Source organism: Anopheles gambiae, chromosome X, assembly GCF_943734735.2.
Source record: "Anopheles gambiae chromosome X, idAnoGambNW_F1_1, whole genome shotgun sequence".
NCBI classification, from domain to species: domain Eukaryota; kingdom Metazoa; phylum Arthropoda; class Insecta; order Diptera; family Culicidae; genus Anopheles; species Anopheles gambiae.
The window spans coordinates 17072232-17214994 of NC_064600.1; the positions used below are offsets into that span (position 1 = coordinate 17072232).

Sequence of the window (142763 nt, forward strand, 5' to 3'; positions counted from 1 at the left end):
CAGAATTTTTTGGTCTAATTGTATTGATATCCAATCGGAAAATACCAATAAATTATAGGATCGAACCAAAAATCTATGGGATACAACCAAAAAATCGTGGGAACGCACCAAAAAATCATGGGAACTGACCAATAAATCGTGGGAAACCCTGTATTAGGTGGGATCGCGTAAATTCAATATTTTGAAAATTATACATTTCTATAGATTCATGTATCCCTGGAGATTAATGAACTTTAATGAATTAATGAATCTTTGAAGATTCATTTATCTTTCGAGATTTGTGATACTTTAGAGATTTATGAATCTTTCGAGATTCATGAATCATTGGAGACTCATGAATCTTTAGAGATCCATTAGTCTTTTCATATGGATGAATCTCAACAAAAGATTCATGAAAACCAAAACCAAATCCTGATAGGACCTGATGTCCAGTCTATAGGAGTTCCTAGATGTCGCCTGTATATCCTTTTTGGCCACGAACGGATTCGCAATATGCTAGTTATAGATCCGCTTTTGCGTGGCGAAATTCGCTTATAATAGCGCACGGTACCCGCTGCACTCTATAACAATGATCACATTTTTGACAGCACCGTGCAAATGAAATAGAGAGACTAACTTGCTCCAAAAAATCCAAAAATTTATTAAATTTTTTAGTGACAAAAGATTTTGTGTTTTAAATTAATTTTTATAATAACGAAACATTTTACTTTCTCTTAGCTTTATGGTGGTACAAATATTTGCTCGGTTTTCTGTTTGTATGTATTTTAGAGCTTTATTGATATGGTTGAAAACCCAATAATTTTTTGTTCAATTTTGATGCACGATATAAAATAGTTGAAAACAATAAGAAAAGTCTACTTTTCTATATGAGATTCGGCACAGTACATCAAGTCGTTAGAAGAAAAAAAATCTGTATACTCATTTGGTCATTTTAATAAAGTTTTATTAAAAAAATGATTGGAGACACTTTTACCCCTATGACACTATTACTCCAAATTCCGCTAACAACAGAACAAAAAAACCTTGCCAAGGTGCCAAACACCAACGGAACCACCCTATATACATTTGTATGTGTGTTAGTGCTGGGTTGGTGTATTGATTTGCGCTTCCAAATGCAATCAAAAATGCACAAATTATGCATTTGTCTAACACCTTCATCGGATACAATCCTCCATTGTGCGTTTTTGTTGTGGTTTCTATCTTCTAGACTTCAGAGCGTAATGTGCGTGAACGACATTTTCCCCCTTTTTTGCCGAATCCTGTACTTCCTCCGCGCTGTTTAATTGATACGTTCGATCGAACGATATGTTTTTGACGGGCGGTTTAACCTCCCTGTCCCCTCTCCCTACACGCCAGATACATCCATTAGCTCCCCAGCAGGTTTTCAAAGTACGACCCACCCGTTCGAATCAATCATACATCCTCCGACCCGCGTTGCCTTGCCACCCGTGGAAAGCATTTGCTTGACAAACAAGACGGAAAACTCGAAAACTGCACCGCACACTCTCCTCCCCAATCAGAGTGTAGTATCGATGGGTTTGCATTCTGCTGCACAAAATAACAAAAAAAAAAAACAAAATAGAAATGAAAAACACCTCCACGCAAAATGGGGCCGACGCATAATACGCCCGCAATCAGCGATGATTGCGGATGTGTTTGTCCTCTTCCGATGTAGAGCAGGTGGGGCGGCGGTGACGCGTCCGCTGTGTAGGGGAACATGGGCCAAAAAAGGTTAGGTGGGGCGAAATGGTCACCTGCATTATAAGCAAATTCAATCATTTACAATTATTTCTGATGATTGAATAACATCAAATACAATGTACTTTGAACCTTGAAAATAAGCTTTCTTAATAATTTAGCAAACAAGTAGATATTTAACATTATAATCTAATTTAATGCATTTAAAATTAAATTTTAAATTAAAGTGTTTCACTTGGGGCAAAATCGACATTCCAGCTAGGGCCAAATGGTTGCTATGTTTTGACAGGAGCAAATTGATGGGGCTGTGGTGTAAACAAAGGTCGCTACAACATATTTGTTTAGCATAAGTAAAACTATACTGTATTTATACTATATCGACAAGAAAAATAACTGACAACACGAGCATTACATATTAAATATCCCAGCTATTAACTTAATTATTTAACAAAAAACTTTAACACAATACATTAATCTCTACCCTTACAATTCTACCTAGATGCAAGAGCCTAATCCAAAGCCTAAAGTCCAATGGTGTGGTCCATTTTGACCCTTTGTTTTGATATGTTTTTACATCAGCTGTATGACCATTTTGCCCCATAGCTAGACTATTTTACCCCTCACAATACATTTTCACGACCTTTCATGTTTTCTTTTAAAATTCATTTTATACATTTATATTTGTTACAAATACGTCTACTAATATTTTTGTTACGCGAATAAGACGTTGAAGCATCGATTGCCCACAAAGTATCAGTGTAAAGTGATACAGACCGAAATCCTTAACAGTGCCATTTTGCTCCGCCTTCCCCTACCACGCATTTCACCTTTTTTGCTTCTCGCTCACGCTTGCTCTGAGCTCACGGCACTATTGAACCCTGCACGGCTACACGGGGTGCAGCGAGCATTAGGAAAATCCACTAATGAAATGAAAACAAAATTCCTAGCACCATCCCCTACCTCCACCCTCTCCCACCAACGTTAGAGTGTCCATCTTCGTATCGACGTATTCGCGCGAATCACACCGGAATCACATGGCTTCGTTTCGATGGTTGTCACACAATTTTAAGCAAAAAAGTTCTATATTTGTGTGTGTGTGTGTGTGTGTGTGTGTGTGTGTGTGTGTGTGTGTGTGTGTGTGTGTGTGTGTGTGTGTGTGTGTGTGTGTGTGTGTGTGTGTGTGTGTGTGTGTGTGTGTCTGTGTGTGAGAGAGAGAAAGAGAGAGAAAGAGAGAGAGAGAAAGAGAAAGAGAGAAAGATAGAGAGTAGCGTCCAGCTTAGAATCAATAACAGCTCCATCACGCGTCCCTTTTCAGGATCTAATTCGAATTCGCGATTGTTTTTGCGGTTTTTGCCGTAGCCCTTTGGATTGGATTGGACCGCTACCCACTGGACCAGCGGACACTCGATCGAATGTTTCCTTGTACATGTGTGTTTGTTTGTTTTTTTATGCTTGCAAAACAGCAAACACGAATCAGCGATATGTACGGATGCTGCTGCAAATGGCCGAAAAGCTGCCCCTAAAACAGATTCGACGCTTCATTAAATTAGCATCTAACCGGAGCCCACACCGGGGAAGTACTAAAACGATGTCTTAAAGGCAGTTTGTAAAACTAGCAGCAGCAGCACCAGCAGCAGAGAGAGAGATGCATAAAAAGTGCAGCGCCCAAAAGCACACACAAACAGAGGGGAACAAAAGCTGGGGATTTTCCCAGACAGCATTCCAAGCCGAAATAATGCTTTCGAACACTTTCGAGCGAAAAATGCCGAATGCAAAGTATTTTTGTGCATTCAGTAGTACCACCCCTTTCAACCCTTTTTGTTCTGTTTGCAAGATAATACAAGCGAGGGATAGCGCATCAGGTTGCAAACAGTTTTGCGTTTCCCAGCGGGAGCATCGCCAAAAATGTTCGCCATTTGGAGCGCCCGCCGCGGCATGACTAATGGCGCTGCCTGTGTGTTCGATCGTAAATTATTCGATACAATCAGTTGGCTCATTTCTGAAAGCGGTTGCGTGTAAACCGCAATTTTACAGCCCCGTTCTTGTGTGTGAGTGTGTGTGTTTTTTTTTTTCTTCGTTCTTTTTAATTTTGCGCTAAGTTCTGTATTTATGTTTGTGCTTGAAAGTTTACATCACCCTTTTGATGGCGTTGCAAACAGCGAACTGCGCTGTGCTATCTTCTTAGTGCGAGAGCCAGACGATGATTCCATTTTGTCGCTTAACCCATGCTCCGCCAACCTGCTTCAGGGTCCTTTTTTTCTTTCTTTTTCAAACTAACTAACGCTAACCATCTTCCGAACGACCTTGAGCGTGGCCTTCGCGTCCAGAACAGAACGCCAACCACAACAACAGCAACAACAAATCGAATTTGAAATTATTGTTCCGCTAATTTGATTACTGTAAAGCCCCTCCTCACACGCCATCATGCCCAACCCCCCCCCCCCCCCCCCCCCCCCGTTTGCCCCAAGATTGGCTCCTTTAATGCAATTAAAATTCCGCACTTTCGTGTCCGCTGTTTCCGTTTTATTCGCAGCATTCCACACAGGTTCCACGAGCGCGTGTCGCCCGTAAGTAGCCATTTTCGCATGTCAATGTGGCCAAAATGGCCAAAACAATGGCGAAGAGTTGAGAATTGAATCGAACCCTCCCCAAAAAAAACAACAACTTCTTCCCACCATCTCACCCCGCATTACAATCGTATGATATACGAGTCCGTAAATTCTACAGTTTTTGGTGTATTTTTGTTTTCCTGTTATTATGTGTTTTTTTTTTGCGTTTATGTCCAACGGATCCAACGGATGATGAACGCATATCGGGGCATCATTTTTATTTCCACAGCAGCAGCAACAGCACCAGATACGCCATTAAAAATACCCCCTCCCCCTGCTGTAAGCCCAAATCTTACACGAAAAACGAAGCAAACTGAGCAACTGAGCAGGAGAAGAAAAAAACAGAATAGTTTCATCTTCAAACAATTTCGTACAGTGACGAACCAAAAAGAGCTCACCGCCACTATGGGTTGCAACATTCACACACTCAGAAACAGTAAAAGGGTAGTTACATGTTAGGCTGCTGATAAGTCATATTGAAATGCTTATTGCGAGTTTTTTTTTAATACATATGCCATTCATATGACTAACACCAAAATGGAGATGTGGTGGCGACATGAAAAATGTAAAAAAACTTATATAAAAAATAAGCAATTAAACAAGCTTCATCATTAAAATTGATACCTCTCTATCAGACTCTCGGCTGCGTTTGTATCTGGAAAACTCGATCTACCGCAAACATACCCCTCCCCCTCCCCCCTCCCCCTGGTACATACAGAGATCGCGCAAGAACTAGCGTCAACTAACGCCACAGCGATAAAGGCTTCGGCGAGAGAGTCGTGCGCTGCAATACACCGGAAGGTTCGTGTTTTTTTTTTCGTCTTCCTCTTCTTCAATCCCCCTCTCTATGTTGTGTGTGTGTGTATGTGGAGCTAGCCCGTCCTTGGCGGGCGAGAGGGATACAGGGCGAGGCATGAGCGGCAAGCAGGGAGGGTTTCCAGTAACCTTAAACTTGAACTATGATTAGTTGGCTCGGTTTAGCTCGAGCGAGCAATGGTCACCAGTCGGCGGTGTCCTCGTCGAAGGTCATTTGTGTTTTCAACCGTTGATGACGCTGCTCCTCGCTGCCGAACGATGATGCTGCCGGATGACGATGATGATGATGGTGGCGATGAGTAAGAAGTTCGCCAACCGGTGTGTGGTCGATGACAATCTCCTTTTTTTGTTTCTTTCCTTTTTTTTGGTTGGTTCAGTTGCTTTTCCGTCCAAGAATCGTCACGCACACAGTACACGTCATCTTTTCGGCCGTTCGTTGGCACGAGCAGTTGGGGCAGGAATTCGACATGGCTATGACGTTTTCGGTCAAATAACTCGTCACTGAGCGACGCACAACGTTAGTGAAAGGTTTTTTGTTTTCTTTTGGAAGTGATGGAGAGATAGAGAGAGAGAGATAGAGAGAGAGAGAGAGAGAGAGAGCCTTTAACGTAGAGGAACCTGTAGAGTTGTCGTTTGAAGCATATCGCATCAATGATCATGATTATTATCATCATCAGTGTCGTTTTTTTTTAGATTAATTCATCCATGTTCGTTTCAGCTTATTATGTTCGTTTATGGTCTATGACATCATTCGGTAAGCTGAGGTACACAGGCAGGTTGCTTTTTATGCTCTTTTCATGCTCCCAGACGAAGTATAAAATTAACGGTTTTTTTTTAATTTTAAAATTAAAGTTATCAGTACTCAAGTTCATGTATAAATGTTTTTTAAACATTAATACTTACACTTACAGAAATCCATATTCTGTGTAATGAAAAAAAAAAGTATTTTATCAAGATCATAATACATATTTCAAACATGAAACTGAAAAAAATGCCCAACAAAGCTAAAGCGACCCTTGGTTGCCACTCGTTTCTTAACCTTTGCCTTGGCCTTTGGCTATGTTAGTTTCGGTAAAGCATTTTTTCCCCCGCCCAAGTGAGTTTGCCTTTTCGCTGTGGCTTTTCATTTTCGCTTTTCGCCGTTCCGTATACATCTCGGGTGTCGCGCCTTAATCCCGCGGATCGTTTCGTTTTGCGCGGCCAGAAGGAAAACTCGAACCAGCAGCAGCAGCAGCAGCAACGCAGAGGAAATAACGAAACCAGTTACGTTTTTTTTTTGTTTTTTGTTTTCACCCATTCCGGCCAATCATCGAACGGTTTTGCAGAGACACACACGCAAGGCCACCACGCCGGGGTTACAAGTCAACAAACCCATAAATCCATCCGAATCAATCAAAAATTAACCATCATGCTCTCTGTGCGCGTCCCACCGGCCGCCCGGGGCCGCTCCGCTCCGTCCCCATCGATCGATGCGGAATTCAGGACGAAAATATCTGCCCATCAGCGCAGTACATGCGATTAATTCGCCCCATCGCTTCACCGGCCGGGCACTGGCACAACAGCAAATGAGTCTGCGCTGCATCCTGGCGATCGTCTGGCGGTTCAGCGCCGAGCACATCGGGCACATCTCATCAGTGTCTAAATGATTTTACTGCAATTTTTACCCCCCCCCCCCCCACCGCCTCTCTTCTCCCATCCATTCTCGACCCATCCTCCTTGCACCGTTCGCGCAGGGCTTAATCTTCGCGCGATCGACAAGCGCGCGCGCGATCCCTGCTGCATTGTTGGCAGTGGGATGGAAAGCAAAACATAAAAAATATGGTAGACGGTTAGCGAATTAGGGGGTTGGTGGCATTCAAGAACAATTTTCTCCGCGTACAGTGCCGCTGGAAACGGCGAAGAGGATGGTCCGCCCAGGCCGAGGACCGTGTGGGTCGGGACGCGGGCCTCTGGCACTGGAAAACCGGCTTGCATAAAAATTCGTTACTGCCCAGTTCTACGCTGGCTCATAAAAAACGGGTGGGGAAAAAATATTCCCATTTCCTTTGCAAACGATTGCACCATACACACGAGCACTGGTCAGATTGACATTGGGCCGGGTCTCTCTCTCTCTCGCTGTTGCTCTTTTCCTTTTTTTGCCCTGCCCGCTGCTGTTGCGTAGAACCGTACCTGTTACATATGAGGTTAAACTTAAATTATATAACGTGTAAAACTTGTTTGCTTCAAAACTTCTCGCCATGCATCAGGCGAATATAAATAGTACCAGTTTGCTAGGTTTTGCAAACGCGTCGTTTCCAATGCACAAAGCATGCGAAACATATCCAAGGAAAGGTATATGTGTGTGTATTTTATTTTTAATATCCCCTTCCTCCTTTTTCTCTTTCTCTCTCTCTCTCTCTCTCTCTCTCTCTCTCTTACATCTTTTTTTTTTTTTTGCTGATTTTCCTCACCCTTGTTTCCAATGCCCATCCGTCTCGCGTACGCACTGCGATAAACACCGCAAACGATAGACATCAATGCGTGGTGGTGTGTTCGCAAGCGACGAACCCCGCCCAGGAGGCAAAAGGAGCAGGGCGATAAGTTCGATGCGGGAAACGGTACGGTTGGGCTGTTTATGTAACACAGGGCGCTGCGCCGCTAGAGCACGACCACAGGCCGGGACAAGGAGGCCCGTCCGCCCGTCGGTCCGATGCCGCGGCATAGCCCGCCCGCCTGCCTGCGTGCACAAATTACGGTGGAGCTTTGCGGCCTTGGAAGGTCGTCATCCTTGTTCGCTCGTGCCCCTGTGCTCGGCGTACGGGGCAGCACACACACACACACACAGACAGAGAACGATGAGCAGCAACAGAACGACGAACGTGTGCTGCGTGTGCGCTGTCGTTACGTCTGTTCGCTCTTGCCGTTCGGTGGACTTCCCGTTTGACGGAGCCATTTCCCAGGGCTGAGGGTCGATCATGATGACGGGGATGATGATGATGATGATGATGATGATAATGATGATGCTGATGATGGTGAGGATGATGGTAGGTAAAAACTCGATCTTCTCGTGCCGTGCCGTCCAATCGTTGCTTTTCCTCCCGCTTTCCGTGGCTGGTCCAGGAGGGGCGGTAAGCTATCGCCCGGGTAATCGGCAGTTAGGGCGGTCATCGATCGCTCGACCGACCGGCGTGTGTATCATTCCTGTCTCCTCCCGGGGTACGACGGGGTACGTGTCAGCCAAGGCGAAGCCCGCAAGGGCGCGCGATACGATTATCTGTGTGCTGCGACCCCTCGGTGGGGCCTCGCCCTCACCCCGCGGATTAGCGGGAGGGGCTCCGGGAAAGGAACCAGAACCTGTCGCAAAGCACCGGGCAGGAGATAAATACGAGATGAAAATATCTCAGTTAATCATCTGCCGGGTGGTAAAGGGTTGGCCATTGATTTTAGCTATATTTTATTTTATTCCACCTTTCGAACGCGCAGCTTCAGCGTTAGCTTAGCAGTGACGGTAGGTGTAGGATATACGTTTGTGTATTTTGTTTGTTTGTGAGGTTATATACACCAACACGTACATCATACATACGTGATGTACAGTTTTATTCCATTTAATGCATGTGCATACTTATCATTTAAAAAAAGCTACTATTTCACGAAGCAAAAGACTTCAGGTGAACAAACTGCACTTGAGCATCATTTTGTCTGTCGCCTATTAACAGCTTCACCCATCAATAATCAACAACAACATTACAGACTGATGTCATCGGTGCATCGGTTCGCCACCTCACCACATAAGTTGTACCGAATATCGACAAACAACAGCAACAAAACATGCTCATCGCCATTAGTTGCTCTGGCATCGACATTACAAGCGACGAACCCCCGGTTGGTGTACGGTGAAGAAGCGCTGATTGGAGGCAAAATTCTATTTTAAATGACCCTCCGAATGATCCGCCGCTCGGTTCATTGCTTGGTGATGGGTACGACGATGCCGTTGTTGCTATTGCTGTTGTTGGTGTTATTTTGCCTGCTAAGTAAGCGGCTGTTTGAAATGAAAAAAAGAGCAACAGCACCACCAGCAGTAGAAAGAAGAGCGAAAAAAAAGCTGAAACCCATGTTCGAGGGTGAAGTAGCAGGAAGTAGCAAATGATGAGTAACGACGACGTGGAAACGAGAAGAATGCAAAAGCCCGGGCGGGAAACGGGCGCGAGTAGGCAGGAGGCAGGGTGGCGCGAACGAGAGGAATTGGAACGTTAATTCAATGTGTCAGAAGGAAGCGGTAATTGATTCTTCGGATTTTTCTACGCGTTTACCATAAAATTGCCATCTTCTCCATCCCTCCATCCCCTCCCGCTTCCCCCATCCCGATTCCCTCGACTGCGCGATGGCAATATGAGGGCCGTGGGGCAGAGGTTGGAGGGGAGTGAAGGGAGGAGGTTATTTCCCTGATGCCTCTGCCTCGTTCCTTTCAACCGTGGTACAGTGTGTGGCTTGTTTTCTTCTTCTTCTAGTTCTTCTCCCATTTGTATTGCCATTTTCTTTCATTAAACGGTCAAGCAAATCACAGCCAGCTCTTATTGGCAAATCCTTTCGGGCAGGCCTTATCGGAGGATATCAGGGAGCAAAGGGTGACGCAAAATCCGCGCTTCCGCTCCGAGATTTCAAAGCGATTCCTTTTTCGCATCTCCTACCTGAGGATCGTCCGCGCGAGCGCAGACACACACCACACTTAACACTTTGTGATGAAATCATCGGCGAACGACACGATATCTTTTAGCTAACCCTCGCGAGGGGACCTTTTTTCAAAAAAAAAAGGAAGAAGGAAGGTAAATTCAAGGAAGAAGGGGTGGCGGTGGTTCGAGCTCAATCACTCGCGAGTCATAGAACGAATCTTCCTCCCAACGCTGGCCCCGCGATGCTTATGGTTGGCGTCATTTTTGGGGTGTTTTTACAGGGGGGGAAGAGGAAAAGAGGAGCGGGGATGGGGGATGGTTTCATACCGTTTTCTCTTCTTCATTCAACCCCCCCCCCCCCCGTCCCCTAGCAAACAAGCACCACGGTGTGTTTGTTTGCGTTTTGATCTTTGATCATTTTAATTTCAACGATTTCGGTTCCATTTCCGTGTGGGGTTCGTCTTCCCTTTCGCCACACCGTCCATCGCATCCCGCAACACGCAGCGTGCCATCGAGATGATGGTTTTATACTTTTTTGCCTATTTATTGTTGTTATGGTGGAACGTGGAACCCCCGACCACAAGCATAGAACGCTGCATAGAATATTGCGAACGGGGATGTTAAAAGTCCAATACACCTTAGTGCGAACAACAACAAAAAATACATCAAAGATTTGAAGTATAAATGAGACGGGCATCACAAGCACTTAAGCTTACCCAGCTGCTGCTGTTCTAGGAACAAACTGTTTGAGTGAATATGCTGATAGGAATGATTGTTTTCCGTTTTTTTTTGGTTTGGAACCGAACCAACTCTAACAAGAAGTGCATTTTTGCTAATAAACCCCGAGAAGATTGTACGGCCAACGCTACCTTACGATTTAAAAGGATGTGAAGCGATTTGTCTTCACCACGCCGCAGTTGACGCGTAAGCTCACTTCCCGCGTAATTGGTTGCGCTGCGTACGGCATCAAGAAACAACGGGCAATGGGCGATACACACAAAAAAAAACACACACACACACACACACGATCGCTTCAAACATTGCTGGGTAATTTCTTTATCGCTCATTTTTGCACATGACGCTGATGGACGTGATGCATTTTGCTTACATCTTTAAAACCAAGGCCAGACAGACAATTCCTAAACAACAAGAACCAACCAACCAAAAAAAGCAAAGCAATTGTTTACTAGATTTACAGGGCTACACACAACATTAGGGCTGCTGAACTGTAAGCTGTGGCACTGCGAAACCATTGCCCGAGAGCAATGAAATTAATGGACCAAACGGTCGTTACACTGCTGCTCCGGTCGGGTTGTCGTCGTGTTTGCGTCGTTTTCGGATGTGATGATTGAGGCAGCAGAGTGTGTGCGACGTTCTATAAAATCATAATACACTTTATTGAATTTGAAAAAAAACGACGTTCCACTATCGCTTACAGACCTGTTACTTAAACAGCCGCTACTAATCGCCCTTGCTCCGGTGTCGCGTTTTTTTTTCTTCCTTTTTCCCCATCAGTCTATTGGAGCAGGTTAGCGTTTTCCGTGTGTGCGCGAGATGTGTTCCATCCTAGCGCGTGTAACTATAAATTGAGCATTCGCGTCTTTTGTCGCCGACTTTACACGGACACAAACACGCAAACAGACTGTCAGTATGTACTAAATCAGTAAACAGACTTTTTTGCTAGGGGCGACCCAATGACTGTTAGGTAAAATTAAGCAAAGCGTTTACGTCCCTAGCATTGACAATGTTAACATTAGCACGGCTTCTGCGTTTCCCTTTGCAGGTTTACAACTAGACGTGATTGTAAAAATAAAAATATGTATATATATATATATATATATATATATATATATATATATATATATATATATATATATATATATATATATATATATATATATATATATATATATATATATATATATATATAACATTTTCCTCTGTTCTCGTTCCGTGAGTAAACGAGTGTGTAAAAGCAACAAGTAGCTTGTAACCTATCTATCTAGTGACGCCGCCCGAAAAAAAAACACACACACAATCGATCGTAAGTGTCAAATGGAGCCATCTTTCACAAAGTCGCAATGCGGTCCTGGTAATTCGCGTGCGCGTGCAGCGCCGCTCGTCCTTACTAACGCGAAAAAGTCACTTTCAGTACGCGCGCGCGCCACCAAAACGATATAGATCGTGCGTAAAACGTAACGTTCACTAAAACGGATTTAACAGCCTCAAACAATCAATTTCCGCTTTTCTTCTGCTGTGCGCTATCTGCCAACAGAGCCTATTTGTCTAACTATATGACCGTGCTTGCCAGCGCAGCGCCGCCACCCAGCTGGTGCGCACTGTTCGCTAGGCGCTCAGTCCTGCCCACTTGATAAAGTCCGGTATCTCTCTAACGGGCAGATCGTTTGATATGGCTTTTACCCGCAAGTTGCGATCCGTCGTCAGCAGCACGACGTCCATCGTTAGGTACCGGGTGCCGGCTGTAAAGCACAGTGTAGAATGTTATTAATGGAGATTGCATGGGAAACAGCACCCACCGAAATTTGGATATAAAAATTAAAAATTTTATTCCATTGTTAGGCAAAATCAAAATAATGGTTCGTAAAAAATATATCAATTGGACTACACCATAAGGAAGGAAGAGGCAAAAATGGTAAATCAAAAATAGCATTTACTTACCGCGCGTCTCCTCGATGTGGTTGCGGCAGAGGTTTAAGGCAGTCTCGAGTATTCGATCGTCGTTCGACTTGAGGTCACCGACGTCATCTTCTACGGTGAAGGTCGACGTTTTCAGTATCGAACCCTTGGTCGTCACACATCTAATGGTTGTGCGCAGGTAAATAAAAAAAAAAAAAACAAAACAAAAACAAAACAAAAAACAAAAAATCGTATAATAATATCAACACGCAACCATTACTATCGACTGTCTAGGCGTAATCCAAACCTTTTCTTTCCAAATATTAACACCATTAACGGCGAACCCACACACACACACACACACACAAACAGATAGTACTTACTTCAGAGCGGGATTGCGCGACTTGATGAACTGCAATGCTTTCTTCGATGCGTCGGCAACCTTGGCCGCGTGCTGCTGATGAAGACCGGCGGCACTGGTGCTGCTGCTGTTAGCCGGTGCAATGGACACGACAGTGGCCGGTGCCGTTGGCAGGGCGAGCTGTTTCTGCACCGGCACCAGAATTTCGGCCACCGCTGCCGTGGATGCTGCCTGCTGCTTCGGCGACTGGTTGCGCAGCCCCTTCGACAGTCCCTCGAGTTCGTTAATCACTGCGGGCGGATGGTTATTTTTAATTAATTAGTTAGGAGTGATATGTGATAACAGGCAGGTAGCCAGGAACTTACCAATGATGGGTACCATTAGCTGATACAGTGGATGGGCCTTCGCGATCAGCTCGATCGCCCCCAGATAGTCGACGAAGCAGTTGGTGTCCGTTACCAGAAGGCGAGGGTGCACCTCGATGCTGACTGCGATCGTGCTTTGCGAAAGTATGTCCTGCGGATGGTAGTAGAGGTCGGAACAGGAAACGGCATTGGATTAATTCGAATTGATACACACAAGGAAATTGGTGCATAATTGTTTTATGCATACTTTGGGTGCCAAGCCATTTTTTTTATATTTGACCCTGGTGGCCAAGCATTGTTGGTTTACTTTTTTTTTGGCTATCATATATGATGGAGAAGTGTAATTAAATAACGAAAAGATTACGAAAATAATAATTTTTAATACAGGTTTGCTCCATTTCTTGTTGTGTTTTCATTATTTTGCTTTGTTTTCATCATTACATCGGGAGGACAACAGTTAAATGTTATGTATTGATATGTTTTCAATAGGATGCTTCAATGAAAAGCGATCATGTAAACAAATAATGTTGACATTTAAATAATATTTGAACTAATATCTGCTGTATATGGCACGGTTTGAAAACTTACATTAAAACTAAAATATATGTGGCTACGCTATATTGATCGCAGGATTTGTTATTTTACATCTAATTCTCGATGTTTGACCATTTACTTATTATATAATGACTTATTATATAAAAAATTAACAAAAATAAAAAATCGCAAAAATCTTATACATCATAATGTTATCTAACATTTGGTTGATTTTTTTTTGCAAAATTTCATGATAATACTCCCTATCTGTTACAAGATATTAAGATTTATTGTCAGTTATCCCTCGCACAAAGGCGGATTTATCCATCTTCGTGTAATAAGGCATACATATTTTGTATATGTTGAGGTTGTCCATAATCGGTATTTGCGGTAGTGCAAATTTATCAAAACTATATTTAGATACTTATCTAGTATCAGAGAATTTACATAATATACAAAAGTCTTTCAACCCAATTTGGTCGTTTCATTTAGTCTTTTTTTTCTAAGCGAAGAGTCCTTTGGAAATGAAAATATCTGGAAATGAATCAAACAATTAAATGATAAACTGTCGTTAAATTATGACCACTGTAACAACCTGCCAATTGGAAACCTAAAATGCAGATTTGAAAAGCCTAACAAAAATCCGAATTTTACTCATTTGTAATTTTGAATTTGTAAAGAAGATTTTGCAATTCATTTATTTGCTCAATCATGTATATGCGAGGTGAAAGCCACAACACAAAGTTTGGGTGTTCTTGTTTCACAGATATATAATAATTGCCTGAAATCCAAGTATCCGACAACAATTATCCTGTACTTGCATATTTGTAGTATTGTCGCTCTTTTGCAATCGAGACCATCGACAAAGTTTTATTTTTTAAATCATCCCAGGAGCTCCTTCATGATCTCTTGTCATTAGAGATTTTATTGCTAATATGGAAGAGTGCGAAAATATGTCAAGTTTGTCTAGGTTTGTAAAAATTATCTCCAAACTTTGTAATAACTTTTGATTGCTATAAAAGATATCAACATTTGACCCTCTTACTTGTACGAATGTAATAATCCGAGTAAGATTTAGTTTTCCGTTCATATGTACATTAATAAAAAAAATCAATCACTTATAACAGCGAACTACCATGTGGAGGTTTGACTTGGGGGCCCCCGCGGCCGCTCAGTCCGCTTATAGGAAAATCCGCTTCTGACGTAGTTATCATATATGATAGCCATGACACTCAAAGTGTTAAATGAGCGCAATAAGTAACTGAATACGTTACTGATTTATAGTTACCAATGAGTTATGAGTTGAATCATAAAAATGAATTGAATAAATTCAACTCAATGACAAGAGTTTCATTTAATTTAGAGTTGAAAGATGATCACTTTTTTTCAATCAGTTGATTTAGCGTAGAAGAGCCGTTATAACGTTACAAATCTCCCTCACTCCTTTGAAATTCGAAAAAAATGTAACACACGAATCTAGCAGAGCGTAATAGCGACTCACTTACTGCTCCTACAAACAAAAAAGTGAATCGATAGTCGGCGCAGAGAATCAAAGTGAACTCAAGATAAGAAAGTGAGTGAGTTGTTACGTGAGCACTGACGAATCACTTGTTAAAGCATGTATGATGTGCAAATATTTTGTTGAGATGTATATAGATACTTGCAAATAAATTTAAAGAGTGCTTGAAACATCTACTTGCTTCTACTCTGACTCAACTCAGTGAAAAAGTTATCCTTTTCCTTTACACCTTTTGTTTATCTCATTGTGTTATGTACATCGGGAGAAAACATGAAACATTTCAATAAAAATAAGCAACACAAACGAACACAGGCGAAGTTTGTTAAGGGGCAAAGATTATGGAAGGCGAAGGCAGAGTAAAAATTATCGCATATTGCATACGCACCACGGCATGTACTGCTTGCGTGTATAATCATTACAACAAAGGATACATTACCAGATCTATCAAACACCGGTTTGAGCGTAAAACCAAGCCCGAGAGCCAGAAGGAACGCTGGCGCAGCAAAGGGTAATAATGTAATTTTACTGCTTCTTGCTTTCCTTTCGCTTCTTTGAAAACACGTAGAAAAGAAACACACACAGGCACACACACACACACAAGATTGCAACGTTGACTGCATTTGGACATTATTTTTCTTCTGCATTTTGTTTTTTTTTGGTTTTGTTTCGTTGTTTCATTTTCTTGCTAACAACAAAGTGCATCTGGCACGCACAAAAACCTGTTCTAGAGGGTTTCAGCATTTGCATGTTTCGCGGGCAAAATTCAACACAACTCTCTTATCGCTTCTCTCCGTGAGTGTATGTGTGTGTGAGTGCTAAACTGCAGACAATGTTGTGATGTCAAACTGAACGACTGTAAAAGGTAGAAAGTTTTACTTTAGAAAAAAAAAACGGTTCACCCAGGCGTAATGTACAATCATCGTTCCAGTCGGTTCTTCAACTTCTGAAACAGCAACAGGAATGATGTGTCTCATCGGCTGCTTTGATAAAATCGGAACGAGAGTTTATGACTCTGGAGATAGAATCGATAGCGTTGGCTAGCAAAAACAGGAACCCTCTGCAGCGATAGTTTTGCATATCGAGGTAGAAAGCCACCTGTCTCTCTGTCTCTCTTTGACAGCAATGACATTATCTACCGGGAAACCTGCTGCAACATATATGTATCACCGTTTGCAGTAAGTGCTTGGCCCGGGAGGTGTGAAGCAGCAAAGCCAACAGCGCACCGTACAGCCAAATAGGCAACAAAATTAAAGAAATGAAAATAGTACGACACACTAACAGCTAGCAGAACACACTGTGAGTTTACTGATGCCCTGAAAGCGGGAGAAAAACGTGGTTGCGGGTTCTATGTCCCTGACTCTATGTATGGAGCATCGCACATTTGCATCACATCACCTTAATAGACACCGAGCGCTGGCAATAAAGCGATCGGTACACAGCGCTGCGTATGAGCAACCTGATTCAGCAAAGGACACCTGACAAAGGGGGCCAAAGTGCCGGCAACCGTCCCGGGTGAGTGTGTGTGTATGTGTGTGTGCTTAAGAATATCGTGCTTAATATTTGCAAAGTTGCGCACTGTTTGCGCAAACGCCGCTGCTCATCCAGTTCCTTCACCCATTAACGCTTCCTTTTATCCTACTCCTACGCACCCTGCCTTCCTTCCTTCCTTCCACGCACCGTGCGGATTGGCAATTGTACGGTTGTTACCGGCCGGCTGCTGCTTCTGATTCTTACTCTTCTTATCCAACGCCGCATTGTCCTGCTGGATGGATGTGCAGCATGCAGCATGCTTGCGATTGTGACATCTATGCAGCTGTGAGCGCGCGCTGGCGCACGTGTGTGTGTGCTGCGAAATGCAAATAGCAAAAAGGAAAAGCAGGGCAAGCAAATGCGCAAACAAATCGCAGCAAACAAACAGCGGCCAGAGTGTGGAAATATTTAGGAAAGAACGGACTTGGGTTCACCACCGAGGCGTGTGTGTTGAAGGAATGTCGAGGAAGGAACCACACCAGGCAACAAAGTTGCAGCGACACACAATAGACACGTTGTGTCAGTGTGTGTATGTGTGTGTGTGACACCCAGAGCCAAGGATGCCCTCTGCACCGGAGCTGATACTTGAGCCCCGCTTTAATTTCCTTACAGCAAACACTAAAATACAATCATCATCTACACGCTCCCCTCGGCCAAGATTCGGCTTCATTTACCCGCATATCGGATCGGACTAAATGCAGCCGTTGGGGCGGTGTGATGCACTTTGGTACTGCGTGCCGCATTCCAATCGGCAAAAGCGCTTCTTGCCAATCGTGCGCTTTCTTTCGCGCTACATTCGACGCCTGGAATGCTCCATTACGCGCTATCCACATCGGTTGCGAGCGAAGGGACAAGGACTGACTGACTTAACTCCTGTGGCCACTTTGCTCTTAATGATCCCCCAGGACCTAGGGAAAAACGCTCCCCCAGTCCACAGCACAACGTTTTTGCCCTTGCTTCCCAACCGCCTTCAAAGTCGTCCTATCAAAGCATCATCTTCGTTAGTGCGAACCCATCCCCACATCCATCTGCCGGGCCCCGGGGAAAAAAACGACGATGGTTGCGCAACGATCGTACAAGAAAACTGCACCATATAAACCCGCGGAGGCCGCTAGATACTGGCCATACCAGTGGATGCTGAGATCATATCACTTTTGCTATGGTTTGTGTTGTTTTGTTTTACTTCATGATCCTCGGGCACCATCAAATCGGCTAAGCAAACGCGAGCTCCTAGACGATGGTGTGCGATGCGCAGAAGGGCGAAACCACAAACCAAGAAGAAAGAGGTACCAAGCAGACGATCAGAGAGAGAGAGAGAAAGAGAGCTAAAAATACAAGTTTTACCAAGCACTATATATTGCAGAAAGTACCACGGACGGACATGCCAACCGAGGCAGGGGGCTGTGCTCAAGAGCGAAGGGAACACGGATCCGATAGTCCTGATCTGGACCTAAATCAAACAGTGATCGGTTTTATGGTACAATCAATTATCTGCTCATATGCTCGCGCGATAGGCGAACGCTATCCACACATTGCGGAGCTTCGTTCGTTTGTTTCCGCGCGTGTCTTTGTGTTAGCACACTGATCTGTATTGATACTGCACGACGCTTCATTTGCTGGCCTTTTTTTTTGTTTCTTTGCTCATACCATCGCTACAGATACGTCCAATGTGTGGTTTTTGCTTTATTTATTACACCCTAAGACTACGCCATTGACATAAAACAAATACACTCACAAGACACAAACCGTAGAAATCAAATCACAATTTCTGCTGCACAAAAAAACGAAACAAACCAACACACAAACGTTTTATTTTTTATTTTTTCGGCCAATGTCCGGACCCGGCCGGGTGACAAATGATTTCCTGAATCATCGACACATCCCTGGGTTATTCTCGATGAAAAAAAAAATAAATGATTGAGGCAAGACAATGCCTTATTTCCGACGCAATGGCCTTCAACAGCATGATGTTCATAGTTGAAGAAGCAATCGTTGCTTGTTTCGCTATTATAAGCTCCATTCATTCGGATGATCGTCGAAACTATAAAATCGAACTTAAGTGTACTTAAATATAGGGCGCCTTGATGGTCTATTGGGTATCCGCACGACCTGCTGCAGAACCGTACGGGTGTTCTGATCTTAATCACGCATTGCATGGTACCAGCGCGCGCAATGCCTTATCAAAGTATGTTATACAAACAAAGATGTATTTAAAAATAGATTCGTTTTTTTCTGTTTGATATGAATTACAACGGTCTTCGAGATACACAGTACCCTCTTATACGCGAATGCGGAGATACGCGGTTTTCCCAAGTTTGACAGCTCTTTGAGTAAATTTTACTGATTTGTCACAAAATACAAAATAGTTTCCCTTCTGGTCGAATTTTATAATTCTTTCAAGAAGGTTTATATTGCTATATCGCGTAAGAATTATATCAAATTTCTGCCTTTATCGGCTAAAACCTAACACGTCAAGAAAAATTACACGAAAATTTAGTGATATTTTGGCCGGGAACCGTGAAATTCAACTTACGCGGAAATTCGACCTACGCGGTATTTTACAGACGTTTTCGGTGCCAATTGATAATGTATCTCAGGGACCACCTAACAAACAAAACAAACACATTACATTACATTACAAACATTACAAACAAAAATCGATCCAAACAATTTTTAATCTTTCTTTACACAATATTTATTCCTTCAGTAAAACAAAATCAATCCGTCATAAACTCGTGCCCGCGACGAATCGGCGTTTGTTTACACTTTTTTCATGCTGAAATACTGAGGCTAGTTTTGTGTAGTGTTGGATTTCATGAATATTTCATTGAGATTCACATGAATCGCTAAAGATGAATGCTTCGAATCTCGAATGGAATCTCCAAAGATTCATGAATCTCTTAATATGCATGAATCTTTCAAGACTGATGAATCTCCAAGAATGCATGAATCTGTTAAGATTCATAAATCCCCAAGAATTCATAAATCTCGAAAGATTCGTGAATCTTCAAAAAATAATGAATCTCGAAAGAATCCTGAGAATCCAGGCAAAGATGTATGATTTTGATAATATTTAATTTACACGATCCCATTGTGTACAGTGGTTAAATCGCACTCCTGGGTTTCAAGCCTCGCCTGGAACGTCTTCCGTAGCATAACAAACTATCCGGCTACGTGGTACTTGCCAAGATGTCTCGAAAGCCTGCAAAGACTGTTATGATCACGTAGGTTGCAACGCCAAGAAGAAGAATAATAAGAACCTCAAGCTCTATGAATCATTGAAGATTGTTTAATTCTTTTAGGTTCATAAGTCCCTACAGATTCGTGAATCTTTCGAGATGTATGCATCTTTCGAGCCGCTAGGCCTGTCAAACTCCATATGAAAGAGCTGACTGATATCGTAAAAGCCCTCAATAACAGTATTAGATTACTACGTAAATAAGCACCTAATTTGCAATAATACCTTGGTAAGAAATTATGACCTAGCGTTATCGAAGGTAAAATTGCAAATTATGCTCGAAACAAACAACAAGCTAAATATTTGCTTTGTCCTCTTTGCGTTAAGGGGCCTCTTCCGAAAATCGCTAATCCTCCTACCACCATCTCTACACTCATATGGGCCAGGTCATTACACAGCTTAGAAGCGCTACTAGAATTGTGGCTGTCTCCTTAATCCTGCCACGCATTCCACGATTGTTTGTCTCTGGAATGATTTCCTCGCTTGGGGGGAGGGTGGGATTTAAGGTAGGCTGTCTTTGGAATGTGTTCCATATCTCAACGCAAGCGGGGGGTCACGATTTGATTAACGGCATTACATACCGTTCTAGCACCGTTACGCAAAAAAAAAGAATAATAACAAACCAAACAAAACCACACGTTTACTATTAATGCTCACAGCTCTGAAATATGCTCATTAAGACGTACGCCGAGAACGAAGAAACGTCTCAATGAGTTCCTTCGCCCTGCTGCTCTGACATATTCTTTAATCAGCACACACACACACACACGCACGCACAAAACAAAACCCCATAATGAACTCCGATGCCCTCGGACCGATTGATTTCTTACGCGATTTTACGAGCCGATAGGATCCGATAGTCAACTGGTCAAGCGACCGCAACCGGATCCCATAATTCGGGCTGTTGCCAGAGAATTTAGAACTCTCCAGAATTGGGTTGTTTCCTAACCGACTGTTAAACACACACACACACATGCGCGCAGGCTAAGAGCATAAGTTAGTATAATCTATTAATCCAACAATGGTCTAACGATATCTGCTACACCGAACAACAGAAGCTCGACACGAACGGGATAGCGCGCATTAAATTAATGCTTATTTTTGCGCGGCACAAAACGGGACCGAGATGGGCCCATTTTTAATATGCAAATACCCTCGGCTAGGGGTGGTTCAGAATCCATCCACCTTTCGCCGAAGAATCCACCAAGAACTCCACTCCCAAAGCGCTTTCTTTGTCCGGCGGCAATAAAAAGCTTTCGCTGCGGAAAGCCTAATCGCGGGCAGCAAATTTTACGATCGCGGCAGACAGACATGGACAAACCAGTCCCTCTGGGGAGGCTGTATCGGCTGCAGGAAACAGTAAAGCAATGATCGTAAAGTAAGGGCTCACACCAGGGCTAGCCATGGGGATCATGTGTGTGTGTGTTTTTTTTTTCGTTCTCCAGGCTCCCCGAGCTCAAGGATGCTCGCTCGTCATTAACGCAGCAACATGCACAAAAGGGCAAATATGAATGACAACGTCCGACATCGGGGCAGCCGGCCCCCAAAAGAACGTCGTGATTGATTGCTATTGCCGTATGCGATGCGATTAGAATCGTTGGCATACAGAGCGCGTATTAAAAATGCTGCGAAACCTTTTTCCCCTCCCGAACAGCCCTTTTGCGCAAGCACCCGCGCGTATTATAATTTTCTTCGGTCAAGATGCAGCATAATACGACGGCTATTACCCGCCGCGGTGAATCGATTTCGCTAGCTGACGGACGGTCGCAAAAAAAAACGAAAACGGCACATTAAACGATCGGTTCAGCTATCAGCGTAGCGGCCTAACTACTCGATCGACCGATTCAATTGCCTTCAATTATACAATTCCCTCAAATGGCTTTTTGAGCAACACACGTTGTTGCGGCTGTTTGCACTGGCGAGCTGATGCGAGCTTGCGGGGGGGATAGGGGCCGCAATGCGGCCTAAAGATTAGTAAATATTTTAGCACACTATTCGGGGTCCGGGCCACACTGTTTGTAGAGTCATTTTCGACGCAATCTTGACGCAAAGATTGCATTATCTGCAATGAATAGGCTAGCTGTGTGGTCAGGCTAAGCAAACACGGTGCGCAAAATCAAACTCAAATGCATTATTTTTACACACCTGCCCCTAATGAAGATATTGACAAGAGCTGTACGTGCGTGTGTATTTTTCCAAAAATAGGCATCGAAACGATGTGGAGATGATAACTAAACATTCTAAGCTGCATGATTTCCTGGCCGGCCGGAGGGATGCGTCACTGCAATTCCCACACCTGGCGCGCTGCATATGTCTGCGCATCGATGTCACACTGGGCGTTTAGAATGGTGTTAAACGAACTCAGAACTTCCGTCGAGACTTTGGCAAATATCGATACGCACTTCAAAAGGCAATGTTGAACGTGATGCTGCTGATGCTGAATCGACCGTACATCTTAAGGGTAGCACAAACAGAGACACTTTTTTACATTATCAGACGAGTCACGGTGCTTGGTTAGTGCAGAGGATCACATACGAGCCATGAAATGAGCAAACTCAGCTGTGAGGTAGTCTCGTACAAAGCGATCGGATCTAGAACCCGAAAGTTGAGGTTCTATTGTTGAGCGAAAAAGTGACCCAAATCGTTCAAAATTTTCCTGGATAGCTTGGATTTTTAAATTTACAATCTTGAGCTCCAACCGTTTGGGTTTGGGGAAGCTAATTACAAATACTTTTTATTTATTTTTAAACGAATCAATAAATTCTGAGCACTCTTCAAAGATTTACTTATATCATTGGTTCGGGTAAAAATGTATGTTCACAAATTAAAAAATAAAACATCGGATCACAGGATGTACAGGTTTTACCAGTTAAATAAACAATCTTTTTGAATAGACACCGCTGTTTACTATTTAATCAAACGTCACATGGTGCAAGCTACCCTGTCCAATTTAATAATACACTTGTCATCTTCGATTGCACAACTGTCGCCACAGTTTGTTTAGTTTGCGAAATTTTGCTCATCTATATTATTCAAACAAGGTGTAAATGAGATAGTAAATTATCGTATCTTTAATTGTTATAATACTCTAACAAACAAACAAGCTGTATCGAATCAGACAATTGTATAATCGAAGATGACAATTGTGTATTTCTGTCTGTCAAAGGATTTAAGATGACTTAGGTCGAGTGTTGGGTTGCATGAATCTTTCCTTGAAATTCATTCATATGAATCTTCAGCGATGAGTGATTTGAATCGAATTCCTAAAGATTCACGAATCCTTGTTGATTCATAAATCTCCAAAATTTTCAAAATGTTAAATTTGCTCAATCTCATGGTAAAGTGGTTATCGCACGACATGCCCATCGACGGTTAAAGTCACGCTTCCTGTAGCAAAACAGACTATACGGCTGCGTGGTACCAATAAGTCTCGAATGTCTGTATTGGGTGGCATGACCACGTAGGTTGTTACGCCAAGAAGTAGAATAAGAAGATGATCAAGCTCTATGAATCTTTCAAGATATATGAGTATTTTGAGATTCGTGAATCTTTCCACCCGAGATTCAGATTAATTTCAATCATTTCAAAGATTCATTCAGATTCGTGAATCTGAATCAGATTTACCCAACACTAATTTGGTCCTATACTCTTTAGTCACTACAATTGTGTTATTAAATTGGACAACGTATCTTACACCAGCTGATGTGTGATCAAGTGATAATAACGGTGTCTATTCTAAAATATTTTTGTTATTAACAAGTAGATAGCTGTTTATTGGACTGGTTAACCTCAGTAATCGATATATCCACAAAATTCAATACAGTCCCACTCGCCACGCTGTGTTCCGTAAAGTTTTTGGTGACTCTCGTAAGATAAGATTCAGCATCCAGCCAGGAACAGTATACTGAACAGACCATTAATTAGCTGTTATGAATCATGGCAGATTCAGGAATTTTAAAACATTTACAAATCATGAGTCCCTGAGGATCTTCCAAGATTGACGAACCCTTACGATTTACATTCACCATTAGACCCATAATTTCAATGCTGTTTCATTGTTGATGCATGCGAATGCAACAGGTTAACTCCAAGCAGTTGCCAAACAATTATTGCAAAGTGTGTATAAAACATTTTAACTACTCGCTAATAATGCACTGCTTCTCTCCTGCCTCCTCTGCTCGCCGTTCTCCCTTTGCTAATGATACCCCGCGAGTGGGAGCGCGATGACAGTTCCTATCTGTGGGTATACGTTTTTTTCCTCCCCTTTAATTCTTCCCCTTAATGAGAGGCCAATCCGACAAAACGAGGGAATATTGCCCGAGACCTTGCCCTAGACCGGGCGCAGAACAAAAGCAACCCGTGGGGGGGGGCATAAGCAGAAAACAAAGAACCAAAGAGGACACACACACGGGAAAAATCAATGGCCGGGAGAGAGAGAAGGAGAAAGAGAAAGAATAAGGCAAACTAAACGAATTACGACATTTTATTGCGTATAACGGGATCGTACGCTCTTGGCCAGCTTAAATAGCGTCGTCCTTTACCAACAGTGCCAATTATCACCCTCCCTTGTTCTCCGCGTCGACACACACACACACACAGGGTTGTGCTTGTTTGGCCGGCAATACGGAGAGCCACCACCTCCACGCCAACCATTTCCTCCCTGACGCGTGACCACACCGCCAGTGCTACACTGTGTGTAGATGTGCAGCCACCCGCGTCCTTCCATGTCATCGACTTTTCAGACTCTTAGAAGACACCCTACCCTCCCCCAGCCCCGAGCAAATTTGCCAAAAACCCAATTTGCACGTAGAATACAAACCAAGAATTGTGCGCTATTTTCTCTCTCCCTCTCTCTTTCTCTCTTTTTCTCTCTTTCTCTCTCTCTCTCTCTTTCTATTTTTTTATTTTTTTTCTCTCTATCTCTCTCTCTCTTTCTCCACGAAATACAAGGGCCGTTTTATGCCCTTGAAATTTGAGTGTCTGATCATGCCCAACCGTTGGGGCAAGAGGCTCGCGGACCCTTTTTCTATACGAGAGAACGTCCATTACGTGCGTTCTTTCTCCCTATTTCTCTCTGCTTCCCTGTCAGCACACCCCCCTTTCCCAATGTCTGCCAATCCCATGATCCATCCTAATATCTCGCTTGCTCTATGATCCAACCGTCGGCGCCTTTCGTTCGCGTGTGCATTCCACAATCGTGTCGCGATCTTCACCTTAACCTCTCTCCAACTCCATCCTCCTTTACCCATTCTGCCTTCCTCCTCCTTCCTTGCCCACACTTGACCATTCTTTGTTAGCGTCTGTCTTCCCCGGGTCCGTCCTCTCCTCGTCCCTGTTGCTATTGCCTCTTGCTCCTAACTCGGAGCTCCAAACACTGTACTCCAAGCACTGTACACACCACCATCATCAGATTTCAACATTTTAACTACACGACACTGCTCGCGCGGATGCTTTTCTCTCTGTGTGCTTATTGTTTCTCCACCCGCTCTGCTCACACCCCCAGTTTCTACCTGCGTGATCAGCTGCACAAGCTTTCACATCGCGCATAGAGAGAGAGAGAAAGAGAGAGAGAGAGAGAGAGAGAGAGAGAAGCACCCCGTCGACATTAGCCGTAGAAGCGTCTTTCATTTCAAAAACGATTAACATAATTTCAATTCATTTAATGTGTAACAAGTGCTGCCGTAAATTCGATAAAACGCGCGCCGCCCCCTTCCCTTCCTTCTTCCTCCCACCGGGTGGAAATTCATCCCCTAACCTCCACCCCCTCCGCCACTGTTCTGTTGTCCATCGTCATCGGCACAAGAAATCCTTCGGCCATTAGCACTCTTTTTTTTCTTTCTTCACCATTGCTTGCCTTTGTTCGCCATCTCTTTCTCGCCTTTTTCGCGCCCCGATCGCTGTTTGAAGAAAACTCCCGCAACCCTTCAAACCGCCAATAGAAAGAGCACGCTAGAAGAAATGATTTTTCATCCCCTTTCTCTCTCGCTCCTTCTGTCTGTGTTTCGTTTTTGCACGTTAAGACAACGGAGGGGTCAAGCCGTGGCGAAAACTATTCGCTATGGCGACTTCAATTTACCAGAATACTCCCCCTGTCCACATTTAGCCCTGTCCACTCTTCCCCCCGGGCTCGATCCATGTTGTACACACATACACACACACAGCATGCTTCACATTACTCGCAACCATGAATTTTTCGCTCGTTCGTTCACCTAAATGCGCACACGGAACAGATCTCACAATGTGCGTTCACACTGCTGCCGCTGCTGTCCACCGGCGCGACTGCAGAAGGTTGACGCGATTCTGCCCCCTTTCGGTGGGGCAGGTGGAGGGAGCTGGAGCAGCAGGAAGGGGAATGGTTTGGGGCACGTGTAGAGTACCGAGTCCCGAGCAAAAGGCACAAAGTTACGAAGGTTCAGGCAATTCTTTCTTCTGGAGTGTGTTTTAGCCAGAAAAAAAGGCAAACCCCCCTCCCCACTCCCCGCGGCATTAGCCGAACTCGGTTCCCTGCCCTTTACACCTGGTAAAGAGGATGAAATGGAACTACTTCTTTCCTTCTTTCTCTTTTTTTTCTCTTTGTCTCTCTTTCTCTTTTTCTCCATACGCACTTTCCAGTGGAAAACGCACACTGGGCGAGCGAGGAAGCGCGCGCGAGGCGTTTGTGTATTTTCCGCTCCCACCCCTTCCCTGGGGTTGGGATCTATTCCGGTAGAATAGCGAACATTGCCCGTCGACCTCGATTTCCAAAAGGGAACGGGTTACACACCGGACACATCATCAATTTGTCTTATTGTCCAAGCATCCGTTTTCCAGCCCTCTTATCCTCGGGTGTTGCTTCGGCCACTGCTTCGGAGTGAAGTGATTGTGTGTATGTGTGTTTGTGTGTGTGTTTCAGGTTCGCGGCTGATATTGTCAGGGAAAATTAGACCCTTCGAGCGGTGCCGCTGAGACGCTGATTCAGATGCGGCAACACAAATAGTCAACCAATCAGTGCCGTTTTTGCTTTCAGCACATCGTTCACAAGTGCTCACAGCGAAACGAAAAACGAAAAATAATAACGAGTAGCGGATGCAGCTTTTCTGAAATTGGAACAATATTTTAAAACAAACACTCGATCATTCCCTCGAGAAGACCCTCCTGCCTTTCGACGAGTTTTGCTTATTTTGATGTAGAGTATGTTTGCACTGGAAATAAAACACTTTTTTTTGTCTGTTTGGCATGACAACTAATTAATGCCCGGATAGTTTCTGCTTCGGCTGTATGATATGGACTGTGCACATCCCTTTTTATTCGCCAAATCGTCAAACGCCAATACAAAAACATGTTTAGAATTGTAACAAGCCACAGTACTAGTTGTTCTTGCACAAATGAAATAAACGATTTATTTAAGGCGTCGTCCATCAATTACGTAACGCTGATAGCGGGAGGACGGGGTGTCATCAAACGTTACATTTTGTTACATGGTGGAGAGGAGGAGTGAAGCTTTTTTTCGAATGAGTAACTAACGATGATTCTTCTTCTCGACTTAACAACCTTCTCGGTTATGCCGGCCTAAAAAGGATTTCGCTACTGTACCACGCGTAATATCAATCCTATTCCTTTGAAACACAATTCGTTTCAAGCAAACTGCCGATGGAGTTAATGCAGTTAGCCCTTGTTTCGTCAGAGTTAATAATTCTGAAAAACAGTATCGTTTTTTGTAATTTGTAAGACATGCGTAACATATAAAGCATCACATGTTATGTGAAATAGAATAATCAATTAGATGATGATACAATATCTAAAGGCCGGGAGACATTGTCCGTAATCACTAGTGTAATTTTGTAATAATTTTCACTAGCGCATATAGCGACGGCTAGTGGAAGCTTTTTTTGGTCATCGAGGGAATTTTCGTGCCGGATCTCAAAATAAAATATTATTTTCATCGTTTTCTGATGCAAAAATGAATTTAATGCGTGCAGAAAATGTGTATCTACCTTTTACAAAACTTTTCTGGTCCAATATAAGTAAAAAGTTGGAAAAATAACAGATTTTCTGAAGCGTCTCCAAATTGTTAGGCAAAATGCTTCGGTAGGCGCCGCCTGATGCGCTAGTGAAAATCAAAATTACACTAGCGAGGACAATGCCCAAGGCCTTAATGCCAAAGAAACATTTTCGGAAAGATGGACATATTTATGAAGGACGAGGAAGATGGCTGGATATAATACGCTTCTGATGATGGTGATGCAAGAACATTGCATACGGCGCTGAGAATTCGATTTTCCGAATCTTTTTCAATTTGATCGCTGTATGGGACAACTTTTCTTTATGTATAATATAATATAATTTGATGTTGTATCACAAAAAATCTGATTTTGTTTAATAAGCGGGGTTTAATAAATTGGAGCGGGGGACAGGGGTTTCAAACAGTTACACAATTTTTGAGGAGGGGGTCTTTCCCAACGTTACAGTTTGTGATACTAGGGAGGGATGGATCGAAAAATGTTTGCGTTACGAATTTGATGGATTACGCCTAATTAGTGTCGGTGTCGGCCAGTCAGGAAACCCTTGGATCGAAGTAAATTTACACCGCTGAATGTCTCACAAATTGAAAGATGTCATGCAAAACTAAAACCATGTGATGCTATCATCATATTTAGATGTCAACGGTTGAACTTTCTACTTCAAAACGGTTTAAACGCTTTCCATTTTTTTTGTTTTGGCGAAAATAAATATATGTACCCTTTTTTGAATTATCGTGACAATTCCGCTCGCCTGGCCAGGGTGAGGAGAGCGATCTAGTGACCAGATCAAGCTGGTGCCACAAAAGAGATCACTTCCCGCCCGTATAATCATATCCTCCCCCGGCAGCATACGTGTGGTAACGCGAACCAGGCAAGGCCGGCGAACATACAGGCAGGGAATAAATTTAAATAACATATCTCGCCAATCTGGCGATCAAATTAACGGGGCAGAGATTTAAGGATTCCACGGGACACACCGAAACTGATCGTGGCGAGGAGATGCGAAAATCTATAAAAATGGCTTCCAATGGCGACCCGAGCGCGGTACACACGGCGGGAAGGGGAAAACGAAAACTGTCAATAACCTCCGCCCGAGAACCGACCGAGACCCCAAGCGCCACACAACAGCACGGCACGGGCGCACGGGAAGGTGTGCCGCCTATTCCCGGGCCCGGCCATCCCAGGCACAGGTCAACCACCGCACCAGTGTACCCGCCGCCAGTGCGACGACTGCTGGATAGCTCGCGCAAGACAATGATCGGCGGCTACGGAGAGCGAGCGCGCGCGCGCACCCGGGCCGGCGATGATGCTTTGCTCCGCTTCATGCTACGGCTATCAAAATAAAGACACCATTGGGCGTCGTGCATCCGCTCCGTGCGATGCCACCCTGCCCCATGGCGGACACGCTCCCCTAGCGCGCACGGGCGGCTGTATCATAAAGTGAGCCCGAAAAATCCTATTAACACACTAATAAGCCACGATACCATGGCAGAAAATCTTTTAATATGGTTCCCTTTTCCGCTTGTTCTGTTCTTTCTTTCATTTTCTCTCGGCCACCCTCTCTCTCTCTCCCTCTCCTTCTCTCTTCCCACCCGCTCGTACGCTCTATTTTCATCTTCCTTTTTAATGTTTAATTTGTTTGATCGGAGAGAACCCCCAGCGACGAACCCTCTCTCGAAGGTATGAGCTATGACTACCGGCAAATTATGATTAATATTCATAAGAGAGCTTATGAACCCGCGCTGGGTCTTTATTTTGTCCCCCGCCCCTTCACCCCCCCCCCCCCCCTCTCGATCTCTCTTTTTTGTTGTTGTTAAGGAACGCATCGTCTTTCAATCCGCCCGGCATGTTTGCCGAAGCATGCATGGACAGTAGGCGACGGCTAGCCAGAACAATTATGAGGGATGGCAAAGAATGAGAGGGTGGGAAAGTGTGTAGGGACACTCATCACGCGATAAGTTCCCCTCTCCGGAAGAGTGTGCCAAATTTATACCTGCCCTAATGAAAAGAGGTCGTACATTGCAATCAACGGCAGAGCAACTTTTCCCGTATCAATAAACTCCACTTTTTTTTTGCTACGCCCACCGTACGATAGCAACAAAAAGAGTTTCTCAAATCAATTGGTATGGTTCGGAAACTGTATGCGCAAGATTTATGGCGCCATTCGATAGGTGAATTGAGGGCGATAGAATTGAAAAAAAATCCTTAAATTCACTCACCTGCAGCCGCTGGCTGTGCTTCTCCTGCATGCGCTGCTTGCGCTCCAGCTCGTCCTTGCGCCGCAGCAGCTTGCGCGTTTCGAGGCTGCTCGGGCCGTTGCTGATGCTGCTGCTGCTGCTACCGCTGAGCACACCACTATCGGCCGAAGGTGTCGAGGGGTCGCCCACGGCACCACTGCCCTGGTGCTGCTCCACGCTCTTGGGCAGATCGCCGCCGCTCGCCCTGACACCGTCCGTGGCCGGCTCTAGCTCCTCATCGTCGCTGTAGCTTTCCAGCAGGATGTCCATATCGCTCAGCTGCAAGTGAAACGAACGGCTCGTATCGATTACACAGGGATGGGACGGATCTCCCGCTAGTGTCGGCAGCTTACCCTAGCCGTTCGGTTTTGCACGACGCTGTAAAACTGGGCGCCACCTTCGGCCATCCCACGCGGCGCTCCCTGCTCCCGGCGCAGCACTGGCGGCTCACAGTGACACAAACGATCCGTGCCGAAGTAGAGCAGCTTCTGGATGCGCAGCACATTCTGTGAAGGTGTAAAACGATCGGCCAGTATCAGTATCGGGACTGCAAGCAGTAGCTTACGCTACACATTGGTACCTGTGCCTCTTCCATGTCACATTCCGGATGCACAAAAATGGGCTCGGGATCGTAGTACATTAGCGGTGTGAACCCGGCAAGGGTGATATCCTCGGGCAGGCGTACATTTTCATATCCTGCTTAAAAATGAAAAAAAAACGGGAAGTTATACCACGAAGCTAAGGCGTCATCGAACGCAACCCTAAAAAAACCACACCTTCATTCTGCTCCACCGACAGTATGCTGCGGTTTGTATCTAAGCGCTTCAGTATGTTCATTAGCACCGCCAGCTCAGACCACGGATCATGGGCGTTAGATTTTCTGAAACAAAAAAAAAAATTAAAACAGATCCAACGGGAAGCGAAAGCTTTCAATGACACCCTTTTCTTTTTAACCGTATAAGTGTGATCAATTACCCTATCTTGTAGTCAGCGCAGCAGGGCGGCGGGTTCCACGTGTCTGTGTTCGACATCATCCAATCACACCAGACCTAGTGCGAAGAAAGAAAGAAAAGAACAATATGCATTACAGTGTTGGTAAAAATGTGTCCCAAAAAGAAAAAAAGAAACAAACAAAAAATTCTTCTTTTGTCAGATTCTGATGCCAATGCACTTTGTGCCGGTGCCTCTCCCGCTTCCTACCTTAATGGCTGGCAGTATCACTTTGGCATCTTCGGGTAAGATTAGTTTCGGTGTTTCACTCGCACCATAGTCGCCATTGTCTGGGTCCTTCGCGCTGCCCTCGCTCGCGTCCAGCGCATCTTGGATGAGCCGTATAAACCGCTCGAGCAAAATTCCAAACATGAGCAGACCGGACGAGAGCGCACACTCCTGCAGCTCGGATCGGGTTTCCTGGCCAGTGGTGGACGTGTCTGCAAGAAGGATAGCGATGGCGATAAAGCACACGTTAAAGCAAACGACAACACAAACTACATACACACGTAAGTGAGAAGACAAGTAAATACACAAATAGTTACAGTAAATAACCATTTTTTTAAAGCATTACCGGCCCTGTTCTATTGTAGATGAACGCATTTCACAAGACTCATTTCCAAATAATTCTCAAATTACAGTGGGAATACCCAAAGACCCGTCAGACGCACACACATACACACACAATCGCAAAGGGAATTGCAACAAGAACACAAAAAAAACACATTAACAAAAAAAATAATCTCAACTCAGCGAACCGCGCTGAATGCGACTATAAATTCTCAAGCCAATGTTATGCGAAATGATTTTGCGCCGTCGCGGTTCGTTTGCCCTCTCTGCCCTCTGGTTCGGCGACGTCGGTGGGCATTCGACGAGCGCGCATTAAACCGTCTGCCGGATCACTATCGCTGCAAGCGGGGCACTGCTCGATGCAGGCAAGGATGAAAATTATAGCAGTAACACAGGCAACACACACATACGATCCATCCGGGTCCATGCAGCCGGGATTGCGAGGATTTTGCAGCTTCGAAGAAGTTGGGTGATTTTTTTTTAACCAAAAAAAAACACAAAGGAGGGAATAATCACGAAAGAAAGCGGGAGTAATGATCGTGTCTCATACACGAACGTGCCGGAACATACACACACACACACCCAGTCTAGTCTATTGGCGCAGGAAAACCAAAAAATTCAGAGGAAATTTTCAATCGAGCATTACCGGTCGCGCTGCGCCCCGTTTGGGATTACAGTCATGCTGATCTTGATTATGATAAACATAATTATGTGGTTTGGGTTGCATTCTGCTGCCTGTTTCGGTTAATATGTGCCCCTTTTTTATGGCGTTCGCCGTTCGATCTCATTTACCGAATGAAGGGCGCTGCGTAGATTTAGACGCTCTGTGCAACAATCCAACAGTTTGTTTTGGGCGTTCCGAAAATCCTTCGCAGGTGAGATGGAAGTCCTCCAGCGACTCGACCACCGGACCAGTCGCGTTGCCCAACAACGCGATCGAGAAACAAAAACAACCAAATTCCTCCAGCTTGGCAGAGCGATAGAGGGAGAGAGAGAGAAGAGAGAGAGAGGAAGAACGACAAAAAAAAACAATTTGTCTGCGATGGGTGTGCTCGGGCAGGTATGCTTCAATTTCTTAATTAACGTACTAAATACATGCTCGGCGCTCCCAGGCCAACTCCCGGCAACCCGAACCGTCATATCTCAGCACATCTTATTAATGTCTTCTGAAACGCTTGTGCATTGAATCTCCACCCTACCACGCTCGCCGAAAGAAAGATACGAAAGTGAATGTGTGCTAAATAAGCAAAGTGGAAAATCATCTAACCACACGAACGACGACAACGACGAACCAACGAACCAAGAACGGAGCGAAGGGAAAGAACGCTGACCCCGAACCACTGCCGGTTGGTGTAGACAGAATGTTTATCTTTTATCGAACCGTCTTCTATCTCGCCAAAAAGGGAGCTAAAGACAATTTTGACAGCGGAAGTATTCTTACATACACACACTCACACACACACACATGGTACGAACAAAATCATATAAATAACTATGCGGTTCTTGATAAAAAGCAGCCCCAACAATCAGACGACCAATCATGCCGACTCATGATAACGATCTGAGAGGTTTCCCCCATTCCATCCTAAAAAAAAAAACTTCGGTTAACGATGGTCTGCACGGCTCTGCTTTGTGTGCTGGTACTGGCCCGACCCAAGGCGACCGAAGAAGCAACGAGATTTCTCCGTTAAACTCATCTTTCGCCTTCCCGTTTCACTACACTTACGGTAAATGGTAACTCCTTCAATCGCTGCTACTAGAATTCGTTTGCAGACGGCAACGATTGAACACTGCGCTTTTCACCCTTGGATAAGCACGTAGCATCGTAGGTCGACTTTTGATTCATGGAGAATAGGTAGGCGACCATTAGAATAACAACGCCGAAAACGCAGGAGAAACGGAAAAATAAACAAGCTCTTTCGATTAGCATTGTATTTCATGGATTTGTTTAAGAGCATAATCATTCCAATGAATCCGGAATACAGAGTCGTTCGAATCACGATTCATTGCATGAGTTTGAATCTTTAGAATTCATTAACCTAAAGACTCATTGGAATCACGAATCTGGCAGGATCTAGCATTTTAAATCTTGATCCATTTTTTGCTTCTATTTGGCGTAACGTCCTTATTTACTTATTCAGACTTATTTAGTACCACACAACCGGATAGTCAGTCCTTGCTACGGGGTGACGAACCATACTAGTCTTGAGGCTACGGCGGGCATGTTGTTAAGTCATGCAAGCTGACGACTGTACCACGGTATGGACCCTGATACCTGCCAAACGATTTTACTCTTGTATTGAGATCCTGAGAACCTATTGAGATTTACAACTTGAGATTGAAGGCAGCCCTCTATGACAGGAAGAATTGATAAACCAAACAAGTTAGATTAGGCTTTAACACCTTGAGTGGTATAGCTATCATATATGATAGTCATGATGGCCCCTCAGGAAACTGTAAACCCATAAATGACCAAATTGAGAATACAAATCGAAAATAATAATTTATTTTATAAAGTTGCAGTATATATTCTAGTTATATTCTGAATTTTCAAACCATTAAATAGATTGCAAATTTACCCACTAAATATTAACATACGAAGTTTTACATTTCAGCAATGGAGCATCTAATTAAAATCCAAAACATATACAACATACAACTGTAGTATTTCCGATCTGGTGATAAAAAATTGGGACATCCCAAGAAACCATTCCACAAAGGTATTCAAGTTCATTAGTTTTATCTCTTTTTTGTTTGTTTATATTCAATCCCGTACCGTATTTTAGCGCGTATAACGACTCCCTTTAGGTCTTAAATGACGAAAGTTAGATTAAGGGGATCGTTAAACAAGGGTAGTCGGGATCTGTTCGATTACCCCTGAGACATTATATTTGATAATTATCAAAGATAGTCTGTTGCATGGGTATCCAAAAAGATAATATTGGAAAATGGAGTGTTACCAAGGAAATATGGGAGGAAAAAGAAAAAAACTGAGCAAACTGAAGAAACTGAGCAAACAAACAATTGATCTCACAGGTTCCTTATATTGATGATTCAAGTTCATAAAAAAGGAACACACTTAAATATCGCTGAATCTGATGAATCTGATCGAAGTATCGTGCACCTCTCACTGTCTATGGATCATTCGAGGTGCATGAATCATAGGTGTACGATGAATCTTCAAAGCCTCATTCTTCTTCTTATTTGAAATTCAAAATCTTCGAATTATTTCGAACTTTCATTACACAGGAAAGGCGGATAAGAAGACAAGAAAAGACAAAGGCAATGATCTCTACCACGAGTAATGGCCTTTTCCCTTTGGCTTACAGCATATGCACGGGCTAGTGTAATAGGTCTACCGGTGCCTGCAAACGGATTTCATCACCGAACGGAAGTTGAACGAACCGATCGCCAACCCCATACGACGTCAAAAGCAAGGCTCTTATCGCGCCGACCCCAGCTTCTTCAGCTCCTCACCGTAGTAGTTTTTTTTTTCTGGATATTCTGTTTAATTTGTCCAGTTTTTCATTTCTGCATTCTCTTTTTTACATATACATCCCTAAACTCTTTTCATTCCGTCTTTTATCTGCAAATCTTTCCTTTCCTTAGTGTGTCCCCTTATCTTTCTTTGCCTTCCGCTTTCAGTTATCGGCAGTTTTTTTTTACATTTTAATGATGTTGCTTTCTTGGTTTGCACATTAATAACTTCTTAAATAGCAATGAAATTGTACTCATCATTATACTCAATCATATTCAGGCCATGGAGTATTTATGAAAGAACTCATACAAAAGTAAACAACTAAACATTAAAAACCGGGAAGCAGAAGGTGGGAATCAACACTTAAACACATTCGTAATGAGGTGTCTGTGTTTGTTTTTAAAATCCTTCTCAAAAAGGTTTACTGCATTATTTGGGTAATGTGCACGGTGTCGTAGGCCGCGAGGGCCATCTCCACTAAATTGTGTCAAGCCAGATCACATCGTAAAACATATTTGAAGACATAATCTGTTCCAGCATAACTGGTTGCCGTCACATGGCTGAAGTACAGTTATTGCTAATCGGATCGAGCGAAAGAACTACAGATTATTTATCAAGCCAGAAGTAGAACAATCTTCCCGATGCTACGATACATCCACCGCCTATAAATCAAACGGTCTCAGCGCAAAATCGAAATCCCGCGGTCGGAACCCGAACCATAAACCACAGCGAAAACAAAGGTAGTAAAAACAACAAGCACTAGGGGCACGTGTGTTCGCTCCATCCTGGACACAACTGATACCACAGAGCAGTAAATCATTTGTTTATGTTGCTCGTGTAACGCATATCCTGAGCAACGGCAGAACTAACCTCAATTCTACTGAACTCAAAGTTAATCGGGACAAAAAAGGTATCATTTGCGTCGAAAATAAAAACGATGCTCCGTGTCAGCGGAATCGCTCCCCAATCACGCGATTGATGCGCATGGATGAACAAAGCTAGCGGAACTCGTCCAAAACAGGTTGCTTACATTTCTATTTAGCGATTGTAAAATTCAACAAGCTGTCTAAACAGTCATAAATTCATCAAACCACTGCCACACTTAACATTGATTCTTGGCTCTTTCTTGTTCACCGCCAGCCGACCGATTATTATAGCCAGTTTGCGCACCGCTGTGTTGACGAATTTTATGATTATTTAGCACACTAGTCCAACACTTTAACACTCCCCCCCCCCCTCTTCCTCCTCTTACTCTTCCCGCGCATCCTAGTAGGATCAATCGGCGCGCAAAGCAGGCATTAGTCTTCATCTGCATTTCTACTCGACAGCTTTGCGCTACGAGTAACGATCTCATCTGACTCATGCTAGATGGTCCTCGTATCATTCCTAATGTGCTGACCTACATCATAATCATCATTCTAGTCGCCCTGTTCGCCGATTAATATGGTCCGCCATCACAATCGGTTGCTTTGTGATGTATCTGCATATAAATAAAACGCGTTTCATAATACTGATTTATGATCGAGGCGCGGGAATTCAACCCCGAACACTACTTCAACCTAACGGACCTTGACGAACGATCGTACCGCGGGCCTGGACGCTGTACAGTGTCGTTCGACCATTAATCCTCGCTGCGAAATAATAGATAACAGAGTTAGAGATCGCACCAGGACCACCAGGGCAAAGGACCACCGCCATTGGAAACCACCGCGCATGTGTACATCCAAACTTCAAAGGGAAGTTTTATTGAACAAAAAAACACACACAAAAAAAACGCTACATCAAATTTTACCGTAATCACCACACAGCGAATAAATCATAACTCAGTGACATCTTTCTCGTGTCAACCGCGGCTTAGTTAATAGGTTATGGCAATGTTTTGTTGTGAGACAAGCTGAAGGTATCACACGCACACACCGCGTTGCTCCAGGATTATTCTCTTGGGGCGAATATGTTGGTGTTTCGCAGCATGCAATTGTAACAAGATAATTATGATTAAAACACACATTTGCAGTGAGTAGTTGAAAACTACTGCGCCATGGGGTACATTCGTAACTTTTACAGGGTTCGTCGCTTGATGCATTTTATTCTTTGCATAACTCATTTTTATCCATTTTCGTCTTCCTTTTTCTCTTCTCTTCATCTCTTTTTCGCTGTCTATCTCTCTTTCTCTTCTTTATCTGAAATATCATTTCCCTTTGGACGAGAGTCCCGTTGACTAGCAAGGAGCAAACGCAAAAGCTTGCAATAAAAAAGGACAGCAAAATCCTATCCAGACACAGCCCTGGCGTCGGTCTCACCGGCGTCTCCGTTGCGTCGGCCTATGCTCGCAACCATTATGGAGGCAACGCTCCGAGGTAATGCTGTTGTGCGGCCAACCACCACCACCTCTAGTAACGCGGCCAAGAACGGCCGTTAAGAACGCAATTAAACATACTTTATGCTGTATAATTGTCATGTAATGAGCATTTAATTTTTTTTCTTCCCTTTCTCTTTCTCTCTCTTTCTCTCTCCACTTCGGGCAATGTGGATTCGGACGCAACATAATCAAGAGTTGCTAAGCTAAGCTAACAATAAAAAGAAGCAACAAAAACATATATCCGTTGCCCGTTAGTTGCACTTGCAACCAGAGCCATTGCATACACATAACATCAAACAGCGAAGTCAATAACATTCTTACTTAAGACTGCCACTCCCTTAGCCCACCACTCCTCACCCCATCCCATCTCCTTCTCCAACTCCCTCTCAAACTGCCCAAAACCATCCATTCAATGCCCTAGCTACCTTTTTTTTTGTACAAGAAATACCATTAAGGGCACATCTGCTTGATTAGATAGTCTGCCTCGTTTAACTGTTGCATAAAGCAACCAGCCAAACGCAGCTGAGCAGGGTAGAGCGTTTAATGAGAAGAATTTTCGTCTGCTAAAAATATATCGCGGAGAAAAGAAACACAATTAGTGGCAGAAATTACACGTGCTACAATGAAAGAAGAGTTGGAAAACGTAACCACGGGGGGGGGGGGGGAGAGATCGTCAACCATTCTTTCTCGAGAGTGTGTGAGAGAGAGAGAGAGAGAGAGAGAGAAAGAGAGAGAGAGAGAGAGAGAGAGAGAGAGAGAGAGAGAGAAAGAGGATCAATCCGCACGGCCCGCGAAAAGCTCTAGCAGCACAAGGCAGAAGCTTAAGAGCAGCAAACAGAGCAAAGAACGCAGAGACACTGCTGCTTGGGTGTTACCGTGCTGCATGCATAATAAAGTAGCATCATAACGCCATTGACCTTACCTTCCACTTCTCTCTATCGCTCTTACTCACTCTCTCTCTCTCTCTCTCTCTCTCTCTCTCTCTCTCTCTGTCGCTTCTGCACATCTTGCGCAAAAAGCTTTTTTCTTTGATGCTTTAATTACACTTTTAAAATTCTAAAATGTTTGCACTGCTTTTGTTTGTGTTAAGAATTCTTACTAACGGGGTGAGAAAGAATCGAGTTTTTTTCATTTGAAGAAGAAAAGCTTCAGAAGGACATTACAAATACACACAAAATGTATAACACTTCAGTTTTTAAGTGCATTCGCGAAACGTTGTTAAAAAAAGAAATATTGGTTCATTAAGCCAAATACCCATGAAAATACACCATGTCATAGAAGTAAAACAACACAACAAAGAGGATAAGACGCACACACATACCACACATACTGCCAAAAACGTCCCAGAATGATACGAAATAGTTAACAGTATTTGAAGAAGCAAAAGATCGGCGCGAAACCGCGTCAATGACCTAAAAGGCACATGGTCCATTTTAAATTGTGTCGCGTGATTTGAATAATATGTATGTTAATGTATGCGCATAAAGAACATCCCAAATGAGACGAGTCGCGAAAGGTGATTTTTGGTTTAAGGATTTTGTGGGTTTTCCGTGCTTTTGTGTTTTGTTGTTTTTTCGATGTTTTTTTTTTTTGCACACTTACATTCAGCCGAGACAAAACTATTTGAAGGAAGCGGTAATGGGAAGATAACGGGAGAAAGTCTAAATACATTTAGCGGGGTTTATATTTACGGACGCTATCGGTCACGACTGGGCCAGCCGGGCGCAGGCAGGTAAATTCGTACATTTCGCCAACGGCTGAAATTTAATCGGGCGAACGCATTCTGTATGGGAGAAGTGCTGTTTCCCCGAGGCGGCTGAAAAAAATGATTTCTAAAATCTTATCTTCCTGTAAACCTGCTGCACCTGGAAACAATTTAACAATTCTGCGTGTCTTGCCGTAAAAAAGCGGGCAGAATCGCGCGTTAAGGCTAATATGGAAGGATCACGCCAAAGCGTATGGAGTGCAAGTGCCGTACGAGCGATACCGGCGCTACGACCAAACGGCCCACAGGCTAGATTTGCCCTCGGAGTCGCTTACATAGCCCTACTGAATGCGAATATTTATTTTTTTATTTATAAAAGCCCCAGAGCCGCTTACGGTTGCAACGCGTATGCAGTCCCTGCTGTTGGTTTGCAAACGGCGCGTTCCTGTGACGAACGTGTGTCACACGGGCGGGGAGGGAATCGCTAACGGTGCTAAATGTTACGCCACCGTACAGTACCCATCCCATCCCTTCCCTTCCATCTTACGGTGCAACCACTCAATCATTTATTAGCCTCGAGCCACCACCCCACCAGAACAGGCTTCTGGACGGATTGGAATCCCGGTGCGCGGCGAAACGACGAGTCCTGCGCGACGCTGCTGCAAACATGCGCTAAAAACCCGCCCCGTGCTATTAATATTTTGCTCTAAAATTAGAACTACTCACACACACACACGCACACACGCAAGCAGAATTGATGAGCTACTTGTAGCGATTTATTTACTGTTTTTTTTCTTTCATCTCTCTTTCTCTCGCTAAGCCACCCCACAAACGGCCCTTTCGGTGGCCCTACGGGCGCTGGGCCGCTGCCCATTTCCTTTCGCATCTGCAGCGTGGCATCGAGAGCCTTCGGAAAACCGGATTCCCGGGCTCCTTGCAAAGTGTGCTGCAGCCAGTTATTATTAGTTAAAGATAGTTAATTTAAATCATCTTCGCCCGGCATTCTTCCCACGGAAGCCGGTATTTATTATTTTTTCTCAGCCAGTAGTAGTTGGGTGCACTTTTTTTTTGCTTTTTTTGTTTGTTTGTGTATTTGCTTGCCTTTTTTATTTTCTCCGGTTGAGCAACAGTGTTTACATTTAAGGTAAACACATCCATGCTCCACAAACACAAGCAAAATCACACAAATTAGAATGAATGGAACATACAAAAATGAAAACACTTTCCATGTTAATGTCCACAGTCAAGCTTGCGTTAAGCGAATTTTACAAAATAATAAAAATAAAAACGCTTTTTCTAGCATGGCTACTACCCAAAAATTAAAAAAAAGATTGGTGATAGCCAGTGTTGCAAAATGTCATAACCATCACGAGATGTTCACCAACGAAAATAATGAACATATCCGTGGTAGCTTGATGCTCATTGCTGATACTCAATGAAAGTGTCCAACGCGATATTCTGACTGATATTCTGAAATGAGCTGCCGGCGCAAGCCCAATCATGATTTTTTCTGACTTTGAACAGTGCTATCAAATGCCACTGTTTCAGTCACCTGTGTCACCTGTCACCCAACTGTGAAATGAAAGCTCATATCAGCTCACAACTGAGATGATCAGGGGTGAGACTCAAAAAGTTGGTGGATCAATCACATGCTTGATGACATTTTGTTTAGCACCCAACTCATAATCACTTACTTGGTCACGACAATTTCTGTCGGCGATGTTCACAACATTTTTGGAATATACTTGGCGTGTGGTCACAAGCAACAAAATAAGTATGCTTTTTCGCTCTGTCTGGTTTGATTGTCTGTCGGTTGAAACAGAGCGAGAAACCTTGCTCATTTTGTTTCTTAAAACCACTCGCAAGCACCGTTATCTTCCATAACTATCGTGATGATCACTGACAGAAAATGTCGCGACCAAGTGACTGGCAAAGAGATGGTTGCACACAATGTCACCAAACATGTGATGATCGCACCAACTGTTGAAGTATCACCTCCGATAATCACAATAGAGCTCATGACGCAGACATGATTTTGTTTCAGCCGGAATTTGTCTTGACTTTTTTTTTTCTTTCGGCTCAACAACCGTAGTCGGTCAAGGGCTGACTGTACCACATGTGAGATTGGCTTTCAGTGACTTATGGATTAACCCCCACCCCCCTCCCCCCGCATAGCAGGATAGTCAGTCCTACGTATTTTGGGTCGTCGATTCGATTCGATTCGATTCGATTCGTCGATTCGTCGACGTCGATTTCGGGCTTGAACCCATGACGGGCATGTTGTTAAAGTCGTACAAGTTGACGACTGTACCACGAGACCGGCTTAGTCATGACTATGTCAATGATATTTTGCAGAACTGATCACAGTAAAAAAGTCATGACAAAGTCACTGACCAAGCGTTGATTGCTGATCATCGATTGGTCACATCAATCGTTTTGAGTATCACCCTGGTTATCACTATTGAGTACGTGACGCTGACATGGATTTTGTTTCAGTCAGAATTTTTTTTATGACACTGACAGTGACATTTTTCAGCTGCTGAACTGCTGACAGCAATGCTGAGCCATGCGCTATACTGTAATGCTGAAAAACAATCAGCTCTTGCTACACGAACTCGATATTGATTAAAGCTGACCAAGGTTGGGCAATGTTGAGCGAGCAAGGGTGGCAACTGTTGGATTGTGTAATGAGCATTGCATCGATCGCAGCAGGCAGGCAGTATACACAAAAAAAACGCCACAAAGAGCAAAGAAAAGGAGCAAAGGAGAGCGCAAGAAACCGGGCAAACACGGATCATCAAACCTGAGATTGCCGGTCGTGATGCTGGTTTGGGGCAGTGGAAGGAACCAATCGCGTACACTGACCGCAGTCAACAAGCGGAAGTTCAAGGGTAAAGTTTTACGCAAAGCTCGCCCGTCCCGACAGAGCAAGTAAATGACCTGGCAGGAGCGGTGTAACATACCCGAGGCACGGGAATGTTACACAGGCCGTAGCGAATATGAGTCGCTCCTCCTAGGGCTGGCCAGTTGGTAGGCAAGCTACTGTAAGCTGCCAAAGGATCGCACCGAGGGTGTAGATTATTATTAGAGCTTAGACTCAAGTTCCAAGTACGAAGTACGCTTGTACGATGTCTCCCTTCCCCGGGTTGTGTGACTGTACCGTCATATCGGCGTGATCAACCTAGACCGAGACCGAGACGGAGCATAGTCCCTGGTGTGCCGTGCGCTGGGGGACGGCTTGCACACTGCCGCACACAGAAGGTATGGTGTAATCGCGTCTTCCATTGACGTGATTTAAGGGTAATAATTCGCGTCCCGCGTCCTGGCAAAACCCCGCTTGCCGTTTGCCGAGCCCTGGAGCTTGGTAAACAGACCTCCACCATCACACCTGCTGGCGCACCAACCGGGGCATCAGTTTCCTTGCCTCGTGGACTGCGGTTGGTGACTACTACACGCCCAACCAAGGGAGAAGACGCTGGAGAAAGAAAACGAAACCGGTTACGGACGAATGAAACGGACCCGCACGGAGAGCAGCATAAGCCTCCCCGATGCGGGAAAGAGAAGGAGGAAAGGAGATTGCAGCTTCCGCGAAAGATGTCACTGAAGACGTAACAGGCACACACAGGGAACTGCATCACACTATTCTTACGGCCCGCGGTATGCGTCGGAGCCGTCCGTAAGTGTTTGGTGCCGCCCTGCCCATCTCCGGGCGGCATTTTCTCCTTTTTCGAATTGGACTTTACTTTTCAGCGCGTGTTATCTTAAAGCACTGTAAATGGCTTTTTACTAGCGCAAAGCAAACGGTCGCCGGTCAGCGACGTCTGCTGCAAAGCCAAGGGATGGGGATGCGATCGCGCGGCCCAATCGCTCCTAAATCCCAGGTGCTAGATCTTTGTCTGGCCATCGGCTGCAGAGATGCAGAGATGGGAACGCCTTTTATTACACAAGACAACCCCATACATTCAACACACACACACAGGTACACATCCAACACACGGGGGGGTTAGCAAAGGGAGCCAGCAAGAACAGAGGGCCCTTGGTGGAGAGTGTGGATCGGGTAACATGAACCTGGCGCCATAAATTTAAATTCCTGCAAGATTCCTCCTTTGTGGTCTTGCACGAGACGCTGGCCTCTTGTTCGCACTAACCACTGTGTGTGCGTGTGTGCGCTGGGTACTTATGCAGTACAGTACATAACTTTTTTTTCTTCTTTCGCCCCTCTACATTTTCTCGATCCATTTTTCCACCTCCGTTCCGCAGCGCGCAGGTAATCGTTACTTCTGTGTATGAGCGTGCAAATTGTTTTTACTTTTCTGGAATGTCGCGGCTTTTCTTCGAACCGTTTTGCAGAGGGCGAGCGAAAAAGATCGCAAATTTCTCATTCCATCATCTCCCTACCCCCCACCCCCCCTACCCCGTTTTCCTACTTCCTGGGGCGGCAATGGGTTGAAGGAATGAGCGATGTTTATGGCGAATATACTCGCCTGACCGTAGGGCATTGGCATGGGCCGGTGGTAATTTCGCTTCTATTGGGAACCATTCGAACAAGGGCAACGGTCCACAAGCGTCCTTCACTTATTTGACAACAAACTAATCCTGCTGTAATAATTTGCACTATCAAGTACTGCAGTACTACACACAAACACACACACATACACAGGTACATAACAAACCTGCTTTGAGCAAAGCACGAACGAAGGGCTATCCTGCTTGTGTATGCCTGTACCCCAGCTGCATCACAAATAGCTAAGCCCATAATAAGGGGCTCAAGGCAGTACGCCTTGACCGACTACGGTTGTTTGTAACAAATATGAAGAAGAATAAGAAGAAGAAGGAGGAAGCACACCGTGCAACAACAAAAATGGTCACAAAATACATACTCAATGAGAAGTTAAGCAGAACCATCGCGATCAAAGGAAATGTCTTACATTATTCAAGGTTCATGAAAATTCCCGTTCTCGCTAAACCATTTTAATTAAGTCGGGTTCATTGTGCGAGATTCTTGGACCCGGACTAGGGGCAGCTGATGGAATCAGTGTTGCTTAATGAAAGCGTTCTATGGGTGTGTGTGTGTGTGTGTGTGTGTGTGTACTTTTTTTTTTGCAAAAGCTCTTGATCGCGTCCGGGCGCGATGCTAGGATATATGCTCACAGGCTGGGTTTAGCGCAACGGGCAAGGGAAATGAATGGAAATTAACAGCTAGCGGGTTCCGACAATGGGGGAACAAAAGAAAATTGCGAGAAAACTTGCGTGCGGGAAAGGGCCTATTCTCATTGTACACATTTTTCACACACTTCCGTTATCAACGGTCATCGGAAGGAAGCTGCATATATTTCCGACCACTGCTCTGGTGCGCTCCGCTTGTTTTTTTTTCTTCACATCGCCACTTTGTATTCATGTTGTTCAAACTCCACACACTTCGGCATCAAAGGGATACCCTACACTCACACACACACACACACGCGCGCGGGCACGTTTTGAACCAGTAAAAGCGCCTTCAAGCGTGACAAGCGCAAAGCGATTTATTTCGCTAGCAAAGCCCCATGTCCGAGCGCCTAACGGATTCACGCGGAGAACGGAACCAAACAATTGCTTTCTCGGAGAGCATGTCAAAAAAATATCTTTTAAAAACTAAACAAATAAACTTACACTTAAATAAAAGCTTCCTACTGGGAAAGAGAGAACGAAAAAAAATTGATAGAGCAACCAATTTGACGGCTGTTGACTTAGTTGTGAAACAAACCACCAAAAAGGCTCGAGAGCAACTCGTAGGCTCGCGCAGAGGATCTCATCTTCATTCAAGCATCGTTTGAAACTCCTTCCGCCCGCTAGAAATAGCTACAAAAAGTGGTAGCAACCCTCCGGTGGGTGCACAATCCACCGCCGCCATCTGAATGGATGAATGGTTGAACTAAATTTTCCCGCCACCAGCTGATTGCCAATTCGCCATCGATTGCCGAGATTTACTCTCGGCTGCGATTGGCAAAAAAGTGGCTCCTCAAACGCGGCTACGAGCTTTTTTTCGAGCTTCATTCACATGATTGGCAAAACCGATCGAAAGTGAAATCATCGTCGACTTTTCACTCAGCTGTCGGTGGTGCAGATCCACAGAAAGCTGTGAAACGATCCATTATGCAAGGGTACACTCGACATGTTTTACGCGTTACGATAAATTGATGTCATTTTAGTGGGTGAAGCTTCGCTTGCGAATTTCGATACCAAGTGCCAATACGATGTTTGGGTGTTGCATAGTTCAAAGAAGAAAATTCGGACCAAAATCATGCGGACACATGAGAGTACGCTAACCCAAATTAGTTGCATGTTACATGCGTAAGATATAAGATATATGCACAAAGCATAGCTATTTTGTCGCTTCATTCGTAACCAATTGAAAAAAAAGCGATCTATTAGAACCAATATTTTGTATTCCTTCAACACGAGCATCCTTTTCTACACCATTCCATTATTAGATAGAATATTGACATCCGCGAGCAAAAGGTTCGTCGCTTGTACTCACATTTAACATATGACTTAAAACCACAGCAAAGGGAAAACAATTACTCACATTAGATAATATGCTCATATTGACACCTATGTTGCAAGTAAATCGATTCATTCAGTAATAACAATATTCTTAAAAAAATCATTTTAACAACGTATTAGCACCAGTGGCGTTGAGTCCTTCTTCTTCTTCTTTGGCTCAACAACCGATGTCGGTCAAGGCCTGCTTGTACCCACTTGTGGGCTTTGGCTTTCAGTGACTAATTGATTCCCCCCCATAGCAGGATAGTCAGTCCTACGTATGGCGGCGCGGTCTATTTGGGGATTGAACCCATGACGGGCATGTTGTTAAGTCGTACGAGTTGACGACTGTACTACGAGACCGGCTGGCGTTGAGTCCATTGCAGTATTAAACAGAACAATCACACTGAGAAAGAGTTCGTCGCTTCTACGCACATTCCACATTACTTTAACGCCCGTAACTTATTCGAGCAAAATTTGTAGCACAACATAGATCAGAAAGAACATGCAGCAATTTCAATGAAGAAAAAGAACGAATTGTTGCATAATTTGTCCAAAATCTGTACAACCCTGTGATGAACTACTCTAATTAACAAATTAACGCATTCTGCGTGTATAACGACCCCCTTTTAATTGAAAAATGACCAGATTAAGAGGGTCGTTATACACAGGTAGTAACTGTTAGATTACAGTCTTTCCCCGAGTTACGCGAGTAATGCGTTCGGGAGACATTCGCGTATTTTTTTCTGATTTTCGCTTATGTCGAATATCACGTTTATTAACCAAAATATTGTTGGTAAATGGTTATTTTTGATTAAAATTAGCACTTTTATGCGCTTAATTACATATTTAATACAAATCGTTTAGAAGATTACATTATTTTTGTATTTTCAACAATTTCAAACATTTAAAAATAATTCAATTTTTTGCATTTGAAAATTGTTGGAGGAAATTGTACTGATTTGACTTATGAGCTGGCCAAAATTAAAAAATCGCGTAACTCGAATTCGCGTAACTTGGGGAAAGACCTGATATATCACATATACGAAGATAGTCTGGTGCATGGATATCCACAAAGATAACACTGGAAAAACGAGGAGTGTTGCCAGTGCATAAGGAAAAACTAAGAGGTTTGCAAGCTGAAGAAACGATTGATGTCACTGATTCTATAAATTTGTAATTTATTTTGGTCACCTGAACAAATTTGTTTTTGTTCTTTAGTATTAAACGTAGGACACCTTTTTTCCTCAAATTGGGGCCCTTCACGATTGTAGTCAGCTTTTTTTGACACTTGGAGGCTGAAATCATATAAACACTCCATACAAAACCACACACAAAACTAGCCTGCAAATTTTCAACTAGCCTGCAAGAGATCTGGTGATGAAATCCAGAATATAAGTGTATGTAGTCCAGGTGGTCTCATAGCATGTTTTTATAACCAAATTTGAATATCACTTTTTGACATGACGGGTGAAAACTTTTGCTCAAACAGGCTTTCTGGTAGCTTGACGAATACACAAAATACTCTTAAAATCTTCATTCAGAAGCAGAAGCGACAAAAATCAGCCTTCTAAATACAAACACTTTGGGATAAGCACACCTGTATACAATACCCACTTTGATAGCTGCTCGAAAACTGCTATACAGCAATTATCCGCAGTACGCGATACTCGATATACGCGAATTCGCAGTACGCGATTCCTTTAAATTTGACAGCTCCATTTGTTTTTTGCAAATATTTTAATTATTTGAAATATTTTATGCTCTTTTTGAATTTCCTTAGTGTTCTTAATGCTTTTTGCATTAAATTTGTGCAAAAGATACCTGTTTTATAACAAAAAACTTCAATGCAAAACTCTGTGACGCTATATTTCAACCCTTGAACCGGTAGTGTAAACTATTTTTCCATAGGAATCCGCTATACGCGAAAACTCGAGATACGCTATTGCGCTCGGTCCCGTGCGATAGCGTATATCGGATAATGACTGTACAATGCATACAGCTGACATGCTGAAATTTTAGCCTACGATCTAAAAACGGAAAGGGGCCAATTGTTAATAAGTTATCGAGGGTGTCGTTATACACGCGAAAATACGGTATACAGTCTTTCCCGAGTTCCGCGGTTCTCGACTTGCGCGGATTCAGAGATACGCGGTGTTCTAAATTTGATAGATCAAATGTCAAACCAGTACAATTTGCTTCAAGAATTGCCCAATGCAGTATAAGTTACATTTTTACTAATAAATTTAATCCACTTGAAAGCCAAAAATATCAGAATGTTCTGCACGAATCGTATCAAATACATGATAATGGCTGGTATTATTGAATCCGTTCGTGGCGGCGGCGTACGTCCCGACACACATTTTCCTAACGTACTAGATGGTTGCTACAGTTATTCACCGTGGCGTTGTAGGAGCGGGCTCAAGAAATGCGTTGCCATCCCTAGAATTTCATGTGAGCGTCGTACGTTCCCGCTACGAACGGATTCAATAATACCAGCCAATGTGTATACAAACACTAAATAGAATCAAAAATACCGAGTAATAAAATTGTATTTTAACCGAAAACCGCGAAATTTGACTTACGCTGGCATTCGAGTTACGCGGATTCCTCGGAAACGCACAAACCGCGTAACTCCGGAACGGCCTGTGCATTCGTTTAATGTACCTGATCCATAGCCACAAGATTGTATAGCATACATACATTAAAATTTATTTTGTAAATAGCAAGACAATGTAGCACCTGGACTGATTAATTTATGACTGGTACGTATAAGAAGATAATGTTGGTGATAATAGTCGTTAGAATTAGGGCTTAGCTGGAATTTTGAGTAAATTATAGTTTATTAAATTCTCTTAGTTCCAGAATGCAAGAAAAGAGTGATTAGTCAATAAATAACTAAATAAAACAAAAATAATAATAACTGTACTTGTAGCAGATAAAAGTTAATCAACAATAAACATACCTTTCAGTTTCGTCATCTCGATCGCAAACATGTTCAGCGACATTAGCTGTAGCAAACGATAGCTGGTCACAGCGATGGGTGTGACCTGCACCAACACGCGAAACTCGCGCAGCATCTGCTGCGCACATTGGGTAAACGATTCCATGCTGTAGAATAAAAACAAAGCGCACAGTTTTAGCAATCTACTACTCGGTTGCAGTGAGAGCTAGCCGTTCTCGAGCATCCTCTTACCCCGTCTTAGTGATCAATTTACCGAGCACATGCAAAAAGCTTATGATAAACCGTTTGTTCAGCTCGATCGTGCCGAGCGTCTGCAGCTCCTCTTCGTCGCTCGTATCGGACGAATGGCCGGCTGCGATGGGATACAGTGGTCCAGTCCGGTGCACACGCGATCCACCCTCCGGATGTATCCAGATTTCACGCCGCAGGTTGCCATCGAAACGCTGCTCCTTTTCCTTTCTCCTTGCACGCAGTTTGTCTTCGCGCTTTCGCTGATTGTTCTCAAACTAAGCGAATTGCGTAGCGCGTGACGCACATGAAAATACGCATTAATAAAAACATGTTACTACGGATAGCTTACATACGTTTCGGGACAAACACATGGATCCGAGTTTGTTTTCGTGCTACGTCTAATACACTAGCCACTCACCACTAATTTATACTACAGATTGCCCGTTTCGATTGTTTGCCAACGTTTGCAGTTAGTAAGCGTGATGAAAAAATAGGGTAACTTGAATTAAACGCCCTTTTTTGGTTTCTGTTTTGTTTTATGTTTGTTTGCTTCGATTGTTTATGATTAGAGGAAATTGATTTTTCTGCCGTAAAACAGTTGTACAAAAAGCGTTTCTTCGGTTATCCGGTGAAAGCCAATCTTTTTTTCAAACGAATGTGTGTTATTTTTGGCAAAATGACTTAATAGTAATGTTTCTACATTTTCTATCCAAACACAAACAGTACAGCACAAAGGTACCTTTTTCTTCGTTTCGTTGAACAAGTCCATCAGACTCTCCCTTGCTGATTCGAACGGGTTGGACGACATCAGGCTACGCATGTAGAAATAAACTGCGTCGATTTTACGTTTCTGCAAAGATGTGTCAGCATTTTTTTTTATTATTATTTTATGCAGCTCTACAACAACGATCAGAGGTAAACCTTACCGCATACACCGACAGCAGTGCAAGCTGATTGTACGGCCTTCCATTCTTAGGCAGAATCTGTTGCGCTTTCACGTACCACTGTTTGGCTTTGCGGAAGTTGTGGCCACCGGTGATCTGTTCGCGGTACCTGGCAAGATCGCCCAAAAACAGGAATATTTTCTGAGACGACACAAGCGCCAGCGCGTAGCGCAACCCTTTCGTGCTCGTCGCCGCATTCGCACCGATAAACTGCTCCAGACTGAACCGGTGCTCGCGCTCGAGCAGCGTCAGCAGCTGCTCGAAGTAAGCGGTACCACTTTCCACCACCTCGAGCGCACGCTCCTGCAAGTACTGTTTCCACTGCTCGTCCTGCGCTTCCGACAGCTGCTTGCGCAGCTGCTCGATGATGCCGTAGAACAGCATTTTCCAGAAGTGGTGCTCCAAATTCACGTCCTGGGCAAAGCGCATCTCCCGCACCAGGAACGTTTCCAGCAAATCCTGCAGCCCACGGCGGATCTGCTCGTACCGGGCCCATTCAGCATACAGATTGCCACTCTCCATGAGCTCCTGCAGCTGTGCGTCCGCTTCTACCACCTTGTAGATCAGCTCCTTCTGGCGCAACAGTTTCGCTTGCTGCCCGTCCGGATTGTACCAGGCCGGTCCGCCCGCCAGCTGATGTCTGCCACCGTCTCGACCTTCGTCCCGTCTCAAGCTGTCGCGCGCATCGCGCTGCTTGCTTGCCCTTGACTGTGTCCGCGTAACGACGATCGGCTGCGACGGGTTTTTAGGATCGAACAGCAGCTTCGTTTCGCGCCCGCCACCACACTCGGCTGCGGCGACTGTCGAGCTCGCACTGTTCGGTGACAATCCCGACGGGATAACTAACACGCCCGGGCCCTTCTGTATCCCGATCGAGCTTTCAAACTGTTTCGTCATCTCGGCAATCGCTCGCTCGGTATGGTCGTTCAGCGGAGCGGCACCATCCGCCGGGGCTACTGCTGTGCTGCGCCAGTCGCTACCGTCCGTGTCGTACGGTATATCACCCACCGGTCGGTTCATGCTGTTATCCCGGCTACGATTGTTGTAGCGGTCGCGGGCATGCTTTTGAAAGCGGCCACCCGACTCATAGGCCCGGTCGGTGCTTGCATCTCGATAGTGCCCGCGACGATTGGCACCGGAACGCGAGTAGGGGCGCTCGGAGCTGTTCTCGCGGCTTACATTGGATGATTGCGAGTTGCGTCGGCTGCGGTTACCGACGCGTTGCTGGTAGGACATTTTAATTTCATCGTAATAATCGTTTCTTGAGCGGGAAGTACTGCAAAAGAAAGGAAAACAAATATTTCAATATGTTTTGTGTGGCTTTTATGGAGTCTTTTTTGTATTTAATCGCAAAAAAATATCTCTGCTTATTGATTTAACAAAATTATCCATTTCACATTCTTCTTTGCACACTTGCGTCATAACATGAAGCTTTGAATGCTATGTTCTAAAGATTGTCACGTAACGCTCTCACAATCAATGAAGGTTAATTTTTCTATCGCTTGACTGGATATTTTTGTTTTGTTTTTTTAATCCTAATAGAGAAAATCAATACTTGAAATCGAAGTATGCGTCAAATCGTACAGTCCCACTCTCGGAGAAGTTCTTAAATAACATACACATTGGCAGGCAAGAAAACAGATGAATAATTTCCTACCAGATCTATTTAAAAAAGCCATCTATTTTAATCTAATCTAGAATGAGATAGTCTTTCTACAGAATAAATTAGTAAGGTTGAGATTGTCATGTAATGTTCAACACACATACAAACATAAATGAGTATGAGCACTGGAAACGCTTTTTTTATTAATTTCAGAGCATAATTTTTATTACCCTCGGTCCCGTTGTACAGTCGTCATGTTGTACTACTTAATAACACAGATTCCACTCCGACTTATCGAGTAGACTTGACTTAACCAGTAGAGACGTATATCGCAGCATATCTACTGACGAAAGATCGTAGTAGCAAAATAGTACTAAGCGGTCTGTTCAATATACTCAATGAAGGGGTCAAAACACTTCTAGAAGTTGAGGGTATTAATCCGGTGGCAGTCAAAAAGTAAATTCGCTATAGAAAATATGACGAACACGCAGCCTATCTCCCTCACTTCCCCAAACGAAGCGTAGATCCTGCAAAGCCGCGTTGCATTAACGCACTTGAGCACTGCAGAGTCCAGTGGAATTATTACTCCACCAGACAAGGTCCAATGCAGTGTAAACGCTGCCAATCGTTTGGCTATGGTGTTGCTAATTGTCATCATTCTGCTTCCTGCAAAAAGTGTGCAGGTAAACATGATTCAACAGAATATCCGTTGAATGCATAAACATCGAGTGACAATGGTCTAGTGCAGCGATCGGCAAACTTTTGAGGAAAAGGGCCAAATTTGGTTAATGATAGCGGTCACCTACTGTATTTAAATTAACTGTAATAGTAGTAGGGTAGTTAGACCTGCTGCTGAAAGCTCAACATGGCCACAACATAATTTTGTCGGACGTAAAACCGGGTTCTTTGTATATAACAATGAAAATGATCGTATAAATGGAGCATAGCATATCTTGATTTTACCAGCTTTTAAAGGCTTAATGATATACAAGCAGTCGTACGATATCGAAATTCATCACCTGAGTTGGTTTGAAGAGCTTCCATCACCAAAGGGAAATTACCATTGATTTCAATTATCAAACGCCATTTGAAGCCTTGCGCTAAAATACTTTTTGGAAAAGATAGTTTTTGCTTTCAACAGGACTACAATCGTTCAGTAACAAGGCGTAAGAAGAATTTGCCATATTTCAGCAGGACATGTCATACTAAAAATATTCCGTTTCGGCTGCATTGCTTAGATTTATTTAGAATTACATTATAACGGCTTCGGCCATATTTTCGCATTGCTTACATATTCATGTAATTTTTATAAGAACAATTTCTTCCTTTCTTTCAAAATCAGCCAAACCCATTTGGCGGCCAGATTTAACTTTAACAACAGATAAAATAATAGAATTTAAAAATGGAAATAAAATAAATAACTAATTAACGACTTTATAAAATGTCCATTGTGGGTGTAAGCCTCATATGGACCATAACCCCACAGCAAGGACTGACTATCAAGCTGCGATGATACTGAAAAAAAGTCTCGAAAGCTTTTATAGGTCGGCATGACCGCGTTGGTCGTTACGGTGAGATGGCTTCTGTTGAGCATGATGGGGGATATTAGGATACAATGTATTTTCGTCAGCTCTCGGTGCGCGTAGTAGACTTTAGTTCACCTTTTACGATACACAAACCAAATATGGAGACAGATGAAGAACGTCCAATACCTTGACGGTCAAAACAAGAGAACGAGCGAGCCTCTATGACGTTCGGGATTTTAGCGTCCGAGAGCCGAAGATCGGGATCAACTCGATTGCCCCAACACATGTAAATTAAGCACATTTATCACGGTTTAAAACACATTCACAGGATTGCGAATCAAATAATCATCAAATAAACGATCGAACAAAATACAGTTGAACCCCACATCCCCTCACTCTCAAGCGGGAAACTCTATTCCATATGTGTATGAGAAGTGACATAATTTGTTCCAGGCCGGAAATGTGCTGATATAATGGCATATAAGCAATTAAAACATGAAAAATTTAAATTACGAAAACATGCTAATATTGCATTAATTGTATTCATTGGGAAGATACATATTTATAGTTTATTATTTCTTAGTCATGAATATCGATTTTTTTTTTTTGAAAAAGTGGACAAATATTTTAGTATTTTGTATAATATTTCCAGAAATTGACAAATTCCATTATTTCCTAGACGTGATTTGCGTGTAGAACAATTTCAAATCACCGCTTGCATTGCAGCTAAATAACAATGATAAGCAATATTTTAGAGGTTTGTGTTTGGAAAGAGTTAGTTGTTCAGTTGTTAGATATTTCCTGCTAGGCTATTTTCCCCACATAAGACAGTTTCATCATAATTGAACATTTGTTTGCAGCAAATGAACTACAATTTCGATAAATTCATTTGCATCAAATCTGCGTGGATCAAATCTGATCATACCTATCGAAACGCAGCAAACATTTTATACTATAGAACTTTAGTACCGATACTTTTCGCCTGAACGATAATAAAAATCGATAACTCAAAGTTAACAATTGTGAACTTGATTATACGTTGGCACCAAAAAATGTATCAGCAGAAACACAAATGATATTACTCGTTATGCGAGATTTTACTCGCCAAGAGAAATATTGGTTGAACATTTAAATTTACTTCAATACCACCGAAATGGGACAAAGCAAAAACAAAGGGATGTAGTGATATAAGTAAAATGCAGATTTTTCTACGTTTATCATTAATCCTCTCATTAATGGAAAAATGGAAATAGAGCTTTGAAACCAATGTGCAAGTTTATGTCCCAACAAAGATGGCAGCATACCTATCACATCATATCCCTGATTAGAATTACGTTACACGTAATTCTAATCAGAAATAATAAGATATAGTTTGTGGTTGGACGATTCTATTGTACGTTTGTGCCGTGGATTGAAACTCCATAATATGTCAGTGAGTTGAAGTTGAAAAATCCTAAACCTAACCCAAAAAAACCTACGTGGGAGCTACATGGAAATGATAGAATAGAAGTGGGTGCTGGTGGTAAAACATTTACAAACCACTCATTTACAGAAATTCAAGAGGCATACGCGACTCCTAGACAAATTTCTATGAAAACCTTCAATTCGCTATATAAAGCGAAATAATTAAATGGCAAAGTAAACCTTTTTTTCCTTCCCTGTGCTCGCCATCAAAACATCTCGATTAAGGGGACAGAACAAGCCAAAAAGATACAATGTAACTGTGACCGTTAAAAAGCAACCATGCTTTCATTTTGCAAAATAAGTACAGCAATAAATATAAACATAAATAACAGTGCTATTCTCAATTACCTTCGATTTCTTTGTCTATTGCGGTTGTTGTTGCCCATCGGCACTGCTGGTGGCACTGTTTCCATATCAACATTCCCGTGCCATCTCGAATGATCTGCTGCTACATTTTGTTCCGTGCTACCATCATAATCATTTGCCCAGTTCTGTGTGCGCGATTCAAGAAATGGAAGAAGAAAAAAAACACAAATTTAATGTTTCACTACGCATACAAGAATTTAACACACTTACATAGGATTCGCGCCGACTGCTCGACTTATACGGCGGAATCGAACCGTAACCCGAACCGCTCGGTACCTCACCACCCAGGCCATCGTGCAGCATGCGATTGCTGTCGGTCGAATACTGCCTGAAACGGCCACCAACACCACCACCACTCCTTCTGCTTGCATCATTAGCGTACGGGGTGCCCCTGGGCAGCTCTTTGCGGTCACAGCTCGAGTTGCGACTGCCCGGTCCCGGCTCCATCCTGCGCTCCCGATTCGACGGCCCCCTGCGAGGCGCGTAGCTTCCCTCCGGCCCGCACACAATCTCCGACGACCGGCTGCGGGGCCGCGAGTAATCGTCATCGCTCGCCGGCCTATTGCCCCCCTGCATCGTACGGCCGGAAGCACCGTACGAAGCGTTCGTGTAATAGGCACCGCTGCTGCCACCTCCACCACCGCCCGAGCTACCCGCGTACCCCCGTGGCCGGCCGCGGTTGTGCCGCGAGCCGCTGCGATTCGGCAGCGTTTGCGACATCGCCTGCTGCTCCGCCCGCATTATCTCGAGATAGTTCGGCGGCAGGCCCAGATCCTGGAGCGTTTTCTTCTGCAGCCGGGGCGGCAGATTCTCCAGGTGCGAGAGCGACGGCATAGACGGTTTCTTCGAGCCGCCCACGTACCGCGGCTCCACACTGCGCGTGTCGCGCTGCATGCGATTGATTGGTGCGGGCGCGGCAAAGCCCCTCGGTTCCAGCTCCTCGCCGCCCATCGAGGAGCCGCTGTTGGCCTGCTGGTTCGAGTGTCCCTCGGTGCGCCAACCGCCCGACGCCGGTGGACACCCGGGCACGTTGCTGTCCGTGCCGGAGCCACCGTGCCGAATCGATCCTCCACCAGCCGCCAGCGCGTCTGCTCCGCCGTTCCCCCAACGCTGCCGGGACGGTTCGTCTGTTTGCGGGGGCTGATTGTTGAGCGATCGGTTGCTGGAAGTTAGCTCCGTCTTGCGCAGCGGCCCACTGCCCGGGCTGTACAGCTGCTGCTGGCGTTTATTGGTGGTGTTGCGCGACGATACCGACGCTGCACTGGCGGGAACCATAGTGGGCAGTGCGGTGGCATTTCTCATCTTCGCGCACAAGGCAGGTCGTCGGCTCGATCGTTGTGCTGGTTGAGACGATCAAAGGTTCACGGTTAGAAAAGGCGTACTACCACCACCACCGCTACGGCTGCTTTGCGTAACAATTTGATAACGATGTTTATACACGCAGCTGGCCCAACTGCCGTTCTACAACGAAAATGGCCCTACGAGAGCAGCCTTTCCCAGCAACGGTGAGGCATCACAAGAGTTCAGCGGGCTTTCCAGCCACAATGCCGTTCTAATTACCTTCCCGGTACGCGTACCGCCAACAATATATCCTTTCCGCGGCTTACGTTGCTCGGGGTCACGGAATGCGCCCAAAAGTGCATCAATCGCTCACGGTATCCTTCCTTCACGCCGGTGCCTATCGCCAATCTCCAGCAAGATGTGGCGCTTTTGTTTACTTGCTACGAAAGTTTTGCCTGCTCGATGATCGCACACTGTCATTTATGTTAAAAATAGTCGGATATCAATTTTACGCCAAAATAAAACACTCTACCGAGGCGACCATTCACGATGCAATGATGTTGTGTCAGCAGCTTGAGTGGGATTTTTTTTTTTGTTCTTTTTTCGTTCGTTTATACTTCGCAGCCTTTCCTACCCTTGATGCAAGGGGAACCAAAATGAAGCATTTGACGGAAGAAAACTCATCTCACCGCTTCACAAGGCGTTTGAAACCATGGCCAAAGCTCTGGCGCAGAGTGACCGAGCATGGGTGGCTGACAAATCGTGCCAAGGTTAATACAGTTTCGTTACAAGTGGGTTTGTTTTTCTTCTTGCTTGGGCGTAACGAGTAGAGATGGGTTCTCCAGATCGCACCCACAGTGATCCAGATCAAGGTGGATTAAAAATATCAGGTGGTGGATTAGGGCCTTTGGGGGATCGCCATAGTTGAGGGACTTTACGTCATTTTAGAACCGTTAACCATTGGTTTCCGCAAACAAAGCTTAGCAAATAGAACATATTTCTTTATTATTATGTGCATTTTTGTGTGTCTATTGATTTTATAGAAAAAATGAGATATATTAACAAACGATTTGATGATTGGTTTATGCAAAATCATGTGAGTATGAGTTCTAATCTCACGTAAATTGTTCATGCGGCTCGTAGATAATAAGAAATCAATGTAAAAACCGTAAAAATTATTATTTCTTCATATTTATCATCAAAAATGTTGAAAACACAATGAATTGTAGAATAAATTCACGGAATAACACAAAATAACACACTTTAAACCATAATTTAATGTAAAATAAGAACTCGCAAAGTCCAAAATATATTTTTAACGAATATTTAATCGAAAAAATGCGGTAGATAAATTATATGAACAAATTTAATAAATGTAAACAAAGTTTGAATCCTGGGGACATTACGTCAAGTGACGAATTGTCAAAATGCACTACCCAGTCAGACAGCCTTCTGTTAATTTACCCATTCGAGCAGTTTTGTGTCTGTCATAACAGTAATTTAAGAGCAATTTAGCGGTACGAAGTGTTGTCGTTTGTTGTCAGTAAAAAGATATAAATTAGAACAAAAAGAGTATTGTTTTAATGATATTTTAGTGGAAGAAGACGTCGGCGGTGTGTTTAAAACTGTAAAATGTTAAAAAAAACAGCCGAGAAATAGTGTTTATTAGTGCTATTAGTGCACCACCTTCTCCGGGTGAAGCGGCTGTTCAAGTCGAGTTTGCTAAAAAAAAATCATTGTAATCGTTTGTAAAAGTTAAGGAAAATGATTGAATATAACCATTAAACTGTAATATAATAAATTTCGTGTTATTTATTAACAATTTAGCCGAAAAAAATAAAAACAAAATAGAGGAAGGAATAGGATCTGTCAAAACTGCTCGAATGGGTAAATTAACGACTGCTAATTTACCATTAAATTACTCTTAAATTACCGGTAATTTAGAGGTAAGATAGGGGTAAATTAAGTCGGATTTGTCCGACTGGGTAGAGTCCACCACCTGATATTTTTAAATCCACCTTGATCCAGATCACAGTGAAGATATACAGGCGGTCCCCGAGATACACGGTTATTGGGGACCGAAAACGGCCGCAAAATACCGCTTATCTCGAATTTCCGCGTTAGTCGAATCTCGTGATTTCCAGCCAAAATATCACTAATTTTCGTGTAATTTTGCAAGTAGGGGGTGGTTTTAGCCACCAAATTAATTATTTGATATGTTTCTAATGAATTGAACAGTTTTAAGCCTTTTTAAATGGTATTTTACATTCGATCAATACGGAAATTATTTGGTATTTCACAATGGATGTGTCAAATCAGTACAATTTGCTCAAAGAACTGTCAAATTTTGAAAACCGCGTATCTCCGAATCCGCGTATAAGAGGTACCGTGTATCTCGGGGACCGCCTGTATTCCGATTCCGACTCCAGTGAAATGGAATCGCTAGCTCCACCGGGATCGTCGGATTCGTCCGGAATCGTCTAGAATCGTCTGGAGACATCGAAATCGTCTGGAATCGTAGTGGATCGATACTAATGCCTGGGGCTTTAATAACATGACAGTTATAGGGCCGATTTATTACTATGGATACAACAATAAGTCACAGTTAGATTAAACGATCAGAAAGTGTTAAGTGACCTGCGAATTAGCTCGTGCAATTTTACAACATGGGATAGATATTAAGAACAACAAAACAACGGAAAATACAAAAAATGATCCAATTTCATTGCAGAATCACTATTATACAGTGATGAAAGTTCACTAGCTCCCTATCACTCGCTTCGAAACACTTGAACACCGTAAAACGGGCAGTATAAAAGACCATTTTTGCCAGTACACTAAGAGGCTCCATCAAGGCTCTAAACATTTTAGGGACGATTCCGGCGATTCCAGACGATTTCGACGGTTCTGAAAGTTTCAGACGGATTCCGAGCTGTTTCAAACAATTCTGTACGATTTTGAACGATTCCGGAAGATTCCGGGCGGTTCTGGACGATTTCGGATATGACGGTCTAGATGACCCTAGAAAGCGATATACATAAACACAGTCATTATCCGATATACGCTATCGTACGTTTTTACGCACGTTTATCATTTTTAAATGCATTAAGAAACATTAAGGACATTCCAAAAGAGCATAAAATATTTCACAGAATTAAATTATGTGCAAAAAAACACATGGAACTGTCAAATTTACAGGAATCGCGTACTGCGAATTCGCGTACATCGAGTATCGCGTACTGCGGATAATTGCTATACAGGCGGTCCCCGAGATACACGGTACCTCTTATAGGTCCTACGCGGATTCGAAGATACACGGTTTTCTAAATTTGACAGTTCTTTGAGCAAATTGTACTGATTTGACACATCAATTGTTAAATGCGGAATAATTTCCCTTTTGATTGAATGTTAAAAACTAATTCAAAAGGTTTAAAACTGTTATATTCAATCAGAATCATATCATATAATTCATAAAGTGACTAAAATCGCCCCCTACTTGCAAAATTACACGAAAATTAGTGATATTTTTGCTGGAAATCACGAGATTCGACTTACGCGGAAATTCGAGATACGCGGTATGTTGCGGTCGTTTTCGGTCCCCATTAACCGTGTATCTCGGGGACCGTCTGTATATTAAAATCGACCATTTTTCTCTAAATTCGGGAATGTTGGAAGTTTTTCTGCTCATTATTTCAAAATGATCATGAATACCCAAGCGCCACAGATGGGTCATTTGGCACACCTCTAGTTCATACAACTTTAATTCGTTTTACTCGAAACACAACTATGGGGTCGTGATTTCGAACACCATATAAAAATTAAATTATGTTTTAATTGTTGTATATCATAAATATTATTAGTGGCATAACATACTAATTGAATGGACTATTGACATGTGATGTTTTTCACTTATATTTGAAACAATGATCGTAATTATCCTGAATCAATTTGTTTTATTTAAATTACATTCTACGAACCTACAAACAACTAAAGTGTATTTTTTCCCCCTGGCACTAGCATAAAATCAGCTGACTTTCTTTTTTTACGACTGAATAGGAACCACACCGTCGTCTTCCAGCTGCCGTTCCAGCTGCAGTAGGCGAATATTTACTTTGTACACCGTTTCATACTCTTTGCCGGTAAGAAAGATGGCCAGTGCAGTGCTGAAGGCGAGCATCAGCGTGATGGGAAGCATGATCGGTCCGGACAGCTTCCTGTACAGCTTCAGCACCTCCTTCGGCTTCTCGACGATTGATGGTAGCCGGTAGGTAAAATGCCGCGTTGCAAACTGTAACGAAAGACGAGAGCGATGAATGAGCGCTGTCCGTTCGCGTTTTCTTCACGATTTCGCCCACGTACCATGAAAGACGACAGCGGAACCAGCAGCATGGGGTATGCTACCCCAAAGCCAGTTTGCAGCAGGGCCGCTCGAGTCTGCAGGCAAACGGGGCACGGCTCCTTGTTGAGCACTATATCCGGCAGCACGAACGTTGTGTGGAAGAAGGTGGCCATAATCGCAGGAAGCGCAACCGCTGGCAGGTAGCTTGAAAGCCGCCCATAGCTGCCAAGCTTGAGCACTCGTCGGTAGTAGTTGTTGATGTAGAATCCGGTAAACACCGTACCGGCGCCCAGCACACCGGGCGTGTAGATGATGGGCCACACTTCTGACCGGTTTTCCCAGTTCTGCACCAGCTTCAGGAAGTACTGTACTGCCTCCTCCTCGCTCAAACGCACGGCATCCTTCGGGATTTCGGACGCTTTTTTGTGCAGAAGGGCCATCGCAAACTGCCTGCTGATTCTGTCGTGATTCTGAGCCACCGTCGGTGTTTACGAGCGAATGCACATTGCCGATTGTTGTGGTTGTGTTTGACGTTCAACCAAGGTAGACGTAGGCAAGGTGCGCATGCCCCAAGTAGCAAAATCGGACTACATGACATTAGCTTGACATTTGCGAACCATGTAGACAAGGTGTGTTTATTAAGGAGGTGAATTGTTAGCGCGTTTTCAGGGCGCCATCATTGAGTATTGTCACCAGCAGCACCGAAGCTGTCAAAACACAGATTTGTGAGCCTTTCTGTCTGAAACAGTGTCGAAATCCAACAAAATCATACACTTTTCAGAGCTTTGTGCAAAGTCCGATAGGTGACGCTACTGAGAAACTTGGCAGCAAGGGAAGAGGGAGAATATGTTTGGAAGAGAAGAAGGAAAAAATCAAAACATTTTTCGTAGCGTCTTTTGCATGTTTGTGGTTCGCAGCTTCGTGGCGTCTTTCGCAGCATTTTAGCAACCTTGTACGCATTTGTGTTGATATTTAAGTTAGTTTTCTTTATGAAAATGGACTCAAATGAGAAAAAACTCTCGGTTATAAACAAATTGTGTGGCAAAAATCGCCATTTGCAGGCTCTGCGTAAGTCTGGCGTTTTATACCGAAGAGCCGCAAAACTGTTAAAGCAGTATAAAGAATCGGTGGAAGATATTGTGAATGTGGTATCGCCATCAGAACTACAAGGTAAGTATTCTAATGTAACAGCTATTAAGTTTACAGTTCTATAATTAGCATTTCTTGTTGGCTTTGTAGCAGCGTCAACTTCACCGGAGCTGTTCGATGGCGAGAATACCGATATGGCATCATCAGTTGATCCCGAACTCATGCTTTTTCAAGAAACTCAGGATTTGGAACTGAACCTAAGTGAATCGGAAGATGAAGCATCGATGGACGACGATCAGGACATAGCATCTGAGGACGATGAAAACGATCCTGACTACACCAAAATGACAAGCGAAGAGGGCTTACGGTATTGGGCGCTAGCTCGATCAGAATCGCACGCATCTTTAAAAAGTTTGTTAAAATATCTTCGAGCCAAAACAGATCTCCGTGTGCCTAAAGATCCAAGGACATTGCTGCGGACACGACGAAATCCTGCTATCCTTTCGTCCATAGGAAATGGCAAATTTTGGTATAATGGAATACGCCACTGCTTGACAAGTGAAATGCGGTAAGTAAATCTACATTGCTTATGAATACGAATATATGCATTTGTTTAGAAGGCTCCCGAAAAGCTGATGTGAGAATACTAAGTAATAATTTAAATAACCTTCTCTTTTAAAAGAAAACATACTGCAGTGCCACAGACGCTTCAGTACGATCTTAACATCGATGGCCTTCCTCTTCATACGCGATCTAAAACACAGTTCTGGCCAATTTTGTTGAAGATTGTTGACCAGCCGGATTGGCCAGTGATGATCGTGGCTATCTATTGCGGACCAACAAAACCGGAAAGTAATGAGCTTTATCTGCGGCAGCTAGTCGATGAGATAAATTTATTATCGAGCACTGGACTGATGGTGGGAGAAAATGCCATCACGTTAAAATTACGAGCCATCATCGCAGATACACCAGCACGAGCTTTCATTAAAGGTAAAATATAAGCATTTATGACAGGTAAAATTTTCTAAATGTTGTTTCTTTGCAGGTGTCCAAGGTCATACTGGAAGACACTCCTGTTTAAAATGTTGCTGTGAAGGAGAATCGGTGTCACAACGAATGGTCTTTTTGGATACGTCTGCGGCAAAGCGCACTCACAAAGGATTTTTAGATGGAGATTATATTCTGCATTGTACGGGGTCTACGCCGTTGATTGATTTGGACGAATTTGACATCATTCTGGATATGATTGTTGTTGATCGTCTCCATCAAATAGACATTGGTCTTACAAAAAAACTACTTCACATTTGGTACATGGGAGTGTTAAAAGAATGGAAAAGATGGAATCGCCAGCAACGTGAAGAATTTAAACAAAGACTCCTAAAACAAAAACTCCCCTTTGAAACGAACCAAAAAATGCGCCCGATTGACGACCTAGCATATTGGAAAGGATCAGATTGCAAAACGTTTCTCCATTACGTGGCTCCCGTAGTATTGGAAGGATTGTTGAGTGAGCAGGAATATAAGCATTTTATGCTTTATTTCTGTGCTATAACGATATTTTCATCGACCGAACATAAAGAACACTGGAAAGCTGCTGGTACTATGCTAAAAACTTTTGTAGAAACATTTGCCGATGTATATCATAAAAAAGCTGTTACGTCCAATGTACATAGTCTAATCCACCTCGAAGAAGAAGTAGAGCGGTTTGGTCCTCTGGACTATCACTCAACATATGCATATGAACGCAAGCTAGGAAATATAAAAAACAGGCTCATTAGAACTAACTATAGATGTTTAGAACAGGCAATTCGTAGAATATCGGAATTTGAAAATTTTACAGGAGCTCAACAAAACGATCAACCATTTCGTCAGCCGTTTTATACGCAAAGAGGGCAAACTATTACTATGAATGTGAGGAAAAATTTAAAGCTGCGAAATGATGATGTCAACGATTTATTTATGACCAACAAAAACGTAATTTTAAAATTTGTTTCAGTAAGACAAGAGCAGGATAAGTTGATGATAGTTGGAAAAATGTTTTCCCGTATTTTCGAATATTTTGACGAGCACATTTCTTCCACAAAGCTACATATATACTCTGTTTATAAAGATGATTTGAAAAATGACGAGGTTTTATTAGAATGCTCCGATGTCAAACTTAAATTTGCTAGAACTATCAAAGAAGCTGATGGAAATATGGTATTATTTCCATTATTAAATACACTCAATGACTAATACAAAATAACTTGATGAGTGAATAATAAAAACTATTATAACTTGTTAACAAAACATCGATTTCATTTATTTTGTACTGCATTGTATTGTATATATAAGAGTTCTAAGATATCACATGAATTAAGAGGCGAAATTCAATGAAGTGTAAAGTCAAAGGCTTTTAAATCTCAATTAAACTTAAAGATTCCTCAACTATTTGTTTGGTTGCATTCCTGCCGGCTTAGATAGTATGTAGCGTATCTCAATTTAAGGATGAAGAAATCTGCAACTTCACGGTCCCCTACTTTGGAAAGTTCAGTACTTCCTACAGTTTTAAACAAGTCTATTATTCCTTTATAATTTGACAAAGTGTACATTGCTCTTTTTCCTCTTCCACTCCATGTCAGAAGGCAAAGAAATTTGGGTGTAAATAACGCTTTGAGCAGTTTCGACATCCTTTTTGTACTTATTGGCACGTTAATGTACCTTTGAACCCATGCAACAAACGTATTTTTATACTGATCATCGTTTTTAAGTCGCTCGTCAAGTTCAGTCAATGCTTCGCCACTGTCGATGGTATCAAACTCGAAATTTTCCAACACTTTTGGATCAACATTCGTTTGATTGGTCTGTGACGAGATTTGATTATACAGTGAAGCAAAAGTCGCTTCCATTCCGGCCATGCGTCGAAACATTGGTTCCATGAAACTATCCCTTTGTTCCTGGAATACGCTAGTAACTTCATCTAAAATCACAAATAAAAAACAAATTACCATATATTCAAGTCACCCTTCGGACCCATATAAGTACCACGAATAAGCTGTCGTAATATGTTCTTGGTGATTAAGAATGGAGTATCGTCGGGATCTGAAATAAAGATGGAAGAACAAACCAAATATTAAAAATAAAACAAATATATTTAACACATGCCTTATTTGGTTTTTTGTTTCTACGCTCTGAATATGTTTGCTCATAATAAGTTGTATTGGCTGCTGTACAACAAGTTAATTAGGTCTATGAACTAAATTTTAATTCTTTTTCACTCACCAAGCAAACCACCAGATAGTTCGGTATTAACCATTTGCAGACTCGGTTTGCTCGGACCTATAAAATGAGATAGATTACCACAATTATAATTAAAACATGTTTCAATTTGCTTACCCGGAGTAGCGTAAGATGTTTTGGAATGCTGTTTTAGTTTGCTATACTCTGAATGGAAAACATATTATTTGTCACGAATGTAACGAACTCATATTTAAAGAAGGTGTCGTCAATTAACCTACCCATAATATCTCCTGACGTTTCCAAAGACGTTTGTTGGATTGATTTACTATAACCTATGCAGGAAAAATATGGTCATTACAAAGCGTACGAAATTGGTTAAAATAAAACTTACTCGGCGTAGCTCCAGCAGTCTTTAAAAAAATAGTTTGCTGTGTATGTGTGACGGGATCTGGTTTTCCAGCAGACTTTTTAACATCTAATGGCTGTTGTACAGGTTTGCTAGTACCTGCAAAAAAGATAACGATTATTAAAAAGGTTTAGGGAAGGGTGTTCATGAATCTCACTTGGAGTAGCTCCAGCAGTCTTTAAAAAAATAGTTTGCTGTGTTTGTGTAACGGGATGTGGCTTTCCAGCAGACTTTTTAACATCTAATGGCTGTTGTACAGGTTTGCTAGTACCTGCAAAAAAGATAACGATTATTAAAAAGGTTGAGGGAAGGGTGTTCATGAATCTCACTTGGAGTAGCTCCAGCAGTCTTTAAAAAAATAGTTTGCTGTGTTTGTGTAACGGGATGTGGCTTTCCAGCAGACTTTTTAACATCTAATGGCTGTTGTACAGGTTTGCTAGTACCTGCAAAAAAGATAACGATTATTAAAAAGGTTGAGGGAAGGGTGTTCATGAATCTCACTTGGAGTAGCTCCAGCAGTCTTTAAAAAAATAGTTTGCTGTGTTTGTGTAACGGGATGTGGCTTTCCAGCAGACTTTTTAACATCTAATGGCTGTTGTACAGGTTTGCTAGTACCTGCAAAAAAGATAACGATTATTTCAAAAGGTTGAGGGAAGGGTGTTCATGAATCTTACATGGAGTAGCTCCAGCAGTTTTTAAAAAATAGTTTGCTGTGTTTGTGTGGAGCCTGTAAGAAAAAAAGTACTGTTAATAACGAAGTAACATAAAGGATCTTGAAATAACTCACTCGGATTAGCATATAATGGTTTCGCACATACAGTTTGATCCAGATTGACAGCACCTGCATGGAAACGATAAAATTACTCATGAACGTAAGAACGAATTCTCCATTACACTCACCACAAATAGTGCCACGAATTTCTAGTTTTTGTCCATTTGGAAAAACAATATAATTCTTCATTGTCCCAGATGGTTGCTCTTTTTGCTGCTTTTTAGCGTTTCCAGAATCTGTATAAAAGCAACATCGAAGCAACATAACGCAAATTAATTACAAAGTTTAAGAATGGTGAAAATCGAACTATAACATTTAAATACATACCAAGTGTTGTTTCTTCTTCTTCTTCAAAATTTCTTAGCATGCTTAAGGGCCGCTTACCAGGATTCCCATTTTCGTCTACGATGCTTACGTTTTTGTTTTTGTTTTCCATATCTGTGAACAATAATGAAACATTACCATCGCATCATGAAAGTGGTAAACACAATATTAATTTCTATATGTAGCAACGTAACACACTCGTATTCGATCCAGACCAATAGATAAATGAGAACGCCGACTGTAGCGAAAGGCCCTACTTGATGTCGTCGATGAATCGAATACCAGCAGCGCCACGGTAAGTTTAATTAAAAAAAGTCTAACCTCTCTCTCTCTTCTCTCACACAGGCCAAGTATCAAAAGAGTACGAGAGTACACGATGGCATACGAATACACACAACACGCAATGGCACACAACGGGAGCACACGGTGGAATACCAATACACAACAACAACACGAAATGAAATGGTACACAAGTGTGGGGGACAATATCACCTACTTTTTTTTAGCCAAACGATCCACAGTCAAATAGGGCTTCTTTCACCCACATTTTTGACAGCAAGCGCTCCCCCGCCCTTCGTTATGAATGTCAATTTGGACTGTTTTTCCACACTCACTCCACACTCACAGTGAGGGCTCAGATGACACTCGGGTGAGCCTGAATTTTGACACTGGTGCTGCTGGTGGTTATGTCAAATCGCATACAATTTTCTATATCCCCCTACAGCCCTCCCCGATTTTAATACCGGAGCCCCCAGTATTGTTATGTCAAGTCGTGAAATGTCAATTTGCTCTGAAGCACTTCACCTCCTAATATCCATACACCTTGCCATGTAGACAATTGACTATCCTGCTATGGGAGGGGGGGGGGGAATCAATTAGTCACTGAAAGCCAAAGCCCACTACTGGTACAGGCAGGCCTTGACCGACAACGGTTGTTGAGCCAAAGAAGAAGAAGTAGACAATGGTTGCTCAAATTAAAATTAACCCTGTCACTGGCTTTTGGTTGCCATCAATTCATAACCGTAGCAATAGACGATGCGCAATCACAGATTGCGCATATATTTAACTGTCAAACGGGTCGGTTTGATATATTTATCTGTCAAAAAAAATTATATATCTCGGACATATAATCTTGAAAATTTATGCGCAATCTTGGTGCAATCTGAAAATGTATAGAAATGACGTTTATAGCTCAGGGTTGGCTACGCGAAATGACTTACGTTTTGATAAAACGAATATATGCGCAATCTGAGACTGCACATCGTGTATTAATACGGTAACATCATATTCCAGGCAAGTCAAAGTTGAAAGGATTTTTATGAAGATATTTTTTTTTCAGCATTTTATAAAATTTTCACATAAAAATGGATCTAATTGCTTTGAGAACTGTATATTACACGTCTAACATATTTTTTTATACTGTACGTTCTTCTTCTTCTTTGGCACAACAACTGCTGTCGGTCAAGCCCCACCTGTACCCAAGTGCCACAAATCCACTAAACGACCACTAAACGGCTTCTAAACGACTCAAGCACTCTACCTAAACGGAATATAGAAAGACTTCGTTTAGCAGACGGCAAACGACTCATGCATTCTAAAAATAGCAAAAAAGCTGGTGGCGCTCTCTGTTGGTGGGATACCCCAACCAGTTGAGCTTCATCGCTTGGAGAGGAGTTTTCTCATTTCCTCTGTACTGTTGTATGGTTTCGCATTGAAGTTATGCATCGCTAGAACTAGAACGGCGATACGATTGTTTAAATACTAAACTCCAACGGAAACCACCAGCACTGAAGCAAGTGAGATTTGAGTAATGGTCGTTGGTGTTGATACCCACGTATTTGACCACACGACCATTCATAAAGATTTTTGCTCAGAAAGTTAGAATGCTATATAGGTCATGATAAGATGAAACTTGTCGAAATATATTGCAAGAAAAGGATAGCAATATAATGATGAGTTGTAATACGCCATCTATTGATCAAACCGCCATCTTTCTATGGATATTCAATTTTCCAGTCGTTTAAGCTTAATCTGTGGCGCTTGGGTACTTTATAAAAATCTATAAAAATGTTTATTGGTTTTATTTTAAAGAGTTATAAGCGTTATTAACATGGTAAAAATGTGTTATGATATTTTTCTAAAAAGTTTTCAGCAGTGTAAAAAATGTAAATAAAAAAAAATAATTTGACCTTTACATAAATATTCAAATATCTTTATATGTATTAATATATAGATGCGTAAAGCTTTATGTGTCTATATATGTATGTATATATATACACATATATATAGTGCATTTATATAATGTAATGATTAGAATTAATTTGAATTAATTCAAATCAACCGATGAACTCAAACTGAGCACAGTCCGAAGGCAGAAGAATAAAGGCAGAAGAAATAAACCGACACAGAAGAAGACTGAAGATGTTGCCGGTACGACGATCCGTAAACGAATGACGTTTATTGTTCATTGCCGCGCGCACGATGATCATGACAGCGGTCATGATCAAGTTTGACACACGAAGCACAGTGGCCGCATCGTGGTCATATGTCTAAGATATTACAGCTCGGCTATCCTGACCTAGGATTGACCTCAATTCTATTCTAATTAAAGCAATACGATGCTGTCTAGTAATACATCATGTTATATGTTATTAGACCATTTCCTAAGTTTGTCTACCTCTAAAACTCCGTCATAAGGCATCTGCGTGATCTGAAATCCATCAACATCTCTAATTACATAACGGTCGTGGGGAAGTACTTTATGAACTATATAAGGGCCGCGGAACTTGCAGACGAGTTTCTTATTTGCATTAGTGGAATCTGTGTATTTGATAGCTACCAGATCTCCTTCAGAGAAACTAGGGGCTGGCTTGGTTCTATTGGCTACGTATTGTTCGTTTCGATATTGTGAATATTCAATGTTAGATAACGCTTCAGAACGAAGAAGGTTTAAGTCACGGTTTGTTGTAACATGCTTATCATTAAGGAATTCATGTAATTCGTCTAAGATCTGGCCTCGTTGCTCAATGCCGAAAAGAAGAATCGAAGGAAGAAAGTTTGTGGAACTATGGACAGTATTGTTGAGGGCATGTTCAGCGGATCTCAAATGCGAACTCCAATCAGAATGGTCAGAAGAATTGCATAATTTGCTTAAAATGGGGCGAAGTACACGATTAACACGTTCCACCTGCCCGTTCGCTTGGGGGGAACCCGTTGCATTAAGAACATGAGTGATATCATTAGAATCAACAAACTCTTTGAATGCGGTTGAAGTAAAGCATGTTGCACGGTCACTTATAATTCGCTTCGGTCTGCTATAATATGACATATATTGAGTGAGAGCTTCACATACTTCATTAGTATTAGTTGTAGCGGTAGCGTATAGTTTTGTAAATTTGGTGAAGGCATCTATGACAACCAATATATATTTCTTGCGAGATGTAATGTTGGGTAGGGGTCCTAAATGATCAATATGCAACGTGTTGAATGGTACGGGTGTCTTTGGAATACTGTACATATTTCGGTTGTTAGTTCTTGGAGGTGCTGAATAGACGATGCATTTTAAACAATTTTTAATGAAGTTCTCAACTCTTGGTTTCATATGAGGGAACCAATAGTGTTGGCTAATGGTTTGGCAAGTTTTGCTGATGGCAAGATGACCAATCTTTTCGTGATTGTGTCGGATAATATTGTCTACCATTTCTCGTGGCACATATAATTGAAGATGATTTGTGGAAGACTGACGATATACCAAACCATCTTGGAGGATAAATCCTTGAACAGAACCAGCTTCAAGTTTTTGTCGTAGGGTATTTATTAAGGGGTCTTGGGATTGAGCAATCTGAAGTTGAAAATCAAGATCTAAGTCGCTGATTGCTCCAACGGCTTCAGTTCGGCTTAGAGCGTCTACATGAGCCATAGAAGTTCCAGATCGATAATGAATTGTGTAATCATAGTTTTCTAAAAACAAAGACCATCTTGCTATTTTAGCCGATGCATTCCTGTTTTTTTAAGGTTTCGACCAATGAATTGCAGTCAGTAAAGATTTTTAAAGGCAACCCATGTACGTATACATGGAATCTTTTAAGTGCATAGATAACGGAAAGCGTCTCTAGCTCGTAGCTATGCAACTTTGCCTCTTCTTTTGATGTTGTCTTCGAGAAATAAGCTACAGGATGAAGTTTATTATCTTCTTGTTTCTGTAATAATACAGCACCAAAGCCGAACGAGCTGGCATCGCAATGAAGCTCAGTCTCCTTTTTGGGATCAAAAATAGCAAGGATAGGGGATTGAGTAAGTTTCTCTCGCAATGTTTCAAATGCTTCACAACAGCTTGTATCAAAGTTAAATAATTCATCTTTTTGAAGTAAGTTAGTGAGTGGTTTAGCAATGCAAGAAAACGAAGGGACAAAGCGTCGAAAATAAGAGAAGAGTCCTAAACATCTTCTGAGTTGTTTAACATTAATAGGCATCGGATAATTTCTAATGGCTTGAATGTGCCGATCACTAGGTCGAATACCGAAAGCATTTGCTTTGTATCCTAGATAGTCAAGTTCTTGATGCGCAAATTTACACTTGTCAACGCGAAGCTCAAGGCCACATTGTTTGATTCTCTCTAGAACTGCCTGAAGGGTTTTTAAGTGAGACTGAAAGTCCAAGGAGGCTATTATAATGTCGTCCAAGTAGACGACCACTTTTTCATCATTGATAAATTCACGAAGAATGGAGTTAATAAATCTCTGGAACTCAGAGGGGGCATTCTTAAGACCGAAGGGCATTTTGGTGTACTCGTACTGACCATCAGGGGTGACGAAAGAAGTGTAGGGAATGGAAGATTCTTCCATCCGTATCTGGTGGAATCCACTTTTGAGATCTAGTAAACTGAAAAACTTTTTGTTGCTAAGATGCTCTAAACATGTTTCAATCAACGGTAGTGGGTAATTATCCCTCACAGTAATTTTGTTTAACGGTCGATAGTCCACGCACATTCGAACCTCTCCATTCTTCTTTCGCACGAGTACCAGAGCCGAAGCATAAGGAGAATTGCTAGGTCTTATAACCTTTTCTTTAAGTAAGTTTGAAACGATTTCCTTCACTTGATTACGTTCCCCGTATGATAATCTCCGAGGTTTTGTGAAAATAGGAGTTTGATTAGTTAGATTAATTTTCATACAGTGATTTGATAGTTCATTATTTTTAGAAGTATTATTTATATAAGAATTTTCAAAAATAGACAAAATGGTTGAAGTCTCTTCGAGGGATAGAGAAGGGCCAGTATCAAGTTTAAATTCAGATTCAAATGTATCAATAGCACAGATTTCACTAAAGGCATTATCTAATATACCAGATTTGCTAACGTTCCTTTTTTGTTCCTCTATAGTTTTTGTAGGGATAATGCAAGTTCGTTTAAGCGGGATGTGATCTTTGAAATACATAAGATGAACATTAAGTGCTGGAAGTAGATCCTTCCCTATGATTATTGGCCATGCCATAGATGTATGTGGCAGTATAACAAACATGTGATGGAGAATCGTCTCCCTGAATTGAATTCGGCAGTGTATTTGGCCACGAGTATAAAGATGCGAATTTCCTAAACCTTTGTAGTTGGAAGGAACTGGATCAGATAACAGGCATAAAGGTACGATCCTCTCATTAATAAAGCTTACTGGGCTACCTGTATCAAATAAGGAATATTCTTTGACTGTCATGATTATTTTCCCTGACTTAAGAAAAGAAGCACTCACCTCGTGCAATTCATTTAATGGCAGTGTTTCTGCATTATCGATATCAACGCGATTGGCCGCATCCGGATAAGCAGCAGCGCTGGTTTCAGCATTCGGACAGCTTTTATAGTTGTGTCCCAGCTGGAAGCAACGGAAACAAGCTCCTGGTGGGCGGCGTTGGCGTGTACAAGCACTCTGATGATGACCAAACTGAGAGCAATTGAAACAACGGACAGTTGTTGGTGTTGTTCCCCGATTAGTTGTAACCCGTTTGCGATCACTGGGAAAGGGCGTCTCGGATGATTTAGCAACATATCGTGGTCGAATCGCCTCGAACTTGTTCAAAAGTGGCTTCAAATCCTCCACTTTTTCGACCAGAAAACGCATTCCAGCGGTGTGGGACGGACTGCCAAGCCCTTCGAAGATGATGTTAATTAATTCAGGCTCAGGAACGGATGCGCGACTGGCGATTCGCTGCATATCTAATACGTAACGCAGGGCTGTCTCATGGGGCGAGAGACGACGGTTACGCAGCTGTCGGTAGACGCCTTAGGTCGTGGGTGTCACATAAAAGTTTGCAACCAGCTCGTCTTTTAATTGTTGCAGTGTTGAAGCACGAGAGGCTTTAGCGACCATAGCAGCAGATCCTTTCAGTAAACGGTACACGTAGAAGAATTTATCAGAATCTTGGACGCGGCACAGAGAAAAGTGATGATCTAGCTCGTCAAGCCATTCAATGATGCACTTTGATGCATCGTCTCCAGTAAAAGGCTCAATAATTCCATCTAGCTTCAAATCGCTTGCCGAAAATTTTCCCGATTGATATTCAAGGGTTTGGACCCTTTGGCGAAGCTCTAAAAGTTCCAAGCGTCGTCGCATTTCGTTGAGTTCATTTTCGTTGTCGGCGTTAGCAGGAAGCGAAGAAGAATTCTCATTGTTAAGCGCGATGGGAGCACAAGCTACGGAAGCACTCAAAATGGTGGCAGAATCGGTATCGTTGTCGCCTTTCAAAATGGTGGATGCGCAATTTGCCGCGACGGTAGCTACGGCGGTGGTGGTGGTGGCGGCTATGGCGGTGCTCGACGGGGGGCATATCTCACCTCGTGAGGTTGTTGCGACTGCTTCCGCTGATGTTAGTTGTAGAACGTTTTCAGAAAACATATTCCGAATTTGTGGAATAGAAGCCGTAACGGGGACTTCTATGCCCTTACTTTCAAGAGCACACAACATCTCATCTTTTGTAGGCATCGCGATGGCGGATCGTGGCGTCACCTCGCACACACATACACACGCACACACTTTTCGCTATACTTTTTATCGTGAGGGTGCAAACAGCAAAACAGGTGTAGTCGATAGGACGTATCCCACTTCTGAGATGTAATGATTAGAATTAATTTGAATTAATTCAAATCAACCGATGAACTCAAACTGAGCACAGTCCGAAGGCAGAAGAATAAAGGCAGAAGAAATAAACCGACACAGAAGAAGACTGAAGATGTTGCCGGTACGACGATCCGTAAACGAATGACGTTTATTGTTCATTGCCGCGCGCACGATGATCATGACAGCGGTCATGATCAAGTTTGACACACGAAGCACAGTGGCCGCATCGTGGTCATATGTCTAAGATATTACAATAACTATATTATTATAGATATTTGTATGCATATTTATATTCAGATATATTTTGTATTTTTTTATATACAATTTCAGAACTGATGAAAACTTTTTTTGTTGGAAATAGTTTACAAAACATTTTCAAAATGTTACATACCTCTAAGTTCAATTCACTTCAATCATTTAAAGCAAAATTTAAAGCAAAACGTTTCAACAAAACAACATTTGTTCCAAATCCGCAGCGCAAAACCTCGCGGGTTTCTCCTCTTACAAATGGAAACGTTCGACCCCGCCAGGTAGAACTCATTCTTTCACGCGCTTCTTAGGCCGAAAATGAACGGACCGGAATTTCGCGGCCGTGCCAAGTGAGCGCCTTCTGACAACCGCGGCGAACGGATTTCGTCGTTCGAAGCCCATACTCGCCCCGTCTGTTTGCAAAATTGAGCTACTTTTTGTCGCGCGAGACGTCGTCGCGTGCTACGTCGTCGCTGTATGTCTATTTGAACGGTTACTCCACCTATGCAATCAAACATGGCTGCCCGAAAAGGCCTTGGAGCCAACCGTTCCGTCATGCGGTCACGATTTTGTGACCGCCAGCGGAATGCTTTAAATTCATTGTGTTTCCGACAGGCTCCCCATCCAGTGATCAAGTGTGAAGTTGCGAAACAGGCGAAAACAGCCAAGTGCCAACAAAAAACCTACCCCATCGTGAGTGTGAGGCGCACTGCAAACATCGTGCCCTAGTCAATTACTCCAATCAAACCAGTGCCGCTGTGTATTAAGTGAAATCAAAATGCCACGACGAGGACGTACTGCATCGCCCCCACCAGCCGCCCGCAGGTACCGTTTCTTTCCACTCTATTCCGTGTTGAGGTTAGGGATGTTCACTCGATGCTGCTCCTTTCGGCCCTGGCCTAGTGGTGGCCATCGCCTGTCGCCGCGTGCGGTAAACATCTGGAAAAAAGTATCGTTACGCAATCGGCACGACACGGCGGGCTGATTGCTCTCGCGATGGAAACGCTCGATGTGCTGTTGGGCAGATCCTTGAAAGCCTAGCCTCTCCCAGTTCCGGATGTCTCGTCCGGATTGGTTTGCAATCCGATTGCGATATATTGTCCCTCGGTGACGGTATGCCGACCGAAAATAAACGGTCCGAATGCATGAATGAACCTGACACACGGTTGCGTGATGCTGTCTGCTGTTGCGTCAGTTTCATCGGCTAGGAAAATGCTGAATAATTATGTTTGCCTTTGCATGGCAATGTACCAATGAGGATTTTGTTAAAATTATTTGTCATAAACATATTGCACCACATTTCATCATACGGAGCAATAGCTTGTTCGGGAAACTGCATCACGGGCGAAACACCGCATCATCAGCGCATGCTGTAAACAACCCACACGAAAAAGTGGGGTAACATCTAGAACTTTCCACCAAATCTTCTTCGCCATTGCTTAGATATTTTCTGTCTTTTTCCGTGTGTCGTCATAACTCCCTGCGCTGACCTTTGGAACTGGCTGGTCCGATCGCGACGTTGTTGTTGTTTTTCTTCTTTCAATAATATTTCTTACTCACTTGTTTACCCCTTCTCGCGCTAGGGCACCAATGGCGGCTGCACCACCGGCTCCGGCCCCGAAGCAGCCCGTCGTGCAGCAGGCTGCACCGGCCGCCGTCGCCGCCCCGATGGCCGCCCCGTCCCAGGGTCCCGGCCTGATGGCACAGATGGCCGCCACCGCCGGCGGTGTTGCCATCGGATCAGCTGTTGTAAGTGTTCGACCACCGGCGGCTCTGCCTCATCCCAAACACAAGCACACAGCATCGGTCTGTAACTGTCTTGTTTCTTTTTTTGCGGTACGCTTTCTTTTCCAGGGACACACGGTTGGCCACGCGCTCACGGGAATGTTCAGCGGATCCGACTCGAAGGAGGCGGCACCGGTTGCGGCCGCTCCGCAGCAGTACGCACCAGCCCCCGCCTACCCGCAGCAGCAGCAGCAGGCCGGCGAAACCGGTCCGTGCTCCTGGGAGATGAAACAGTTCCTGTCCTGCGCCCAGAACCAGTCCGACCTGACGCTCTGCGAGGGATTCAACGAGGCGTTGCGTCAGTGCAAGGTGCAACATCATATGTAACTTGCTAGGACGTGAGGCGTCCCGTTTTAGCGATCCAATTGAAGAAAACAAAAAAGAGCTATTTGCTTTAGATCGTATGGGTTTACACACAGACGCACCTTATCGGGACGCGAAGATGGTGTTAGTTTAATTTATCGCCCTTCATCCAGCTTCGTAGAGCTGTGTGTGTGAGCAGTATGGGGGGGGATGGCCAGAGGGCATTGATTGACCATGGTGGCGCAAACGAAATTCCGCTGTGGCGAGCTGTTAGGATGTGTTGTTGATTTTCATTTTGCCTTTAACGAATAAACAGCCCCAACGTAGCGTGTCTACAAACACGAAACACACCTGGCCCATTTTATTTATTTATTTTGAGTTCTTGTACGGGTTACACGCGAACACGCGTCACAGATAGAAGGAAAGTAGCAGCAATAAAGATGCAAAAGTAAAAACAATCTAATCGAGCAAAAATTGATGTCTTATTGATGTCGTTTGTTTTACATCATTCTACTAGTATATATTGTGAACCTTTTGAATTACAGCTTTTGCATGCATCCATACACTAACAGGTATGATAAGTGACATTGCTAGATTTGTTGATTAATTCTAAAACGCAATGAAACAATTGAGAGTAATTGTCGTGAAATTCTTTTGGAACGGTGAGTCCTGGTGCTGTATTCGGAAGCATCAAGACTCGTAATTTTAAGCGCAACATCGTTCTTAAAACGATTAATAGGTACCATCTGTCTTCATTTTTATAAGACAGAGCAAGATCGGTCAGAAAAATATTAAAATTGTGAGGGAACGAATTCGACGTAACGTGAATGGCGTCAGACCTGAAAAAGTCTTTATGATCGGCTTATAATATTATATCAAATAATCTTGGATCATTAAGGCATTAGAAAAATGAATTGGTAATTGAGTTTCTGGATCATTCTAGCAAAAAAAGGTTAGAAAGAAGCAAATTGATCCTGTCTCAGGCATGCTGATCACAAATTAATTTTTTTTCGAATGAGAAATCTTTTGTTCTACAGCAACCACACATCACAACAAAACGATCGAGTGTGGGCAGCAACCAAGGAAAATATTCCTACGTCCCAAATTTATCTTCCTCTTTTCTCATAATCCAGTTCTAGCGATGTTTCGGGTCCTATAACTATTTGTAAGCGCGGTAAATTCCTATAGATTTTCATCGAACATGGAGTAAAAATTATCGCCATGCATTATATAATTGGAGTTTTGTAGAAAACTGTTGCCCAAAACTAGCAGAAGCTCTATGGAAAGGATAATTATATATTTTAACAGGAAGTTGCACCCGCACACATTGCCAACATTGCAGTGGCGGATCTAACGGTAGGCGGACTAGGCGGTCGCCTGGGGCCCCGTCGATGTAGGGGCCCTGTAGATCGCCATTCTATAGTATGTCGTATGGACAGAGTACTAGCGACAAGGGCCCCCGGAAGGGCCCCAATGCTTCAAATTCATTTTCCTGGATCTATTTGTATTTATATTTTCTATTTGGATCTAGACTATTTCATGAAGGCGAGAATTTCACCTACTAATTGCTGCCACTTGGATGACTTCCACAGAAGTACATATGTGATCTTCAAGTGGGTTATAGATTTGATGGCAATGAATTAATCGACATCTTAAAAATTGTATTCGTGCTTAAGCATATTACCCACCAAAAAATTAAAATTACGATGTAACATGCTTCTTTTTTAAAATATTCTACCAGGAAATGTTTATCAAAGGAACAAAACAAACGTTCTTAGACACAATCCAAAATATATCGTTCTAGAAACAATGTATTTTGGAAATATTAAAGAAAACACTAAACCAATCGATCACTTATTCAAGAACGGCAATGCTAGTGAACTACAAATATCTTCTCGGTACTAATATTGAAACTATTGTTAGTATATATGCCCTTTTTATCAGCACATTTGCGGTCTTGAAACCAATCACAGTGAAATCTATCTAAGGTAAATCTTCAAAGGACCGTCAGCTTAGACAGATAATTAAGTTGAGGAAAACTGATGAAGGTGTTGCTATGAAGTATCCAGGAAACTATGGTGAAGTCATGGCCTCCTTTGAGAATTTCGGCTGCCAAATCGCATATGCAGCTTCAAGGATATTCGCCTTAGAGAGATATTAATCTTGAAGAGACATAAAATGTATGGACTATGAAGGGACCGTCAAAATGTTCATCTTAAAGAAACAATTCATCTTGAAGAGACTGCATTTTAGAGAGATTTCACTGTATTTCACTGTATTTCACTTTTCTTACAAATCATATGGAAAAGAGCCTACCCCATAACGAGTTTTTTGTTTAACAAGTGAGTCACTGGAACGGACTAAACTCGTCATAAAACATCAAAATAACATCAAAACACTTGTGAGGAAAATTTTGTGGATTCGAGTAATTAGCAGGATCGATCTCTTTACGTATTCCAAATTAAAATATAAAAATCTATTGCACTAAAGGCACACTAGGTATTCAAATATCAAGTATCAGTGTTTTTTTTTCTTCAAATTTTTAAATTATTTCGAGTTTTCTAACCGTGCATAAAAAGAAAACCATAGTTTTTGTACTATATGTCTAATAATTGGGACAAAATAGTATTACCCCAAGAAGAAGTGATCGAATATAAAAGGATAGGACTCGGACCGCGGAAGACGATCGTTTATTAGATCGCGATAAAGAAACACCGCATTGATCTGATTGATCATTTGGTCCATCTCATATACCCCTCAGTCTTTTCCCGGTCAACATACGGTTTCATTCTATCTCGGCTTCCATTTTTACATATAACTGAGTACGTTCTTCTATTATCAATACTCACAATATTCAATACATCTCCTTGCTTTCGTATTGCCGCGGATCTTAAATGGCATGACGCGGGTTTCGCGATTTTTGAATCGAGACTTCTCTAACAGCTCTGACAACGCAAGGATATACCCGTGGATATATCAGTGTGTGCAATCTGTGACAGTTTCAAAAAACATTTACGGTAGATGGTGAAAGTAAACGGGGCGAGTGATTCCAAAAATGCTTACTGTAAATAATTGGAATAGAACTTTCAAAAACATGCATCACTCAACCCGATATACTGCGATTTTGTTACTTTTCAGATATTCGAATTCATATCCGTACTTACTGATCACGGTGCACACAGTCGTTTCGAGTTGAGCTGCGCTGTTGTTTTGCTGGAAAGAAACTGGATGATCTTGTGAGAGTCGAAATAATTTGAAAAGGCACGTTAAGCGTTTTGTTTTTCAGTATTTATTGATTCAACGTTTAGCCGGTATCCCTGTTTTCGACAAGAATGGGATAAAAATGAGCAACTAACTGTACACAGCGCGGATGGGTTTTTGTGTCAATCGAGTTCTTAAGTGTGTTTTTTTTTTGTTTGTTTGTTGTCTTCCTTCCATTAATTCTTACAAGGTGAAAGGTTGTGTAGCCTTATCGTTATTTCGATTTCGATTCACGCTCCCCTTCCAACTCTAGCCTAGCATATGTACAAGGGACGAGTATATGCACACAAATACGCACACAAACACACACACACACACACACGAACAATAGTTTGACATATACTGGTATAAAAATATTTTAAAAAAATCCCTAAATCACTATCACTAAAGGCAACAAGCAAACTTGCAGTGTGATTGGAAAATGCAGTATAGAGCGTATTGTAGAGTTGGTTTTCTTCCACTGCTGATTAAGCTAGAACAAAAAAAAACGTATAACTAACGTATTTACTAACCTAGCCTGAAGGGGCAGCACTCAGCGTGAGTTCCGATGTTTTTTTTCTTTTAAAAAGGCTACCAAATGAACTGCGCAAACCTAAATGGATGCGCTGTTTTCTTCTCCCCGATCTTGCGATGCGCGTTGCTGCTTTTTGTGCGAAAGAAAACGGGTAAAGGAGGAAACACACGCGACAGAACAAAGTAGATCACCAGACACACAAAACCAAAAAAAAAAAAAAACAACCAAAACCCGGACAAAGAAAGTGCAGTACCGGTTACTACTGGGCTAGACACAAAGCAGTGGGAAGGAATTAAGGTAAAACAAATGTTTTGCAATAGATTGACTGGAATGATTTTAACGGATTGCGAAATTAAATGTATGTACGCCAAACAAAGGCAAAGTTTTTGGTTCGGTTTTTTTTGGATGTGTGTGTGTGTGTGTTTGCATTCTTTGTTTGTTTGTTTTTCGTTTGACTAGGACGTTTCAAGACTTTTAGAGAGGCAGAAAGGCGTGTGCTATGAAAGATATAATTCAATTTAATGAACAAAAAAAAAACAATCCAACTAAAATAAAAATACGTAACGTTTATGTATCTTCTAGCGGTGCGCACACTATTCAAGCATTGCGTATATTGTCTAGGCTGTTTGCATTTGCGCGGCTCGCGGCCCAAAATCAGACTCAGAATTATGACCTGACGGAAGCAAAGCGATTGCAGTCGGTTTTTAATATTAAATCAGCATCAGTTAATTATAAATTGGACGTCCCTTTCATGCTGGTGTCGGGAGGTCGGAGACCCAGCGCAAGATCACCACGATGTGTGTAGGTGTGTGTGTGTGTAAATTCGACAATCATCATTACTAGCACAGCATTAGCGTATCGGTACAATAGTTAAACCAAGAACGAACAGAGAAAACCCCCCAGTGTGCGAACAGAGTAGAGAACTGGGATGAAAGAAAAAACACAGAGGATGGAGGCAATGCTAACTGACTGACACAGAAGAACGGCGAAGGAGAGCTTTACAGTGTATGTGTATGTGAAAAATAAGAAATAAAATTAAAAAAAATAAACAAAAAATAACATAAATGCAACCATGCATCACTAAACGCGTAACAACGACGACGCGCGCGGAACCCTATCTATTGTGTCGGTAGTGTTACAATGCCACGCCATTGTTTTCGACCTGTGACAGTGTTTGGCATGATTCTGTCTTTAAATTAACTTTACCGCTGTTCTGCAACTATTGCACCGTTTACGTAAACGCGTCTGTTATCCTTACTGGGAAAGGGGGCGTACTACTAAAATAGACAAAATTTTGTCTGAGAAAAAAGAAAGACACAATCAAAATATAACACAATGTTTGTGTGTGTGTGTGAAAGAGAGAGAGAGAAAGAAAGAAAGAAAGAAAGAAAGAAAGAAAGAGAGAGAGAGAGAGAGAGAGAGAGAGAGAGAGAGAGAGGCATCGAGTATACAGCGGGGTAAATCGAGTCACATTAATCATAATTACAGCATCAAACATACTAACACACACACACACGCACACTCACGCGCAGCATGATGAAGGCTCAACATTCTAGAATATGGAGCAAAACCAAAAAAATATACATATACGAAACAATTTGGACTCACGATGCATAAAGCGTTATAAAATAAATACGTGGCTCTTGGGCACTCTGCCGGCTCTACACTCCCTCAGGCTGCCCAACTCTTTCGCACGTTATCGCTCAGGCTACCTAATTGTGACCGTCTCCTCTCCTATCGTGGCCCTCGTCTCACTAAACAGACAGGAAATCGATGAACATGACAAAAATCGTTCAAAAAGTAATTAAAAAAAAAACAAGATATAGAACGCAACGGGCGCATCGTTCACTATCACTACAAAGCTCCGTGTGGTTTTGGGAGTTGCGCGACGTATTAAAAAAAGAAAGAAAGAAATTATCGCTATCCTCTCTCTCTCTCCCTGGTCTTGTGCTCACATCGTGTTGTACGCGTTGGCGGTGACCGTTGTCGCGGCCGGTCCCGTCGTGCCGGACACGGGCGGTCCCGGGGCCGCACCCATGTGCCGATGCTGCTGCAGCGGCCCGACCGTGTAGTGGTGATGCACGATGTGATGATGGTGGTGATGCCGCGCGCCCGGACTGATCTTGGCGAGCGGGTGCGTCCGGCCATGCTGCTGCATGCGCTTGCCGCCCCCTACCGTGCTGAGCGCCACTCCCCTTCCTTCGACTGCACTGCCGCCCGCACCCTGCTGCGACGCAGCCGAGCGTGCGTTGTTGTTGTTGTTGTTGTTCCGGGCGTTACTGGTGGCACTAATACTGGGTCCGGCGCCGATGTACGTGTGACTGTTGCCGGTGGTGGTGGTGCTGCTGCTGCTGTTGTTGTTGCTGCAGTGAGCCGTATTGGCGCCACCCGCACCGTGCGCCGGTATGACCAAGCCGCGCACGATCGGCGGCACCGGCGGGCGCATCGTTTCGTCGAGCCGCAGCTGTGACGTGGAGTGTGTCAGCGGGCCCGGCGCCTGCACGCACGCTTTGCCGCCCTGCTTGAGCGGCTCGAACACGGACCGGGGCCGCTGGGTGCGGGACAGAGAGTTGCTGCCGGTGGGGCGCATGCGTGGCCCGTGCACCTCGTACCGATCGACCAGGTCGCGCACCGTCACGTCTTCGGGCAGCGGTTTGGCTGGGCTGGACGCGGCCACCGTGCTGGGCGGCGTGGCCGCGGTGGCGATGGGTTGGTGTTGCTGCTGCTTCACCTGGCCACCCATTGACACGTGTACGGCGACCGGCGAGGACGGCAGCGACCGTACCTTCTTCTGGCCCGTGCGCCGATCGTTCGATTTCGCCTCGAAGTTCATCTTCAGATTGCGCACCTTGCCAGCACTGAACGCATCCTCCTCGTCCGCGGCCTCCTCGGGCTTCTGCGGCTGCCGGTTGGCCGTGCTGCCGCGCACGTTCACCCGCAAGCAGTACGGCGCGGCAGCGCCCGGTTCGCCCGTCCGCGCCAGCAGGTTCACCGCAGCCGCGAACGAATGCTGCTGGTTCAGCTTGGTTTGGCGTTTGGCGGCCGGCGCTGGGTCCAGGGCCGGCCCGCTGGTTGAACCCGCTCGGCTGCCGGCGTACATGTTGTAGGAGTCGGGCGCCGAGGCGGAAAGGCGGGCGTAGCTCGATGACACCATGCCCTGGCGGGCACGGTTCGTTGGCAGGTGAAGGGGATCGGCCGATGGGAGGTTGTGCGCCGGTTCGTGCCCGACCGGGGCTGGAACCTTTTCCGAGGCCGGGCCGGTCCATTTCAACGTGCTGCTGCTGCTAGTCGCTGCTGCCGCGTTCGAGCCACGCTCTTCGATGCGTTTCTTCGTGCGCTTCACCGTGCCCGGGTGCCAGGGGATATCTTCCTTCTCCTCGATCGGGGGCGGCGCACTGCCGCTTCGAGCAGCCCCACTGCCGCTGGGTACGCACCGCTGGCCAAAGCAGGCGACGAAGGGACCGTCCACGATGCCGGCACAGCTCGAGTCGCAGCTGCTCCAGGAGCATTGGCGCATAACGCCCTGCTGCTCCGCCACGGGCTCCGATTCGACCATCCGCCCGCAGACCTCCACACTGCTGCTGCTTGCCGGCTCGACCGGCTCCACGAACGCTGCCGTCCCACTGCACTGCTGTATGATTTGCGCGGACGACGTCCAACAGATCGGGGGTGGTTCGGCGGTCTTAATCTCACCGGCCAACGGTGCGATCGCTTCTCCCGGATCCCACTGGGCGGAACTGTTCGCGTCCGCTGCAGCTGTGAGCAGCGTATCCGCACCACCGTCCAGCACGACGTTCTTGCGTGACGCTTCGCGTATTGCCGAGGCAACGGCGACGGCCGCAGCCTCCGCCGCCACGGAAGCGATCGGTATCGGGACACTGCCCGCCAGTGCGGCGCCCGGGTCCGTCAGCAACGGTGGCGGCGCGATCGGTATGTTGGCGCTACCACTGTTGCACTCCAGCTCGCTGACGATTGTTTTGACCGTGGACACTGGCAACGAGGCAGTAGACGCAGACGACGACAAGGGGATGACGCTACTGCTGCTGCTGCTGCTGCTGCTGCTGCTGCTAGTGGTGGTGTTGTTGGATGGCACTGTTGTAGTAAGTGACTGCACTGGCGAGGATCCGGCGGCAGCTTCCTGACCGGCTCCCACGTGGCTGCTGCTGCTGCTGGTGGGGAACAGTTTCCGCAGCAAGCTGTCCGTTCGATTCGGCGTGGTGGTGCTGCCGGCGAGGGCAGGCTTCACGGAGGCACCGGGCTGGCGCACCGACCGCGACGGCATCTTGTCCTGCAAGTGCACTATCTGGTTCGGCGACACGCTATAATTCTGCCCGTTGCCGCACGGCATCCTTATCGTCTTCGTCTCGGGCGTGCACGGCGACCGCATCTCGAGCGCCCCGCCGTGCAGGTGCTCGAGCGAGTAGCTCTGCTGCTTGCGCCGCCCGGACGCTGACGCCGGTCCGCCCGCGTCGCCCGCACCGTCCAGCTCGAGCATGGTGCGGGTACGCGACGCTTTGCTCGCGTCCGCAAACGGCTGCTCCGCGTACGCTAGCGACGAGCCGGCAAACTCCGCACCGTCCGGCCAGCGAGGATTGAGCGATTCCGGCGACAGGCTCTTGTGTCGCTTCAGCGCACCCGCCGCCCGTGTACAGATCCGCCCGTCGCAAGCGCTCCACGGTTTGTACGGGCCCTGCGGGAGGTACAGGTTGGCCAAACATTTCGCCGCAGCCTTCGCTGTCGAGGCCGGGCCGGGCGGGCTGCTGCTGCTGGCGAGCGCTGCCGCTCCCAAGGGCACGGGATGGGACGTCGGTTCGCCCTGCCGATGGTCTGGCTGCTGCCCGGATGCTCCCACCTTCAGCTGTCGTGTGCGCGTTCGACCCCGGCACGGGCCGGCATCACCTTCATCCACGCCGTCGGCGCTCGGGTCCTCCTCTGGCGCAGGTGCTGCCTTCTCCGCCACAGCGACTGCCTCTTTGCCCAGCGCGTGCACGATCGGGAAGGAGGGGTGCTTTTTACCGCCACCACTACCACCACCGCTCGCCCCGTTGAGCGCCTGTATCAGGGGCGTCGGTTCGCTGCCGGGCAACGAGCGGCCCTCCTTCGCGCCGGTCAGCTTCAGGTTGGTTTCGCTCTTGCTGCGCTGCAGCTTCTCCTTGTTCTTCATCGCATCCAGCATGCCCTGGTACGTTTCCAGCTGCATCAGAAAGTTCTTGTTCGGCTTGATGCAGCTCCGCTTCTCCTTCACGTGCTGCAGCGCCTGCCCAAAGTCCCACCCGTTCGCCTTCATCGCGTACGCAATGACGACCGACGCGGACCGGCTGATGCCCATCTTGCAATGCACCAGCACCTTCGAGCCCTCCATCTTGGCGCGCGAGATGAACTTGAACGTGTTGTCCCAGTGCCGCAGCAGGTCCGTCTTCTCGTCGTCGTACACGCGCACGTTGCAGTAGTGGAACAGCCCGGGGAAGAAGTTGTCGATCTCGCGCGTCACGTTCAGTATGTGATGGACGCTGCAGGAAGGGTTTTGAGCGAAGCGAAAGAGGGTGTAGTTGTTGGGAGAGTTCACAAAACATCATAATCACGTTATGCGGGGAGTTACTTACCCGTTACGCTGCAGCTCCTCCAGATTGCTGGCGTTCCACTCCGAGCCGAGATAGACGTGGTCGAAGATCTCGGTCGGTGCGTCCATCTGGCCCAGGATGACGAGCATCTCCGCGTCGATGAACGGTTTGTACTCGCCCAGATCCATATCGAGCAGCTCCTCGAGCCGGCCGCGGATGAACTTGGACGTCACGTCGTCCAGATCGACCGACATCATCACCTCCTTCAGCTTGGAGCGTATCACACTTTCCGTTTCCTCTCGTTCGGTCGGTCTGCGAGGAATGAAAAAGTTGGTTTTAGTTGCAGCCCTCTGCTGTCCTTCTCTCAATCCTCCTTCCAATCCCATATGGCCAAACAGATCTCTAAACACTTTACGCACTAACACGAAACGAAACCAGCGTGCTTATATGAATTCTCGATCTCAACATGCACTTCGAGTGTACAAGTATGCTGCCGCTGCATATCGAATATACCACAGAGCATGCTACAAATCCTATGTTCTTCTTCTTCTATTTGGCGTAACGTCCTACGCGACATGCCGGCCTATACAGGCTTTCGAGACTTAAATCCTATTTTATGTGCCTTCAATTAAAATTTACTGTTGACCCTTGCATTAAAAATAAAATACTGCCATAATTTCCCTTGGCGATGAAGTGGCTAATACACCCTCTAGCTGCTGTAAGTTGTTTTCCTAGACATTTTTCCGGCGTGTTTGTGGATCCAAGCTCTGGCCCAGTGTCCTAGTCAGAAAGCTTGGCCTACACTCCATGTGATGCAAGCTCTTGCAATACTGTGAACATAGATGAAGATATAGTGCTTGCAGCTCTAAAATAAAGTGAAATCTTCTTGTTCACCAGAACCCGATAGTATTGCTTTCATTATCTTAAAAATTTGCAATGCCATATTTACTCCTCTTCTGCAACGCCTCTATGTAAGATCCCATTCATAAAAAAGGAAGCCGTGCTGTCGACTCGAACTACCGCGGTGTTTCTAGTTGTATATGCTATTTTAAGGTGTTTGAGTCACTTGTATATGCTGCAGTCCTTCCATGTGTAACAAATTATATTTTTGCAAAACCAACATGGTCTTATGCTTAAGTGCTCCACCATGACCAACTTGATGTGCTTTGTGTCCAAATTAATGTCTAACATTGCTTACAATGCTCAAGTTGACGCAATGTACACCGATTTCAAAGCCGCTTTTGTTAATAGCACATCAGTTTGTTAATAGCAAAATTGTAAAAAATGGAATTTGACAACCCATCATTATCCTGGTTGAGCTCGTACATTGCAAACCGCAAATATTCTGTCAGGATAGAAAATCATTCTTCCTCGCCATTTGTTGGTTTGTCGGGTGGCCATTATATGCTAATATTTCCACCTTTGTCCTGACTGCGAATCGCAACAATTTTGCTTAGATCAATTCTCTACTTGGTGCTCGTCTAATGGCTTGGTGCTTTGTTCCCATAAATGTTGTGTCGTTTTTTGCGGACGTCCGTCTAATCGCATTCTACGTGATTACTGTTTAGAAGGCATCAAATTGGCTGAAGAATCCTCTATAAAAGACCTGGGAGTTCGGCTTGACGGCTTGAGTTCGGATTGAACACCCAGATAGATCATGTAGTCAACATAGCGAATAAGCAATTGGGTCTCATTACTCGGATGGGCACCGAGATTCGTGACCAGTGCTACAAAATGTCATTGCTGATACTCAATGAAAATTGGTCATGACATGCCGAACACGACATGTGAATTCTTGAGTCCAACGTGATACTCTCACTGACAAGCTGAGCACAAGTATATTCATGTTTTTTTCTGACCAGAGCTGCCAAATGCCACTGCCACTAACCCTCATGACTGAAACGAAGCTCAAATCAGCTCACGTACACAACTGAGATGATCAGAGGTGAGACTCAAACAGTTGGTGGACCAATCACATGCTTGATTTAGCACCTAACTCTTGGTCACTCACTTGGTCACGACATTTTCTGTCGGTGATGTTCATGACATTCTTGGAATATACTTCGCGTGTGGTCCCAAGCAGCATAATGAGCATGAGATTCACCTCTGATGATCACAGTAGAGCTCGTGACGAAGATATAATTTTGTTTCAGGCGGCTTTTGTCATGACTATGTCAATAAAATTTTGCAGAACTGATCACAGTAAAAAAAAGTCATGCCAAAGTGACTGATCAACCATTGGTCGCAAAAATGACACAAAGCATGGTCACACCAATCGTTTCGAGTATCGCCTCTGATTATCACAATTGAGTACGTGACGCTGACATGGATTTTGTTTCAGTCAGAATTTTCTAATTTTCTATGACAATGGCCAGAATGATCCCTTCCTAAATGCCTGCGCTTCATTTAATCTAGTGCATGAGTTTTTTGACCATCACGTTCCTTTGTCCCGCTTCCGTTTCCGTCTCTTCGAATCCTCCACCCTATCTACTTTCTCCCATCCTTTGTTTTCTTCCCTATCTATTAAGTATTATACATTGCACAACCCTGGGTGGCAGACAATGTAAATTTTACTGCATAAGCAGCGCAGTTGCGCCGGATGACAGTCACTTACTTGTTGCGTATCGAGCCCGGCGACGGCGGGCGGCGGCTTTCGAGCGAATCCATCGCGTTCCACTCGTTCAGACAGGAGCGGTCCGAGTCGATGTGCGCCTCGTAGTACGCCACCCAGTCGTGGGACGGGCCGCCGGCAAAGAAGTTGTGCTCGCGCGCCTTAAACGAGGCCTTGTGCAGGGTTTGCAGCGCCGACCACATCGCCTGTACCGACACCGGCTTAAAGATGTGCTGCTTGCCACAGGAGCTAACGCTAAAGCCACTGCAAACGGAAGAACAAAGGGTACTTAGTAAATAGAGCCAACACGTTGCCGCGACATTCGAAATAACGATACGTACCCGTCACCGTCTAACCGTATGGAGGTGTCGGCGAGCACCTTCAGCACCAAGCCAACCGTCGTCCGCTCGTTGCAGTCGATGCCAAGCAGGCAGGACTCCTCGAGCTTTTTCCCTCCTTCCACGGGGATGGCACTGGTGCTGCTGCTGTTTGCTGGATGCAGTTGCTGCTCACCGGGCTCGTACAAGCACGTCGAATCGATCGCGCAGCTTCGTCTATCGCCGCCGAGCGTCGTCGCATCGTCCACACCACCGCTCGGGGAAGCGAACGGCGCACCGACATAGTCCGGCGACGTTACCGCGTCCACGCTTACCGTGCTACTGATTAACCTACTATTAGCTTTACTATCACATTGATCGCTTCTGCACGTTGGCGCTGCGTTGCCACCGGTGGGCGGTAGCCGACCGCCACCGGCAGAGCAGCCAACGCTCAGGACGCAGTTGTCTAGGCTGGACACGTACGTGTCGCTGCCGTTAAACGTTTCGCTGCTGCTGCTGCTGCTACCGCTGTGGCGCAAGTGTTGTTGCTGTTGCCCAGACGGCACAGTCGAGCTGACGCGACCGAACTGCTGGGACGCAACTGTGGCGTACGTGGCGGGTGGTGCCGCCGCCGCCGCGACCATTTGCAAGGTGGAGGAGGAGGCGGCGTTGCTACCGATCGAGGAACTGGTGCCACCGCTCGCCCCATGGTACGGCGTGGTGCCGGCGGTGCTATGGCGCTTGCTGGTGACGGTGCGCGACACCACCACCAAGTATCGGGTGCGACCCGTCCGCAACGATTCCAGCTTCACCGCCTGTATAGATAGAGAAAGAGCGAGATAGAGAGAGATCAGAATATTGTTACCAGAATGCGCCTAGCGCTCCCCGCTTACCATCTTGAGCGTTTCTTCCGGCCGGAGCAGGCAGGTCATGGACTGCAGGTGCTGCTGAATGTCGGAGGAGGACGAGCTGCTGCCGCTGCTGCACGAGGACGCCGGTCGACTGGGCGCTCTGCCTTCCACCTTGCCCTCGCCGGTGTCCGCCATGCCGATGCCGCCACCGTCGGCCCCATTGCTGGCTGCCGGCGCATCGTCATTCGCGGCGCTGCTGCTTCTGCTGCTGCTGCCGCCGCTGTCGGCGTTGTCGGCGGCCGGATCGACAGCAGCAGCGGTGATGCTGGTAGCCGTGAGTTGATCCTCGCACGAGGCACGAAGATGCTCGCCTGACCCAAGCATCAAGGCGATGGTCCCTTGGCTGGTGCTGAACTTCGGGCATCCGCTGCGGCTGCAATGACGCAACGCGACCGTTAGTTAGCCCGTCCACTACAAAACCCGAACCGCCGGTCGCTACTTACCCTCGGATTACTTTCGATTGTGTCTCTTCATCGCGCGCTGATTTCTTGTCCTGTAAAGGAGAGAGAGAGATGAAGAAAGAGAAGATTAAAGTAACTGCAAGTGCAAAGTGAGGATGCAAGCGAATGTGACACACCATAATTTTTAAATCACTTTTTAACTTTGATCACTTAAAGCAAACTGTTCTGGTTGCAGAGAGGGAAAGATGTTCTCGCTATGCCAGTCGTGATGCGAATGCAGCCCCGATGATTCGCAAGTACGATTCTGCTGCCAGGATAGGAGAGAAGATAGAGATAGCGGCCTTCCAGCCAGTGCACGCGCGGGAAGAAATTCCTTTCCACCCCCCACACACAGGAAATTTTATCAGTGCTGCGTCGTCAACAAACGCACGATGATCGTTCCCTGCTACCCACATCCTTATCGATTCGAGAATCGAGGTACGCCGAGATCGTGGCAAACATCATCACTAAGGCCCCTCCTTCCTAGTCATCTAACACCGCCAGTGAGCGGGTGACACAAAGCAATGTTGGAAGTTGGAGCATTTTTTTTGCACAAGCAGCGAATTTTACAAAGCATGAGACAGTAACACACCAGCCAAGGGGAGCCCGCCGTTTGCGACACAACAAATGCTGCGGCCAGCACAAATACATCCGCAATCGTCGCCGGTATGGAATCGAGGGGTCGTTCCGTTCGGCTCACTTTCGAACCGTGAAGGCCATCCCGCGAAGAAAATGGGGGAAAAACAGCGCGAGGCTCGTCGGCATGTTGCAACCGAACACAGCACAACATACACCGTGCAGCCCAGACGAACACACAAACACGAGTACATTCATCATATGTTGCAAATGTTTGTGTGTGTGTGTGTGGGGAGGGGTGTTGTTTTTGATTTTGTTAGTGATTTTTTTGGCTGTGGTTGTTTTGGTTTACGATTACTACTATTTATTTCGACCACGATCAACCTTGCGCGATGCGTGTACGCGTGCGTGTGTTCGGGTCGCACGGAACGACGAGTGCTTTGCGTCACACACAAGGATGATCGAATAAAATCGAAATCAGGCGTGCATCGGAACCTCGCATCGAAACCTAAGGTAAGGTCAAAGTAAATTTCGTATGCTGTGGTAACGTTTTGTGGCCGTTGTTCCTCTGCGCCGGAAGGGTTGATGGTGGTAGCGCGTGACCGATCGCGGGGGCGTTTGAGTGGCTATCGCCCCCGCGGCGTTCCGTTCACTCGACGCTTTGCGCGGCCGAACGAAAGGATATTGCGATGCGTTGTCGGCCAGAGCGGCAAGGCGCATTGAAACGGTTTTTTTTGTGCAAACACAGTAGTTGCGAAAATTGAATTCGAATTAGAAAATAAGGCCTTTCCCGTCGTGGAGGAGGGGGTTGATCGGTAGAAAACATTGCCCTGTCCAGGCGGCTTACGACACACTAGACCGGAATGAGCTACGTCATATCATGCAGCGGTACCACTTTCCTGGAAAGTTGATCCGGCTGTTAGAGACCACCAAGAACGGGGTGCAGTGTAGGGATGGGAAAAATGAAGTTTAATCGAAGTGGATTCCGGCTAGCTCCGAAGTTTTATGGAATCGATTCCGGATAGTAGCTCCGGGATAAACTTCCGGCATCATTTCCGGAATCGGCATTGACTCCGGAATCGGAATAGGCTCCGGAATCGAAGTCGGTTCCAGAATAGGTATCGGCTCCGGAATTGGATCCAGAATCGACTCCAAAATTGAAATCAGTTGCGGAATTGGCTCCGAATGCTGCTCCAGAATCAGAATCGGTAGCGGAATCGAAATTGGAGTCGGTTTCGGCATCTCCATAAGAATAAGCATTTGGGTCCAATTATGCTATTTATTGATGTCCGCAAAGCATCCAACTGTACTTGTAAACGTTCAATTCTCATGAATATTCCCGATCTGATCTGATTTCGTTTCTGAAACGTCTTATTCCAATTCAAAATATTTTACTCGGAATCGGAATTGGTCAAGTCCGATTCCGAGTTCCCATCACTAATGAAGTGCACGGTGAGAGTCGGAATTGTTCGAATCTCTTCAACATTGCCCAGGTGTCATTCGATGTGCGGAGCTAGACAACGACGTCCGTGGCACGATCGTCTACCGATCTCGCTTACTGATGATTTCTGCGGTACCACGATAGAAACACCACTCTACCAATCTCTCCAATTTATTGGCCTCGCGGATGACATTGACATCATCGGCAGGACAACATCGAAGGTGTGTGAGGCGTACACCTGACTCAAACGAGAAGCAGCAAGAATTAGATTGAGAATCAATGCGACGAATACTGAGTACCTGCTTGCCGGAGACTCAGAACATCTGGGAGACAGTGTATTAGTTGACGGCGACAATCTCGAGGTAGTAAAAGAGGTCTGCTATCTCGTCAAAGGTCAACGTCAATAGGTCAACGGCATCAGCAGCAAAATCCGGACACCCCTACACATACTATGGGCTTCTCCGACTGCTGAGATCTAGAAGACTTCGAGCCCGCTCGAAATGTGAGATATATCGCACATTGATTTGCCCAGTCTATGGACACGTGGACCATTCGAGCCTAGGATGCAAACGCTCTAGGGATACGATGGCTGGAGCATGTTATGAGGATGCCTGACTTATGCCCCACCAAGAAGATGTTAGACAGCGATCTCCAGTTCGGCATGAGGCACAGGAGAGCACAGCGAACTCGATGGCTGCATCAGGTGAAACAAGACCTGTCGGAGGTCGAGTATCCACATGGATGGGAGACTGCAGCCAGGGACTGAGCATTCTCGAGAATAATTGTTGACCGGGCCATGTCACATCGACATGAGAGATTTCATGAGATTTCAAGCGAAGAGATTTGTTTTATGTTTTTATTTAATGATTCTTCCATAATGCACCACCCAAAATGAAGAATCATATATAGATATATCTTCTTTCATCACACATCTGAGTCATAAATCATGGTTGCCCGAACAGAGTAAGATGTCGTTAAGTTATTACCGCGTCCATCGATTCATTGAACGGTGGCTCACTTACCACTGTCATTGCTGGCCATTTAAATTTTACGACCGCAGCGTAGTTTTGCTTTGTTTCTATTTTTTTGTTATATTTTTTGTGTGCTATCCATCCGCAGCGAACGAGCATTTAACTGCTAATTGGAATGACCGACCTCGCTGCATTTTGCCGCTGGCCGTCTCCGGCGATCCTCGAAATTGTGGCACAAAACGGAACGTTTATACAGACAAGAGAGAAAAAAAAAACACATAAAACGACCATAGGCTCCCTTAGACCGGCACGGACGCGCATGCTGCAGGGAAATTTCAGCAACAAATTAACCAAACCCCATAAACCTTCCCGATCGAAGCCAGACTCAAGGGGTTGGTGGGGCGACTTGCAAGCATGCAACTAACACACACATCCCGCCCGCCGGAATAGGGATTGGCAAAGACGGCGCTTGGACATTCGCCCGTCGTAGCGAATGGTTTTATGATCGCAATTATGCACCGCATCTGCATGTGCAAGTTACCACGTGCTTTTTTATTGACGGTTAATAAAGATGCGCCATAAATATAGGATTGCCCGTCGGCTATCGATTATTGGTAACTACTGCAACCGGCCAGTTAGCATATTTCCCCATTATCCCTTTAACCGTACAAAAAAATATTAAACTTCGTTTTTTATTTCTGTATTTGTTTTTAAGCAAAGTGGCGGACGAATTGTATGCATACAAAAAAAAGATCGAATCGAATCGGACATAACACTCGAGTGCGCTTTTCCGTGCGGCTAAAACTGACTACCGACCCCCGCGCACCGCACCTTTCTCTCTCTCTCTCCTTCCCCCCCTGCTATCATTCGCACGGAGTGTATGCTTATGAACTGTCCTACCCGAACAACAACAAGAGAACACGTCCAACAGTGTGGACGCCGTACACAACAGGCCCGTGTGTGTTTGCGATATAGGCAGACAAATTCTAATTTTAGGCGGGCATGCGTTAACCCGATCGTCCTTCGCGCGACGCGGCTTCCTTGTTGGCGAGACCCGTTGGCGATACAAAACACACACACACACACACACACACACACACACACACACCTACCCGTGGTACGGCCTACATCCACTCCCACCAAATTTGCGCGCACCCATACATTACCAGTCGTAATTCTCGTCGTAATTTCTGGTGTCCCTTGATAGAGAGAGAGAGAGAGAGAGAGAGAGAGAGAGAGAGAGAGAGAGAGAGACAGAGAGACAGAGAGAGACAGAGAGATGAGGGGAGAGAAGACAAGAATGTATCTGCTCGGGGAGTGGGGCTGGAAAATGTTTTTCTTTTTTTCCGTTCCGCTTTAGAAAAGCAATCGTAAACGCTTTCTTGGGGTGAGGTCAGCAGTTTGCAAATAATCGGCGACCTAATCCACTGATGTCCCACACAGCTGCTGCACTACAAATCGCTCCCTAGAGCTAGTAGTGCATATAGGGAAGATAATTCTCTCTGTTGTTTGCAAGCATGTTGCTGTTTGATCATGATCCGATCTTGCAATGACACATCAAACGAACACGTGGAGTATGTGTTTTTCTTTTTGGAGCGAATGTTGATGCTGCTCCCCCTCTTGCGTGTAGTCGGGGTTGCTTTGAAGCCGTGGCAAAACAGCAAACCAGCAGCAAAGCCGGAAGCACCACCCATTCAACCCTGCCGGCTTGGGTGGGTGTTTGTGGCCGCACAAGCACCGCACCAGACCAGACACATCAAAAGGGCACGCACCGGAGGCTGAGCGGCATTATGGTGCGTAAATGTTGTCCTCTGCCGAATGAAACCGCCGGATAAACAAGACAAGCTTTACAAGAGCTGGGAGCACGTACAGCAGCGCGGAAGAAGTACGGAACAGTGCTGCAAAATGTCACTGTCAATGTCATAAAAAATCAAACTGAAGCAAAATACATGTCAGCGTCAAGTACTCAATTGTGATAATCAGAGGTGAAACGGTTGGTGAGATCAATGCATGCTTTGTGACATTTTTGCGACCAACGCTTGGTCAGTCACTTTTGTCATGACTTTTTTTTACTGTGATCAGTTCTACAAAATGTCACTGACATAGTTATGACACATTCCGGTTGAAACAAAATGTTGATCAGAGGTGAGACTCAAACAGTTGTTGCGACCATCACATGCTTGGTGACATTTTGTGCAGCCAACTCTTGGTCAGCCATTTGGTCCCGACATTTTGTGTCAGTGATCATCGCGATAGTCATGGGAGGTATGCGGTGCGTGCGACTGTGAATCTGCTTTGATTGTCTGTCGGGTCAAACAAAGCGAGAAAGTATGCTCATTTTGTCGCTCGGGACCACATGCCAAGTATATTCCAAGAATATCGTGATTATCACCGACAGAAAACGTCGTGACCAAGCGAGTGATCAAGAGTTAAATGCTAAACAAAATGTCACCAAGAATGTGATTGGTCCACCAACAGTTTGAGTCTCACCTCTGATCATCTCAGTTGTGTACGTGAACTGATTTGAGCTTCGTTTCAGTTATGAATGTTGGTGACTGAATCAGTGGTATTTGACAGCACTGCTCACAGCCTGACAAAATCATGATTATGCTTGCGCCGGCATTAAACTCAGCTTGTCAGTCAGGGTTTCGTGTTTGACTCTAGCACTTGTCGCGTTTGGCATGTCATGACGCACTTTCATTGAGTAGCAGCCACGAGCATCAAGCTACCAGGAATATGTTCATTGTTTTCGTTGGTGAATATCTAGTGATGCACATGACATTTTGCAGCACTGAGTACGGATCGTGCGGAAGGACAAGCAGGAAGTACTCCAACGGCGCGGGAGCACATCAAATGCAACCTATATTAGTTCATGTGCGGCCACAAACACACAGACGTGGTGGTTTGGGACGATCGAAAACGCGCAGGTGTGATCCAAAACGCACGACGAGTCTTCGATTGTGCTGCTGCTGCAGATCGGCAGACGCGCGGGAACCTTTTTTGAAGGTATAAGCGACATAATAAATAAAATAAGAAATCGTCACACCAGACCATCACCAGCGTTGGCCTTACCAGAAGGGGGGGGGGGGGGGAGGGACCCAGCCAGGGATTTAACTTGGCCCAATTGCGTCAACTGTACCCGGTACTACTTTCAAGGAAACATCAATCTTTTCATTATTCTCCTTTTACTGCTCAGGTGACCTACTTCTGGCCGTGCAGGGGCGCGCGCTAGTGCCTTCCTATTGCCACCACTCTCTCCATCTCCTCTCCTTGCCCTTCGTCTTTTTTTTCTTCTGCCAGACTCGTAGCTCGTCCCTCCGCGCGCGCTCAAGATTCATCTTCCTCTTGTATGTGTCGAATGCAGAAAAGCGCAGCTCTTGTTGTTGTTGTGTTGTTTCTGTCCCTGGCATGAGTCTTTTTTGTTTTTATGATCCGCAACAACTGCTGCTGCTGCTTGGACGCGGGACGCGCACGCGGGAGGATTCTCGTGACCTATTCTTCCATACTGGGGCTGCATTTATATTGCTACTGGTAGCATTATTTGTTTATAAACTGCCAACTTATTTGATTGCGATAAACGAGACCTGCGACTGATCAGTGGATAGAGCCATTTCAAAAGAAGATGTCCTCTTCCTAAGCCCCGGACATTTGACCGACGCCGACCATGGGAAAGTCGTCCCATACAGGGTTTTCCAGTTATCATAGCTGTGGGACACTTCATTGACTCTTTCATACGTGAAATGAACTTAATGCAATGGGAATTAGACTCTATAGGACAAACCAAAACCAAATGAATTTCACAAATCCAAATAGGAATTTCCAAGGCGTATCATATAGTCCAAATTCCAACAACGGAAGATCACTTCCAACAGGAAAGAGTCAAGGAAATGCCCGAAAACTATCTAAAACAACCAACTAAAACGCTGTAAGCTCCAGCCAAAGAGGTGGAGTCAGCGTTTTTTTTAAACGACGGGGAAAGACAATTGCCCAGGTTTTGGACGGATTTGATTTGGATCCTCCAGTCGGCAGCAAATCTCAGGGTGATATCGAGACAGCGTTGCAATCTGCTCTTTAGCTCGATCATGTGTTCCTCCCTGTGACTGCAATGGCCGTGTCATCAGCGAACAGAAACAGGATGGTCCGCTGGGAATTTGGTTTATCGCGCGCGCCAGCGTGGTTTCCAGTGCGGATGGTGGTGCAATTTCGCAACAGCAAACGTGTGCGGCGTGTGTATGCCAAGCTATCATTCCCGCATCGGTCCCGCAGCGGCAACAAACCGGATTCCCGGGCGATACAGATTTCTCTTCTTGTCCAGCTTGTCCCACATTCCTTGCGGCTGCTTGTCCGCAGGTTCACCGATGTCCAAAACGTCCCATGCCTTAATGTGCCACCATCAAGGGCACCGGTGAGATCATCACGAAGGGGGGCGATACACACACACACACGCCCGTGTTGGTGGTGCTTTGGAATAAACGGGTGCAAGGATGCAATCGGGATTGACCGACGGCCGCGTTGGGAAGCTGCCGGACAAGGCCGAACCGGAGTGGGGGTTCGATTCCCGTTCTCCTCCGCAGCAAGGACAACGGCCACACCACGGTGCAACCGTTAACCGACGTGCGTCCAAACGCCAAACAAGCCGAAAATGGCGTGTCTTCGGGTTTGCCTAAAACGAAACGCGTTAAATCTATCCCCCTCCCTGGGCTCCTCCTCCCACCCTCCACCCTCCTTTGGGGTGTGCTCTACCTACCGTATTATTGGTGCCGTCTTGGTTGTTGCTGTTGTTGATGGGGCTGCTGCCGCTGCTGCTGATCGGGCTTGTGACCAATGCCATCAGCCCCACCATGCGCGCCTCTCCCCGTGTCGCCCCGTCTACGCACACACCTAAAACACAGTCACGCGTACAAGCTCGCGCTCTCTCTTTTTCTCGTTCTATAAGTGCCCGGGAGAGGGATCTCGGCCGCGTGTGAGTCTTTTTTCAGTTGTCTCTGGTCGGCCGTTTCCGTTTTTTTTTTTTGCTGTTTTAACACACTTCCCTGTGCATGCGGTGCTGACTGCCGGTGCCGCCCTCGGTGTCCCTTTTGCTTTTGCGGGACAGGGGACAGGCTCTGGGGACAGTTGTGGTTGGGGGGGGGGAGGGTTTGCAGGTTTTTGGAGCCGGTTCGTTCGATACGGTTGAATGTGAACAAAACGGCGACTTTGGTTTGGCGTTTTTTGTTGTTGTTGATCGCGGAGGAGTTGTTTACTCGCAGAGGACGGAGCGTCTTTGCCAAACGTTCGTCTGCCGCCCTGCTTCCCGCCTAGCGCTTCCCCCGGCAGGATTCGTAGCGGCCGCAGCAGCAGCTACGGCACACGCACAACACATCACGCACACAAACGCACACACACACACAAGTACACTAACAACAACAAAAACACATAAAATACAACACTGTAGCGACTTGTAGCGCGCTGCACTACTGCTTCTTTTTCTTCTTTTTTTCACCCCGTATGGCTGGGGTATTGATCAGGGGGCAGGGTACCACAAAAAAACACACACACGCTCACGCAGAAACACACTAGACTAGGGTGCTGCTGCTGGTCGCTAATGAGGAGGATGAGATTTGGCCCGTTGCGACTTTTATATGGGTCATACGCGACAAAGCACAACAACAACAGCAGCAGCAGCAGGAACGGGCGCGCACATGGCTAGGCACGGAACCGCAACCAGCGGACGGAGGAAGGAGTGGACGCGCCGCTGGGGCAATGGCGGCATGGCGCCCGAACAGCTCTCCCGGGTTTTGGGGCGGATGGCGGTGGTCCCCCCGGGAGCAACGCGCCTTGCACAGGACAATGACACACACGCACGCAAAAAAAACGAACACACACACACACAAACACTGGGAGAACGGGGAGACACACAAAAAGCGCGGCGCGGCGCACGCACGAAAGGAGCGCACAGAGACACACACAGAGAAAGACACGCACGCACACGTACGAATCGCGCGGAAATCGACCTTTTGCCTATTGTGACTGTCTGGCTGGCAGCGCGGCAGCTGCTGCTACTACACCCATCGTGGGGCACCGACTGCTGCTGGGACGAACGCTTGCCTTGCCTGGCCCACACATTAGCCGAGGAGGCTGCGGCTGCTGCTGCTGCTGCTGGTGGTGCCGTACTCGAGTACCACCACACTGTCCATGCTTCGCAAAACGCATCCACACACACACACACACGCACGCACACTCACACAAACAAAATCACACGGGCGGAGGGAGAAGGCCGCTTCCTGTGGTTTTTTTCTTCTTCTTTTGATTGCAACTCCAAATCTCCGCCGATTCCTTTCTTCCTTTTAATTTGCGCTACCGCCCCTAGCCCCTCACCAGCACCATCACCACCACGACACTCTGCTGGCGCGGTGACCCTGTTGTTGTTCCATACCGTGCCTTTTTTTGCTGTTGATTGCAGACTCTTGTTGTTGTTGTTGTTGTTGTTGTTGTTGTTGTTGTTGGTGGTGGGCCCTCTTCTTGTGTTGGCCAATGGACCACCACGTTACGAGCGTGTGTTTCTGTGTGTTTGTGTGGGCAGAGAAGTACTCCGGATGGTTAGCACGGGTGCTGGCTGGCGGTCACACCATGCGGCCACGACAGCGAGCGGCGTTTTTCTCACTTCCTTCTGGGCTTTTGCTGGGGGGGCAGACTTGATTGGCTGATTGGTTTACGCCGCTGTTTTCCTCGAGGCGCACCACACGACTTTTCACGCACAATCACAAACACAAATGCACACATACACACACAGACACACAGACACGTGCAGACGTGCAAGCTAGGGCAGACATAAACACTGTCGCGGATCTGCTCCCTTCCGTGTAGCGAACCCGTACCTTGTGGGTGTTTTTTTTTTTTGGAGGGGGGGAAGGCGAGGGCAATGAGGCGACGAGGCTGCTGGTGACACACTGTTTTTTTTTGTTTTTTTTTTTGCTTTTACTTCACTGCACTCGGACTGTTCCTTTCACCCTTTGTTCCTTGCCGTGCTGTGTGCTGTGTGCTGGCCGCGAATGGTTTTATTGCACATGGCGCCTGCACTGCTAGAAGATCGTCTGGATGCGCCGTCAGACTTGTTTGTGTCTGCCTGCCTGCATCCACACACACGCACACAAACACACACGCGGGGACACGGGAGCTGCTCGGAAATTACGCTCTTTTCCTTCTACTTGTTACGCCTTTACGTTTGCTGCTCCCCGCCCGTGCTGGCCCTTTGTTTTGCGCTCCACTGTTGTCGCCGTCGTCGTCGTCGTCGTCATACGGAACGCCTCGTGGGTAATGGGAAGAGGCGGGTGGTGGGGGAACTGCACTGTTCGCGAGAACTTTATTACCCTTTGCACGTAGGTTTGTTGACCGATTGGCGGGTACGGCTGGTACGGGTGCGGGTGTATCGTATGTGTGGTGTGTGTGTGTGTGTGTGTTTGTGTCCGGTTGTAAATATGTTTTCCCCTCCCTTGCACAGACCTTCGGTAGCCGTTTTCTTGCACACAGGGCGCGCGCGCGCGCACGCGGGGATTGGTTCGGAAGGGGACGGGGAGGAACGCTTTTCCCTTCTGATCACTTCGAGCGGTCCGCACTGGTTCGGGCGGTGTGTTGCATTTGACACAATACCACACAGCAACACGGCAGCACTAACTGGCGACGGCCATCTTGACAGTTCCCTTTGCTGAAGATACTGGCTGGCCCACTTTGGCACGCATCCGCACGTACGCTCTACCGTCTGCCGCTGCTCCCTTTTACTTTGGTGTGCGTTTCGCTCTTTCCCTCTACGCTTTCGGTACGCACCGCACGGCCGCGGGGGTAAAAGATGGTGCTGGCCAATTTGGTGGCTCTCTCTCGCTCTCTCTCTCTCTCTCCTTCTCTCTCTCTCTCTCCTTCTCTCTCTCTCTCTCTCTTTCTCTTTCTCTTTCTCTCTCTCTCGATTGGTCATGCCTGCTGGCAATCGTAATTGTATAGCGAGCCATGGTTACACTAGTGTTGGGCTCACGGAATCGCACCCATCGCTCCGAATCGCTCCCATGCGGATCCGATTCCAACTAAATCAAACCGATGGTTCCCAACGGGATAAATATAAAAAAGCCAGGTACAAATTATAGGCGGTTAATGCGAGATACAAGATACGGACGGTTAATGCGGACCGAAAACGACTGGAAAATAACTCAAAAATCTTGAACTTCCGCGTAAGTCGAATCTCGTGATTTCCAGTCAAAATATCACTAAATTTCGTGTAATTTTGCAAGATCGGGGTGGTTTTAGCAACTCAATTAATTACTTGAAATGATTCTGACTGAATACAACCCTTTTGAATTAGTTTTTGACATTCGATAAAAAGGGAAATTATTTGACATTTTACAATGGATGTATCAAATCATTACAATTTGCTTAAAGAACTGTCAAATTTAGAAAACCGTGTGTCTCCGAATCCGCGTATATCTCGGGTATTTCATTTCTCACTCTACAATGGGACGCCGTTCATACGGGTACCTTTTATCCGGCTGTCCTTTTATCCGCGCTGTTGAGTAGTAACCGTTCAATACGACATTGCGCGATGAGAAGGATATTTGAAAAAAAAAACCTTATATCATTGTTATAACGTAAAATTCAGTTGATAAAAACTGGCTAGATTTTTCCGAAAACATAAAATTCGAAAAAAAATCAAGAGTTTGTGCTTAAATAGATACCTTGACCCACCGATTCGACGACTTGGTGCGGTGCGAAGAAAAAGTCTCGCTCATCAAACCCATAAAACACACACGACGGCACACATCGACACCGCCGCCGTCGATGGAATAGAAGTATCCCAAACCCAACAAGCAAAACCGAAGCTATTGGAAAACTTTCCTGTGTGCCAAAGCGAGAGAGCATGTCTTCTTTCTCTAGATTTTGGACGGCACAACGCCGATCGTGTGGCCTATGAACGAAAAACGGGAGAAGGGGAAACCGATATCCTTCGAGTGACACACACGCATGCATCTGCATGCGTATTCCGCTGAACCGAGACTACACATCTCTCTCGATCTCCCATGATTTTTCTGCTATCGCGCTCATCCGGGTGTTAGGCATCCTCAGTCTGTCCAGAACTTTCACTGTGGAAGGATGTGTTGGAGTGATGTGTGATTTCTTGTGCCCCGTACTTTGCTCGTTTACGTTTTGTGCCGTGTTCCTTCTTCTTCAATTATGGAATGATTTATCCTTGTAAATTTCTAAGGTAAGTTTCTTGTGTGTGCTTGAATGTGTACATTAAACTAACGCTTGTCGTCTAAAAAGTTACAGGTGCACGCGCATGTTAATCGACGGTTGCCAACATCCCGCAAAACGATCGACGGAAGGAAAACGGTGTCCGGTTTTAAAATATTAAGGTAAGCGTTTCTATAATCCTATGTGCAAAATATTGTTTAGTTTGTTATAAAAAAAAACATGGATAAATTATTGGTTAATTTTCATCAACAGATTTCATCACAGCTCTTTCGTAGAAGAGCGCACTTCAAGGACGCCTAGGATACGGCTAAACATGCGCAGCACCAGTCCGTGACGTCATTTCCAGACAGGCGCCGGCTGAACACGCGCAGCACCAGTCGAGGATGTCCTAGCGAGAAGGGCAGAAGGAGGAACGAGAGGAAGGGTAACGGAACCGCTACAATTGTAGGGGGTGAAGCATCCAGCCGTGTACAGAGTGTGAGTGTGCCAAAACGCATGTGGAAAGAGGAGGTCCAATAAATAGCATGCGAAAGTGTGCATAAAGCAAAAAGAAAAAGCGTCACTACTACAACCAGCAATCCGAAAATATAAGGGGAGGGATAAATACAAATGTATGCGTGAGCAGGACCAGCAATCCAAGCATTTGAATGTATGCGTCGGTTTGTGCCGTGCTGAAAGTTTTTACTTTAGCTGCTGCTAGTGTAAAAACTTAAGGAAAGCTTAAAGTAAAATTTTTTTACACGGGGCGCCTTCGGAAATTGTTGGCTGGGAAATTAGGTCTGTGGTTTGAGGGGAGATGAGGGAGAGAGGTAAGTTGCGCGCGTGCGTGTGTGTGTGCGCTTGCAAAATCATCTTTTTGCTCTCTTCTGGTACCATTCTGCTACATTTTTTCTGACTTCAAGTTCAAGTGACTTCAACCAATTTGGAACGTTTTGTAACTTTTCTACTTTTGGCGCTACAAAACGTTCTACAACGCTGCGTTTTTAAGTGCTTGGGTTCCATTCAACTCGTCTGAGCATTTCGGAGCCGTTCGGAACTGACGGTCAGACGATTCGGGCCGGTTGCAAGTTTTGAAGGTTGCACCTACGATACCGGAGCCGCTACCTTTTCTGGCGGAGTAATATGGAAGCGATTCCGATTTTGTGTGTGTGTGTGTGTGTGTGTGTGTGTGTGTGTGTGTGTGTGTGTGTGTGTGTGTGTGTGTTTCAATATGTGTTGAAAATGCCCATCACTAGAGTACACATGGCCATTTCATTTACTCTTCAGCACCAAATAGGGAAGCGCGTGAGTCGCTGCAAATTTGGTCTTTGGTACGCTGTTGAACATTTTGACAGCTACAGAAGCATGCCGAAGAGAGCGAGAGAGTGAGAGATTCATAGAGAGAGAGAGATGGTACGCTCGCTCTATCCAAGCCCTACACAGTGCCGAGTTCGCTGTCCTACGAGGAACTTTTGATCGTTTTTCTTTCTTTCATTTATAGCGCGTTTTGGTCAGAGAAAGAGCGAGCGAGAGAGGAGCATGAAAGAGAAGGCCGAAGACTAGAAGAGAGATGTTTTTGCTTCATGTGAAGTTTTCTCAGCATAATTTCAACGACACATATGCGACCTATTGTAATAGTACCTGCAGAACAGTACATTTTATATCCAATCGTTCTATGATGATCATTCTATGTAAATCCCATCGGGTAATTGTGTATTTTTCAACTATTATATTGGGATTTCGAGTTCCAGCAATTCGGGAAAAGTCACTCCCTAGCCTAGCTGTCCTACGACATTTCTTAGGTCGGTGTGTCAGTGCGTTTATGGCGTTATGGGCTGTGTACATTGGCTGTCTAGGTCCGTCGTGTTTTGGCAACTGTCAGCTGTTTTTCGAGCTAGCTTTGTCGAATTTTTATCATTCTCCTTTGTCTTGCGATCAAGGACCGTAAATATAACAGGTCAAGTTATAAGCCCGTTTTGACAGCTAGGTGGAAGAAGGATCGACGAAGAAAACTGACAGTTAGTTTTCCGCGTTTGGCGAACGTTTCAAGTTCTCCAAGGAATATTTTCATTGGAAATCACGGGCTGTGTTCTAATCAACTAAAATATTCACCCAAATTGATCTCCACCAAATATGGACCATGCAAAACGTAAAAAAACCCATCAATACATATACCAGCGGAAAACCATCTGTCAAAATCGGAGCCCAGGGGGGGGATCGCCAAAAGCGCTATAACTACACCTCATTATACATTCCACCTTGCTTGCGATGCTTGCTCACCCTCATGCGGAAAGCGTAATCTGGACGAGATAGTTCACATTGATGTGCATTTCTTTATGTTTCTATTCAACGCTGTACAACATGTGCTTATTTCTAATGCCGACATTGCATCGCATTCAAAGAATTTCGTAACCACATCGACTCGAAAAAAATCTATCAATTTTACGCTGTATATTATTGTTTACGTTATGCTCCCATATGTTATCCTCTATGTAACAAATGGCGAGTATTTGTGTCAATATACACGATTAAGGACGGTTTGCACACCTAACGAAGTGCTGCAGCATGTGATTGCCGCTCGCGGATGACCCGATGACGATGCTCGGGAATGTTTAGCTGGACGGTCGCTTGTGCTACGATAGCAAACATTATTTAACATAATAATGAACGCGCTTTCCTTTAAACGTCTATCTCATTGGTGTGTAACTTACAGATATCGTAATGAGATCGCTTCTAATTCGGTATGTTCTTTCCTTTGGCCCCGAAACTTTGCAGCGTATCATGTTGTAAAAGCGTTTCATTCGGCGCGTACCAACGGAGTCTCTGTATGCCCGGCACAATTAAAAAGGATAATGCGATAAAGTGCAAACAAAAGCTATAAAATAATCTTCACAAAATGTTCAAAATAATGTTTATTTCCTTTTCTCTAGGTCCACGTTCACGTTGTTTTATATGTTGCCACCGTGCCTTGTTAAAGACTGACATCTGCTGCAAAGAGCGGTTACTGTGACTACTATGATTAGTCAAAAATCTATCCGGCATGGAAATACAGGAAGACCCTAACAAACGTGGTACCTTTTATACGCGGATTCGGAGATACGCCAATGGTACTGATTTGACACATCAATAGTAAAAGGGAAAATAATTTCTAAATTGCTAAATTGTATTTAGCCGTGTGTGTTAACCGCGTAAGTGCTTTGAAAATGGTTTAAAAAAGCAATACAGGCGGTCCCCGAGATACACGGTTAATGGGGACCGAAAACGGCCACAAAATACCGCGTATCTCGAATTTCCGCGTAAGTCGAATCTCGTGGTTTCCAGCTAAAATATCAGTAATGGTCGTGTAATTTTGCAAGTAGGGGGAGGTTATAGTTACTTTAAGAATTAGTTGATATGATTCTGACTGAATATAACAGTTTTAAACCATTTGAAATAGTTTTTAACATTCGATCAAAAGGGAAATTATTTGGCAATTTAAAATTGATGTGTCAAATCAGTACAATTTGCTCAAAGAATTGTCAAATTTAGAAAACCGCGTACAGGCGGTCCCCGAGATACACGGTACCTCTTATACGCGGATTCGGAGATACGCGGTTTTCTAAATTTGACAATTCTTTGAGCAAATTGTACTGATTTGACACATCAATTTCAAATTGCCAAATAATTTCCGTTTTTATCGAATGTTAAAAGCTATTTCAAAAGGTTTAAAACAGTTATATTCAGTCAGAATCATATCAAATAATTCATAAAGTGACTAAAACTGCCTCTTACTTGCAAAATTACACGAAAATTAGTGATATTTTAGCTGGAAATCACGAGATTCGACTTACGCGGAAATTCGAGATACGCGGTATTTTGCGGCCGTTTTCGGTCCCCATTAACCGTGTATCTCGGGGACCGCCTGTATCTCCGAATCCGCGTATAAGGCTGGAAATAGACGAACCGAGATCATCGCGGTACCGCGAAAATCGCGTATGACTTGAGCTGTCAATTATGTTATAAAATCTGACAGATAGGCGAGATAATCGCGGTTCGTGTATGGAACCATCCGAGGTCTGGTGACGATTGAATGTGCCAAGAAGAAATATTTTACTATCAATTTGCGAATCAAATTATTTATTTCACATAGTTTATGCAAAATAAAATACAAAACTCGTTTCTCGACACGAGTTTTCACACAAATCCGCCAGAAAAAGTATAAATAATCGGTTCGCGCTACCGCGAAAATCTCAGCAATTCCGAAGTTGGGTATCTCTGCAAAACAGCAGGCGCGATTGGAGGCGCGGAAGATTTGACAGCTCTACTGTTATACAACTGTTATAAACAAGGCGCGAATTTCGCGGTACCGCGACGATCTCGGTTCGTCTATTTCCAGCCTGACAGGCCGTCCGATAAAATCGCATGCGAAAAAGCGTTGCCACCGCCCTTAAGCTATCAAATTTAGAAAATCACATATCTTGGATTCCGCCCAAATACCCAAAATTGCATAAGCAGCCAAATTTGGCAAGCTAAGGATCGCTGCTTGAATTTGCCTTTTGCAGTAGATAAACAGCATCAAAGTTCCAGGTGGTCCTTTTAAATAGCACCTAAGGAGCTTCCTTATGCCAGGGTGCCGGGGATTATTTTTCTTTGTGTTTTATTTTCAAGCAAGCGTCATCGATGAAATAACCAACACAGTTTTTGTTTTCTTTATGTGCATGTTTATTTGTGAACTGTAAATGTTAATAACGTTTACAGATTTTTAAATACAGTAGAACGTCGATTATCCGGGGGCGGATTAACCGGCGGGCGGCTTAACCGTGCGCATAAATGTGACAGCTGTTCAAACGTACGGCGAACATTTGCAGCGATAGTCAAGTGGGCAACCAGTTTTTTGTGCAGCTCTGTAGTGTCTAGTGGTGTATTCGAATTTATTTTTGTTCATGAACAGTTGTTAAACCTATAGTTATTAATTAAAATAATATTCTACTAACGATTTTTCGATGGATTCAAGGTGAATTTATCATAAAACTAGTGGATTATTTAATTTTTATATGAATTTGACATTTCTTGGACCATTATCCGTGCAAATCGATTAACCGGCAAACGCCCGGTCCTAAGCTGCCCGGATAATCGACGTTGCACTGTACTTTACAGTTAAGTAAAAGCCACTTAATATTATTACTTCAAACAACTAATCTAACCGGAGCACAAACTACGAGACGGCGTCTATCTTTCATACTTTTGCAAGAGTCATCTTGTACCGATGTCATGCATTTAAAAGCTATAAAGTTCCACCAAGTTCGGTACACATCCTTAAAAAGCCTTGAAGTTCCACCGTCAACCCTACAGATAGTACTAATCAGCCGCAAAGTACCAAAGAGTACCGTTTGCTTGTTAAAAAGCTGTATGGTTCCTCCAAGTACCGTTTTATCTCTTAATCACCCACAAAGTACGACATCGGAACGATTTTTCGTTAAACAGCCCCAAATCAACTATCGAGTTCGAGCTGGCTATTTGGGCGCTTAAGTCGAAAGCCGCTTAGCTCAGGTACAGACTAGTGATGTGCTGTATGGAGCGCATCCACGGCTCCGATCCGACTCCGACTATTGTTAGTTCGATTCCGACTCCGGCAAAATGGAACCACTAGATCCGCCCGGAGTCGGAGTCGTTCGGAGTCGAACGGAGTCGACCAGAGTCGTTCGGAGTCGACGACTCCGAACGACTCCGAACAACTCCGGACGACTCCGAACGACTCCGAACGACTCCGACTCCGAACGACTCCGACTCCGAACGACTCCGGACGACTCCGGACGACTCCGAACGACTCCGACTCCACCAGTACAGACTGTACACAATTTCATTTCGGTCCGTATCAGTAGCGTATATCGGGGACAACCTGTACTTGCAGTACATACTTGACATTAAACAGAAATCCTGAATGAACACAAACCATCCAATAACTTTGCTGGAGTAGAAGTATTTTTGTAGATTTAAGTCAAAAACACATCTATTAAGAAAAACACAATTGGCATATTTATTATAAAATTATATGTTTCGAGTAACAGTAAGAGTCATGTTGATAACGTCTCAACATGTTGTTATTGAACAAATGTTGCCGCAACATGTACAAAGACTCGGACCTAAGGTTTCAACGAACTGTTAGTTGAGGCGATGTATTGTGTGTGTGCGTGTGTGTGAAAAGAGAGAAAACCCGCGGAAATAAGCAAACCCATGAAAAATAATTGCAATAAAAAAACATTTTTATCGCACAATTAGTGTCAGCCTCAAAAAATGACTTTGTTCTAGTTTGTTTGTTTCAGTTCCTGTTTCTAACAAAATTTTCAGGTAAAAATTTAATTGTGTAAGGTCTCTTAGATGAATATTCGAAACGAAATTTTATTGACCACACAGGTCTACAAAAGTTTATTTTATTTGAGTTTATTTGATAACCTTAAAAACATTCAATTCAATAATGTTCACCAAAGTTATTGTGTTTTGTGTAAATAATTTTCGCTTTAACAAATAATTTTTCAACTGATACAATATTTGGGTATTTGCATGATCAGATATTCTCAAATTGTATGGGACAACATTAAGTTGCAATGTAATGTCCTACGCGAACATGCCGGCCTATACAGGCTTTCGAGACTTAATTCATTACCATGCAGCCGGATTAGTCAATCCTTGCTACGGGGGCACGATCCATTCTAGGCTTGAACCCATGACGAGCATGTTATTGAGTCGAGTTCGAGTTGACGACTGTACCACGGTACCGCCCCAATTCAATCTATCAAATGTAATTGCAATATAGGTGGTAAAAAATGATCTTTGATTCCTGCGGCCGCACAGTTGGTAATATCAAAGCAGATATTTTTTGCTCAATATCATAATCGATACCATTTCCTACTTCAAAATTTATATTTTTCTAAAATTGCCAGATTTAGTGAATGATCGCGAGCCGCGACCCAGGAGAAAGTAATTTTTTATTCTTGCACTTCAATTATTACATTATAATAGTTTAGAAACAGCGATCGGTATTATTGCTGTTTTTATGTAACTATATCATCTAAGCATGATTCAACATTGATAATACCTTCTTTAAAAACTAATTGTAATGTTTATTCATTTCATTCGGCAACAGAGGGTCCAAAGTGTGATCAGTCAAAAAAAACAAAGAAAGAGCAACATCGCTTCTTGATGATCCCATCCTCCCACGCCGCAAAAAAAAAAAAAATATTGCGGATATTCTGGGGATGATACAAAAGCCTTAACTACTGAAAAATCATCGAGACAAACGTACATACAGTAGCTATCAAAAAGCTTTATGAACAAGTAATGTCATGTCAGATGAATTGATAACTGATTCCTTATGAAAAAGAACTTCGTTCAATCGTTGAACTCGTAAAAAGCAACAGCGAGGAATCGTCGTACTCGTAAAAATAACAGTTTTTTTAATGTCCATTTTTTATTTCAAATGGTCAAATATTCGTGAAACCAACTGACTTGTGCGAAATTAATAAGAACTAAAAGTAGAAAAAATTATCGTGAGAATTATTATCTTGAAAAAAATGCAAGGAGCTATTTCACTATATTTAAAACTTTGTATTGCATTTATTGCGTTGGCCTAAATCAAAAGCTCTCCCGTCGCAAAGTTGCATGCAAAATTTTAAATAAATTTACTGTGACCAGTCTTTGGTGTATCTCAATGTAGCTCGTTTTGGGTCGCGGGCCGGATTAGATTTGAAAATTTTCCTGCGAGCCGCAGTTAAGCGGTGTTGGGTGGGTTAGGTGGTGAATAAAATTTGTTTTATACCAAAATATATCATTAAAATATTTGATGTTTTAGATCCAGTTTTTGTTTTCTACATCACCCACTACACCGCATGGTACTTTCGGCGAAACTTATTAAGGACTTATTCTTCGACCTAGAATCGTACCTCCTTTTTTTGCTAGCCTGCTATACAACTTTTCATGACAAATACTCCACCATCTTTAATTGAGTATGAATAAGAAATATGGACATATAATTAAAATAAGGACAGCACGTTTAAAAGAAAAGAGATTATCAACTTCTAATAGGCCTCATAAAATACACGCCTTTTGGAAGTGCTTGGTTTTTCGTGATTTTTAAAGATATCGGCCTGATTTTTGAATGTGAAAGCCTCACATGCTACATGCCATCTTCGCGGATGCCTTCCCAAAAACAGCTACTATGTGTAACTTACTTCACACTCCGTTAATCCAACTATAGAGACTGAATGTTGAAATCTTCTTCCTCAGTGGATAAAAATTAGTAACCCATTATTTCTGTCTCGTAATCAACAATCTACTCCAGTTTCATTCAAATAACTGCCAAACTTCTGCGCGTGCCGGATTGAATGGTTTCGCAGACCGCATGTGACCCGTGGGCCGTATGTGTGACATATCTGGTGTATCTATAAAAAAAATCGCATGCGAATTCCTCCATTCAGAAAGTCTTAGTGTCGTGTTGAAACAATGTTAATATTACTAACGGGGGTATTGCCTTCGAGTTTGAACATACTGATTGGTCTATAATTCCATATTACTATAATTAAAGTTGAAAGAGTACTAGCAATACGTCCTGAGTAATAAAAAAAAGTTGAAAGAGTATGGTGTTAAATGTCATACTATAACTTCTGCAGTAAATACTAATAGTTTCTTCACATCAATTAAATCCTTTCGCGGGCCTGACTGAATGTTGCTGCCGGCCGCAAGTACGGATAGGATTAAAATTAAATAAATATTATTATTACAACGTTTTTATAACATAATCATAGAGACTATCACAAGAACAAACATATTACAGTTAATTTAAAGTTTATTAGATTTGTTTCATTAATTATAATTATTCGGATATTCCATATCTTTAGGCTTATGTTTGAGTTTTCTGAGCGTATTCCAAAGTCATCGTTGAAAGTTGGTCAGGCGTTTTGACTACTACAATGTCAAATGTCCGCCTTAATTGATTTTCCTCACCAGTTCTAAAAAGCATAAAAGTAATTTAAAAATTGATTGATTTAAATGCCTGGACTTAAGTCAAATCAAGTTGAAGAATAGACTTAGAATAGAAAATAATGTGACCTCATTTTTTTCGATTAAATCATCATGGCAACAGTTTTTTATTTACCACAGGAAGGCACCTCTTCTTAAGCAAGGACTCCAAATTTACGCCGTGAGCTAGCTTCATCGATTTGGACTTGTCTTATGGTGTTCTATTCTCTTCGCTATGCATTAAAAAAATAACTGGTTCGTGTTAACTTTTGCTAACATCATTGCAAAAAAAAAAACAACTTAATTGACACTGGATGCATGAACAACACGAAAAGCAAAATAGTGATCGGATTTGTTCAAAGCTAAGGACGTTAAAAATCAACGACACGCCGATTTTTGAGTTCATCAACCAAGATGGAGATACTTTTGTACATTAACCGCTTTTATAATTTTCTAAGGTCGATCAATGCTTTTTTATGTCCTTCGTTTAGTTACGCTCAGTTGCTCATTGGGTTGAGCTTCGTAGGAATCGAATCTTTGGAGGTTTACACACAAAAAAGACATTAGAAGGGAACGACGTTACGTTCACTTGAAAGAATAATTTAGCACTCGGAAGCCATCATCAACGGTTCGTTTTGCAATTTGAGATGGCTGCACTTCATTAGCTGCAGCATTACCATGAAGGAATGATCAGAAGATCGATATAGCTAGTGAACATATATTTTTCATACTCTTTCATACTAAAAGCTTCCCACGGTGCTCCCGCGACTTCATGAAGCTTCGATTCGAAATAGAGACGGTCGTCGTCGGCATGAGAGCCGTGCAACGATCAACGGTGAAAGTACATCGCACGTGGTGCATGTTCAAGATGGAGAGAATTTTATACAGGGATGAACTTTACTCGGACTGAGCAGCAAAGAAACCGCCAGAAGGCTCAATTTGGTTGAATTGATGTATCCTGCTGGTTACTCGTGTGCATAAATTATGTTTGCCAAAGAAAATACTCAATCAACATAATCAGCAAAGTCAGAAGTCGTTAGTTCGTTTTATCGATCAGTCCAGAGACCTCCGGAGCAAACAACAACAAGCCTGTTTTTTTTTTCTAACAACCCTATCGAAAGTTTTGCTGCCATGCTGCACCGAAAGCTTGCCATCCGTTGGTTCCTTTCACCCAAACCGAACTGCAAACAAAATAAGACACACACACACACACACACACTCACACACACTAAACCCCCGCTCGCGACTCCGCTGCGTAACGTCTCATTTTACTCACTTTGCTCCGCCAAAGTCTCCACCAGGTGAGCCCCACCGGTCCGCCGAGGAATGGCAGAGGAGGTACGAGTCACGTTGTCTACCGTAAAGCCCGGGACGTGCGGCCCGGCAATCATGCGAGCGCTCTCAGTCGTGCCGGAGCTTTTGTCTGAACCGCGTCGAGTGATCGAACCGCACGTGCTTGTCGAACGGGTTCGTCGTCAGTGTGCGATCTGAATCCGTTAGGTGGTGTTTTGTGCGCGGATTAAAAAATTGCATCGCCCAATTTTAGTACACAGCAGACAAAGACATCGAAACAAACATTTCACACACACAAAGCAAGCTTATCTTCTTGCTGAGCAAAGTGAATAAAGGCATAATTGCATTAACTAAATAAAAGACCAAAAATAAATCATTTAAAGTGCATTTCGGTGCTACATCTTTCAAAGCGCCTTGGGTAAACCACCAAAGGTACAAAGTGTTTTCCCGCTGTTCCCGCCTTAAGCCATACCCCGATTTCTGGTGTAGCAGGGTGAAAGGTGTTAAATTTACGCACTTTCTGGTAGCTTTCTGGTAGTGTGGTGCCGTTTCTTCGCCTGGAAACATCGCCCGTTTGGTGTCGGCGGAGAATGATACGGCTCTGAAGAGCAGCTCGAATCGCATTTTACGCAACTTCTCGACCAGCACACCTCAATCAATTGCAACGCGTTCCAGTGCAGCGCAATTCAACAAGCAACCTAACATCATCGCGTTGGGTTGATTTCGAAACTCCAACTACTGCCACTGCCAAAGCGAAGGTACGTTACCGTGACGGTGTCATCGATACCGGGGTGCAGAACAATTTTGTTTGTAACAGCAACATGTTACCATTAATCGGTGAGAATTTGGGCGTTTGGGGCCTTTAATAAACTATGAGGCAGCATTCCTAGCGCAAGCTAAAAAAAAAAAAAAAAGGGGGTCTAAAAGGGCGAAAGGGGCGGCACTAATAATCATCCTCGCATCACATAACAGCCGGCTCGTCATTATTTATACACGTGCTGCAGGAATGTGTGTTTGTGTGGTGTGAGAGGGCATCTAGAACGTGTGGTTACTACTCGCCGCGATCGATAATAGTAGCCGGTGGGCGGCTAGGCTAGGCCTCGAACGCTGTGCGCACGTGTACGGCAGCATGAACCATTGACAGTTCGTCACTGCGTTCGCGCACTATTGGGATCGGATGCCTCACTTTCTCACCGTTCAGTCATCGATAGCGGTGTAGTGGCAGTTACATTTCACCCAAGATCGACACGAACGGGTTTGTGTCGGTCGGTGAGAAACTGTGCCACCGGTGTCGCTTTCTTATGCGTATTTGCTTGCTTTTTTTCTTGTTCCGTTTCCTTTCCGGATGGCAAATGTCTTCCAATTTTTTGTTGTTGAGCTTAGCGGTGCCGTAGAAGCGATCCAAGCGTCCGAAAGGGCTATCCGCTCAATATTGATGTGTTGATCGGTGCTGGGGCAATCGCTTTGCTGGGTGAAATGCAACTCCAGCAAAACACACTGCGGGATAATGATGCGATCGATCGGTGGCTGTTTACGTGCGTGACAGAGCTAGTACACTGTGGTGAGTCAATGCAGCGAGACGAGCAAGGGGAAATTTTCCATCCTTGGAAAGCCCAGTCATGAGGGATGTTGGAGGTACAGCAGGGAACGGAGAAGTGGCGGGAGGATAATGAGTAGCGAAAACGGAATACATTAGGGGCAGACCCTTTCAATAAACACGTTGAGCCATATGCGCGCACAAACACACACTTACACACACACATACACTTAAACCGCTACTATCCTGTTGGTGCCAGCTTTTCTCTAGAAATTGCTTCAAGTGTCTCGGCAGTACAATCCGGATGCGCACAAAAAAAAATAGAGGAAAAAATGAAACCTAAAGTTCATTCGCACACACAAACAAACACCACTTAGACCAGTGAGGCCTCAGAAAGCTTAGCACGAACGGCAAAGCGAGGAAAACTTTCACGATAGGTGTGTGGTTTTTGCTCTCTCTCTCCCCCTCTCTCTCTCTCATACTTCTCATCCGCGATGCAGTTTTGTCGGAGTATTCAGTCGGGCAACGTTTGCATAATACATCATGTACACAACGCATTGGAAGAGGAAGCGTAAGCGGTTTGTTTTTTTTCTTACAGACTCCATAATAGCGCACCTCAATAGGCGTTACTCATCGTATGGCAGACGCCAAACGATGATATCTTACGGATTTACCCAACGCTGGATATTATTCGCACACGAGACGATGGTTGATGCGACGAAGATTTGATCGCACGACCGAGGCAACTTTTCATGCCAAACTGCTACGATTGTGACGATGTATTGACCCATTCCTGTTTCTCCATGCTACCGAGGGACAGTTCGGCTGGGATTCGATTCATGTTCGTTCCTGATCCTGTTTGTCTACGCATATTTGGCACACAACAAATACCCCTATCAACGGATTGAACGCATGAAGATGTGGATGACCTAATCGATAGCCGTGCCCACCCTCTACACGGTGAGACGTAGTTCAACACCCGGGTTTTGATTCGTGAAACACGGCGAACAACCACCACCCCACAAATTACTACTTTTCTCTCTCGGGGTCATGTCCCCGTTTCGGCGGGTGCCCATTTCCTTTTCTTTAGATGTTGCAAAAAAAAGCCACTCCCTCACAACACAACAAAAAATACACCTTGTCACTGCAGCTTTTCGTCAAAGTGTGTGTCATACACCACCCTACCCGCCAACTATCATTGGTTGGTTTTGGTGACCATTGTTTCGTGTCGTAATCTCGCTCTGTGTTACCATGAGCAGCCATCGTGTCAAGAGTTACAGGGAGGAGGGGAGGGAGGCTTTGTTCTGATCGTTGCTAAAGACCACCACACGCCACTCTCATCATAATTACCCCTCCTCCAACTACCGCCATGTGTGACTGTCCGTTCTTCCTTTTGTTGCCGGGTAACTTATTCTAACTACCGGCCACAGTCTTCTTTTGCGGGGAATATCCATAAAGTACGTAATGATTGTAGAGTTTCTTATAAAAGATGCCAGAATAGAACCAACACTTTGAGCGTGGTAATCGATGAATGTCGTTCGGTGCGTTACGTAATGCATGGATAACCCCCTTTTTTATCAATTCCAGAAACCTTTTGTTTTTCTTCTGCGACCACATCTCATATTCCACGCTTCGCAAGCCATGTTTGGTTGCGCAATGCTGAGGGTGGTAGGAAAGTGATATGCCCATCCCTTCGGGCTTGTTGGTCATTTAAATGTGCTTGGAATAGATTATTCCTTTTTTCGACTCGGAATCCTCATTACGCACGCTTCGCACATTTTGCTTCGCCAAAGCTTGCACCAGAGCGATCACGGCTGCCAAAAAGGGCCGATCGTCAGTGAGACCGTGCGGGATTTGCCAATGCCGGTAGATGGTCGAGTGGTGCACTCCACTCCAATGGAATTGAAATTGAAGAACGCATTAGCGTATCGCTTGCGAACTGTTGAACTGGCCAGCCAGTGTTAGTATGTCGGGGACAATGGTCTATTGGGACAACGTACACTACAAAACATGTTGCACAATGCGGGGTACGAGTAGGGTTTGGTGCAGGTTGGGTGCATTTTGCTTTTGCTCTTGCCGTAGTGCCATGTGAAGAGGCAATAAATATCGACCAAAGTGTCACGTACCGATGATCATGCTCATCGTGTACCACTTGTGCCATTACCAATCCGAACAGGTAACGAGTGAAGTAGACAACAGAGTATGTGATGCATACGGAGTATGCCGAATAGCTGGGGTGATGAGTCCAGCAGAGATTGCACGATAAACAGTTTATTTATGCGCTTGATTTTTTCTTCTATAAAGTAAACAATTTATTGTTATTAGCCTTCTGACTGTTATCAGCTTTAATGATACCTAAATGTAGTAATGGCATCAATGTGACTGTTTTGGGTCAAGCACAGTCAACCGTTTAATTGCGCTTTGAAAGTTACTAAACGAATGAATTTACCCCAAGCTAAGGATAGCGCTGTGGTCGAACCCAATTTGTCATGCCATTATCTTGTCAACCCAGTTGTATAATGGAAACCTGCGTTTGGTTTTTTTCACGGTTGACCTTTTCCGTGTTAACGCCAACTGCACAGATTAGTGTCTGCGGTATTTAACAAAACATTTATTCGCCTCAATATTACATAAACAGTACAAAAAGTGTTTTACGACGTTCTTTGGCTGGTCCCCAGTGCTTTCCCCATGCTGCCCCAACCATGCCCGTAGTCAAAAATTGATCCTAGGGAAACGATGCGTTGCACATATTTGGCAAACATTCGCGAGCAGCGGGTAATCAACGGGGAGCCGCAATATTCATGCCGACCGCAAGCGCAAGGAGGGGATAGAAATAACGAGGGCAGAAAGAAGAGCTTATTCGAAGCGAAGCGAGTCGAGCAGGGATGGAGCGTGAAGGTGTTGTCTGGCAATTATCGGTGACCTTCTTGTCAGCCGAAGCATTGTGTGTGTGTGTGTGTTGCGAACGTTTCGAGAAGGATTTAAGAGGTAGTATATAGGTGTGTGTATGAGTGTTTCTCTTCATCTCTCCCTGTCGACAAATATCGTCATATGGTGTTGTCGATGGAAAATGGAAAAAAGTAGTAGTTACATCCTGATAATCATTGAATTTTTTTAAACGCTACGAGGTAATGTTTAACCAAAACACAGCGAGACACGTTGAAGTGTAAGAGTGCTTTGTTTTTTTTTTTTTTATCTTGGCCCCTCCGAGCAGAGACGAGCTTATTTACTCTTCATTTTCTCCTTCTTCTGAAGGATGCCAATGACAAACACTCTTTGTCAACTATCTACTTGCTTGCCTCCTCAAAGTTTCCTTTAAGTGGTCTTAAGCTTACATCACACTTCGATTCTTTGGAGTGGTTTCTGACCTCTTTGAAGTGTCTATTTAGTTTCTAGAGAGTTTTTTTGTACTGCATGAACTAAGAATAACATCCAATTGGCCTAGCCTTTATACTAACTTTCTGCTTGACAATCTGAGCTTTTTCGCAGATAAAGTTGAATGGAACATCACACATTCGTTACGGTAGGTTCATGAACATAATCACCTGAGACGTAACAGTCGATCATTCGACAATTGCCTAATTGCCTAATCCTTATGCAATAAAATCTAATTGCCCCATACTAACATTCTCTCGGTGTAAAAGGATATCGTTTCTGTTTGCGTTGCACGGCGTAATTCATAGGGATTGTGCCGCTAGATTGTCATTACCAATGCGTTGGTTACATGCTTTGTAAACGAACCCGTAATCAAAGAGTAACTCATAGTGTGTGTGTGTGTGTGTGTGAGAGAGAGAGAGAGAGAGATAGAGAGAAAAAAAACAGTAAGCATCTTTGTCTCATTTTCTATTTTCACGCTGTCGGTTACTCGTATGCGGCGCCTAATGGCTGAAATTACTAATTATTGCTCTGGATCGACGGGTTAAGTGTAGTGTTGGATTCATGAATCAGAATGAATCTTGGAAATTATTTAATGAATCAGAATCTCGGTAGGAAATATCTCGAAAGATTCACGAATCTAAAGGGATTTTATAAGTCTACAAAGATTATTATTAATATTCTTCTTGCCGTAACAAGCTACGTGATCATGCCACAGCCTACACAGGCTTTCGCGTCTTTCTGGCAAGTAGGACGCAGTCGGATAGTTTGTTTTGTTACGGGGAGACGATCCATGCGAGTATTGAACCCACGACGGGCATGTTGTCATGTGGTGCGTGTTAACCACTGTACCATGGGATCGCGCAAATTCAATATTTTGAAAATCATACATGTCTAAAGATTCATGAGTCCCTGGAGATTTATGAATCTTAATGGATTCATTAATGTTATAAATTCATGAATCTTTCGAGATTCGCGAAACCTTGGAGATCATTAGAGATTCAAAACATCTTTAGAGGTTCATTAATCTTTAGAGATTCGCTTCCAGTTTCGAATCACTCATCATAAAGATTCGCGTTTGCTGAAGATTCATCTTAATGAATCTCAACGAAAGATTTATGAAACCCAATACCAGTTAAGTGAGGCTGAAAGACAAATACATACTGTTTATGTTACTAACATTGTGCTCCAATAAGTGACAGTATGATGTGCTTTCATCGAAAAGTACGCGGAAAGCCTACTCACTTGTAGCAAACGCGAACACGTCGCGACACATGTTCGCAACGTGTGGTAACATTCCTGGAAACACGTGTTCTTCATAGTCGTTAAAGGCATCGGTTGCTAATGTGTGTTTGCTGCTGCACCTTTGCATCGACAAGCAGCGTGCAATTAAAAACCGCGTAAGCAATTCCGCGGGAATGGGCCGTTTTAGATGATATGCCGTCAATGGACCATCGGTGATCCAGCTGCCACGGTGTTTGAATTTTTGCACAAAATCTGCGCCCCGAATTATGAAACCCACCACTCTGTCCCTATTTCGTCCTCATTATACCATCTACATACGTGTGTGCATCCAAATCAGGCCGACCGGTTTTGCATGCTCGCCCCGATGCTGTCTCGATGCGTTACGCAACGTTCTTGCATCGGTTTGAATCCACGTTGTTTTGGGCTGTAAGAAGTTAGCTAACTGTGGGAAAGCAGTTCGTTTTTTTTTCTTTCTTTAACATGCAGTTCTTTGTTTGTTTGCTTGTTCGTTCCAGAACCGAAGATGCTGTTCCAAAACTCGGCCATGGCTGCACTGTCGAGACGGGCGTACTGGAAACCGTCGCCGCGCTGTTACCGCTTTCTGCTGGTCCTGCTGGTCGGCATTCTCAGCGGCAAACTGCTGACGACGGCCCGCGCTAAACCCACCCTGCCGTTCCAGCTGTCACAGATACCGGGCTTTACGCACATCGTCGAGCGACGGCTGATGGACGCGATGAAAACCTACAGGTAAGGGGCAAAGTGCCAGCGCCAGGGGCGTGTGATGTGTGTTTTGTTTCTGGCATGGAAGGAGAAAGAGATCGCTTAATGACGGATGTAGACGCATCCGGTTTCTCGTCGGGCGTTCAGCTCAGCTCAGTGGATCTTCAGCGAAGAAATCACGCACAAACATAAAGCTGGGATAAACATCGATCCTTCATAAAGCGGGTGGCAGGAAGAAAAGTAAAAATATCAACATAAACCACACAAATTAGAGCATCTTCCTCCGTGGGTGCTGGAGTGTGCTTACCAGCACTCCAACAACCATATAGGCAATTAGTAGACAGCACGTATCAGCAAAAGAAAGGTGGCTGTGAAATTGGCTCGTCGCCCAGCCGTTGTGTGCAACCACTGCACTGTGGTTGCGTTTCGATTTGCATCCCACGTTGCGCTTTTTTTTTACTTTGTTTTTCTCCCACGGACCCTGAAGACACACACAGACAGCGCTGCTGCTGAACCCGACGAACTTTCACTTTAGCTGGCTTTCAGCGTTTCTCGGCCATCGGCCCGCGGTCCCTTGCACGCGATACGCGTACGCGTTCGCGCGCCGCCGTGCGAGACAGTCGCTAATTTTAGCCGGTTTTTCCTTGTTGTTGCTGTTGGTTGTGGCGTGGGTTTTTTTTTTACAAGTGTAGTCTTTTGGATTTTGCTTTGAGCCGGCAACTAGCGCTGACGGAGAAAAGCGTATGCGTAGAATGAACGCGCATAGGCGTCGCATGCGCCTAAATCATTACACGAACTTCTCCCACGCTTAAATCACCAATGCCGTACACACGTTAGCGGATTCGTTGCTAAGAAGCGGTCGCTTGGCATCTGTTATCTGACTCTGAGAGGATGTATCAGGGAGTGCATGAGTGTGTCCATCTTGCCTGCGGATGTGTGCGGTGTACGCGCACTCCAGCCCTCCCCTGCGGAGTCGATTTGCTGATCTAGTCCACCGGCCAAGATGAAGTAGTACGGCGGCAGAAATGCAGCAGTCCTTAATTGGTTTGCTTTGTCCGTATCTGTTTCGCCTGCCTGCTTGCCATATTTCTCGCTGTTTTCTTTGTTTCCTCCCGCCCCTGACCAAAACGAAAACTAGAACCGGACTGCCACGTTCCGGTGAAGATGTGTACGTTTGTTAATGGCCATTTTGCACTTTCTGTTTTCTACCGGTCTCTGCTTTCCAGCGAGCGCCGCCTGGATGTGGAAAGTTTGCGGATGATCTACTTTCACGACCAAACAGTAGCGGTGGTAGAGCTCGGCCCTGCCAAGCGTCTGATCGGGTGCGAGCTGATCGAGATCTAGTAAGTTTAGCATCTTTTATTTATTGCAATTCATTGTCGATAGAGTGGAGGTGCATAAAATGCGACAGAAAAAAACCCCATTCTACTTTAATGATTGTTTTCTAGCAATGATGCTGATGGCGTAGAGCTGTTGCGCAACCTGTCCGCAATCAACCGGCCGCTGGAGATTTCATTCCGCGACATGATCAAGCTGATGGAGCAGTGCGAGCAGGTCGATCGGCTTAACGAGCGCAACAGCTACCGGGCGACGGAGGCACCGGACGCGTCCTCGGTCGCCTACCGGATCGCAGGACCGGACGATCCGATCGACGAGATCGGCAACGGCAGCGCTGGCCAACCGGGCGGATCAAGCAACGGCGGATTCCTGGCAATGATCATGAAGAACCGCAGCAGCAAGCGGGGCATCTTTTACTCGAGCTCGTTCTCGCTGCTCAGCGGCATCATACCGGGCACGAAGTGGTGCGGCACCGGTGACATCGCGGAAAGCTATCACGATTTGGGCGACGACGCCACGATGGACCGGTGCTGCCGCACGCACGATCTGTGCCCGATGAAGGTGCGAGCGTACCAAAAGCGCTACAATCTAAGCAATAACTCTATTTACACTAAGTAAGCCGATCAAACTAATGGCTTGGTTTTACTAGAAGATGGTAATATTTTTATTTATTTATCCTTTACTATAGGTCTCATTGCAAGTGCGATGATATGCTATTCGAGTGCCTGAAGCAAACGAACACGTCCGCGGCCCAAGTAATGGGTAAGCGTCTGGGAGCTTTATTTGATATAACAATAAATAACTAACTAAACAAAATTTTAACTGCATTCCCATTTTTTCTCTGTCTCCAGGATCGGTTTACTTCAATCTAGTGCAAGTCCCATGCGTGGAAGATACTCCTGCAGGGCCCCAGTTCCGCAAGGCTCGCGAAGGGTTTTAGAAAACGAAACGGGTTCTATGCAGGACCAGGTGTGGATGAGTTGTACATAGATATAAAAGTGTGTGTTTGTAGTGAAAAACACTTTTGTTAAACACCACAGCCAAAGGCACGAATCGTCAGCAAAAAAAAAATCGTAAACAATGCCCCTCAGCACAATGTTTACTGTGATAAAACGATATGTCGATGAGGGAGCGACGGGGAAAAATTGAATCATTTTCAGTAAAAAGCTATAACAACTGAATGTATCGTAAATCTATACGTAAATGTCAACGGAGAACTAAACTCACACTCTGATAAGAAAGCAGTACGACTGCCTCCCTTAAAATAGAAAGCGTGCTATCAAACCTCCTGTAATCGACAACAAACAGTGCCTGCGAAGTTGCAAAAGATTTTAACGTTGCGTCCTCACTACCGCTCCCGTGCTAAGGGATTCTTTTTTTTAATTTTAACCATCTACCTATAACACTTAGTATTACACAGTCCAATCCATCTGTATTCATTTTTATTCTTGATACTATTATTTATTGAACATTTGCAAAGTGGAATGAAGTGAGTGTGTGTCGGCCGGTAATCACCGGAAACAAACATGTCTGAGGAAAATCAGACAATCAAGATAGGTCTATAAGTTCTGCCAAACATCTGGAGTGCACTCGTAACGATTCGTTGCGGCTAACGGTGTTGGGACGAAAATCAGTGATACGTAACCAGTACCCGGTTCTTCGCACAGCTACTGGTGGCACGGCATCCAGGAAATCTCGTCATACGACGGAAACCTTCCCATCCGGAACGCGTCTGCAACGGTAACACGTGGCTGAAGTATCTCCATCCGCCGAGACCTGTCCATCTGTAACAGCAATCATCGTTGGATGATACAGGCGATGATGTTTGGACGGAAAAGACAAATAAAAAGAGAGCAAAAAGCTTGAAACGATGCTAGAGCGTTTGGTTTGTGTGGTGGCTTTATTCATTCTGTGCCGTTTATTTCCGGGGGGCTGCTGAAAGAAGGCAACGGTACTGTCCGGGGCGTACATATGGTTCTAAATATGCATGGAAGGTGAGTTGAAAGGTGGTAGCTGCTTGCTTTGTCGGAAACACGTGTCGAGGCAGCCTGCTACGAAGATTTAGAGTGACAAGTAGAACGGAAGAATCCAAAACTATTGCTTGATGCTTTGAATGGTTGGATTGATTATTTGAGTTCCTATTGTTTGGTCGACTGTTGGTTGGTACGGTAGTATTACCGGTGGCTTTGTTGCCAACTTTTTTTTTTGAGCTATTGCTGAAGCCATTCGTAACATCTTTGATCTTGCTCGACTTAACTCAGGGACTAATTCATCGTGTGAAATGCAAGTCATTCTTGCCTCCCTTACCTCTCCATTAAAAATCTCTGTGACCTACATTTCCATCCATCAGGATTATTTATTTTGGTTATTTTTGAGTAAAAAAAATCACTATGCTCGCCTGAACGATTGACCAGCTTCCTGTACAAACTAAAGGAATAATCTAAATCAGCGATGTTAAATTTATTTGACCTCGCGGGCCCCCGAACTAGTTTTAATAGTATATAGTAAAATTAGGTCGCAAACAGTGAATGTCATATTGAAAAGTAAATGCAGTTACATACCTACAGTAAAGTAAGTTTTTGGCAAATTTTGCATTGTTTATAAGCATTATATATTATAGTACGCAAAAATAATAATGTATGCTTCATTTCTTACGCCATTGGCTGTGAATACGAAATAGTCCACGGTCTCGGTCTGCCTTCGTTATTGATGGGCTTATCAATGACTTTCAAGGTTGGTTTACCCGTTTCAGAATAATCCTTTACATCAGATGATTTTTTTTTCGGAAGTATGTGACAAATTTAAATTTGTTGTAATATATGTTCAATTAAAGAATCAATCTGTTTGAACAATTTTTAATCAAAAATAGCGTTTATGTACTCTGAAAACGGTGAACTGAAAATGCTGATATTCGGTTGCGCTGACTTATCAAAATCTTTTGAGGATCCTATCGAAAGTACCTACACGGCTCACGAGATGTTTTTCAATAACACAAATGTCGCAAATACATGACGTAGGAAAAAAAATCGTATGATTTCGGTAATCATTCGTTAACCCATCTGTGAATCGTGTGTACTTTTTAAGCTTGGTAGTGTACTCGTTCGCTCGGCGGGGTATTTGAAGTTTACAGTGGTTTGTTTATGATGATCATGCGTTGATCCAGAAACGCTTTTAAGTAGCAACTGTTTATGTTTGCTATTGCATCTGTTTATGTTGAGCATAATTTTTCTTCGATACGCGAGAAATGCCACTGGTGTTCTATTTAATAGCTAAAGTTTATGTCACATGACGACCGTAACATTGGAAGTGCAGTGTGATAATTTAGAGAGGGTGGGTATCTTCATTTCAATTCCAAGGCTCAACCTGGATAGGGTGAAGTGTGCTGATGTAGCGGAGGGATAAACCACAGCGCTCGAGGAAGCGCTTTCGGCGGACAACAAGATCACCACGATACCCCTCGCAATCCACTGGTGTATGGTGGAACGAACTATCATCACGGCAGCCAAACAGAAGATCGGCCCACCTAGAGAGAAAAATGATTTTTTTTTGTTTATTATTATAGAGACTTTGAGCCGATTGGCCTCATTCGCCTCTTCAGAAAAAAAGACTGGTGTGACGAAGAGTACAGACGAGCACTATCCGAAAAGAATGCAGCATTGTGGTACGAACCACCCTGTACATTACTGCAGTTAGCTAATGAGTACATGATAATATTAGTGTTAGGATTTAGTACAGGATAGGTCATAAAAATTTAGCGCACGCCCACCACAGCTGACCCGAACCACAAACAACGCCAAATAAAGACTTGTGAAACATAACAGCATGAAACCCGTCTGCTACGGCATGAAACGCGTATGCACGTCGAGAACTATAGACTGAGGAAACAGCAAACCCTGCTCTACCAGACCAAGCAGCGACGTTTTGAAGAGTCAGATGAACAGCTGCTGGAGCAGCTCTCCCAGTCGGAGGACACCTGCTTGCTTTACACGAGACTGAACAAAGCAAGGAGCGGGTTTGCTCCTAAAACTGCAATGTGCCGGGATACGGAAGGAAATATCCTGACAGACGAGCGGGAGGTGATTGAAAGTTGGAATTGCTACTTCGAAGGACACCTGAATTGAACCTAGAGAAGAGAGGCTGGTGCAATTGCAAGAACCACCGGGCAACCACCACAGCAGCAGCACAGCAGTAATGATGCAGATGACGAAGTGCCCCCGCCATCTCTGGATGAGATTCCCAGTGCCATCAAGGAGCTTAAGAGCAATAAGTCTGCTGGCAGTCTGCTGGCGGTCCCAAGTAGAGCCATGAGGATCAATCATCAGCGTATCAGCGAAATATTGCCACAACACTGTCACCAGAACTATCATGAGAAGATATTGCATCAGTATCTCGCCAGTTCTTGTGGCAGCGACGTGATCAAGCAAATCGTTACCTCCGTTTAAAGTATAACGGAATAACCCAACAGCGACGATGCTTTTGTGGTCGGCGACTATCTTGCTGAGCTTCAAAAGCCCCTAACGCTGTTTGAACTGCATTGACCCTTTATTTGCTCATTAGAAATGAGCCCATTTTTGCCTAAAGACTCTGCCGTTATTTTGATATACACACAATATAAGCTAAAACATCAATTTTGGCACGCATAATATGCGTAATATTGCAGTAGATAAACAACCTCAAGGCTTTATCACATGGGACAAATATTTTTAGATTTTGGAAACTGCCAGGGGTTGACAGATGCCAGGTAAAGAATCGAAATTTGGCTTACTCATTTTCGATTTGATACCACCAAGCGCAACAGATTAAACTTAAATACAGGAAAATCAAATATCCATAGAAAAAACAATGAAAGCTCCTTTGCTTTTATGGTAAATTATTATTATTATTATTATTATTATTATTATTATTATTATTATTATTATTATTATTATTATTATTATTATTATTATTATTATTATTATTATTATTATTATTATTATTATTATTATTATTATTATTATTATTATTATTATTATTATTATTATTATTATTATTATTATTATTATTATTATTATTATTATTATTATTATTATTATTATTATTATTATTATTATTATTATTATTATTATTATTATTATTATTATTATTATTATTATTATTATTATTATTATTATTATTATTATTATTATTATTATTATTATTATTATTATTATTATTATTATTATTATTATTATTATTATTATTATTATTATTATTATTATTATTATTATTATTATTATTATTATTATTATTATTATTATTATTATTATTATTATTATTATTATTATTATTATTATTATTATTATTATTATTATTATTATTATTATTATTATTATTATTATTATTATTATTATTATTATTATTATTAATACAAATAAAGATTGCTCAATAGATGACGTCATAGCTCATGATTGTATGTCTTTGTCTTTTTATATTCCTTTTCGGTTGAGAGCTTGAGCTGTTTATAACCCGTTTATTGCTCGTTTAGTGGATTTGTGGCACTTGTGCCAAGTACAATTTTTCTGTCCAAGTAGATAGAGCGAATTCAAATACAGGCGGTCCCCGAGATACACGGTTATTGGGGACCGAAAACGGCCGAAAAATACCGCGTATCTTGAATTTCCGCGTAAGTCGAATCTCGTGATTTTCCAGCCAAAATATCACTAATTTTCGTACAATTTTGCAAGTAGGGGGTGGTTTTAGCCCAAATTAATTATTTGATATGTTTCTAATGAATTGAACAGTTTTAAACCTTTTAAATGGTATTTTACATTCGATCTATACGGAAATTATTTGGTATTTCACAATGGATGTGTCAAATCAGTACAATTTGCTCAAAGAACTGTCAAATTTTGAAAACCGCGTATCTCCGAATCCGCGTATAAGAGGTACCGTGTATCTCGGGGACCGCCTGTAATTGATGATACAGGCGGTCCCCGAGATACACGGTACCTCTTATACGCGGATTCGGAGATACGCGGTTTTCAAAATTTGACAGTTCTTTGAGCAAATTGTACTGATTTGACACATCAATTGCAAATTGCCAAATAATTTCCGTTTTGATCGAATGTTCAAAACTATTTCAAAAGGTTTAAAACAGTTATATTCAGTCAGAATCATATCAAATAAATCATAAAGTGACTAAAACCGCCCCCTACTTGCAAAATTAAACGAAAATTTGTGATATTTTAGCTGGAAATCACGAGATTCGACTTACGCGGAAATTCGAGATACGCGGTATTTTGCGGCCGTTTTCGGTCCCCAATAACCGTGTATCTCGGGGACCGCCTGTATCAACAAAAATGATAAACAATGAATAATTGTATCAGATAAAACTGAAAAGACAATAAATTACATGATATATGTGAAAAGTGAAAGAACAATGCTCTCGCCACTCTACGCGTACGAGAGGTGATTTTGTGCCGATGCTTAATTTTGAAAGTAGCCTAAAGTATTTCCTCGATCCTCCGTATAAGTGAAAGGCCATGGGAGTGACAATATGCTGACAAATTTTTCAAAATGTGAGCTTTTGTCACTTTTTTGAGCTTTTGTCAAAATTTTGTAACCTGGAGCAACCAGGAAAAAAAGTTGACAAAAGATGTCAAAATTTGACGTTCGTGAAAAAGCGTAAACAAACAGCTATTTGGCGCAGTTGTGACCCATTGTTATGATAATAATGCTAAAATGCATGATTCTAATTGATTTATGTACCTATTTAGTACTTCTTAAACAAAATATCGATGATATTCAGATGTTGTAGCTTTTTGTCGCTCTTGTGTATGTTTTTGGTGCGGCCACGAGAAAAGCTCTTTTTTGCAGTTGACAAGCAATTTTGACAAAGTTGAAAAAATTTTCAACATTTTTTCAGCTCCGTGGCCACGCGCTATATTAAGGTATTAATGGTTAACGGTTTTCAAAATGACGTAAGGATTCTGAAAAATGATAATCCTCCTCCCACACTCTCCAAAGGCCTTTTCCAACCACCTAGTCTTCTTAATACACCTTGGTTTCGTGTGATGGGTGTTTTACGAATACGCTGTGACGTACACACACTGCTACGAAACGGCAACCAGAGATGGCAAACCAATTAGAAAAAGTTAAATTATGCTGAACGCTAGCAGCTGGACAATAGAAATTAGATGAAAAAAATGCTAGTTGATTCAAGGGTAAAGTAAAGTTAGACTCCCTCATTAAAAAAAAAATCATACAATTATCGGAAAATAAAATCCAAAACATTATTTTATTGCAGTCCATTCATCACACGGACCGGGGTTTGCCATCTCTGATCTTTATGTTCCCAGCGATGACAGTCGGCACGTCGAGCCCGAGCTGCGTCCCCGAGAGTTCGATCCAACCGTCCGGGCCGTTCGAGTGTACACTCGCCTAAGTCGCGCTGCCGTGTGTGTTCGGGGAGTTTTTGTTTATTTGTATGTTGCTTCTGCCTGCCGTTCTGTGCGCGGAACTCTTGCCCTGTCCCATCGTGAAAGTGCATAGACGTGAGTGCGTGTAATTGTGTGCATGTGTGTGAGTCTAGTAAGACGGGATCTTCGATCAAACGATACAACACCGCTTCCAACCGGAGAAACACTGCACACAGCAGCAACTGTCATATCCCGGCCTGCAATCAACAACAGAATCGGACCTTCTGCTCTTGCCCTTGCTGACATCCCGGCCAACGAACGAGCAAAAGCATCAAAGCGGTACGTAGCAAAAAGAAGTAAGGCTCATGATCAATGGAAATATCGCTCTCCAGTGCATTTGGAAGATGCAATCGAATGGTGGCACAATGGTTGCTTATAGCTCGTAAAAAAACTACAACTCAGAACCAAACTCATCGTTGACGACCAGCAGCAGCAGAAGTTGGCGAGTTTTGAAGAAAGAGATACACAGGGTATAGATACGAGGGTATAGATGCGAGCAGGGAAAGCGCGGCTGAAGCTGAAGATTAACTCTGGTGAAGGAATGCTTTCCAATGGGACGGAAGACGGGAGGTTTGATGTTTGCTTTACCCTAAGTCTCCCGGGGCAATCCACCGGGAAAAAGGACGGCCCAAGCTCCTCGTGCACTCCAAAACCGAACCGATGTCTTGTAATGTGGTGAATCTACATCAAATCTCCCCCACTCCCGAAACAGACTTTATCCATTCCTATGCGACACGGCGAAGGATGTTACAAACGAGCGAGAGTCCCCGAGAATCGCATTTGCTAAACGGCACAGCTGGAATTGCCATCAGTAACGGAACTGCACCCGTCTACCTCCGCCCCTCCCCTCCAGCCAATGGCTTTAACGACGCATTGACATACACACCAAAGCGCTAACCGCCAAATTTAGGCCGGGGACTGTTAGGGTGCTTGACCTCCATTGGGAGACGTCACGCCGTCCGCTAATTGATCTTCCTCGGGTGCGAAAGGTTCTGAGCGCTTGTGGACTACCAGTTCGCTCCTCCGTACCACCAGTTTCTTCTTCTTCTTCTTCTTTGGCACAACAACCGTTGTCGGTCAAGGCCTGCCTGTACCCACTAGTGAAGTGAGCTGGCTTTCTTTGACTTATTGTTACCATAGCAGGATAGTCAGTCCTACGTATGGGGGCACGGGCTATTCGGGACTTGAACCCATGATGGGCATGTTGTTACGTCGTACGAGTTGACGACTGTACCACCAAACCGGCCCAACCACCAGTTTAGTAGTTGTTTTTTTTTTGTTTACTCCTTATCGCACCAGCATGGCAATTCTTGGGGGGCCTGTGTAACAAAGAAGCGTACGGCGCGCCAACGTCAGCAGCAGCAGCAGCAGCTAGAGTCGTCTGCCAGCCAGATCTCCTGCGCGGCGAGAGTTACTGTCATGTTTGTGTAAGAAACTCCTCTGGCAAGAAATAAGACAAGTACCTAAGCAACTCTATGTGTATGTGTGTGTGGGTCGTCAAAAAATGCAGAAGGGATTATAATACAAAAGATTATTCAAACGATTGGCTATTTACAGACATATAAGACATATTTACATTGCATTACGGTACCCTGTTCTGGTAAGCCCCAAGATGCCACAAAATGGCTTTCTCCTTTTACTTTGTTTTTGGATATCATTTAATCCTTAACACAAAGGTCTTATAGACGCTTCCTAATGAATTGTCAACCGTCGCGATTACTAACTGCGGCCTTCCGCCGGACCCCGGGGTCAATCGATCCAACTCGGATCTCGGATACTGATACTGCCTACGCTGGGCCCTGTTTGCGAAATAAAACTTGGCAGCGTTTGTTTGTTTGTTTGTTTGCTTTCCCAACCGTCCAACCCGCCAGATTGTAGTGGTTGGGTCCGGCTGCGAACTACTCATGGCTTCATTTATGCGGTCTGCCCTCTGCAAGGTGGCAGTTCGAAAAAAAATGAACACACACACACACACACACAAGCGAAACGATGTGGGTGGCATTGACGGACATTGTGTTGAATGCGCCTGCGCTTCCGCTGGCCGATCCGCCAGCCTGCCCGTTGCCCTTGCATGGGTAAAGTATGCATAAAACCCGGCAGTCAACATAAACATAAGGGATGCTGATGTAGTTGTGATGAAGGGTGGGCAGGGGGGGGGGGGGGGGTCGTTGTGTTCGGGGAGCTGAAATTTCTCCCCGGTTACATATGCCCGCCCGAACGTTGTGGCTGTGTGCACGATTTGCACGCTTTGTTTTCTACTTGCAAAATTCTGCTTCGATCGATTCGCCCCCCCCCCCTGCCACCTCCTCACACAGCTGTGTACGAACCGACACCGGATCCATTCATCATCTGCTTACACTGGCGCCCGTATTACACCACCTGCCTCGTTTGGAACGAAATTCGCGGAAATGAAGCTTAAGCACTGGCTGGCACCAAAACTTGCTAGCTATATGGGGACACGGAGCTAGATGGACATGCGTAAGAAGCGTTGCGTAGAAGAGCCAAAACGTTGTCACTAAATTGTGTCTCTTACTTGCCTACTTTTGTCTCTAGTGCATAAATTTTTGAATGTAAGTCAATCGCTTTATTAACAAAATTTAATGTAATGCCTGAAACTGTTTGTTCCAAAATTATTGAACTTAAGTTAAGTAGTTAATAATTTCATTGATAGAATTTTCAATATCACCATTTTTATGCCAAAGGGGGCTTTTACGATATCAGCCAGCCGTTTTGTATGGAGTTTGACAATTGGCGTCTGAAATAGTGTAAACACTCCATACAAAATCACGCGCAAAACAAGCCTCAGATTTTCAGCCTAGTTTATTCCATCCTGAAAACTATGGAAACAAACGCCGATTCGTCGCAGGCTCCATCAGGCTAGCTCATGAAGGAATGGATTATGGTTGGGTAAATCTGATTCAGATTCATGAATCTGAATGAATCTTTACAATGATGAAATGAATTTGAATCTCGATTGGAAAGATTCATGAATCTCGAAAGAATCTTGAATCTTGAAAGATTATCGTATCTCTTGGGATTCATGAATCTCTAGGGATGATTCATGCTTCTCAAGGGATTCATAAATCTATAAAAAAAATCATAAAGCTTGACCTTTTTATTTTTCTTCTTCTTGCCGTAACAACCTACGTGTACATGCCAGCCTATACAGGCTATCGAGACTTCTTATAAAGTACCACGTAGCCGGATAGTTTGTTTTGCTACGGGGAGGCGGTCCATGCGAGGCAAGAACCCACAACTGGCAAGTTGGAGGTGGGATTGGGCAAATTCAATATTTTGGAAATCATACATCTCTAAAGATTCATGAATCCCTGGAAATATATGCATTTTAATGGACGTATGAAGCTTTTAGATTCATGAATCCTTGGATATTCATGAATATTTAGAGATTAATCAATCCTTGATGATTCGTGAATCTGTAGAGATTCGTGATTCTTTGAAGATTCATGAAACTTTAGAGAATTTCTCATCGCTGAAGATTCATATGAATGAATCTCAACAAAAGTTGGATTGAAAAAGAAAAGGCCTGAATGGAAGTTTTAATAAAGTGAAAAAATATTGGCATTTATTTCTAGGTGTAAACAATGGCTTTAAAATTCAATAGATTTCCTTTTTTGTTTTAACAAAAATCAATGACATGGTTTTTGTGTTGAATTTGTGATATCAAATTACAGTTGTCAGAAATCTTCTCAAATACTTAGTCATTTTATCATAGTTCCTACAAGAGTAAAAAAATATTGACAAAGTTAGAGACATAATTCGGCACGTTAGAGTAAAAAATGTATGCCTTAGAGCCAAAATTTGGCGGCAACGACTGAAAAATATTAGTAAATTAAAGCTCAAGATTCGAATCGCAATTGGATCAGATATTTTCATCGAAAAGTCGCAGGAAATCATCTTGTTTAAACACATTGATAAACACTTCCCATGCCTATGCGAACACTTCCCTGTTAGAACCCGTCAATTTGGAGATATTATAATTGATCACCGCACGTTCGAATAGTGCGCCAAATTATTGCTCCGATCTGCTTTTTTTTACTAATGAAGAGGGGCGCAAATTCTTCGCACGCTCAATTATGCAGTTCCAATTAATCGAGCAGCATTACAACGATTGATGAGGTCGGTGTGACTAAAAATAGCCGGGGATAATAAGCTTATTAAATTCGGCGCCAACCAAGAGATGTGCGTACTCCACAGAATTGTTTTCCTAGGCTTTCTATCTTTCGGCGCTCTTCGCCGTGCTCTACTGCATTGATCGATGATTCAAAGCGAAACGAAAACAGAGATCGTCTCCGTCTCAATCTCGCACAACCACACCACCTCATGTGTGTGTGTGTCTTGCGTACGGTGCTATATATTAGGCAAAAAAAAAACTGCAGAAGAAAATCCACAGCCTGACAATTCGTTGTGTTAATTTTAGAACCATCGCGTTGTTTTAGCTTCACTTGCCGCCTTCCTCTTCTCCTGTGTGCCATTTTGAAAATTAACAAACTTACCAGATGTAGCTGGTTTTTTTTGGCTCTGCTCCCCCCGCGAGGGGGACCTCGCTACCAGCGGAGGTCACATCTGAGGGGGGGGGGGGGGAGCGTCTGCCAATGGTACTCGTTAAAGCTGTCTAGTTTTGATCGTTGCAGCGTAAATCTGCGCATCGCTCGACATCCGACGGTCGCTTGCATCTGCCGTGACGCACCGGCGGCTAGTCGCTGGGATGCCATGTCACCAGTTTGTTGGATGTAACAGCGCCCAGGCGCAATGAAGCGACACTTCGGCAAGCTTTGCTTACACAGCTGGACGGAAACAGACAGCGACGACGGCCGATCTAAGAATCACGCGGCGGGAGAATGCGCGCGTGTAATCCGAGCCAGGCTTGCCAGGAAAACCCGTTAACGCGGCCGATCCGACACGCGGACCGCATTTGACGGTTAACGGATCTTTTTTTTTTGTTTTCGGATACCTACTTGTACACACGCCCTCCTCTTTTCTGTCTGTTTGGGTATGTGCGTGTGGCTTTGAAGAAGTACATAGAACCGTTAAAAGTTGGCCTGTTCCCAACCATTCTTTTGCGCCATTATCGTTCAAATCATCACGGACGCTGTTTGTGTTTGTGTGGATGTGTGTGTGAATCATAGGTCCGAAATTTTCCATTTTGAAGAAGGAATGCACCAACAGAATTGCATCGCGTGATGCACTTTTTCATGTCATTAGACAAACCAAAACAAAAACACAAAACGGACGAAAGCTTGCTGCCGGAAGGAACTGATACATCGGAACTTTGTCTGATATATCGGCAAAACGCAACATGCCGGCTGGTTTGGTTTGATGTCTTTTTCCTTTCCTTTTCCTTTTACATTTCCTTTTTCTAGTGTACTGAGCAGCAATCTACACATTCCAGCAACACGATAACACAGTACTGCTCGATCAAAAATCTAATCTACATCTCTAGTATCACGAGAAACAGTTGTTTTTGTTTTTGCGCTCAAGTGTGCGATATGATGCATGATGGTGCGATAAGTGTGTGTCTGTGTATAATTACGCTTTCTTTGCCGAATGCTGCGCACAGAGCGCTCATTTTAGAACATCTTCGCCGTAACCCGGAATTGATCAAAATGATACCAAAAGCAAGCGTCACGCTGTCCCTCGCTGGTTTGATCGAAGATTGGATCCTGCTTGCCGTATCCTGCCCGTTGCTGCAAAATGAACCAGCGCTGTACTGGTGGCACGTAAAAACTTAATTACATCCCGTCCGTCTGCTGATTATTGATTTGTCAATGTCTCACCCTCAACCATTAATCCCTTGCCTTGGATGGATGTAAATTACAAAACCTGCTCATCAATACAATAAACACATACACACATACCAAGTGTCTAGGAGGCTGCTGTGTGGCGGTACGGGAAGGAAATGCAATAGTTAATAACTCTCGGCTCAATGGTACGCCGCCAACGGCACGAGGCGTTTAAAACGATAGTTTGCCTGCCGAGAAAGACTGTGTGTGTGGGGTAGTGTTGGGTTTCATGAATCTTTCGTTGAGATTCATGCTTATCAATCTTCGGCGATGAGTGGTTCGAATCTCGAATCGAATCTCCAAAGAATGATGAATCTCCCTTGTCTGAGGATCTAAAGAACCATAAATCTCCAAGGATTTATGAATGTCGAAAAATTCCTGAATCCTTTTAGATTCATAAACCTTCAGGGATTCATGAATCTTTAGAGATGTTTGAGTTTCAAATTTTTGTATCTGCGCAATCCCATGGTACAGTGGTTACATTGCACAACTTTACAACATGGCCGTCGTGGGTTCAAGCCTCGCATGCATCGTTGTTCCGTAGTAAAACAAACTTGTAGAAACAACAAGATTGTTACGCCAACAAGATGATTAATAAGAAGCTCACGGTCTATGAATCTTTGTAGGTTATGAATGCCCGTCGTGGGTTGAAGTCTCGCAGTGACCGTTGTCCCGTAGCAAAACAAACTTGTAGAAACAACAATACTGTTACACCAATAAGATGAATAATAAGAAATTCAAATTCTATGAATTTTTGGAGATATTCCTGAGAGATTCCTTAGAGAGCTTAGAGATTCCTGAATCTTTGTAATTCATGAATCTTGCTAATCGAGATTCAGATTCATTGGATCATTTTAAAGCTTCATTCAGATTCATGAATCTGAATCAGATTTACCCCACACTAGTGTGGAATTCATGAATCTGAATCAGATTTACCCAACACTAGTGTGGGATATGGGAGGGTGAGTTTAAGCCAAAACCGCGAAACTGTTTCCATGGGGATCTGCACCATCAATCCGAGGCGAAGTTGTTGGCAGTTGGTTGCGCACAAAGCACGGTTAATTTGTAACAGTTTATTACCTTCTCGTTTGCCATTGATTGAGTGCTGACCGGCGAGTGATGTTTTGTCGGTTTAGGTGATCATCCATAGATTTCGTAACGGTGTTATGAGTACATCTATTTATTTATTTAATTTTTTTGTATTTATTTAATTCATCGGATTTGTGAGCTACATGAATACTTAATTAATACTTATACTGACATACTGAGTCGATCCACACAAAGTGAGACAGAACGCGAAAAACATTAGATTTCAGGGAAGGAATGAGAAGTTAATAAATAACATAAATATAAATAACGAAATCACAAACAAATTTTCAAGAATGTGGGGACTGCTGTTGCCTGAGTCTTTCTCTGAACGCCTCTTGGGAGTTAATTTTGAATTGATCGTAGTTTTATGTTGAATACGCGGCACATGGAGGTTAAAGGCTCTATTTCACTATGGCACGGTAAAAGACTATGGAGAGTGCATCGCTCATTATCGCTACAATAAACAGGGGGAAGATGTAAAACCAATATCCTTGTCACGTTTCGTTATTTATGGATGATTCCTCAAGCAATATTGAGCAATTCCTCTATTAAAACCAAGAATTAAAACACGCTATTAGCTTTATTTCTGCAAGCAGCACTAGACCCCGGTTGATAACGATCAGTACAAACAATGTTCCAGTAGTAATAGTTATAACACAACACAGCGAAAACAACAAGATGTTGTAACGATTAATTGCCCTGCCACATTGGCGCTGGCTGACAGTCTGGCGAGAGGCAGGGTTCTAAAACGTGTTCTTAATTGTGTTTTGGAGCGCGCGCGCGCAAGCAACTTGCGGCGAGCGCCGCCTGGGGAATCGTTTTGTATTTGTTATGGTAAAACATGGCGAGTGGAATATTGAATTAGCTACGCAGCACCATTGAAATGTAAACTCAATTTTCTCAAGCAAAAATGTTTGCAAGATTATGCTGGGTACACGCTGTGCAAGACAAGGCTGCAGGTCATTATCAGGAGGTTGTTTTTTAATGCACAAAACAAGTCCAATTGGGGTACAGGTAGTGTGTGGTTGGGTCGATTTTTTAACCGCGACCAAATGGACCAAAAAGTCCCTTGTTTACCGGAAACATCCGGCCGGACATTTAAAACGCCATCAACTGTTCAACAGACGAGCTTCACGATCGGGAATCGTGTTCCAATTGGAACGACGATCCGATGTAATCAACAGAAATCGTTTACTTCTATTACCGCCCATTATCCATCCTTTCAGCCATAACCTTCCCCCGAAAATAAAGGTGCCATTTTCGTAATGCATTTTAAATTCCCATTCCCTGTGCCACGTGTTTTGAATGTTTTTGAATATTTTTTTGTAAGCTGAGTTGCGTTCGGGTGGGCTAATTTAATTCCAAAGCGAAACAGTAAACAAATGAGCGAAATCGAATTGGTAAAAATGTGTATGTGTGTGTGTTAGAAAAATTATTTTCCACTTTGGCACTTCATACACGCCCGCGTACTTTTCTCCATCCCTCCTCCCGGCCCTTTGCTGTGCGTTTCAGAAAACATAATTCCATTATTACCCTGACTGGCCCGGCTCCCCTCCTGTTTCACTGTTTCCGCTAGCCACCGGCAAAAAAGGGAACTTATCATTCATTCGTCGCGCCCTTCGATCCTCTCCATCACCACCAATAAAGCTCCCCAAGAAGAAGAGGAGAAAAAAAATCATTATTATGCGTCAACCGTGTCCCTTAATCAAACGCGTTCGTCGCCAGACCAGCGCGCACCCGACCGTGGCTGTCCCTTTCGCGTTAGTGTTGTTTCTCTAGTCAGACGACCCAGTCGGATCTGAGGGTCGGAGGGTTGCGAGCACGCATTTGCGTTGTATCCGGGTTTGCCTGTGGGCGCCACTCACACTGCGTTTGCTGATAGACAGTTTATCTTTCTGCAACTTGCAAGTGCAGCAAATCGGAAGTGTGGGTGTTCTTTGTACACAGATAAGAAAGCCGGCAACGAGCGGGAAGGGGGAGTCTGCGTGCGATGCGTCAACACGGTGTTGTGCACCGAAGCGTAAGTGTGGTGACGGCATGCTAATGGTGCGTCACCATTAGTGATGGGAAAAATTAAGTTTTTGTCGGAATCGGTCGATATTGGTTCCAGAATTGGAATCGGCCCTGGAATTGGAATCGGCTTAGGAATCGGAATTGGCCCAGGAATCGTAATCGGCTCCGGAATCGGCTCCGAAATCAGAATCGGCTCCGGTATAGGAATTGGCTCCGAAATCAGAATCGGCTTCGAAACGGAATCGGTTTTAGCATCTCCATAAGAATAGACGTTTGGGTCCGTATTGATAGCCGCAAAAAATCCAATTTTATTTGTAAACGATCAATTCTCATGGAGATTCCCGGACTGATTTCGTCTGTGAAATTTCTTGTTTCAATTCAAGAACTGATTCTCATTCCGGAGCAAATTCTATTTCTGGAGTCAATCCTGATTCCATTACCGGGGCAAATTGCGATTCCCAGGTCAATTCCGATTGCGAAGCCGATTCTGATCACGGCTCCGGGGTCAACTCCGGAATCGGAATTGACCTGGGAAACAAAATCGGTTGGGCCCGATTCCAAGCTCCCACCACTAGTCACCATAAACGCAAACGGGACGCGAGAGAGAGAAGGACCTGGGTGGGTGCCGTTTAAGGGAGAAGGAATAGAAGACCATACAGACCCATATGCTGCCAGTGCAAAGTGTAGCCACTTTGCCTAAGCAAAAGATGGGCGCGTGTTGGACGCAAACAGAAGTAACGTGAACCCCTCTGGTCACATTGTCCCCCGGGTTCGGGCTTGTATTGAGTGTCTTCCCGGTTTTGGAATGCAATAGCCGTCAGCAGTGAGGGCTGCCAAGTGGTCTACACGTTTTAGAGCAGCATCTTCCCAGTTCCAAACGCAATGCTAACACATTTTGTCGTGTGTGTTTTTTTCTTCTTTTGCCCGTCTTTTCAATTCACAGCCACAGCGTAACCAGCATTCTCCAAACCAGCCGGAAGGAGCATCGGCCGACGCGGGGCAGGCAACACCTGGCTGGTGGCAAGCGCTAGATACGCGGATTGCTGATTGATTGTACCAGCAGCTCGTCACGTTCGTCGCGCGCTTGATGAAATCGCGCACCGTTACACGCGGAACGATAAGCGTTACATGCTGACGCGGCGAGACCCATTTCGGATGAGCTGCGGATGCACGGCCGGGTTCTAGCGAGCTACTGCATCGGTTCCCTATCGCTCAGACGTGTCACATTCTTTTCCGTTGGCTCGTTGGAAAAAAAGAAAATAACGCGCTCGAACGCAACCCGTCACCGTGTGGTCACACGCCCGATTGGAGGGGTAGAAACTTAGCACCCCTTAGCAGCGCAGTAGTAATTGATTGCGGTAACGGTAGAATGCGGTCACCGGTGGGGTGGTGCTAAACGGCGGAACAAACTCGCCAGACGACCCCCGTGCAACCCCTGCGAGAACCGATCGAGCCCCACAAGCACCAAGCAAACACCGACGAGCGGAGCGCTAGTTTTGCATGGTAGACACGTTCTACCGGGAGCAGGGGAACCGATGCCCGTGATAGCTAGTGACCGTAGCAATGGGCTCGGCACCTGACCCCGGGGGCCGACGGGACGACGGCGCACACCATTAGACTTCCCCATCCAGCGTCAACTTCTGCTGCTGTGCCCGGTTGTGCATTGTATCGCCTTTCCAGACCGAGAACAACCATCAGCAACATCTCGCGAGCGAACCATATCGACGCTTTACCTCCTTCCCCTTTTCTTCCTTCTCTTCTCTCCCTTCTACTCCCGCGGTCGCCAACGGAGTGCCGGCTACGTCAATTTTGCCAATATATCTTCCAACGCGCGGCGCTCATCACTGGAGCGCTCTGCACGTGCCGGGCGGACCGGGGGAACCGATACAGGCCGAATTAATTGCACAAACGCGTTCGTTCCTTTAGCTTTACCCTTTTAACTATCCTAACTAACAGCGCTGAACTGAAACAAACAAAAAACTGAAGAGAAAAAAAACATATCGCCTGCGATCGCTTCCGGGACAAAAGCACGCTAAGGAAATATTCCGCAAGCAGTTGAAGAACGGTGAGTGATCATTCGTGCATTTACTGCCCTAGCATAGCATTTTATTAAAGCAAACATTCGTCTCATTTTAGCGGTCACAAAGAAAAGCGACTAATACACGCCAAAACCCCGTTCGTTCGTTTGTTGACCGGGTAAGTGGCTAATCTTTTAAAGCTGATAAGCGCCAGAACGCCGCCGCTGTCACTATTGTTTCGGACGCTGGTCCGGGTGCACGTTGACGAAATCGGAACCCGCCGCTTGTCTACACACAAGCCCCGCGCACATACGCGAGAGCGGCGTGTTGAATCTTAGCCTCCTAGGAGAAACCGAAGCAACCGAAGCGTACTAGAGAAGGTAGACATCATGCGGTTAGTGTTGCGCAACCGCAAGCTCCCGTTGGCCGCCGTCGGCTGCCTGGTCGGGCTGGTGTTGCTCTGGAAATGGGCGGACGTGCGCTCGATGTGCTGGGGCGGCAGCAGCAGCAGTGCCCACAGTGCCGGTGTCATGGTGCGAGATGAACAGGTACAGGTTTCACTCCCCGCGGACAGTTGTCTATTGGGGCGACATGACCTATTAATTTTATGTTTTATTCGTTGTTCTCTTTCTCAGACGGCGGAAGGTGGAGGCAACTATCGGTACCATCGGAACATGCCGCTAATATTTATCGGCGGTGTGCCCCGTTCCGGTACCACGCTGATGCGCGCCATGCTAGATGCCCATCCGGAAGTACGGTAAGCGAGCCTGTTAGTGCGATAGAGTTGAGGCCGATCAGTTTAATCTAGTGCTGGACTTGTGGGTTTAATCTAGTGCTGGGAGCTCGGATCCGATGCTGGAATCGATTCCAATTCCGGAGCCGATGTCGGAGTTGATTCCGGAGTCGGAATTAGCTCCAAAATCGGATTCGGCTCCGGAATCGAAATCTGCTCCCGAACCAGGATCGGCACCGCGATCGGAATCGATCTAGGAATCGCAATTTGCTCCGATAACAGAATTAGAATTGACTCCATAATTGGAATCAGCTCCGGAATAAGAATCAGTTCTTGAATTGAAATAAGAAGTTTCAGAAGCGAAATCAGTCCCGGAATCTCCATGAGCATGAATCGTTTACAAGTAATTTTGGATTCTTTGCGGCTATCAATACATAGCATCATTGGACCCAAACGCCTATTCTTAAGGACATGCCGAAACCGACTCCGATTTCGAAGCCGATTCTGATTTTGGAGCCAATTCTGATTTCGGATTCAAATCCGATTCCAGTACCGATTTCGATTCCGGAGCCGATTCCGGAGCCGATTCTGGAGTCGGTTCCGCAAACAATTCCGGAGCCGATTCTGGAGTAGACTCCAAATCCATAATCGATTTCGAAATCGATCTGGGATTCGCAATGTGCTCCGGTAATGGAACAAGAATTTGACTCCAGAATTGGAATTAGCTCCGGAATGTGAATCAGTTATTTAATTGAAACAAGAAGTTTCAGAAGCGAAATCAGTCCGGTAATCTCCATGAGAATGGATCGTTTACAAATAATTTTGGATTCTTTGCGGCTATCAATACGTAGCATCATTGGACGCAAACGCTTATTCTTAGAAGATGAAGATACTGAAACCGACTCCGATTTCGAAGCCGATTCTGATTCTGGAGCCGATTTCGATTCCGATTATGATTTGATAGCCGATTTCGTTGCTGGAACCGATTCCGATTCCGGAGTCGATTCTGGATTCGATTCTGGAACCAATTCCGGAGCCGATTCTGGAGCAGACTCAAAATCCAGAGTCGATTCCGAAATCAGAATCGACATCGGAATCGATTCCAGAAAACTTCACAGCTAGCCGGCATCGATTCCGACGAAAACATCATTTTCCCACCACTAAGTTTAATCTGCTAATGTGCTGTTTTGTGTTTATTTCCACCAGCTGCGGTCAGGAAACGCGCGTCATACCACGCATCCTGCAGCTGCGCTCCCACTGGATGAAGTCGGAGAAGGAATCGGTCCGGCTGGTGGAGGCCGGCATCACGAAGGAGGTGCTGAACGGGGCGATCGCCCAGTTCTGTCTCGAGATCATTGCCAAGCACGGCGATCCGGCCCCGCGGCTCTGCAACAAGGATCCGCTCACGCTCAAGATGGGCTCGTACGTGATCGAGCTGTTCCCGGCGGCCAAGTTTCTGTTCATGGTGCGGGACGGGCGGGCCACCGTGCACTCGATCATCTCGCGCAAGGTTACGATCACCGGGTTCGATCTGACCAGCTACCGGCAGTGCCTGACCAAGTGGAACCAGGCGATCCAGACGATGCACGAGCAGTGCAAGGAGATTGGCAGCGACCGGTGCATGATGGTGTACTACGAGCAGCTGGTACTGCACCCGGAAGAGTGGATGCGCAAGATACTGCACTTTCTCGACATTCCCTGGAACGACTCCGTGCTGCACCACGAGGAGTTCATCAACAAGGAGAACGGGGTGGCACTGTCGAAGTAGGTTGCAACTGCGGTGCGCCGCCTCCAAATCTTTAGCACTCCTTTCACGCACCGGTTGTTGTCGTTTCGTTTCGCAGGGTGGAACGGTCCTCCGATCAGGTCATTAAGCCCGTCAATCTGGAGGCACTGTCCAAGTGGGTCGGCAAGATACCGAGCGACGTGATACGGGACATGGCAGACATTGCCCCGATGCTGTCCGTGCTGGGCTACGACCCGTACTCCAACCCACCCGACTACGGGAAGCCCGATTCGTACGTCCAGGAGAATACTTACAAGGTAGGCACTCTGCACACTCTGCTGCGCATCAGCCGACTGTGGCGGTGAGCTTTCCCGTTGAACTAATGTAATTCGTGCCGCTTGGTCTTCCACCAGGTCCGGTCCAATCCACAGATGTGGGAGCACCGGGCAAAGGAGCTGCTGAACCGGGACCCGCTCGCCGACAACGTGCCACCGAAGGCGAAGGATACCGACGAGGACGACTACGGCGCTGGCAGCAAGGATCGGAAATCGTGATGAAATCGCTGTCGATGCTGCTGCGATAGCAAGTGATCCGTTTTTAACCGATGTGCGGCGGCTCGAGCCGCTGCTAGCCGCTAAAACACGGCCACAACAACAACAAAAACAGTGCAATAGCGCCGATGCGATCTACACAAAAAGACTTTGGTGGTTTATGGTTATAGTTTTAGTTGACTGTGGGTGTAAGCACTGCAATGTATCTATATTTTGCAGCTTTAACTAATTAGGGCCATAGCTATACAATGGAAAAATTGATAAAGCTGGCAACAGCAACACAAAATTCCCCCGCAAAATGATGCATTAGAAAACGCAACACCGACACGACTGTCGTTATACGGCGGCTTGCTAGACCTCTTTTTTGTTTCTTTATCCCACAACTGCGACCGTGCTCGATCGCGCTAGTATAATAGATACGTCCTGTGCAAGCCGGAGAGCCTACATCCAGTGCAGATTTGTATGCGTGGTTTGTTATGCATGAGGATGGACCTAAAGAAATAGTGTCGATCTAACCAGGGGAGTCATCGCGCGTCGTGCAATCGCAGGTGAAACCTTTTATAGTCAAAAAAATATCCCTCCGCCCCCGCCCGTGAGCAATGGAAGTGACTGGTAGCGTAGCATAGAGCTCTGGGAGATGGGACAGCAACAACGAGTGTACTTGCGTACAGTAGTTAAGTTAATGTAAACAGGATTGACGGCATAGCCCGGCGGCCCAGCACGGCGTGCTCTGCTGTGAGCGGGCCAAAGAAGAAGGGAGGGAATTTATTATGATATGAAATATAGCTGTGCTCGTGGGGCGGTTTTGTAACAACTGCGAACACGTCGCAGTTTATCAACTAACTTTTAATAGCAAGCCAAGAACTGTAATAATGCTAGGCAAGCTGATTTACTGCAGCACATTAGCCACGTAAGGTTAAGGATAATTGGGACGATAGGACGAGGTATGTGAAAATTACAAGAGTAGCAAATATCAACGAATGCACTATGAATGGATGCATGAGTTCGTTTACCTAAAAAAAAAACAAACAAACAAACCCAGTTCCTTGTAAGACTCGGACGCTTCATCACAGAACACAGCGAGACAGCTTTTTCTCTGCCACCTTTTCCCCACCTCCCCCGGAAGTAAAAAAAAACACGCAATCGCAATATGCAAACGTACAACGCAAAACAATAACGATAACTACAGTAAGTAAATACGCACAAACACAACTTATATATCTTACTGAATATATACATCGTTCATGTACAAACTGCATGTAAAAAAATAGACATATACACATACATAACGCAGGAGAGACAAAAAT

General features: G+C 44.4%; 7 protein-coding genes and 3 long non-coding RNA genes across 18 annotated transcripts in view; 5 read left to right on the top strand and 5 right to left on the bottom strand.

Annotated features, from left to right (window-relative positions):
- Positions 1–11817: 11817 nt before the first annotated feature.
- Positions 11818–56949, bottom strand: LOC1277412 (telomerase-binding protein EST1A). Of its 2 annotated transcripts, none has more exons than XM_061653783.1 (17): positions 56477–56949; positions 55127–56256; positions 54899–55041; positions 49940–51233; positions 49753–49863; positions 49014–49288; positions 48783–48928; positions 31394–31623; positions 31169–31242; positions 30970–31073; positions 30774–30889; positions 30547–30699; positions 30176–30472; positions 13136–13286; positions 12793–13060; positions 12452–12591; positions 11818–12252 (listed from the first exon to the last, which is right to left on the bottom strand). In XM_061653783.1, the coding sequence occupies exons 2-17, from the start codon at positions 56216–56218 to the stop codon at positions 12119–12121; spliced, it is 4728 nt and encodes a 1575-aa protein (XP_061509767.1). In that variant the 5' UTR covers positions 56219–56256; positions 56477–56949; the 3' UTR covers positions 11818–12118. The 2 variants fall into 2 exon arrangements, with proteins under 2 accessions (XP_061509767.1, XP_061509760.1); XM_061653776.1 differs by having other exon boundaries at positions 30774–30892.
- A 3178-nt stretch (positions 56950–60127) lies between these two features.
- LOC1277413 (uncharacterized) lies at positions 60128–61076 on the bottom strand. The gene is made up of 2 exons (XM_316873.6): positions 60557–61076; positions 60128–60485 (listed from the first exon to the last, which is right to left on the bottom strand). The coding sequence occupies exons 1-2, from the start codon at positions 60974–60976 to the stop codon at positions 60240–60242; spliced, it is 666 nt and encodes a 221-aa protein (XP_316873.4). The 5' UTR covers positions 60977–61076; the 3' UTR covers positions 60128–60239.
- Positions 61077–61232: 156 nt separating this feature from the next.
- Positions 61233–63914, top strand: LOC133392749 (uncharacterized). Its single transcript, XM_061653807.1, has 4 exons — positions 61233–61706; positions 61776–62193; positions 62308–62615; positions 62671–63914. The coding sequence occupies exons 1-4, from the start codon at positions 61526–61528 to the stop codon at positions 63858–63860; spliced, it is 2097 nt and encodes a 698-aa protein (XP_061509791.1). The 5' UTR covers positions 61233–61525; the 3' UTR covers positions 63861–63914.
- Positions 63915–63917: 3 nt separating this feature from the next.
- Positions 63918–65862, bottom strand: LOC133392750 (uncharacterized). Of its 2 annotated transcripts, XR_009765802.1 has the most exons (9): positions 65752–65862; positions 65580–65693; positions 65408–65521; positions 65236–65349; positions 65123–65176; positions 65001–65048; positions 64887–64943; positions 64650–64706; positions 63918–64584 (listed from the first exon to the last, which is right to left on the bottom strand). It is a non-coding gene; the product is annotated as an uncharacterized LOC133392750 (long non-coding RNA). The 2 variants fall into 2 exon arrangements; XR_009765803.1 differs by lacking the exon at positions 65001–65048.
- Positions 65863–66044: 182 nt separating this feature from the next.
- On the bottom strand, positions 66045–67012 carry LOC133393579 (uncharacterized). The gene is made up of 4 exons (XR_009766264.1): positions 66668–67012; positions 66350–66460; positions 66151–66258; positions 66045–66091 (listed from the first exon to the last, which is right to left on the bottom strand). It is a non-coding gene; the product is annotated as an uncharacterized LOC133393579 (long non-coding RNA).
- A 7222-nt stretch (positions 67013–74234) lies between these two features.
- Positions 74235–76247, top strand: LOC1277414 (coiled-coil-helix-coiled-coil-helix domain-containing protein 10, mitochondrial). Of its 2 annotated transcripts, XM_316875.6 has the most exons (3): positions 74235–74526; positions 75285–75450; positions 75556–76247. In XM_316875.6, the coding sequence occupies exons 1-3, from the start codon at positions 74480–74482 to the stop codon at positions 75811–75813; spliced, it is 471 nt and encodes a 156-aa protein (XP_316875.6). In that variant the 5' UTR covers positions 74235–74479; the 3' UTR covers positions 75814–76247. The 2 variants fall into 2 exon arrangements, with proteins under 2 accessions (XP_316875.6, XP_061509856.1); XM_061653872.1 differs by having other exon boundaries at positions 74283–74526; positions 75285–76247.
- Positions 76248–79062: 2815 nt separating this feature from the next.
- On the bottom strand, positions 79063–100269 carry LOC1277415 (mucin-19). 3 transcript variants are annotated; one of them, XM_061653837.1, is made up of 8 exons: positions 99875–100219; positions 97140–97973; positions 89408–89457; positions 88947–89337; positions 88078–88868; positions 87740–88000; positions 85168–85437; positions 79063–85074 (listed from the first exon to the last, which is right to left on the bottom strand). In XM_061653837.1, exons 2-8 carry the CDS (start codon positions 97233–97235, stop codon positions 81516–81518), a joined length of 5418 nt encoding a protein of 1805 aa, XP_061509821.1. In that variant the 5' UTR covers positions 97236–97973; positions 99875–100219; the 3' UTR covers positions 79063–81515. The 3 variants fall into 3 exon arrangements, with proteins under 3 accessions (XP_061509821.1, XP_061509830.1, XP_061509840.1); XM_061653846.1 differs by having other exon boundaries at positions 97140–100269; XM_061653856.1 differs by lacking the exons at positions 97140–97973; positions 99875–100219 and adding an exon at positions 89542–89636.
- A 959-nt stretch (positions 100270–101228) lies between these two features.
- On the top strand, positions 101229–102373 carry LOC133392097 (uncharacterized). Its single transcript, XR_009765444.1, has 3 exons — positions 101229–101618; positions 101678–101769; positions 101861–102373. It is a non-coding gene; the product is annotated as an uncharacterized LOC133392097 (long non-coding RNA).
- Positions 102374–111964: 9591 nt separating this feature from the next.
- Positions 111965–121965, top strand: LOC1277416 (uncharacterized). Of its 2 annotated transcripts, none has more exons than XM_316877.6 (6): positions 111965–112632; positions 118547–118778; positions 119978–120094; positions 120200–120703; positions 120778–120851; positions 120941–121965. In XM_316877.6, the coding sequence occupies exons 2-6, from the start codon at positions 118555–118557 to the stop codon at positions 121027–121029; spliced, it is 1008 nt and encodes a 335-aa protein (XP_316877.5). In that variant the 5' UTR covers positions 111965–112632; positions 118547–118554; the 3' UTR covers positions 121030–121965. The 2 variants fall into 2 exon arrangements, with proteins under 2 accessions (XP_316877.5, XP_061508012.1); XM_061652028.1 differs by lacking the exon at positions 111965–112632 and adding an exon at positions 118433–118457.
- A 5397-nt stretch (positions 121966–127362) lies between these two features.
- Positions 127363–142763, top strand: part of LOC1277417 (protein-tyrosine sulfotransferase) — a 15910-nt gene continuing 509 nt past the window's right edge. The window contains exons 1-7 of one of the 3 annotated variants that reach the window (XM_316879.6): positions 127363–127804; positions 137372–138493; positions 138565–138994; positions 139082–139203; positions 140386–140943; positions 141024–141222; positions 141319–142763. The exon at positions 141319–142763 is cut by the window's right edge and continues 509 nt beyond it. In XM_316879.6, the coding sequence (XP_316879.5) occupies positions 138836–138994; positions 139082–139203; positions 140386–140943; positions 141024–141222; positions 141319–141459 (1179 nt within the window). In that variant the 5' untranslated portion in view covers positions 127363–127804; positions 137372–138493; positions 138565–138835 and the 3' untranslated portion in view covers positions 141460–142763. Of the gene's footprint in view, positions 127822–129691; positions 136436–137371; positions 138494–138564; positions 138995–139081; positions 139204–140385; positions 140944–141023; positions 141223–141318 lie in introns of those variants that run through there. The other 2 variants (XM_061644781.1, XM_061644776.1) reach the window with 2 other exon arrangements.

Coding starts and splice junctions, on each gene's coding strand:
- LOC1277412 (XM_061653776.1), bottom strand. CDS start 56,218: ATGAGAAATGCCACCGCACTGCCCACTATGGTTCCCGCCAGTGCAGCG. Junction 55,042..55,126: donor GCAGTCGGCGCGAATCCTAT/GTAAGTGTGTTA, acceptor TCGCGCACACAG/AACTGGGCAAATGATTATGA. Junction 31,243..31,393: donor TGATACTGCCAGCCATTAAG/GTAGGAAGCGGG, acceptor TCTTCGCACTAG/GTCTGGTGTGATTGGATGAT.
- LOC1277413 (XM_316873.6), bottom strand. CDS start 60,976: ATGGCCCTTCTGCACAAAAAAGCGTCCGAAATCCCGAAGGATGCCGTG. Junction 60,486..60,556: donor TTCCGCTGTCGTCTTTCATG/GTACGTGGGCGA, acceptor CTTTCGTTACAG/TTTGCAACGCGGCATTTTAC.
- LOC1277416 (XM_316877.6), top strand. CDS start 118,555: ATGCTGTTCCAAAACTCGGCCATGGCTGCACTGTCGAGACGGGCGTAC. Junction 120,095..120,199: donor TGCGAGCTGATCGAGATCTA/GTAAGTTTAGCA, acceptor ATTGTTTTCTAG/CAATGATGCTGATGGCGTAG. Junction 120,852..120,940: donor GTCCGCGGCCCAAGTAATGG/GTAAGCGTCTGG, acceptor CTCTGTCTCCAG/GATCGGTTTACTTCAATCTA.
- LOC1277415 (XM_061653846.1), bottom strand. CDS start 97,235: ATGGTGGGGCTGATGGCATTGGTCACAAGCCCGATCAGCAGCAGCGGC. Junction 89,338..89,407: donor CAATCGAAAGTAATCCGAGG/GTAAGTAGCGAC, acceptor GCGTCATTGCAG/CCGCAGCGGATGCCCGAAGT. Junction 85,438..87,739: donor CCGGGCTCGATACGCAACAA/GTAAGTGACTGT, acceptor CATTCCTCGCAG/ACCGACCGAACGAGAGGAAA.
- LOC1277414 (XM_061653872.1), top strand. CDS start 74,480: ATGCCACGACGAGGACGTACTGCATCGCCCCCACCAGCCGCCCGCAG. Junction 74,527..75,284: donor CCCCCACCAGCCGCCCGCAG/GTACCGTTTCTT, acceptor TTCTCGCGCTAG/GGCACCAATGGCGGCTGCAC.
- LOC133392749 (XM_061653807.1), top strand. CDS start 61,526: ATGAAAATGGACTCAAATGAGAAAAAACTCTCGGTTATAAACAAATTG. Junction 62,194..62,307: donor TGCTTGACAAGTGAAATGCG/GTAAGTAAATCT, acceptor CTCTTTTAAAAG/AAAACATACTGCAGTGCCAC. Junction 62,616..62,670: donor AGCACGAGCTTTCATTAAAG/GTAAAATATAAG, acceptor GTTTCTTTGCAG/GTGTCCAAGGTCATACTGGA.